At 44.4% G+C, this 144,179-nt stretch overlaps 1 long non-coding RNA gene across 4 annotated transcripts; it reads right to left on the bottom strand.

The window, feature by feature from the left end:
- Positions 1–40,356: 40,356 nt before the first annotated feature.
- On the bottom strand, positions 40,357–118,719 carry LOC141258175 (uncharacterized). 4 transcript variants are annotated; one of them, XR_012318222.1, is made up of 6 exons: positions 118,585–118,719; positions 118,276–118,345; positions 40,985–41,758; positions 40,807–40,876; positions 40,663–40,729; positions 40,357–40,575 (listed from the first exon to the last, which is right to left on the bottom strand). It is a non-coding gene; the product is annotated as an uncharacterized lncRNA (long non-coding RNA). The 4 variants fall into 4 exon arrangements; XR_012318223.1 differs by lacking the exon at positions 118,276–118,345 and adding an exon at positions 107,734–107,845; XR_012318224.1 differs by lacking the exon at positions 118,276–118,345.
- Positions 118,720–144,179: the final 25,460 nt, after the last annotated feature.

The raw sequence follows: 144,179 nt of genomic DNA, 5'->3' as shown, positions 1-144,179 counted from the left end.
CCCAATAACACGGCAGCAAGTGTTGACTGTGCAGGCGGCACTTCCAAGCGCCAACTGGCGGTGTTGGAGCTCAGGGATTACAGTTCAGGTGGTAGAAACATGAACACAACAGGAGACCTGGATACTGTTGCCAACCAATTATTTATTCTGGAAGAGGACTGGCAGATTCATGAGAGATCCAGGCCTTGTTCATTTTGAGAAAAGTAAGCCGGTCAATGTTATCGGAGGATAGTCGCATGCGACGGTCTGTTAGTACACCACCTGCGGCACTAAAGACGCGTTCCGATAATACACTAGCAGCAGGGCAAGCTAGCACCTCCAATGCATACTGACTAAGCTCTGGCCATGTATTCAGCTTACAGACCCAAAACTTGAAGGGAGAAGAGCCGTCTGGGAGTACACTAAGAGGGCAAGACATGTAGTCTGTCACCATCTGACGGAAACGTTGCCTCCTGCTGACTGGAGCCGTCTGTGATGGTGTAGACATTTGTGGCGGCGGGGACACAAAACTTTGCCACATTTCGGCCATACTGGTCTTGCCTTGTGCTGAGGCGCTGCTTCTGCTCCCTCTTTGTGCAGAGCTTCCTCCACTGCCTCGACGCACTGAGCTGCTTTGTAAAGCACTAGCAGCACTGCTCTCGGTTGGAATGGAGAACATGATGGAATGCACCAGTGCGTCTTGGTACTCCCGCATTTTACGCTCCCGGTTCAACGGTGTTATGAGGCTTTGTAAGTTGTCCCGGTAGCGAGGATCTAGGAGGGTGGACACCCAATAATCAGCCGTTTTGAGAATGTGGGCGATGCGGCGGTCGTTTCTCAGGCACTGCAGCATGAAATCAACCATGTGCTGTAGACTGCCAACTGGCCAAGTAACGCTGTCCCCTGCTTGAGGCGTGATCTCTGCCTGCTCTGCATCACCCACACCCTCGCTCTAGATACTGACTACTAAAGCATTGTGTACCTCCCTCCTCTGGACAGATGTCTTCCTCATCCATTGACTCCTCCTCATCCTCCTCACAAAGTGTCCCCTGCCTAGGCCTTTGTGAGGAACCACGTTGCGCAGACTGTAGAGAAGCAGATGGCATTTGTGACTCCTCATCCTCCACCTCTTCCAAAACCTTCTCTCTTAGTGCTTGCAGTGTTTTTTCAAGCAGGCAGATAAGGGGGATAGTCATGCTGACTAGTGCATCATCTGCACTCGCCATCCGCGTGGAATAATCGAAGGCACGCAAAACGTGGCAAATGTCCTTCATAGGGGCCCACTCAGTGGTGGTGAAGTGTGAACGGCGCGCACTGCGACTTGTTTGCGCCTGCTGCAGCTGGTACTCCATTACTGCTGCCTGCTGCTCACACAACCTCTCCAACATATGTAACGTTGAATTCCACCTGGTGGGTAGGTCACATATGATGCGATGTTCCGGAAGACGTAATCGGCGCTGCAGAGCTGCAATGCGTGATCTTGCATTGCTGGAACTCCGCAAGTGAGCGCACTCTATGCGGACCTTGTGAAGCAGTGCAGCAAGATCCGGATAGTCCCTCAAAAAACTCTGCACGACCAAGTTGAGCACATGTGCCAGACATCGGATGTGAGTGAGGTTGCCTAGGCCCAGAGCTGCCACCAGATTTCGGCCATTGTCACACACTACCATGCCTGGCTGGCACAAACCACACGTCGCTCTGCTGCTTGATGGCATTCCAGAGCTCCTGCGCTGTGTGGCTTCGATTCCCCAAAGAAATTAATTTTAATACGGCCTGCTGACGTTTGGCCACGGCTGTGCTCATATTGGTCACCATAACAGGTAACCGTTCACGGGTCGATGTGTAGGTAGACCGTGACGGCTCCTGCAGCGCTGATTCAGAGGAACTGGAGTATGAGGAGGAGTCAATATGTACAGACTGGATTCCTGCAATCCTTGGAGTTGGCAGAACACGTACAGCGCCACTCTCAAGATCTGTACCCGGCTCCACAACATTTACCCAATGGGCAGTGAGGGAAAGGTATCGTCCCTGTCCATGCTTACTGGTCCATGCATCGGTGGTCAGGTGGACCTTGCTACTGACGGCGTTTTGTAGCGCATGTTTAATTTTTCCCTCCACATGATGTTGCAGGGCAGGGACGGCTTGCCTGCTGAAATAAAATCGGCTGGGCACGTTGTATTGTGGGACTGCCAATGCCATAAAGTTATGGAATGTGTCAGTCTCCACCAGCCTGAATGATAGCATTTCAAGGGCCAGTAGTTTAGCAATGCCAGCATTCAGAGCCTGTGCTCGGGGGTGGTTTGCCGAGTATGGGCGCCTTTTCTCCCATGCCTGTGCTAACGATGGCTGTAGACTGGCCTGGGAGTGTGAGGATGACTGGGAAAGTGGTGCTGTGGGTGGAATTACACTGTGTCTCTGTACAACAGTGCCAGAGATTCTTCCATGGCGATCCTGTGAGGAAGCCGAACCAGCTGTCTGTGAGCTGGAGGAAGAGGCTGCAACACGAGCTGAAGAGGTGTTAGATGGCGCAAAATGTTGGCCTAGGTCTTCAGTGTGTTTTTGTAACTCCACCACGTGCTTGGTCCGCACATGTTTCCACATATTTGTGGTATTGAGGTTGCTGACACTTTTCCCTCTTTTCACCTTCGGATTACACAGCTTGCATTTGACAAAGCAAATGTCATCTACAACTGTGTCAAAAAAGGACCAGGCACTGCAAGTCTTGGGAGAGCCCGCTTTGGATTTTGGAAGAGCCATGCTCCTAATGGGTGCCGAAGTGGAGGCTACAGGCAACCAAGTCTGCCCCCTCCCTCTCCCTCCTTTTTGGGCTGTTCTCTTCCTCAGAGCTGCTCCCACCACCTTCCTGTCCCTCACGCCATGATGGGTCAAGGACCTCATCATCTACACCACCCTCTTCAAACAACTGCTTCTCCTGGGTAGTCTCGACAGCACAGTACGCACCAGAAAGTGGCACCTGAGTCTCATCATCAGATGCGTACTGAGGTGTGCTGCTGACCATAGGCACTGGCCCACCCGCCTCTTCAGATTCAGAGAGACAAAACGGTTGCGCATCACTGTATACTACCTCTTCTTCAAATTCTCGAATTCTGCTTGGCTGGCCCCCTCTTTCCAAGCCAAGAGATTCAGAGAACAGAAGTAGAGATGGCTCCTGTCCAGGGCTCTCTGACTGCCTGGGCAATTTGGCAGGTGGTGAAGAGACAGATGGGTGCTCTTCAGTGCTCAGGACCTGAGAGGATCTGGAACTAATTGAAGTTGATGCGTTAGCTGCCATCCATCTGACAACGGCTTCAATATGGTCCTCGCGCAGCAGTGGGGTACGGCTAGCTCCTACAAAGCTGCGCCTAAAGGACTGTTCCCTGGTAAAACTGGGGGATGCTGAGTCACTGGTGCCCGCAGCAGGCACAGAATCCCCACGTCCTCTCCCTGCAGGCACAGAATCCTCACGTCCTCTCCCTGCAGAAACTCCACGCACACGCCCACGACCACATGCCTTACTCCCTGCCTTCTTCATCTTGGTAGACTGATAAAGATAGGCAGAAAAGTACTAAGGGCTTAGTGTGCTTATTCCTGAACAGCTGCTAACAGGTATAAGAAACACTAATTTTATAAAGTGTGGACTAGACTTTAATATGAGCTAATGTGGCCTACACAACTGTAAAGTGGAGTGTTTGGTGAACTTTATTTAGTTTTTTTTTGTCACAAAAAGACACTGGTTGTGCCTAAAGATGTAATAACGATAGTATCACAAACTTTTTGTAGCTATTACAATGTATGAAGGTAACCTACAATGCAATAGATGAGGCTGCAAAAAATAGTCTAATACTAATCTGGCTGGGGCTGCAGGGCCCAATGCTGCAGAAAGGCTCCTCTAACTACTCCTATATAGTGTGTTTGGAACCAATTTAGCTGAATACGGATGGAACCACCACACTAATAGGAGAAATCAGGAAAAATTATGAATTGGCAAAAAAGGACAATGTATGAGGCAGTGACACACACTGAGTGCACTACAACCAGACGTGGTTGAAGCACACACTACAGGGTGAGCTGCACTCACACACCAGACCTTGCAGACAGCGGTGAACAGTACAGATGCAGAGCACTGTGCACTAGCGCTGCAAGACCAAAAAAAATTCTCTATCTACTCCTATATAGTGTGTTTGGAACCAATTTAGCTGAATACGGATGGAACCACCACACTAATAGGAGATATCAGGAAAAATTATGAATTGGCAAAAAAGGACAATGTATGAGGCAGTGACACACACTGAGTGCACTACAACCAGACGTGGTTGAAGCACACACTACAGGGTGAGCTGTACTCACACACCAGACCTTGCAGACAGCGGTGAACAGTACAGATGCAGAGCACTGTGCACTAGCGCTGCAAGACCAAAAAAATTTCTCTATCTACTCCTATATAGTGTGTTTGGAACCAATTTAGCTGAATACGGATGGAACCACCACACTAATAGGAGATATCAGGAAAAATTATGAATTGGCAAAAAAGGACAATGTATGAGGCAGTGACACACACTGAGTGCACTACAACCAGACGTGGTTGAAGCACACACTACAGGGTGAGCTGCACTCACACACACAGACCTTGCAGACAGCGGTGAACAGCACAGGGAACTGTGCACTAGCGCTGCAAGGCACAGCGATTTATAAAGTAGCTTGGGTAAAGCAGAATAGACCAAATAGGTAGCTAAAACTGTCCCTCAGAACAACAGCGTCCTATCCCTAACTGAATTCACAGCAGAGTGAGCTCAAAATGGCGGTGGCGGCTTTTATAGTGCATCATGACATCATTTCAGCAGCCAATCACAGCCATGCCATTAGTTAAGATGCCTACATGCCTAACAGGATGTGCCCATGACGCACCCCCTGGGCCATGTTGTTAGGGATACCCGGAGCCGGATCAGATGGGGGTTGTAGTCTCCGAGTGGCTGTGACCCGGTCCGTGCCCAGGGTGTCAAACTCAGTGTGCGGCAGTCCTTGCGGATGTTCTTAGTGTCGACTACGCCACCCGTTGATTTGCGGTCAAAAGGCCGCCGCTGCAGGATGGTCCGCTGAGGCTGGTGGTGTGTGTGCAGCTGTGGTAGTATAACCCCCAACGGGAGGGGTATAGCCTCAGGGGGTCAGACGTGGAGGATGGTGGTTGTGAAGGTGCAGCAAGGAGACTCAGAGGCATGAAATGCAGTTTCAGGGTTTTTACTCACTGGTGTTGCTCGGGTCACCACCCAAGCCGTGCTGCGTCCACCAGGTGCGGGACTCGGTCAACTCCCGGGCAATTCCTGAGTATGGTCCTGAGCTCCCTTCTTCTCTCTCTCTCTGCCGTTCTCACCAGGGATCCACCTATGTCCGGCTCCCTCGGGTCTCTTGGTGGTTGAACCTTCTCTGGCTTCCCTGACCCTATGCTCGGTGTGCCATTCTGGTGCCATTCTGGTGGATTTGGTGAGGGTCGTGGCAAATCTTGCCCACGACCTCCGGTTCCTGGCTAAGGTTTGCTTTGGCCTCCGCCAGCTTGGGATCCGGTACCCTTTTGCCGACCCTTCACCCTTTTGTCCTTATTCTGGGATCTTGGGGTCCCCTCTCGTCCTGCACCTCTGGGTCCCTCTTCCTTCTCCTCTCCTGGAGTTACTGCTGACTCTCTGACTGACTGACTGACCCTGTCCTAAGATGGTGCCCACCTTATATACTCCCTCTATGTGTGAGTTCAGGTGACCAGCACCCAATGAGCTCCTATCTTTACCCAGACTACTCCCCCTATCTGCCCCTACACTACTGGGATGTTCCACCCCCCTCCCACTCCAGCCAGGGACAGACGCTGTCGTACCTGCACATATACTGGTGGGAGTACCGTAGTTCTGTCCCCCGGAAATGGGATGTATGTAGTGCATGCAGCCTTCTGAGCTCAGTTCCACACTCCATCCTTACCCGGGAGTGGAATACCACACCTCTGGTTTGAGGTGCAATACCCCTGTAGCAGCCGAGTCCTCAGGGTGCTACATTCCCCCCTGGTAAATCACAGCACGTCCTCGGGCTGTAAAAGAATAAAAACATCCAAAAACATACAATTTTTTTTTAAACATCATAAATATATTAAACATTATATATATCATCAGCATAAAACTTTTCATATAAAACTTTTCATAGAAAACATTCTTGTTCCTCCGGCCACGGTGCAACTTGTGACCGGGTAAAGTGCAACAGTCTCTTGTAGAAAAAAAAACACAGTTTCCTATAAAACCGGTAGGGGGCGCTTTAAGAAGCGCAACTATGTACAAAGGGGAATATGGCCGCTCTCAGTCCTCGGCCAGTGGGGAAAAGGAATGGCTGTTCACAGTCCTCAGCCTGTTAAGGGATAGGGACACATGGGTATTCACTTGCTGGTCCCGACGGGAACTACACTTTGGTAGCAACAATTTTTGTACCCACACGGGTAACTATTTACATATTCTATTTACAGTTCATCAGTGGCGGTGTGCTCTTGGCTGAGGGTAATCTTTAGACCCGTCCGGGTCCTCTTGATCCTCCTCACCCCGTAGCTCCTTCTCAGTAAGTCTATGCACGTGCAGGGCATACGGGCCCTTGGCGCACTGATGCCGGGTGAAGGTGACCTCATCACCCAGGTATAGGTCACGACCTCTGTGTCCCTCCGGCAGATGACTTTCAACGTCTCTGCGGGTGACAAAGACGTCGCCGGGGGTCTTGTGGTCCCGGATGAAACCCCACCCGTGCTCCAACTGGAATTTTATTACAGTCCCGCTGGCACGGGGACCATGGGCAGCACGGGGGTTTCTGCGGGCTCGGCTCTTCTGCTCGGCGCTCTTCACTTGGAGCCGCTCCTCGCGGACCCGCCTCTCTCGTCGCTCTCTAGCAAAAACCTCCAATTGTTGCTGGCAGCACTCCGCACGCTGGGCTGCGGCTGCCCGGGTCTCCTCGGTGAACCCGATGAGGTCTTCTCCGGTGGGGTCCCACGCAAACTGCGCTTCCTCCAACGAGAGTGGGGTGATCTTGGCGGGCGCCGGAGCCGGGATCAGGGGCTCATCCAGGGGTCTTTCCTTCCGGAGTCGGGGATGGTAATACTCCGGTGGCCACACAAAGGGCTGCCCATCCGGGCATGTGTGCTGGGCAAATAGGTCTTCACCCAGGTGTGGCGCTGTGGAAGTTGAGGGCGCTGTTGTTGTGGCGGCGCCCGGGTTCACCAGGCCTTGCGACCAGGCCTGGGGCACCCTGAATGTAAAGGGCACCGTGAAGACGGCGGCGCCCGGGGTTACTTGGCCCAGTGACCAGGCCGGTGGCTCAGTGGAGGTAGAGGGCGCTGTTGGCACTGCGGCGCCCGGGGGCACTCGGCCTTGCGACCAGGCCGGTGGCGTCTCCTGCTTGGCCGTGCTCTGGATCGAGGCGCGTGACGTCACAGGGGGCGTGGCCGCGGCTCCGGCCGCTTGAGGCCTAGCTTGGAGCGATGACGCAGCGGCTACGGGAACGGTGAGTGGGGCTTCGGGCTCTGCGACGGGGAGCTGGGGCAGGTTTACGGCTTCTGGGCACGGGATATTGTCGTCCCCATTACCTGCCTTCATCTCTTCGGCTCCCTCCGCGGCGTCGTCTCCGGCCGTCGTCCCTCCTTCGCCGTCCTCAGAGGTGGACTTGCTCCTCGCTGCGGGTGGCATGCTTCGCTGGCAGGCTCCAGCCTGCAGGGCCATCTCTCGGGTCCACTCCGCCAGTGTTTCCTGCTGCACCTGGGCCATCCTTCGTGCGAGGCCCTCCAGCGCGGTCTGTGCACGCTCCCGGTCTCGGGGGAGCTGTGCCAGGATCTCCACCAGGTCTTGTGGGGTGGTTGCTTGCATCAGGCTCCTGACCACAGAGTCGGTGCTGCCTGCCTCTCCCTCCATCTCCGGGTACGGCTCCTCCAGACTCCTCCAAGCTGCTCCCATCTTCTTCCTTTTCTTCTGTATCCGCCCACATTGGGGGTCGTCCTGGGGCAACTTTGTGATTGCCAGTTCCAGGGGCAGTTCCCTCACGCTGATGGACATATCAATCATCACAGTCTCTGCTGGTGGGGGCGGTTTCCACTTTTGGCGCCATTTCCGATCCTGGCCCACGATGGGAGGTGGCCTCTTGCCATCCTCTGGCACGCCCATAATGGTGTCCGCTCTGCCAAGGCGGGAAATCTTCTCAGATGGCGGGAACCGCTTGCCAGTGGCGGGAAACTTTGTGGATGGCGGGAAAAGACTGCAGATGGCGGACAAACGGCGGGAACTGATCCGAGATGGCGTCCGATGGCGGGGACCCTCCGGAACCAGCGGGAGACTTCTTTTTGAGGTAAATGCGAACTTTTCTTCAGGCACGCAGTACCCGGTGGTTGCGGGCACGTCATCCTGCCGACTACGCCAAAGTTGACGCACCCCCTGGGCCATGTTGTTAGGGATGATAAACACTTCGGCCAACATAATACGAATAACGAATATGGAGTGTGGAAGACTCACAGCTCGCACCCCATAATCACATAAAAAATTGCTAACTCACGATCAATATGAGAAACACAAGAGAAAGCTGAGTGTGCAGCATATAGAAAAGAGCTTTATTAGTAGAAGTATAAATATAGATACATCATATTACATCTATAAAAAATAGATACAAATAGGGAGACCATACAAGACCATAAAAATGCAACACGGTTACCCATAGTTAACCATAATGGCAGGACCATGTGAGGAAGGGAAGGGAGGAAGGGAAAGAGCGACCCATGAAAGTGTGTACTAAAACATATCAAATGGCAAAATGGGAGAGGTATATGCACAAGGCACAAGGTATATGACAAGGCAGGAGCAGACCAAGATGGAACCTGCAAACCTTTGCAGGTTCCATCTTGGTCTGCTCCTGCCTTGTCCCCCGGCCCCCCCTTCTCTTCCCTCCCCTTTCTCTGAGCGTCCCTTGGCTACTCTACGGGTGAGTGTATTTGACATTAGGGACTACATCTACTCTGACCCCGCTAGGGGGATTATAAGGGACATGTTTCTATCATTATCCTTAGCATTGGTATCCTTGTGCATATACCTCTCCCATTTTGCCATTTGATATGTTTTAGTACACACTTTCATGGGTCGCTCTTTCCCTTCCTCCCTTCCCTTCCTCACATGGTCCTGCCATTATGGTTAACTATGGGTAACCGTGTTGCATTTTTATGGTCTTGTATGGTCTCCCTATTTGTATCTATTTTTTATAGATGTAATATGATGTATCTATATTTATACTTCTACTAATAAAGCTCTTTTCTATATGCTGCACACTCAGCTTTCTCTTGTGTTTCTCATGTTGTTAGGGATACCCGGAGCCGGATCAGATGGGGGTTGTAGTCTCCGAGTGGCTGTGACCCGGTCCGTGCCCAGGGTGTCAAACTCAGTGTGCGGCAGTCCTTGCGGATGTTCTTAGTGTCGACTACGCCACCCGTTGATTTGCGGTCAAAAGGCCGCCGCTGCAGGATGGTCCGCTGAGGCTGGTGGTGTGTGTGCAGCTGTGGTAGTATAACCCCCAACGGGAGGGGTATAGCCTCAGGGGGTCAGACGTGGAGGATGGTGGTTGTGAAGGTGCAGCAAGGAGACTCAGAGGCATGAAATGCAGTTTCAGGGTTTTTACTCACTGGTGTTGCTCGGGTCACTCTGTACAGCAGTGACCACCCAAGCCGTGCTGCGTCCACCAGGTGCGGGACTCGGTCAACTCCCGGGCAATTCCTGAGTATGGTCCTGAGCTCCCTTCTTCTCTCTCTCTCTGCCGTTCTCACCAGGGATCCACCTATGTCCGGCTCCCTCGGGTCTCTTGGTGGTTGAACCTTCTCTGGCTTCCCTGACCCTATGCTCGGTGTGCCATTCTGGTGGATTTGGTGAGGGTCGTGGCAAATCTTGCCCACGACCTCCGGTTCCTGGCTAAGGTTTGCTTTGGCCTCCGCCAGCTTGGGATCCGGTACCCTTTTGCCGACCCTTCACCCTTTTGTCCTTATTCTGGGATCTTGGGGTCCCCTCTCGTCCTGCGCCTCTGGGTCCCTCTTCCTTCTCCTCTCCTGGAGTTACTGCTGACTCACTGACTGACTGACTGACCCTGTCCTAAGATGGTGCCCACCTTATATACTCCCTCTATGTGTGAGCTCAGGTGACCAGCACCCAATGAGCTCCTATCTTTACCCAGACTACTCCCCCTATCTGCCCCTACACTACTGGGATGTTCCACCCCCTCACACTCCAGCCAGGGACAGACGCTGTCGTACCTGCACATATACTGGTGGGAGTACCGTAGTTCTGTCCCCCGGAAATGGGATGTATTTAGTGCATGCAGCCTTCTGAGCTCAGTTCCACACTCCATCCTTACCCGGGAGTGGAATACCACACCTCTGGTTTGAGGTGCAATACCCCTGTAGCAGCCGAGTCCTCAGGGTGCTACACCCACACTTCTTAGGATCCTCATTGGCTGAATAAAATGAAAATGGCTCATTGCATTATGGGAACTTCCGATTCCGGTATACAATATTGCAAAAGTATCGGAATTAAGTATCGGAATTCCGATACCGCGAATATCGGCCGATACCCGATATTTCAGTATCGGAATGCTCAACACTACTCCTGAGACAACTTTGATTTTTAATTAGGTTTATTTGTTACTTGCTCCTCATTGGTGCTCCTCCAATGTTTTATTATTGTTTGTTTCTGTATCTGTGATTCACATTTTCTACTTAACTTTATCAATAAAATGTTGTAATTTTACCATTAATTGGGACTTTGATTTGAAGTTTTGCCTCTTTGTTTTTTACGTGTATATATTTGCTTCGTTAGTCCTCATTACATCTGTCTACATGTCCTGTATTGGGGTATTATCAATTAGGTATAGGTCTACTTTTTACCCTACCTTCTCCGTGATTGTGTTATTCAAGAAATCTTAGTAGTCAGACAAATTTCTGGTAATAAAAATGTCACATCATTCTTATGGCAGACATATATCTCCTGACATATAGAAGCAGAATTCATTGATATACTGTACTGCACATGTATAAAAACGAGCCCCTAAGCAAGCAGTCTGCCTTTACTAACATTTGTGAAAGAATGAGGCGTTTTAAAGAGCTCAATGGATTCGAAAGTGGTTCTGTAATGGGGTACCACTTTTGCAACTAGACAATATTTTAATTTTTTTCCCTCCTAAATATTCCACAGTCAACCATGAAGTGATATTATTGAAAAGTGGAAGCTTTTCAGTGGGAAACGCACGTCAGGTGTGGTGGGTCCCTGGAGATATTACTAAAGTATTGCATGGCACATTTTTCTTATGCACACAGTTGTCTTATATTTTGTATATTAACTTACCTTATCCTTTGGAGTCTGTGATTTAGCCTTATGTCAGAACTACAGTTTTATAAACTGTGATTATGCTACTGTGCATTTATATTAAGTCTACTAAATGGATTCTATAGACAATTTATGTCAGAACTACTGCTATATAAACTGTGATTATGCTACTGTGCATTTACATTAAGTCAATTATATGGATTCTATAGACAATTATTATATACACTTGTATAAATATGTCTGATTGTTGTACTCCATTCCTCTGTAATTTCACTGCAAGGTTGGGATGTATACACATATCCATGGATTATTAGGGATAGCATGTTATTTAAATATTCAGTACAGATGCATTTATACCTTGTCCAGGTTGTAATGCAGCGACTTGCTGGCATTACGGTAGTGGTCCAGTATGTGTTTTACCTGACCATGTACCTTCCCCCTCAGGTGACTGGTCACATGACTGTGACATAGCACAGGTCCTGCGCGCACAGAATGTCTGTCTGATCACATGACTGTGACATCAGCAAGGTCCTGTCTGTGTGTGTGTGTGTGCACGGGATGGATATATAAACCCTGCTTGATGGGAGACAGGTGTGTTCGGAGAGAGAGGCGTAAGGCCTGTTCCCGTGTGTGTGGGACACCGACCGTGTGAGGCCTAGTGAGGCCGAGTGAAGCCTGGCAACCTGAAAGGTCGAGACTGGATCCTGTGAGTGGATGCTAGTGGCCTTGGAAGGCAGAGGCTTGATGAAGAGTCCTGAAAGGCAAAGCCTGGATCCTGTGTGGATGTCAGTGGCCTTTTGAGGGAACGACGGCTGGAGACCCCTACCTGGGAAGCCGCAAAGCCACAGTGGTGGCAAGCCTAATGGACTGCAGCAGCTAAACCCGGCAAAGGTAATACACTGTGTTATATGGACATTGATATGGACATTGCTATTTTATTACCTTGCTGAAGGCTGTACCTGGAGCAAGTGGGCCTGTGTGCCACTTGGCTCGTGAACATTATATATATGTGTGTGGGCGTGCCACTGAGTTGGACCCGGTCATATGCGGTTTATGATGAGATAATAAACCAATGAATTAAGAAATACCGGAAGGACATTGCTGGTGTGCTTTGATTTACCCGGTGCAGCGACTATCCCCCAGTATGATGACTAGCGCTGCCTTACATATGGTGTAGAATGCGGGCAACTGCAGCCCGGTTGCTAGTGGCAACTGCAGCCCGGTTGCTAGCGGCAACGACAACCCAGTTGCTAGGGGCAACTGCAGTCCTGTTGCTAGGGGCAACTGCAGTCTGGTTGCTTGAGGCAACTGCAGCCCGCTAGGCTGCTAGGGGCAACGGCACAAGATGACGAGTGTGGATTAAAGCATCTGGCTGCAACTCGGTGGGGTTGCGAAGATTGTCGTCGCACTCAAACCTGGTTTGCTGTGACTCGGCGGGGCTCACGAAGTTTAAAGCATTCTGGCTGCAACTCGGCGGGGTTGCGAAGGTTGTCGTCGCACTCAAATCCGGTTTTGCTGCGGCTCGGCGGGGCCACGAAAATTTTCAGGGAGAGCGGTGTAGAGTGTCTAGTGTGTACCGCAATGGCTATGAATGGTGCAGTATCTCCAGACAGAATAGAGAAGGAGTTAGATGACTGTGTGCAATCGCTCTACGGCATAATGGAGTGTCTTGAGGAATTGCAGGAGCTGATGGAGGTGGCTGTGAATGGTGCAGCAAATGAGTCTGAAGCTGTTGAGCATTTGAAATGCCTGATGGAGTCACAGCAGCAGGCATTTGAGAAACAGCAGCAGGTATTTGAGAAACAGCGACAGGACTCACAGCAGGTAATTGAGAAACTTTTACAGGACATGGTGCAGGAATCGTATAGAATGGTGGCAGTGGACCATTCTGTGAACTCTCCATGGGCGCCCTTGTTGTCCCAGAGTGCCCGGGGAGGTGGTAAGAGCTGTTGTGAACTGAGTTCTAAGACTATTGTTGATTTTTCTTGTAAAAATTCCCCTGCCGGTGCGGTTGTTAAAAAGGGGATGGAGTCTAAAAAAAGGGGCGGTTGTTCAAAACAGCGTGGAGGATAGAAAATCAAAAAAAATTACTTGTGGTGGGTTGGTACCTCCTAAAAATGACAATGTGACCGTTGATAACGGGGTAGCTCCAGTAGAAGTGGGAGGTGACCTGTTAGTCCACAACACCATGGGGAGTGACACAGACCCCGTAGCTGACGGTGACACTACGAAAGTAGAAGGAGAGGTCAGTCAGGAGGGGCTAGATGAGGTGAGAAAGTCCCCATCTCGTAAACGGCGCAAGGGCCACAAAAAGGTTGCTCCTGTAGTCTTGGCTGAAAGTGAAAATAAGGAAAATGTAATGCTGTGTGCCTTGGTTTCAAGTGTGGATCCTCCTTCCGAGGCAGAAGTGGAGGTGACGTTGCCAGTAGCAACCTCCGATACAGTACCGAGTCAGAAGGATCGGACAGCCCTGAAAGAGGAGGTGGCCAGTCAAGACCAAGAGCTGGAGCCTGTCAGGCATCAGTATCAGAGTGATGTACAGCAACTAAGAAAAAACATGGAGAACAGGTCCTCAGACCAGCTGGGCCTGGAGTCTGAACGGCAGAAAATAAACCAGGTTGTGAGGAACTTGCAGCGAGAACTGGAGGAAAACAGCAAGGAAGTCAACAATTGGAAGGAAAAGTTCCAGAGAAATAAAGAGGAGGTTTTTCAGTTGGGGCTTGACAAAGCGGAGTTTGAAGATGAGCTGTGCGAGTTGAAAGATAGGTTCTCCCTGGTACACGTAGAGCTGATACAAGTGAAGCAAAAGCTGGATGAGGGACTACACCAGAGGGATAGAGAGCTGTCTGCCTTAAAAGAGGCGCTGCAGGTTGAAGTTTCCGGACGTGACCAAAACCTAAAACGACTGCACGAACAGTTCAACCGGGAGCTATGTGACTCCAAGAAGGAATATGGTGAACTCATGAGGGAACTGCAACAAATCAAGAGAGACTATGAGGATCTCCTCAGGGTTAAAGGAAAACTAGAGGATGATAAGGTGGATGCAGAGCACATGCGCCAAGTGGTTGAGACCACTCTGCAGGACACCCGTAAGGAAAATGGTGATCTCCGCAGAAAGACCTTAGGTCTGGAAGCTCAGGTGAAGGAGCTGCAGACGTTCTGTGATAATCTCCAGAGGGCAGAGACGTGCCTTAAGGAAAGGCTCAGCAAGATGGAGGCTGAGCAGAAACAGATGGAGGAGTCTATCGGAGAAGCCACAGACCAGGGCCAGGAGTTGGTCGCTGGTGATGTGAGGTATGAAGCAGATACCTCCTCGAGTGATGTGAGCTCGGATGATTCGGTGGATGTAGGAGCCGAGATCAAGGAGCTCAAGGAGTCGCTACAAACCCATTGGAAGCAGGAAGAGCTTCGGAGACGGGCCGCTGAGAGGCGAGTGGCGGAGCTAGAGGAAGAAGTTTCCGGGCTCAAAAGTCGCCTGACAAAGTATCACTCAGTGAACGAGGCCTTCTTGGAGAAGGAAAAGGGCGAACACGTTGCACTCACTCCCTTATACCAAGAGAGGGTGGACCTGAGGAGAGCTAAGAGAGTGTTAACCACAGATAAATATGAGATGGAAGTGGTCAAGACGAAAATTCGTGAATTTGTAGCTGTGAGTCAGCTCAGGGGAAGCATACAGGGTGAAGAAGCTGGAGGTCAGTTGTCCCTGAAACCTGAGCTGGTTGATCATCTGGAAACCACTGGTGAGTCCGAAACGTCTCGGTACAAGTGCCTCGTAGATGTACCCGAGGATTTGAGGGAAGAATGCACCAGTGAGTCCGTGCATGAGGAGTTTAAGAAGGCCGTGGGAGCCTGTAAGGTGTACTTGACCTCAGAAGCTAAACAGCTGGTGGTCCTGTCCACGACCGAAGTCACAGTGAAGAGGTTGGCTATCCTAAGTGACATGCACTGGCGATGTATTCGCACGAAGCGGTTTCTCCGGTTGAAGACGGAACAAGCCGTTAGACAACTGGAGTTGATGAGGAAAGCTCACAGTATGCGTGAAGAGGTCATCCGGGTGCCTCAGGTTCTGGTGAGGAAGCTCGTTGGGAGAAATGGTCGAGCCATGCAGATAATGGTCAAGAAGTCTGGTGTGGTGAAAGTAAGCATTCCACGTGATCGTCAGGACTGGATACCAGACGAAGACGGCATGGTATCATTCTCCGCTGTAGGAACAGAGCTGGGGGTTATAGTGATTGTGTATATTATGTATTCAACCCCACAAGTTTGAACAGAGGGGGGGATATGTAATGCAGCGACTTGCTGGCATTACGGTAATGGTCCAGGATGTGTTTTACCTGACCATGTACCTTCCCCCTCAGGTGACTGGTCACATGACTGTGACATAGCACAGGTCCTGCGCGCACAGAATGTCTGTCTGATCACATGACTGTGACATCAGCAAGGTCCTGTCTGTGTGTGTGTGTGTGTGCACGGGATGGATATATAAACCCTGCTTGATGGGAGACAGGTGTGTTCGGAGAGAGAGGCGTAAGGCCTGTTCCTGTGTGTGTGGGACACCGACCGTGTGAGGCCTAGTGAGACCGAGTGAAGCCTGGCAACCTGAAAGGTCGAGACTGGATCCTGTGAGTGGATGCTAGTGGCCTTGGAAGGCAGAGGCTTGATGAAGAGTCCTGAAAGGCAAAGCCTGGATCCTGTGTGGATGTCAGTGGCCTTTGAGGGAACGACGGCTGGAGACCCCTACCTGGGAAGCCGCAAAGCCACAGTGGTGGCAAGCCTAATGGACTGCAGCAGCTAAACCCGGCAAAGGTAATACACTGTGTTATATGGACATTGATATGGACATTGATATTTTATTACCTTGCTGAAGGCTGTACCTGGAGCAAGTGGGCCTGTGTGCCACTTGGCTCGTGAACATTATATATATGTGTGTGGGCGTGCCACTGAGTTGGACCCGGTCATATGCGGTTTATGATGAGATAATAAACCAATGAATTAAGAAATACCGGAAGGACATTGCTGGTGTGCTTTGATTTACCCGGTGCAGCGAGTATCCCCCAGTATGATGACTAGCGCTGCCTTACAAGGTGTACCCACTTTCTGTTTTGTGTTTAGTTTGTCTCACTTTTTTATGTGTGGTTTTTAATTCTTTGTTATCAATATAAATTTACTTTTTAATATGAATTGTGCCCATATGTAAAGCTCTGATTATTGGAGCAGCAAAACTTTTACTAGTCGGACAAATTTCTGGTAATTAAAATGTTACATCATTCTTATGGCAGACATATATCTGCTGACATATAGAAGCAGAATTCATTGATATACTGCACATGTATAAAAACGAGCCCCTAGGTAAGCAGTCTGCCTTTACTAACATTTGTGAAAGAATGTGACATTTTAAAGAGCTCAATGGATTCGTGGATTCGAAAGTGGTACTGTAATGGGGTACCACCATTGCAACTAGACAATTTTTGATTTTTTTTTCCCTCATAAATATTCCACAGTCAACCATGAAGTGATATTATTGAAAAGTGGAAGCTCTGATACGACGTGGCAGACCACAAAGCTCAGATATGAAGTGGTGGACCATAAGGGGCATAGTGCATAAAACTCAACAACTGTATGGAAAAAAAAAGGGGAAAAAGAGTAGCGCTTTTCTGAGCGTAGTAGGTGAGTATAGGTGTGACCATTAAGAGAAAAAGCCTCTCACCTGCTGGGGTTGTGCAGGTAGAGCCCAACTCCATGTACCTTGTGAATAAATACAGATGGGTGCAGCCGACCTGGTTGCTGTGGAATAGTCTTTCAAGGAGAGTTCCAGCAGAGCGTAATCAGGAGGAGAAAATAAAGGTGACCGGTGCTCCCAAAGGCAAAAAAACAATCGTCCACTGAAATTGATAAAATGAAAAGAAAAATGTATTAAAAATCACAATGCGTTTCGGCTGTACCCAACCTTCCCCAGGTGTCTGCCCAAGTCACAGCAACAAATGAGTGCAGTGGTCACCTGGATTTTCTCCTACTGCATCAACACAAATCTGCGAGCTGAGATGGCATGGGTTTCCATGGCCAAGCAGCTTCATTCAAGTTTTACATCAACAAGCACAATACTAAACATCGAATGGAGTGATGCAAAGCATGCTGCCACTGAACTCTGGGGTGGTGGAAACATATTCTTTAGTGTAACAAATTTCTCTGACAGTCCGATGGATGAGTCTTGGTTTGGCGAATGCTAGGGAGAACAATACCTGCCTAACTGCCCTGTGCCAACTGTAAGGTTTGGTGGAGGAGAGGCAATGCTAGGGGGTTGTTTTTCAGGGACTGGCCTAGGCCTCTTAGTTCCAGTGAGGGAATTCTTAATGCTTCAACATATGAAGACATTTTGGACAATTGAATGCTTTAACACCTTTGGGATAATTTAGAATGGAGATTGTGAACCAGGACCTCTTATCCAACATCCAAATGCTCTTCTCAATGAAAGAGCTAAAATTCCCACAAAAAACATTCCTAAATATTGTATAAACCCTTTCCAGAAGAGTAGAAGTTGATAATGTTGCAAAGGGAATGGTGAGTTTTATTTAAAGCTTGACATACCAAAAAGAGTCAAATGCGGCAGCTAAAAAAACACAATGGAAACAACCAAGCAACCTAGTTTAGCTAATCAGGGAAGCAGCATCAGCAAATACTCATAGTGGGAACTTAGCCTTAGGTTTGTAAAGCTGCATGTATTTAGAGCCTGCTGCAAAGTTCTCATTTTAAAGTGATTAAAGCTTTTATTGGTTTCCTTGCACCGAGTTCCTATTGCGCATGCGCCTGCCAATCTTATCAAAGAGAGCACATTGCAGGAGAGAAAAAAAGAACACCAAACAAGCAGATATTTCCAAATGTACCACTTTTTTAAAATTATTCACAATTTTTTGCACTTTGTTTTTTTGAAATTCACATTTACAACAAATTCTTATTAATAAATGTGAACCACAGTTTATATCAGTTTAAAATCCAAAGTGTGCCCTTGTATCTTGCTTTGCTCTTTCTTTACAGCACTGTTGCCCAGCCCATGGCTCAAAAGCCATATATAACTCTCGGGACTAGTGTTGAGCATTCCGATACTGAAATATTGGGTATCGACCGATATTCGCGGTATCGGAGTTCCGATACTGGGTTCAGATAATTTTAGAATATCGGATACCGGAATCGGAAGTTCCCATAATGCCTGCACTCTGCAGTGTCTCTGAAGGATGACAAGCTGGATGGCAACGCTCAGCTGCGATCCAGCCTGTCACCTGTTGTCAGGTTTTGGATGGTTTCTGCTTCAATTGTTTTGCATGAGGACAGAATACCCTCCCAGAGCTGTTGCTTAGATGTGAACTGCCTCCCGCCATCATAGACATTCCTTTTGATGATGCTCCAGAGGTTCTCAATGGGGTTGAGGTCAGGGGAGCATGGGTGCCACACCATAAGCTTGTCCACTTTTATGCCCATAGCAGCCAGAGATGCAGATGTGTTATGTGTAGCATGAGACGGGGCATTATCATGCATGAAAATGATCTTGCTGCGGAATGCACGGTTCTTCTTCTTGAACCATGGAAAGAAGTGCTGTTTGAGAAACTCCACATACATTATGGAGTTCATCTTTACCCCTTCAGGGATCCTAAAAGGGCCGACAATCTCTCTCCCCATGATTCCAGCCCAAAACATTACTCCACCTCCTCCTTGTTAGCGCCGTAGCCGTGTTTGCATGGGGTGTCCATCAACCAGCCATCCTCCACTCCATCCATCTGGACCATCGAGATCATTTCATGCATGATAATGCCCCGTCTCATGCTGCACATAACACATCTGCATCTCTGGCTGCTATGGGCATAAAAGGGGACAAACTTATGGTGTGGCACCCATGCTCCCCTGACCTCAACCCCATTGAGAACCTCTGGAGCATCATCAAAAGGAGTGTCTATGATGGCGGGAGGCAGTTCACATCTAAGCAACAGCTCTGGGAGGGTATTCTGTCCTCATGCAAAACAATTAAAGCAGAAACCATCCAAAACCTGACAAATTCAATGGACGAGAGAGTTCAGAAGCTCCTTTCGAACAAGGGGTCCTATGTGCAAATGTAACATCACCTAGAATAAAGTTTTGAGTTGAAAACTGTTTGATTTCAGTTTGTAATAACCTGCTAATGCTTATAATTTAAAAAATAACCATTTTTTTGTTCTTTATTAAAACAAAAAGGTTGAAAACTCTGCTGTGCATAATAATTTGGAACATGCATTTTGAGTGCAGTTTGAGTTTTTTTTTTTTTTTTTTTAAATATACTGTTATCATAGGCAGTTTGTACAAAAACCTTTCAATTGTACTCTAATAGTTATTTGACTGGAAAATTACAATGACTGCAATTCATATAGGTAATTTGGGAAAATCTGAGAAAATATTATTTGCATAATAATTTGGAACACAGTGTATAGGTAACACTTTTTTTTTATTATTATTTCATGAATTTCATGAAATAATTAAAAAAAAAATATGTGGGGCTTCGCCCTATTTTTATGTCCAGCCAGGTACAGCAGGCAGGAACGGGCTGCCCCCAACTACCAGATGCCTATTTGTACCTGGCCGGACACAACAATATAGGGAAGCCCTTTTTTTTTTAATTATTTCATGAATTTCATGAAATAATTAAAAAAAAAAGTATGTGGGGCTTCGCCCTATTTTTGTGTCCAGCCAGGAACAACTAGGCAGCTGGGGGCTGGAATCCACAGCGCAGGGAGGTCCAAGCTTTCTGGCCCCCCACCCCCCGCTGCAAATAGCAGTCCGCAGCCACCCCAGAAAATGGCGCGTTCATAGAAGCGCCATCTTCTGGTGTTGTACCCAACTCATCCAGGGCTCTGGTGCGGTGGCTCACTGGGTAATAAAGGGGTTAGGGCCAGCTTGGCATTATCAGCTGGCCCTAAGCCCGAAATTCATGGGGTCACGCCAATATTAGACATGACCGCCATGAATTTCTAGTAAAGTATTTAAAAAAAACACAATCTCCCAGAATGAAGTCCTTTAATTGAAATAAACACACAATTTTTTAATGCTCTAAATTAAACCATATTTACCATCACGCCCATTCCAGCTGAAGCCAATGTCTTCTGCAATAAAAGTAAAATAATAAAGCAACCTCATCCTTACCTTTCCATGGTTCCCACGACGGCTCCAGCTCTGCAACATTGACATGACAGGCTGGATCGCAGCCGAAAGCTGTCATCCAGCTTGCCATGCCGCAGACACTGAGAAGCGCAGGCATGCTTGCGCTCTGCAGTGTCTGGCTGTGACGGCATCCAGATGAGCCGAGGTCATGTCCAATGAACTCAGCTCACCTCATGCACGTCACTGACAGCGTGGGAAAATTCTCCTGCGCTCAGCGCTTCAGAAGGAGAATTCTCCCACGCTGGGATGGCATTGAGATGACAGGCTGGATCGCAGCTGAGCGCTGCCATCCAGCATGCCATCCTTCATAGACACTGCAGAGCGCAGGCATACCATGGAAAGGTAAGGATGATGTTGCTTTATTATTTTACTTTTATTGCAGAAGACATTGGCTTCAGATGGAATGGGTGTGATGATAAGTATGGTTTAATTTAGAACAATAAAGAATTGTGTGTTTATTTCAATTAAAGGACTTGGGGTTAGTAATGGGGGTGTCTTATAGATGCCTTTCCATTACTAACCTGGGCTTGATGTCAGCTGGCATTATAAGCTGACATCAACCCCAGCGCTACAGGGCAGTGGGAAGAGCGAGGCTAAGTGCCAGAATTGGCGCATCCTATGGATGTGCCATTTCTGGGGCGGCTGACGGCTGGTGTTTCTAGCCTGGGAGGGGGCCAATATTCATGGCACCCTTCCTGGGCTATTAATATCAGCCCCCAGCTGTCTGCCTGGCCTTTGCTAGCTATTAAAATAGAGGGGACCCGACGTCATTTTTTGGGGGGTCCCCCATTTTAATAGCTAGTAAAGGCTCGGTATTCAGTTTTGGGCTGATATTAGTAGCCTGGGAAGCTCCGTGGTTATTACCCCCTTCCCAGGCTTCAAACATCTGCCCCAGCCGTCTGCTTAACCTCCGCTAGAGACTAAAATTGCGGGGAACCCTACGCCAATTTTTTTTTTAATAAATCCTTTATTTTAACACTGAATGACAAGTACAGTAATCAACACTATCACTGTACTTCTTATATATGTGACTGACATGTTTCTATGTATCTAATCTATGTGTGATGCTCTATTCTTTCTATTCTAAATTGTCGGGTACTGTTGCTGAATTACCGGCCGGCTTTTTTAAAGAGACCGTGCATGAAAACACTATTATTTTTTTTAATAAATCCTTTAACACTAAATGACAAGTACAGTAACCAACACTGTCACTGTACTTCTTATATATGTGACTGACATGTTTCTATGTATCTAATCTATGTGTGATGCTCTATTCTTTCTGTTCTAAATTGTCTGGTACCGGTGTATGCCCCTGCTGAATTGCCGACTTTTCATGTAATACATTCTACATTATTCTTAGTTGTTTTCCTTCATGTAGAATTAACCTACAAGGAAAGAAAGGGTTTATTTTCATTCCGATATTTGTGTCCCATTGACTTGCATTGGTTTCCGGTATCGGAATCGGCGATATCCGATATTTTTTGGGTATCGATCCAATCCAATCCGATCCGATATTTCTCGATATCGGAAGGTATCGCTCAACACTACTCGGGAATATTTTCAGTAAGCCACACTTTTAGCTATTTTCAAACGCTATAAATCTATGGTATATACAGTGCCTTGAAAAGGTATTCATACCCTATGAACTTTTCCACATTTTTTCACGTTATATTCACAAACGTAAATGAATTTTTCTTGGATTTTTTGTGATATACCAACACAAAGTAGCAAGGATTTGTGAAGTGTAAAGGAAATGACACATGGTTTTCTAATTATTTTAAAAATATGAATCTGAAAATTGTTACTATATATGCAGACATTAAAATGTACTGTATATATTAGGATGTTCAGATTTTAGACAAATCTGCCATGCTCTTCTATTCTAAAAAGAAGTAAAAAAACTTATCTTGTTATCATTCTGAAAAAGCTTAGTAGCTTTAAAGACAATTAGCTCTCTTGTGGAATAAAATAGACTATCTCGCAAATTACCACCTAGGAGAGGTGCCTAAATTATCCTATAAGTCAATGTCTGACTCTTTAATGAGCCTTACAACATGAATGCATAGCTAGAAACTCATATAGAGTCTAAGGCTATGTTCATACGTTGCGTATTTGTTGAGTTTTTTTGCTGCGCTTATTTATGTATATTTATGCAAATTAATCCCTTTACAATCCAAGGTGGTTTGCACGTTAATGACCAGGCCAATTTTTACAATTCTGACCACTGTACCTTTATGAGGTAATTACTCTGGAACGCTTCAACGGATCCCCCTGATTCTGATCCCCCTGATTTTCGTGACATATTGTACTTCATGATTGTGGTAAAATTTCTTCGATATCACTTGCGTTTATTTGTGGAAAAAATTTAGCGAAGATTTTGAAAATTTAGCAATTTTCAAAATTTGAATTTTTATGCCCTTAAATCGGAGATATGTCACACAAAAAGTTAATAAATAACATTTCCCACATGTCTACTTTACATCAGCACAATTTTGGAACCAATTTTTTTTTTATTAGGGAGCTATAAGGGTTAAAAGTTGACCAGTGATTTCTCATTTTTCCAAGAAAAAAATGAACATTTAACTTTTTTCACAAAAATGTTACTTTAGACCCAATTTTTTTTATTTTCGCAGAGGTAACATTAAAAAATGGACCCCAAAATTTGTTGTGCAATTTCCCCTGAGCACGCAGATATCCCATATGTGGGGGAAAAAAACTGTTTGGGTGCACGGCAGGGTTCGGAAGGGAAGGAGCGCCATTTGACTTTATGAATGTAAAATTTGCTTGAATAATTAGCGGACGCTCAAGCATGTCAAGCATATCACTCGAGCACACGCGATACTCAGTGCATACCCGAGCACCCGATGCAAACTCAAGTGGCGAGCACTTGCGCTCAACACTACTGTAGTCGCCATATCATCATCTTTTTTTTTTTACTTTTGAAAAAAATCCCAACCCTAACCCTAGCCCAACCCTAACCCTAGCCCAACCCTAGCCTAACCCTAACCCCAACCCTAACCCGAACCCCAACCCTAACCCTAGCCCAACCCTAACCCCAACCCTAACCCTAACCGTAGCCCAACCCTAATTTTAACCCTAGCCCAACCCTAACCCTAGTCCAACCCTAACCCCAACCCTAACCCTAGCACAACCCTAACCCTAACCCGAAAGTTTAGTTTTTACGCCGTTCCTCGTGCGGTATAAGTGATTAGATGACTTTATTCTTCGGTTCGGTGCGATTACTGCAATACCAGAATCATATCGGGTTTTTATGATTGACGGCTGTCACACACTAAAAGACGCACTTTTTTGTAAAATCTAGTTTTTGCATCTCCATATTTTGAGAGCTATAATTTTTCCATATTTTGGCCGACAGAGTCATGTGATGGCTTATTTTTTGCGGGCTGAGTTGACGTTTTTATTGGTGCCATTTTCAGGCATGTGAAATTTTTTGATCGCTTTCTATTCCGATTTTTGGGAGGCAGAATAAACAAAAACCAACAATTCAGGAATTGTTTTTTTTTAAATTTTTTTATGCTGTTCCGCGTGTGGTAAAATTTATAAGGTTCTTTATTCTTTGGGTCAGTACGTTTACAGCGGTACCACATTTATATCGTTTTTCTATGTTTTGACGCTTTTACACAATAAAAGCTATTTTATAGAAAAAAATATTTTTTTTGCATCACTTTATTCTGAGAGCTATAACTTTTTTATTTTTCGGCTGATGGAGCTGTATGATGGCTTGTTTTTTTGCGGGACAAGATGACATTTTCAGCAGTACCATTTTTATTTATATCCGTCTTTTTGCGTGTTATTCCATTTTTTTGTTTGGCGGTATGATGATAAAGCATCGTTTTGTGCTTCGTTTTTTATTTTATTTTTTTACCATGTTCACTAAAGGGGTTAACTAGTGGGACAGTTTTATAGGTCAGGTCGTTCCGGACGCGGAGATACCAAATATGTGTACTTTTATTGTTTTGTTTTGGTTTCTTTCATAATAATATTTATTGATGGATACATTATATTTTTATTTTTGGTGGATTATTTTTTTTATTTTTTTTTTATATTTGTACAATTTTTTCTTGTCACTTTCTGACACTTTTTTTATTTTTATTCTTTGTCCCACTCTGGGACTTTCACTTTTTTTATTCTGGTCGCCTGTATAGCACAGGAATGCAGCACCATCCCTGTTCAATACAGGCTGTCAGTGCTGCAGATGCAGAAGATATTTTGGTCATGCACTGCGCATGACCAAAATATCTTCCTGCTGTCTGGTGACCCGGATGTTGTCATGACGACATTGGGTCATCATGGCAACATCTGGGAAGCCACGGCAGACAGCGCTGGAGGCCGGCAGGAGAGGTGAGTATCCCGATCACCTCCTCTTGCCACCGCAATGCTGCAATCGACTTCGATTGCAGCATTGCGGGGGCTAATGTGCCGGGAGCAGTGCGGGACCGCTCCCTGCAAATATCACCGGGTGTCAGCTGTGACAATCAGCTGACACCCGGCGGCGATCGCGCCCGCACAGCCTGTGTGCGCTTGCGATCGCAAAGACATATTAATACGCGTCAGGCTCTTAAAGCCCAGGGCGCAGACACGTATTAATACGTCTTGGGCTTTAAAGGGGTTAAAAGCTGCGTTTTACAGTACCGCCAAAAGCTATGAGATTTCAGAAATCTCATGCACACATGTTGTTGTTTTTTTCCTAACTGAATTGAAAAACTGCTGCGTTTTTGAAAACTGCAGCATGTCACTTCTTGCAGCGTTTTTGCTGTGTTTTTTTCACCCATAGAAAGCAATGAGTAAGTGCAAAAACGCAGCAAAAAATGCAGGTATCAGGTTTTGCTGCGTTTTTAGTGAAAAAAAGCAGGAACAGCAGTATGTGAAACACATTTATTTTTTGTGATTTTCCAAAGTTTAAACCATAATGTCTTGTTGTTCTCACCTGAGAATGGCAGTTTGGATTAGTACAGTTTAAATAAATTAGTGATGTGTATAAAGTAAACATTAGAACATTAGCTGACCAAGGTGTGAAATTGAACAATACCTGATCAACTCAAGGGCTAACCAAAGTGTGAAAATAAACAGTGTCCTACAAACTAAATGCACTGCCAATGTCTTAGGTAAACTATTCCGGACCAATTCACCTCCCCCTGCTGTTACATTTGAAATTGTGTATTTTGTAATTGTGTGCTTTTTTGTTCAGAGTAGGCACTCTTTTTCAGACATAAAAATCTTTTTCCACTAAATAATTTGATCAAATTGCCCTATTTCCAAAAATGATTTTATGGTTTCACATATGTCTTGCATTGGTGACCTGTGTTCATGCTTCTGTGGTGGAAGCAAAGCTGAACTTTGGGATCCTGAAAAACGCAGCAAAAAAAAATGCAGCAAAACCTGTTTTTTTGTAAGCAGCTTCTTTACTGCCAAGAGAGCAGGTGTCACGGGTGTGTCAGATGTGACAGTCGCCTTGCAATTGGTTGCAGGAAATCTCTTCGTTTGGCATTACAGACACCTTCTTAGATTTGTCTCACTCTAGGACCCAGCGGCTACCTTCCTCTTGCTAATTAACACCCGGGCCTGGGTGTATAAATACCTTCACTTTGCAATTGGGGAGATTATTGAATGGGGAGATTACTGACATGAGAATTCTTTAAACATTTCCCTTGCTACTGTCTCTATGGAAATATTACCTGCTTTTCAGTCTGGTTTTGAGGATGTTTTTTCTGAGAGGGGGTGTCAGGATTTGCCTCCTCATTGTGCATATGACTGTCCTATTAACCTGACCCCCGGAGCTAAACTACCAAAGTCCAGACTGTATAATCTTTCTGGCCATGAGAGACAAGCTATGGAGGATTTCATTGCAGAAAGTCTGGAGAAGGGACATATCAAACCCTCATCTTCGCCCGTGGCGGCACGGTTCTTCTTTGTGAAGAAAAAAAGATCGCGGTCTACGTCCCTGTTTAGATTTCCGGGAATTAAATCAAACTACCATCTGTGATCCATACCCTCTTCCTCTGATTCCTGATTTGTTCAGCCAGGTTGTAGGAGCTAAGGTATTCTCCAAGTTGGATTTAAGGGGAGCCTACAATCTGGTTAGAATCAGAGAAGGGGACAAATGGAAAACAGCATTCAAGGGCATTTCGAGAGTCTGGTTATGCCTTTCGCTTTGACCTATGCACCTGCGGTGTTCCAGCATTTCATAAATTATATTTTCCATCATTTGGTCGGGAGGTTTGCGGTGGTCTATCTGGACAATATTTTGGTTTACTCACCTGATTTTGAGACACATCTAGGGCATGTTAAACAGGTGCTCCAGATATTAAGGGATAACAGACTTTATGACAAACTGAAGAAATGTGTTTTCGCTGTTCAGGAGGTGCAGTTTTTGGAGTACTTGTTGTCATCTTTGGGTTTTCAGATGCATCCGGAGAAGATCCATGCAGTCATTGATTGGGACCGTCCCGAGAACCTGAAGGCTCTACAACGTTTTCTGGGCTTTACTAATTTTTACCAGAATTTCATCCAAAATTACTCAGTAATTGTGAAACCCCTTACTGACATGACTAAGAAGGGGTCTGATTTTTCCAAATGGTCGGATGCCTCCCTCCAGGCTTTTTGTTCCTTAAAGAATCATTTTGCCACTGCACCTATACTCAGTCAACCCGATGTTTCCCAACCCTTTATTGTGGAAGTTGATGCGTCGGATGTGGGGGTTGGGGCTGTGTTGTCTCAGGGTCCGTTCCCTAGTAAATGGCGCCCATGCTACTTCTTTTCTAAAAAATTGTCTTTGGCTGAGAGAAATTATGACAAGGGTAATAGGGAACATTTAGCGATCAAATTGGCATTGGAGGAATGGCGACATGGGTTGGAGGGGGCTGTCCATCCTGTTACTGTTATTACTGACCATAAGAACCTGTCATGTCTCCAGTCAGCTAAACGTCTCAAACCTAGACAAGCCAGATGATCCCTGTTTTTTACTAGGTTCAATTTTGTTGTCACTTTCCGTCCAGGGGTCAAAAATGTCAAGGCTGATGCTTTGTCCCAGAGCTTCCTGTTATGATCTGCAAAAAGTACTAAGGAAAGAAGGGGAAAGCTATCCCTACAATAAGACTAAGCTGAATCCCTACGATGTAGCGGGCTGCCTGTTCCTAGTGAACGGACCCGCCTTAGTCCTAGGCTAGTCTGAACGAAGACCTATAGAATAAAGGGAAGGGATCCCTAAAAGAACTAAGGACTGGAACAAAAATGGGACATCTCTTGAACCGAGAAATTTGTTGCAGAACACAAAAGATAAACTGACAAAAAGGTACTAGAGGTCCCAAAAGGACCAAGCAAACTGACAGAGATAGGCACAGAAGCACCTGGCTAGCATAACAGTCAAACAACACTGAAGTCCAGCACAGCCAAAAAGGCGGAGCTGGAATATAAAGGCAGATGGTCACGTGACCGCAAAACACAAGATGGAAAAAACAAACAGGAGGGTTCTAACACTTCCCTGCTGTAACCATGAGAACCCTGCCTCGATACTACAGAAGGGGGCAGTCATTTCGGCATTATATCCTGAACTGGAGGCTGAGGTGTTGGAGGCTCAGGGGGATGCCCCGCCTCCTGCCCTTAAGGAGGGTTATTTGTACCATCTAATCTGCGCCGCAAAGTAATTAAGGAACATCATAACTCTGTGCTTGCTGGTCATCCAGGTGGTAAGGCAACCGCGGACCTCCTCTCTTGTCGTTTTTGCTGGCCAGAGTTGCATCGGGATTAGTGACGAGCGAGTATGTTCTGTTAACCCTTTCGGCGAGCATGCTCGGGTGCTCGCCGAGTATCTTCAGCGTGCTCGGGTGTTATGTTTGAGTCACTCCGTGTGCATGATTTGCGACTGTTTGACAGCTTTAATACATGTGAGGAATGCCTAAGAAACAAGCATTCCTCACATGTATTAAAGCTGTCAGTGACTCAAACATAACACCCGAGCACGCTGAAGATACTCGGAAAACACCTGGGCATGCTCGTAAATCTCGAGTAACGAGCATGCTCACTCATCACTAATCGGGATGTGATTGAACATGTATCCGCTTGTAGCATTTGCGCGTGTTCTAAGGTTTCGCATACCTGTCCGTCTGGTACTTTTCTTCCGCTACCTATCCTTAGTAGACCATGGACACATTTGTCCATGGATTTTATTACTGACCTTTCTGCAGGCAAAATGGTGGTTTTGGTGGTTGTAGATAGGTTCAGTAAAATGATTCACTTTGTCGCATTACCTGCACTTCCAAATGCCAAGACACTTGCTCAGGTGTTCATAAATGAGATCGTGAAGCTTCACGGGGTTCCCTCCGATGTTGTGTCAGATCGGGGGACCCAGTTAGTTTCCAGGTCCTGGAAAGTATTCTGTTCTCAACTGGGAGTGCAGCTGTCCTTTTCCTCTGCTTTCCACCCTCAGTCTAATTGACAAACCGAGCGTGTCAATCAGAATTTGGAGACCTACCTCAGGTGTTTCGTCTCCGAAAATCAGGAGGATTTGGCATCCTACTTACCGCTGGAAGAATTTGCTTTAATAATCATCATCAAGAATCCACTGGCAGGTCACCGTTCTTTGGTGCATACAGTTACCACCCACAAACTTTTAGTGGGGGAGGAGCTCCGTGAGTTCCTGAGGAGGAATATTTTGCTTCATCGCTCTCCTCAGTGTGGTGGGGGGTCCTGAGTAATTTGCCAGGTCCAGACCTGAATGTTAATGACTTTGTGCCGTTTTCTACCAGGAATAACAAGTTGAAGGTCCCTTCTTGTAAGCTGGAACCTAGGTTTATTGATCCCTATAAAATAACCACCGTCATTAACCCAGTAGCGTTTCGTCTTGAGCTTCCTCAGGCCCTTAAGGTCCAAAATGTTTTCCACAGGTCCTTACTCAAGAAATATGTGGAACATCTTGAGCCCTCACCCCTACCAGTAATGGTTAATGGTAATCTTGAGTTTCAGATTTCGAGGATTATAGATTCTCGTCTCCAACATCGTTCCCTACAATACTTGGTGCATTGGAAGGGTTATGGTCCAGAAGAGAGGATGTGGGTTTCAGCATCAAAGGTGAACGCTCCCAGGTTGGTTCGCTCATTTCACACCTCTTATCCTGAGAAACCTGGTCCTGAGTGTCCAACTCGTAGAGGAGGGGGTACTGTCACCGGTGTGTCAGATGTGACAGACAGTCGCCCTGCAGTTGGTTGCAGGAGATCTCTTCGTTTGGCATTACAGACATCTTCTTAGATCTGTCTCACTCTAGGACCCACCTGTTACCTTTCTCTTGCTAATTAACACCCGGGTCTGGGTGTATAAATACCTTCACTTTGCAATAGGGAGGCGCCAGTGATATTCACCTGACCCCTTGTGAAGGCTTGGAGCAAGTGCAGTTCTTGCTTCCTCTCTGGTTCTAAGAGGATGTGTGTGCAATCTCTCTGAAGTCGACTCAAGCTAAGCTACTTCCCCCATGTCTGTCTCCCCTTGCTGTCTTTAGTGTTAGTGGGGACTGACTAGCGCTCAGAACCCCCCACTTCCCCCGTTCCCTAGCCAGACCCTAGCTCTAGAGAGAGACAGGGTTTTAGGTTCCTGCTCTGCAATTGGGGAGCAACCAATATAGAGACGGTAGGGAAGGACAGGGTGATATCAGGTCAGCCTAGAAGGTCTCCACTCCCTCTGTCCTTAGTGTCTGGGCTCCCTTTCCATCATTCCTTCGTGTTGCACTTTGTCTTTCCTACACTGTGCGTGACCGCAGGTTTTGCCTGCAGAAAAAAATGCAGCAAAAACGCAACATGTGAACATAGCCTAATGAGGGGCAAACACCCCAAAATAAATAGGCTGTCTGCAGTTGAGTGCTAATTTGTTTATTTTTCTCCCGTGGAGTTTTGCTTTTAAAGGGAATCTGTCACCAGGGTTTTGCCATCTAATCTGAGAGCAGCATAATGTAGAGACAGAGACCCTGATTCCAGCAATGTGTCACTTAATGCCCCTTTACACATTAGACTAATGTCAGCTGAACCCACCAATATCGATGGCTTCGGTCGACGGTCTAATGTGTATGGGGGAGCCAATGTCGATGGGTTCGGTCAAGTATAATGTGTATGGGGGTGTCAGCCAACTGGTAGTCTTGAGAGATCTCAATCTCGCATGTATGATTTTGGACTGCTAATCACATTTTTCTTTCTTAGATAAGCCACCAGAAGACGTGTGAGTCAGCGGCTTTCTCATATAGCGAGCACTCTTGGGTATGGAAGTGTTGCAGTGGTGGCTATTGGCCAAGCGATTGGTTGAAGCATCGTTTGAACAACAGCTGTCTAATGTGTATCACCAGCCTTACTGGGCTGCTTGCTGTAGCTTTGATACAATCACTTTTTAAAACAGGAGATTATCATTAGAAGACTAGTAAACCTGCTGCCATGTAGTTCTCCATATTTATGAGCTCTGTATAACAAGGCCCATTCCACTGATTGTGTACACTGTGCATAGGCAGAAAGCTGCCAATCAGCAGTGTGGGTGGGATTATACAAAGCTCAGCATTCAGAGAACTGGTAGATCTACAGCAGATATAACAGTGATTTTATCAAAGCTGCAGTATACTGGCCAGTAAGTGGTACATCACTGGAAACAGGGTCTCTGCCCCTACATCATGCTGCTCTCAGATTTGGTAGCACAAACCTGCTGACAGATTCCCTTTAAAACACTATAATAAACCGGCTTTTTCATCAGCACCAGTACTTCCCCCACATTTCCAATGTTTTCCAAAATAACGCAGTACACAATAATGACCTATGAATATATTACATTGCATATTTGTGCCATGGTGTGAACCTGAAACAATGAAGTGGGGTGACTCATTAAATGAACTGTCTACCTTCAATAAAACAAGGGAAGCATCAGTGCTGGTTGTTGCTGAATTAACATGACGTTTCATCTTATTGTATTTCAGCAAGTGCTAAGACCCAGAAAAATAATCATACATATTTTACTGGTTCTTGCAATTTGGTATCTTGAGTAAATGCGAGTAATCTTATAATGTTATTAGTTTAATGTATTATGTTGAAGCACAGTCATTCGATTTGGTAAGAAAATCAGCTTGCACGGTCAATAATGTTGATATTTTGTCAGTGGAATGTAGTGTACAAGTAATATGAGTAGGAAAAACAGATTCTAAGAACGAGGGCGATGTAAGAAAATGAGTGGTATTGTCTCTTGGGGCAATTCTTAGAAGATTACCACTACGGTCATGAAAACATCACATGACTGCACAGTACATAGCACAGAGCTGCAGTTTTTCACGGAGGAGAACAAGGCAGACTTTGAGATATGTTTTGCTTTTGGTTAAACAAGAATTATTAGCAGAGAGAAGTGAAAAGCTAAATGTAGGTCAGGAGTAATTGAGATTCCTTAATAGAAGAAAATATAGTCAACAATTTTTAAGTTCAGATGTTCTTGACTCCAGAACTGTTTACTTCTGTTAGGCCCTGTTCACATAGCATTTCTGCACAATGTCTGGGGGCTTTGTCTGAATCCCCAATAGTTGGTTTTCGGACAAAACCCCCAATGGAGCTATAGACTAGTATGACGTGAAAGGAGTCCGAGTGAACTGTTTTTTAGGAAAGTGTCTGTCTTTAGATGTGCACAAGAAAATAGCAGATTACAACACATTCCAAGGTTACCCAATGTAATTGATTCCACTTGCAGCTCCCAAGAAGCTTTTTTATCCACTTAGAGTTATTTTTTTGTTTATTTTTTATTGCTTTTATAATGCCAACATATTCAGCAGTGTACAGAGATGGTCCTCGTGCTGAAAAAGTCACCTTTTGTGAACATACTTCTTTGCAGGGTTCAGATTGATTTTGGTTAGAAGGGGAAAGCAGTAGCAGTGAACTAAGGGCATGGTTACACAATGGGTTTTTTTAAGCAGAAGACTATTCAGGAAACTCTCCTTTTCTCTGATGTTTTGTAAACCTGAGGAGTAATAGATGAACAAATTCACAGAGCTACAAGGATACCAAGAAGCAGCCTCCTGAATTACAGACAGAGGGAGGACTACAACAGGGTGCCTCTTGTGGTCACATACAACCCCCACATGAACATCCTAAGCAAAATTGGTGCTGATCTCCAACCCATAATCCAGAGACCACAAACTGAAAGAAATATTCCCAGAACTACCACTTCTCTCCTACAAAGAGCCCCCCAACTTAATGAACTGGATACACCTGTGGGAAAACATTTCTATGGCTGGGGACACTGTATGAAAGATCAAAAAGATTTAATACTAAAAGGTCACTTCAAGGGCAACAGAGAAACAAAAATTTGGGAATTCAAATTGATAAGAATGTTCAATTCACTGACAACAAGACTAAATATAACACCTGGCTTTATGACTCACTACATGGACACAATTCACACCTCCAAATAATTAAACATTACCAAGGCCTCTCATTTTGCAACAAAAAAACTAATTTGCTCTCCCTAACTTAGGAGGCATCACAACTTACACCTCATGAACAAATGTCTTGTTGTAACATCTCTCAAATGTTATTCCTTTTGTCTTATGAATTCATTTGTAATCTTACCTGAAGAAGGAGCCTCTGTGCTCTGAAAGCTTGCATATATATATATTTTTTCTGGTTAGCCAATAAAGGTATCACCCCAAGAAGACTTTTGTAATTTTTGGCATAAAAGTATTTACATCGATTTTTCGGGCTAACACAGTACCACAATATACTGTAACTTTGTATTGTACATCATGACATATATCATAAAAGAGACAAAAAAAAGTACAAAAATCGACACCTTTTCTGTCATGTATTAAAAAGTCCGCTCTATCAAAATCTGGAATTAATACACCTCTGCAGTAATCACAGAAAAAAAAGGGGGAAAAAATTAAAAAGCCAGAATTGCAGTATTTTTTAGTCACCTCACTTCCCTGTAAAATGTAATAAGAAATCAAAGCAGCTAAAAATTAATATCAATAAAAGCAGCAGCTCACCATTCATAAAGCAAGTCCTCACTCGGCTTCAACAACATAAAATGAAAAATAATACGGGTCTCAAAGAATGGAATTTCTTTTACAAAATTCAGAATTTTTTTCATTATTAAATACAAAAAAAAATCAATGCAAGTTTAGTATCGCCGTAATAGTACTGATCTACATAATCAGATTATTTTTACCACACATTGAACTCTACAAAAAATAAAAAACAATGATGGAATTGCATTTTTTTCACCATTATATCCCTCTTGGAATATTTTTCCTGTTTTTCAGTACATTGTATGGCAAAATTAATGGTGTCATTAAAAACTCCAGCTTTTCCTACAGAAAAACAAGTCATCATACGACTATGTCAATGGAAAAATAAAAAAGTTATGCCTATTGTAAGAAGGTGAGGAAAAAACGAAAGCACAAAAACAAAAAATTCCCAATGCCTTAAAAATGTTAAAGCGTTAATCTGTTAAAATGCCCCCACCCAAAAGGTCCTTGTGGAGGGAAAAATGTGTGAAATAAATGAAAAAAAAAAAGCAAGGAAAGAAAACTAAAACAAAATTGACACAACAAGTCCAAATCACCGTTTTTTGCCCCACCCTGCTGAATAATAAACATGTCCAGTATGTTGAAATAATTACTGTGGAAAGTGGAACGCAATTTAAAATGTTTTATCAAAAAACAGACACTTATTTCCTTACACTTTCCTCCGATACAATGAAAAAAATGTAAAAAAAAAAATATGTGTGTGTGTATATATGTATATATATATATATGTATATATACATATATATATATGTATATTTATATATATATATATATATACAGGGTGGTCCAAAAGTAGGTGGACAGAAAATAATAACATTTATTTTGATTTATATATAAAATTATATTTACTAACACAAGCATAACATTGACAATTAAATTTTATTCTGAACAATAATACAAAAGCCCTTAAATATTATCAACGCAGGTGCTCAAACTGTTTTCCATTACAATTTGCACAGCTTTGAAGTCGCCTCTTACTCTTCGGCAAACTTTTTTGCACAAGTCACTTTGGGTTTTAATTTCTTGAAATGCATCTCTTATGTAATTTTTCCAATCACTGACACTTTTTGGTTTTCGACTATAAACTTTGTCCTTGAGTACTCCCCAAAAGAAAAAATCCATTGGGGTCAAGTCTGATGAACGTGCCGGCCAATCAAGTGGGCCTCTTCGGCCAATCCATTCATTAGGAAATGTTTCATCAAGATACTCGCGGACTACTCTTGAATAATGTGGAGGGGCCCCATCTTGTTGGAAATAAAGGTCATTTGAATTAGGCTGTTGTAACTGGGGAACAACTTGATTCATTAGAATTTCGAGATACTTATCTCCTGTGACTGTTCCATCAAAAAATATTGGTCCTAAAACACCAAAACTTGAAATACCAGCCCAAACATTGACACCAGGCTCATTTAGTTGTTGCTCTAATGTTAAATGTATGTTCTCATTATACCAGTAAATACAATTATGTCTGTTAATATGGCCGGAGAATTTGAAAGAAGCTTCATCACTCCACATAATGTCTAAAATTACTGGATTTTGTTTGATAAATCTCCCCCTTCATAACCTTATTACACTTTCTGTCCACCTACTTTTGGACCACCCTGTATATATATGTATATATATATATATATATATATAGAGAGAGAGAGAGAGAGAGAGAGAGAGAGATGGGGTATCTGCGCTGGTCTAGGTGGATGAGGAGATACTAAAGAAGTGGCTGTAGACAAATATAAAATCAAAGCATTTATTCGTAATTACACATCAACTAGAAAGGTGGTTTAAAAAGTGCGGGTATCAGACATATACGGAGTTCAATAAAATGAGTGGAGGTGAATAGCCTCCTAAAAACAGGTTAAAAAGTGACGCTGAGTGCCGTGGTGGTAGGAGGGTGACTTGAAGCTTGCTTCAGGCGGTATAAAAAGGTGATGGTCTGGGGACGATGGAGGAGGCCTAGGGGAGAGGAAAGAAGGGGTAGTTAGATAGGCCTAACACTTGAGGGTTTTAATCTCAGTTTTGATGTGGGAAAGAGGTAATTACCTATTTTTTTAGGGTATTTGCTTCAGGGTGATGGAATGGCTTCAGAAAGTAGGTCTGAAGTCCAGATCTGTGGGGAAAGGGGATATTTAGAGAAATAGGAAGAAAGGCAGCTGCACATAGATGGACCAATGGATGGTGATATACCTGAGTGCTTGGAGGTGCTGGAGGTAGCTAGTAAAGTGCAGGTGCAGTGTGGTCCCGTGACTGCAGGCTGCTGAGTTAAATTGGTAAAATTAGGATAAAGTTAATATAGTTTAGTATCTAGTGTCCTATTTGATAAGGGGATAAGGGTAATAGGTACTAATATTATTATAAATATTACCTTATATTATGGTAGAGATATTGATCCTGTATACCACTGGGTTTTAGTCCTTAGCATGGCATAAAGCACTGAGGCTGGTAAACAGGGAGAGAGGATAATTCCCCTTCAGGTGCTCAGGAATCACTGTCTGTGATGCTGAGTGTGGGTGAGGGGCAGCAGAGCCTTGTTATGTCGGTACAGAGGTCGCGTACCTGATAAGATGGTGGTGGCTGCTATCGTAGCAGGGAGGATGAGCCCCCTTCAGGTGCTTCAGGAGTCACTGTCCGTGATGCTGAGCGTGGATGAGGGGCAGCAGAGCCTTATTAGTCGGTATAGAGGTCGCGTACCTGTAAGGATGGTGGTGGCTGCTGGCGTTGCAGGCACGTAAATATGCTGGAACTGCACTCGGTGGTGGTGCTGGGTGAATCTGCAGGTACTGACCTGATAATGAGAGTCGGATGGGCTGGCTGCGTCACGCCGCACGCGGAGTCCCGGCCGGAGGCTCTGGTGGTAGCGAGCGTTCCTGGTTCCTGTTACCTAATCGCGCAGACAAGCAGGACGTCCGGTCACGTGGTGTGTGCCGTAGGATCCCGCAGAGTCTCGCGATGGAGCAGGTACGGGTAGCACTGAGGACCTTTCCTACGCGTTTCGGATTTGCACAGAATCCTTCGTCAGGGATGGTCCTTCAGTGCTGGATGCTTCCTTATATAGGTAAGTACTCGGTCCTCATGTGCTCCTTGATTGAATCCATTAATGTACAGATAGGGTGAGTAAATTCTTGTGGTTGCTGGAGTCCTAAATGGGAGTTAATAGCAACTTTGTATTGATTAAAAAGTATAGCTTGGATAGATAGATAGATTGAGAACTGCAATTAATAGATAATCCAGTTATGCAGTCTAATTAAAGGCAAACAATTCAATCTCACTGTTAAGACCCTTAGGTCTCAGTGAGTTTAGTTTAAAAATCCAGCTACTTTCGATACGGGACATCTGATTGATGTAATTGCCCTGTCTCCAATGCTTCTGCACAATTTGAATACCCGTAATTTTGATATCCTTGGTTGAACCTCCGTGTTTGTCTGCAAAATGTTTGGAGAGAGGGTGTTTTGCGAATTTGGTCCGTATATTGCGCAAGTGTTCACCCACTCTCCTATTTAGTGGACGTATTGTGCGTCCAACATATAGTTTGTCACAGGGACATTTGAGTCCAGAAATAACTCCCTTAGTGGTACAGGTGATGAAATCCTTGATAGGAAACTCAATATCTCCATGAGAAATTTTATTCTGTTTTTTAGTGTGCAAATTTTTGCACACTATACATTTATTACAAGGGTAGAAACCGACTGGGTTTATGGATAGACTTTTTGGAAGGGTGATGGACAGAGGATTTTTTATAGATGGGGCTATTAGGTTTCCCAGATTTCTGGCTTTCCTAAATATGAATCTAGGTTTTAGGGGGATCTGGTCCCCTATTATCTTATCATCTCTAAGGATGTTCCAATGACGCTGGATGATTTTCCTTATGAGGTGGGTGTTAGAATTATAGGTAGTGATAATTGGAATATCAAAGTTGGCGTCACCTAGGTTCTCATTATTCTCACTAGTGATTTCTTTATTCGCCAGAAGTTTTATTCGAGGGGTTTTGCATGTCTGTTCTCTGGCTTTGGTAAGAAGTGCTGGTTCGTACCCTTTTTCCAGGAATTTAGTCGTTAGAAGATTTGCTTCTTCCTCAAAGCCCTTATGTTTTGAACAGTTCCGATATAATCTTTGGTATTGGCTGTTTGGTATATTTAAGAGCCAACTGGGAAGGTGACAGCTACTTATGTGGATAAAACTGTTAGTATCCGTGGGTTTAAAAAAAGTGCGAGTGCATATTTGGTTATCTTTGATATATATACTTAGATCCAGAAAGTTCACCTGATTAGTACTTGTGGATGAGGTGAATTGAAGAAAAAATCATTATTGTTAAGGTCAGACAGGAATTGTTTTAAAGAGTCCTGGCTACCTGCCCAAATGAACAGGATATCGTCTATGAAACGATGCCAAAATATTAAGTTGGGGTGGAGGTTGCCATTGGTGAAGATATGGTAGTGCTCCCACATGCCTACATACAAATTTGCATAACTGGGCGCAAAGCGTGTGCCCATCGCAGTACCCCATCTCTGCCTATAATGTTTATCTTCATATTTGAAAGAATTGTGGGTTAAAATAAAAAACATGCATTCCTCAATAAAGTTAATTTGTTGTTCTGGCATAGTAGTGTGTAGCTGCAAGAAAAATTTTGCAGCTTGGCAGCCCTTTTGGTGTTGGATAACTGTATAGAGGGATGTGATGTCCAGGGTTCCTAATGTATAATGGTTTTTCCATTTGATTTTATCCAGCAATTGTATAGTATGTTTTGTATCTTTCAGATGTGCTGGCAGTAGGGGGATTAAGTTTTGTAGGTGGTTATCGATATATCGGGATAGATTGGAGGTTAAACTTTGAATGCCAGAAATGATGGGTCTTCCAGGCGGGTTGGTCATAGATTTGTGAATCTTTGGGAGATAATAAAATATTGCAGTTCTTGGGTGCGGTGTGAGTATATACTCATATTCATTTTTACTGAGAAGGTTCTCATTGAGGACTTTGTCCAACAATTTTTTTAATTCCAAGGTGTATGTGGGAGTGGGGTCAGAGGGCATAAGTTCATAAGTCTGTGTGTCCCCTAAGAGTCTGATGCATTCTTTATGGTATTGTGCATAGTCCAGGATTACAATACCGCCTCCTTTGTCTGCTGGTCGTATAACCAGATCCTGGTTTTGTGCTAGTGTGTTAATTGCTTGGCGTTCACCTCTTGTGAGGTTATATTTGAATTTAGAGCATTTTTTATCACTTATCCGGTATATATCGTCGATCACATTTTTTTGGAACGCTTCCATTGCTTCAGAGTACTCATTTAGAGGGTGGAAGTTAGATTTCTTTTTTAATGTGGTATATTGGATGTTCCAATTGGTAATGTGGGGAGAGTTATTGATGTTATTGGTATTTTTTGAAAAATGTTTTTTTATGGAGAGCGGTCTCATGAATTTCTTCACCCCTATGAAGGCTTCGAATTTATCAAATCGGCATGCTGGTGCATATTTAAGACCTTTAATCAATAATTTACATTCGTCTTGTTTCAGAGTATAGTGGCTAAGATTGAAAATGGATGAATAATCCTGATTTATTTCCTGGGGGTGTGACTTTTTCTTTTTGGTGAATTCCCCCCCCCCACCCTACAGCCCCTCTTGCGTTTCTTTGTGGTACCCTGTGAAAAAAATTTGAGTTAGCGTGGCGTTTACGAACTTGTGGGTGTTGGGCTTTGCATTCCCGTGAGGTGGAGGCATGGGGTCTGCTAGTATTGGATTCAAGAATTTGGGGTTCTGGTATTAGTCTTGCTGGAGATCTCCCAGTATTGGGTGAGTTAGGAAGGATACTGAACCTGTTTTGTAGGTCTATAGGTTCATCAGGAGTGGTGGGATTTGGTATAGGGTGCGTCCTAGGGGTAGAGGGTCTTGAATTTATGGGGAGGGTAGGGCTAAGGATGGAGTCTTGGTCTAGGGTTGGATGAACTGAAAATCTCTCTTCTACCTGATCCGGGCTGCCCTCTATTTCATCAATAATTTCATATGCTTCTTGGTGGGGTGTTTGATGAGTTTGGGGGTCTGGTATTGCGTCCCTACTAAACTTCCTACGTTTCTTAAGAAGAATCTCTTTTTCCTTAATGTGGATCCTATTACGGATGTTATTGGATAAGTTGATTATATCAGGGTGATTTTGATGAGGTTTGATCTCCTGGAACAATTTGGATATCACATTTTTGTTCTCCGTAAGGTTGCGCTTTCTTTTCTCAATGATGAATGTCACTGCCTGTTTTGAAAAATCTTTGAACATAGTTTCCCATTCTGTAAGTGTGGTGGGATCTGCTATGTCTCCGGATAGTGGTTTGGTGACACATAGTCCTGTAGGGATGATATTGTATGCCAGGTATCTTTCTAGGGTCGCTACTTCCCATAAATCGCGCAACTCCTTAAGTAGGAGTTGCTCTAGAGTTTTCAGTGATTCCTTGATTTTGTCCAGGTTTTCTGAATTAGGATAGCTTGGTGGATCGTAGTATGTAGTATTGAAAAATTTATGAATATTGTGGATTCTATTGGTTCTGTCTGACCATAAGTCCCCCATGTTAGATGTTGGAATTGGGTAGAACGTGGGAGATTAGTATTCAATTGAGTGAGTTAAAGCTGCCTCCTGATATGGTTCAAGTGAGACTATTGAAGATACTGGTAGGTGGCGCTGGTAAACTCACAACCTGAACCTGCTGCTGATACTAACAGTGAACCAAAAAGGCTGTCAAAGTAAAAAACAGAGATGGGGTATCTGCGCTGGTCTAGGTGGATGAGGAGATACTAAAGAAGTGGCTGTAGACAAATATAAAATCAAAGTATTTATTCGTAATTACACATCAACTAGAAAGGTGGTTTAAAAAGTGCGGGTATCAGACATATACGGAGTTCAATAAAATGAGTGGAGGTGACTAGCCTCCTAAAAACAGGTTAAAAAGTGACGCTGAATGCCGTGGTGGTAGGAGGGTGACTTGAAGCTTGCTTCAGGCGGTATAATAGGTGATGGTCTGGGGACGATGGAGGAGGCCTAGGGGAGAGGAAAGAAGGGGTAGTTAGATAGGCCTAACACTTGAGGGTTTTAATCTCAGTTTTGATGTGGGAAAGAGGTAATTACCTATTTTTTTAGGGTATTTGCTTCAGGGTGATGGAATGGCTTCAGAAAGTAGGTCTGAAGTCCAGATCTGTGGGGAAAGGGGATATTTAGAGAAATAGGAAGAAAGGCAGCTGCACGTAGATGGACCAATGGATGGTGATATACCTGAGTGCTTGGAGGTGCTAGAGGTAGCTAGTAAAGTGCAGGTGCAGTGTGGTCCCGTGACTGCAGGCTGCTGAGTTAAATTGGTAAAATTAGGATAAAGTTAATATAGTTTAGTATCTAGTGTCCTATTTGATAAGGGGATAAGGGTAATAGGTACTAATATTATTATAAATATTACCTTATATTATGGTAGAGATATTGATCCTGTATACCACTGGGTTTTAGTCCTTAGCATGGCATAAAGCACTGAGGCTGGTAAACAGGGAGAGAGGATAATTCCCCTTCAGGTGCTCAGGAATCACTGTCTGTGATGCTGAGTGTGGGTGAGGGGCAGCAGAGCCTTGTTATGTCGGTACAGAGGTCGCGTACCTGGTAAGATGGTGGTGGCTGCTATCGTAGCAGGGAGGATGAGCCCCCTTCAGGTGCTTCAGGAGTCACTGTCCGTGATGCTGAGCGTGGATGAGGGGCAGCAGAGCCTTATTAGTCGGTATAGAGGTCGCGTACCTGTAAGGATGGTGGTGGCTGCTGGCGTTGCAGGCACGTAAATATGCTGGAACTGCACTCGTTGGTGGTGCTGGGTGAATCCGCAGGTACTGACCTGATAATGAGAGTCGGATGGGCTGGCTGCGTCGCGCTGCACGTGGAGTCCCGGCCGGAGGCTCCGGTGGTAGCGAGCGTTCCTGGTTCCTGTTACCTAATCGCGCAGACAAGCAGGACGTCCGGTCACGTGGTGTGTGCCGTAGGATCCCGCAGAGTCTCGCGATGGAGCAGGTACGGGTAGCACTGAGGACCTTTCCTACGCGTTTCGGATTTGCACGGAATCCTTCGTCAGGGATGGTCCTTCAGTGCTGGATGCTTCCTTATATAGGTAAGTACTCGGTCCTCATGTGCTCCTTGATTGAATCCATTAATGTACAGATAGGGTGAGTAAATTCTTGTGGTTGCTGGAGTCCTAAATGGGAGTTAATAGCAACTTTGTATTGATTAAAAAGTATAGCTTGGATAGATAGATTGAGAACTGCAATTAATAGATAATCCTGTTATGCAGTCTAATTAAAGGCAAACAATTCAATCTCACTGTTAAGACCCTTAGGTCTCAGTGAGATTAGTTTAAATAAAGGTCATTTGAATTAGGCTGTTGCTGTAACTGGGGAACAACTTGATTCATTAGAATTTCGAGATACTTATCTCCTGTGACTCTTCCATCAAAAAATATTGGTCCTAAAACACCAAAACTTGAAATACCACCCCAAACATTGACACCAGGCTCATTTAGTTGTTGCTCTAATGTTAAATGCATGTTCTCATTATACCAGTAAATACAATTATGTCTGTTAATATGGCCGGATAATTTGAAAGAAGCTTCATCACGCCACATAATGTTATCTAAAATTACTGGATTTTGTTTGCTAAATCTCCTCCTTCATAACCTTATTACACTTTCTGTCCACCTACTTTTGGACCACCCTGTATATATATATATATATATATATATATATATATATATATATATATATATAGTGAGGGATTTAGATCCCATTTATCACAGAAACCACCTGCTGTGATCTTTGGAGGTAATAGCTCTCTGTTGCCCCTTATCGTCTGGACAATTACATGATTGGCCGACGATTAATCGAGGAGGCCGCAGGTTGTTGTCACTAATTGTTATTGGAAAACTAACAGTGAGCGTATGGCATATACAGTGGGGAAAAAAGTATTTAGTCAGCCACCAATTGTGCAAGTTCTCCCACTTAAAAAGATGAGAGAGGCCTTTAATTGACATCATAGGTAGACCTCAACTATGAGAGACAAAATGAAAAAACAAATCCTGAAAATCACATTGTCTGATTTGGAAAGAATTTTTTTTCAAATTCTGGTGGAAAATAAGTATTTGGTCAATTACAAACAAGCAAGATTTCTGGCTCTCACAGACCTGTAACTTCTTCTTTAAGAGGCTCTGCTGTCCTCCACTCATTACCTGTAGTACTGGCACCTGTTTGGACTTGTTATCAGTATAAAATACACCTGTCCGCAACCTCAAACAGTCACACTCCAAACTCCACTACGGTGAAGACCAAAGAGCTGTCGAAGAACAACAGAAACAAAATTGTAGCCCTGCACCAGGCTGGGAAGACTAAATCTGCAATAGGCAAGCAGCTTGGTGGGAAAAATCAACTGTGGGAGCAATAATTAGAAAATGGAAGACATACAAGACCACTGATAATCTCCCTCGATCTGGGCTCCACACTAGATCTCACCCTGTGGGGTCAAAATGATCTCAAGAACAGTGAGCAAAAATCCTAGAACCACATGGGGGGACCTAGTGAATGACCTGCAGAGAGATGGGACCAACGTTACACAGGCTACCATCAGTAACACACTACGCCGCCAGGGACTCAGATCCTGCAGTGCCAGACGTTTCCCCCTGCTTAAGCCATTATATGTCCGGGCCCGTCTGAAGTTTGCTAGAAAGCATTTGGATGATCCAGAAGAGTATTGGGAGAATGTCATATGGTCAGATGAAACCAAAGTAGAACTGCTTGCTACAAACACAACTTGTCGTGTTTGGAGGAGAAAGAATGCTGAATTGCATCCAAAGAACACCATACCTACAGTGAAGCATGGGGGTGGCAACATCATGCTTTGGGGCTGTTTCTCTGCCAAGGGACCAGGACAACTGATCCGTGTACATGAAAGAATGAATGTATTGTGAGATTATGAGTGCAAACCTCCTTCCATCAGCAAGGGCATTGAAGATGAAACGTGGCTGGGTCTTTCAGCATGACAATGATCCCAAATGTAGCACCCTGAGGATTCGGCTGCTACAGGGGTATTGCACCTCAAGCCAGAGGTGTGATATTCCACTCCTGGGTAAGGATGGAGTGTGGAGCTGAGCTCAGAAGGCTGCATGCACTACACACATCCCATTTCCGGAGGGCAGACCAACGGTACTCCCACTTAGAAATGTGCAGGTACGACCGAGTCTGTCCTTGGCTGGAGTGGGAGGGGGGTGGACCATCCCAGTAGTGTAGGGGCAGATAGGGGGAGCAGTCTGGGTAAAGTTAGGAGCTCATTGGGTGCTGGTCACCTGAGCTCACACATAGAGGGAGTATTTAAGGTGGGCACCATCTAAGATCAGGGTCAGTCTGTGAGAAGTCAGTCAGTAAGTCTTTGCAGAGCAGTGGAGGAAAGCAGAGGAGCAGAGCAGCCCCAAGGCCAAGAGTGAGAGAGGAGTTTGAAAGACCCAGAGGGGGAGAAAGAAGGAACTCTGAGAGCCCAAACTAAAACAAAAGGGTGAAGAGTTGGCAACAGGGTACCGGATCCCAAGCTGGCAGAGGCTACAGCACACCTTAGCCAGGAACCGGAGGTCGTGGGCAGGATCGATCTGCCACGATCACCCACTAAATCCACCCGGAAGGCAGACCACGAATAGGGTCAGGGAACCCAGAGACAAGGGTTTACCACCAAGAGGCCCGAGGGAGCCGGACATAGGTGGATCCCTGGTGGGGAAGGCCAGAGAAGAGGACAGGACAGAAAGGGAGCTCAGGACCACGCTCCAGAATCACCTGGGGGTTGGCCGAGTCCAGGACCTGGTGGACGCAGCACGGCTCGGGTGGTCACTCAAGGCCGGAGTGACCGGTACAAGAACAGCAGTAAGTAAAGAACCCTGAACTGCACAACCCGACTCTGACTCTCATTACCATTTTCCCTGCACTTCCACAACCACCATCCTCTGCACCTGACCCCCTGAGGCTATACCCCTCCCGTTGGGGGTTATACTACCTGGGCTGCACAAACACCATCAGCCTCAGCGGACCCTGCTGCAGCGGCGGCCGAAGTGACCGCAATTCAATGGGTGGCGTAGTCGACATAAAGAACTTTAGTAACATCAGTAAGGACTGCCACACACTGAGCTTGACACCCTGGGCACGGACCGGGTCACAGCCACTCGGAGACTACAACCCCCATCTGATCCGGCTCCGGGTATCCCCAACAACACTGGCCCAGGGGGCGCGTCAACTTTGGCGTAGTCGGCAGGATAACGTGCCCGCAACAACCGGGTACTGCGTGCCTGAAGAAAAGTTCATCGTTACCTTAAAAAGAAGTCTCCTGCCGGTTCCGGAGGGTCCCCGCCATCGGGCCCCATCACAGGTCGTTTCCCGCCGGTTGTCCGCCATTTGCAGCTTTTTCCCGCCATCCATGGAGTTTCCCGCCACTGGGAGACGATTCCCGCCATTTCCAAAGATTTCCCGCCTTGGAAGAGCGGACGCCATTATGGGCGTGCCAGAGAGTGGCAAGAGGCCACCTCCCATCGTGGGCCAGGTCGAAGAATGGCGCCAAAAGCGGAAACCGCCCCCACCAACAGAGACTGTGATGCTGGAAGTGTCCATCAGCGTAAGAGAACTGCCCCTGGAACTGACAATCACAAAGTTGCCCCGGGACCACCCTCAATGTGGGCGGAGACAGAAGAAGAGAACAAAGATGGGTGTCGCTTGGAGCAGTCTGGAGAGAGCGCACCCGGAGACAAGACGTCTGGAAGAGAGTCCAGAGAAAGCCTACCCGGAGATGGAGGGAGAGCCAGGCAGCACCGACCCAGTGGTCAGGAGCCTGATGCGGGCCGCCACTCCAGGCAGCACCGACCCAGTGGTCAGGAGCCTGTTGCAGGTCGCCACTCCAGAAGGCCTGCTGGAGATCCTAACACAGCTCCCCCGAGATCGGGAGTGTGCACAGACCGCGCTGGAGGGCCTCGCACGGAGGATGGCCCGGGTACAGCGAGAGACGTTGGCGGAGTGGAGCCGAGAGATGGCCCAGCAGACCGAGACTCGTCAGCGGAGCACGCCACCCGAGACGAGGAGACAGACCGCCTCTGAGGATGGCGCAGGAGGACTGAAGGCCTGAGACGGTGCCGAGAAGGGAGCCGAACGAATGGAGGCAGGTAAAGGGGACGTCACTACCCCGAGCCGGGAAACCGCGCGCCTGCCCCAGCTCCCCGTCGCAGAGCCCGAAGTACCCCCTGCCGTGCCCGTCGCTGCAACGTCACCGCCGCAGACTAGGCCTCAAACGGAAGCCGCGACCCCTGTGACGTCACACGCCTCGACCCCGAGCGTGGCCAAGCAGGAAGTACCATCGGCCTGGTCGCAAGGCCTAGTACCCCCGGGCGACGCAATACCAACAGCGCCCCCTACCTCCGCGGAGCCCCCGGCCTGGTCGCAGGGCCAAGTAACACAGGGCACCGCCGTTCTTACGGTGCCCTTTTCCTTTAGCGTGCCCCAAGCCTGGTCGCAAGGCCTGGTTAACCTGGGCGCCGCTACCACCACGGCGCCCATAACACCTAAAGTACCGCACCTGGGTGAGGACCTGTTCGCCTAGCATACGTGCCCGGATGGGCAGCCCTTCGTATGGCCCCAGGAATACATCCAGCTGGAGCTGCAAAAAGCAAGGGCCATGTGCGAACCCCTGATCCCGGCTCCAAAGCCCATAAAGAGGATCTCGCCCCCGCTAGAAGAGACCCAGTTTGAGTGGGATCCCACCGGAGAAGACCTCTTGGGGTTCACTCAGGAGACTCGGGCAGCCGCAGCGGAGCGTGCAGAGTGCTGCCGCCAGCAGCTCGAGGTCTTTGAGAGGGAGCGGAGAGAGAGGCGGGTCCGGGAACAACAAGCCCAAATAAGGAGCGCGGAGCAGAAGAGCCGGACCAGGAGAGACCCCCGTGCAGCGCATGGTCCCCGTACCATCGGGACTGTGATAAAGTTCAATCTGCAGCATGGGTGGGGTTTCATCAGGGATCACCGCACCCCAGGCGACGTCTTCGTGACCAGGAGAGACGTTGAGTCCCACCTACCGGAGGGACACAGAGGTCGTGACCTGTATTTAGGGGACGAGGTCACCTTCACCCGGCACAAATGTGCCAAAGGACCCTACGCCCTCCATGTGCATCGCCTGACGGAGGAGGAGCTGCGGTGTGAGGAGGAGCAAGAGGACCCGGACGGGTCTGAACCAGAACCTGGAACCAATCACAAAGAAAGAGCAGGAGGACGCCGTCGTTGAGTACGGTAGTATAGAGACTGTATATAGTTGCCCGTCGGGGCACAGTGAACCGTTGCTGCTAATATAGTCCCCGTTGGGACCAGAGAACTGAACTGTTAACCCGTGTGTCCCTATTCCCACTGACCGAGGACTGAGAACGGTCAATCCTTCCTAATACCTGGCCGAGGACTGAGAGCGGCCATATTCCCTTGTATATAGTTGCGCTTCCTAAAGCGCCCCCCACCGGTTTTATAGGAAACCGTGTTTCTTCAAGAGACTGTCGCACTTTACCCGGTCACAAGTTGCACCGTGACCGGAGGAACCAGAAACAAGAATGTTTATATGAAAAGTTTATTGCTGCTGATGATGTTTTATATGTTTTATATGTTTATGTTTTATAAAAAAAAAAATGTATGTTTGTGGATGTTTATATCTTACAGCCCGAGGACGTGCTGTGATTTACCAGGGGGGAATGTAGCACCCTGAGGATTCGGCTGCTACAGGGGTATTGCACCTCAAGCCAGAGGTGTGATATTCCACTCCCGGGTAAGGATGGAGTGTGGAGCTGAGCTCAGAAGGCTGCATGCACTACACACATCCCATTTCCGGAGGGCAGACCAACGGTACTCCCACTTAGAAATGTGCAGGTACGACCGAGTCTGTCCTTGGCTGGAGTGGGAGGGGGGTGGACCATCCCAGTAGTGTAGGGGCAGATAGGGGGAGCAGTCTGGGTAAAGTTAGGAGCTCATTGGGTGCTGGTCACCTGAGCTCACACATAGAGGGAGTATTTAAGGTGGGCACCATCTAAGATCAGGGTCAGTCTGTGAGAAGTCAGTCAGTAAGTCTTTGCAGAGCAGTGGAGGAAAGCAGAGGAGCAGAGCAGCCCCAAGGCCAAGAGTGAGAGAGGAGTTTGAAAGACCCAGAGGGGGAGAAAGAAGGAACTCTGAGAGCCCAAACTAAAACAAAAGGGTGAAGAGTTGGCAACAGGGTACCGGATCCCAAGCTGGCAGAGGCTACAGCACACCTTAGCCAGGAACCGGAGGTCGTGGGCAGGATCGATCTGCCACGATCACCCACTAAATCCACCCGGAAGGCAGACCACGAATAGGGTCAGGGAACCCAGAGACAAGGGTTTACCACCAAGAGGCCCGAGGGAGCCGGACATAGGTGGATCCCTGGTGGGGAAGGCCAGAGAAGAGGACAGGACAGAAAGGGAGCTCAGGACCACGCTCCAGAATCACCTGGGGGTTGGCCGAGTCCAGGACCTGGTGGACGCAGCACGGCTCGGGTGGTCACTCAAGGCCGGAGTGACCGGTACAAGAACAGCAGTAAGTAAAGAACCCTGAACTGCACAACCCGACTCTGACTCTCATTACCATCTTCCCTGCACTTCCACAACCACCATCCTCTGCACCTGACCCCCTGAGGCTATACCCCTCCCGTTGGGGGTTATACTACCTGGGCTGCACAAACACCATCAGCCTCAGCGGACCCTGCTGCAGCGGCGGCCGAAGTGACCGCAATTCAACGGGTGGCGTAGTCGACATAAAGAACTTTAGTAACATCAGTAAGGACTGCCACACACTGAGCTTGACACCCTGGGCACGGACCGGGTCACAGCCACTCGGAGACTACAACCCCCATCTGATCCGGCTCCGGGTATCCCCAACAACACTGGCCCAGGGGGCGCGTCACAAGCACACCGCCAGAGCAACGAAGGAGTGGCTTTGTAAGAATCATTTCAAGGTCCTGGTGTGGCCTAGCCAGTCTCCAGATCTAAACCCTATAGAAAACCTATAGGAGGGAGTTGAAAGTCCATGTTGCCCAGCGACAGCCCCAAAACATCACTGCTCTAGAGGAGATCTGCATGGCATGCAGGAATGGGCAACAGTGGACAACCAGCAACAGTGTGTGCCAACCTTGTGAAGAGAAAAAAGAGAGGGGTCGCTCACTGGTCTATTCGGGTGCTCTGAAGAAAAAAGTAATCTCAATTGCAAAAAGAACTTTGGCACTCCATACATGAATATATAAGAAATATTGTATCTAGACTAATGTCACTTTGAAAAATGAAGGTTTTCTGCGCATAATTTGGCCAATTTATGTGTGCCCATCAACCAGGACAAGGTCACCTTCGTATGATGGTAAACTACGCTACGCTACCACTGGATATGCCACTCTTGGGCTGTAAGCCTGTATGGACAATATGTAGCGTAGTTTCCCATCATACGAAGGTGACCTTGTCGTGGTTGATGGGCACACATAAATTGGCCAAATTATGCGAAAAAAAACGTCATTTTTCAAAGTGACATTAGTCTAGATACAATATTTCTTATATATTCATGTATGGAGTGCCGAAGTTCTTTTTGCAATTGAGATTACTTTTTTCTTCAGAGCACCCGAATAGACCAGTGAGCGACCCCTCTCTTTTTTCTATTAAGTATTTTTGGGATCCCGCTCCTGGAACATTGCAGCAGGTACATGTTCACACTACTAGAAGTTTGACAGCCTTTTTTCTGACCATGTGTCCCTCCCATTCAGTCGCAGGTTGTTTTAACTAGCTCTACCAGCCCATACATTGTAGGTTAAAAGCCCAAGCAGAGACATATTGTCCATACAGGCTTACAGCCCAAGAGTGGCATATCCAGTGGTAGCGTAGCATAGTTTCCCATCATACGAAGATGACCTTGTCATGGTTGATGGGCACACATAAATTGGCCAAATTATGCGCAAAAAACCTTCATTTTTCAAAGTGACATTAGTCTAGATACAATATTTCTTATATATTCATGTATGGAGTGCCGAAGTTCTTTTTGCAACCTTGTGAAGAATTACAGAAAATGTTTGTCCTCTGTCATTATTTTTTGAAATCCCCAACTTAAGAGATAATTCCTCTCCGGATGGTCTTAGAAGTTGGAGATTGACGCCATATTTTTTATTGGGATTTTATCTTTCCTTAGAGACCAAGCATGGCATAGCTGTTGTCAGTTATTTTTTTCACTGTTGATTTACAGCTCATCGGCAGGTGTCACAGATATGAAAAAATATGCGTATTGTTCCCCAATTAGCCCTGCCGCTAAAATATATGTCTCATCACAATTGGATTTATAGAAATTGCCCTATTTTTGTTTCAGTGCCTCAGCGCCCACCAAATACCTGTAGATGAAAGTAATGTGCACCTGGGAAGGACAATAGCTATGCTAAAGAGTATGAGACATTCCCTTTGATCCTTAACAAGCAGTTTCCTATCTATTCAACCTGTACTCTTTATCTATACGCAATATGTGGCGCCCCTGTGGGTTCAGTCGCCACAGAGGTACTGCATCTCACCCAGAGGTGTGGTATCTCACGTTCAGGTCAGGATGGAGTACTGCCCGGGACCCTAACACCTGCATCCAACACTACACTACTCCAGACCAGCAGGAGGGGCAAGATGACCTGCTCCTCTGCTGAGCCCTGTCCCTGGCTGGAGTGGGGGGAACCAAGTGAGGGAGAACCATGTAGTGGGTGTGGGTGGAGGAAGAAGTTCAGGGGAGCTCAGTAAGAAGTGATATAAAAAGGGATGGAACAATCTACACTGTGTTCCAAATTTGGAACACAGTGTAGAAGGGGTTCAGTTCCAGTCAGTAGTAGAAGTGAGAGAGAGTCAGAGGAAGAGATGGGAGCAGGAGCTCTGAAAGCGCGGGCCTGAGTAAGGAGGCCCAAGAGAAGGAGAGGAGGAAGGAACAGAGCAAAGAGAAGGCTCCAGGAGTGAAGAAAGGATCCCAGGGGTACGGGCAGTGCTGGAGGCCACCCGTAAGCCCGAGTCTACCAGGCGGTGGAGGGATCGGGTCGCAAAGGGGACCGGCCCCTAACTAGTGAGAATTGGAATATTCAAAAAGGTAACCGGAGGGTGCAGCATTTCAGGTGCTGCAGCCCAAAAACCACATCTAACTCACCGAAAAGGTGGCCATAGAGGACCCAGGGGACAGAGAAGTCGCCTGACAAGGTCTGCGGTCACTGGATTGGGACACTGGGTGTGAGGCGCAGGGAGACGGCCAGAAGTAACACACATAAGGGGGTCCCGTTATGTACTCCGGAGGTACCTGAGGGTTGGCTGAGCCCCTGCCCGGTGAGGTTCTCCTCCGCAGCGGCGGCTCCCTTTAGCCGCATACCACAGGTGGGGTCACAAACTCTATACAAGAATTATAAATCCCCTGTAAATAATCCCTTTTATTTACCGCCCTGGGTCACGGACCGGGTCACCGACACTGTGACATTTCCCTAGCATCGACCGGCCCGGCACCGAGTACCCCACGGCCCAGGGGGCGCGTCATCTTTGGCGTCACTAACAGGATATGAACCCACCCGTTATCACCGGGTATTGTGCGCCTAGAGACTGTGTTGTATACTGAATGTGGCGGCCACCCCAGAAGAACGGCACCGAGTACCCCACGGCCCAGGGGGCGCGTCACAATACACATCCTCCTTCAATCCCTGGCCCATATGTTAAACTGTGTCTATGCGTCAACACGTTTCTATGGTTGTCCAACTCTCTGAAGTCTCAATTACCTGTAAAATTGTATAGCTCTTGCATGTTAATTAACCAGGTTCACTATTCAATTTCCTCCCTGTAACAGTCTATTGTACAATCCTGCATCTAAGTGTCAGCTCAGATTGCAAATGACAGAGGGAAGAAGAGGGAGGGGATGAGTGATTTCAGAGATTTGTAATATTTTCTATTATATATATATATATATATATATATATATATATATACAGTATATATATATATATATACATATATATATATATATATATATATACACTGTGTGCCGAATTATTAGGCAAATGAGTATTTTGATCACATGATGCTTTTTATTCATGTTGTCCTACTCCAAGCTGCATAGGCTTGAGAGCCAACTACCAATTAAGTAAATCTGGTGATGTGCATCTCTGTAATGAGGAGGGGTGTTGACTAATGACATCCGCACCCTATATAAGGTGTGCTTAATTATTAGGCAACTTCCTTTCCTTTGGCAAAATGGGTCAGAAGAGAGATTTGACGGGCTCTGAAAAGTCCAAAATTGTGAGATGTCTTGCAGAGGGATGCAGCAGTCTTGAAATTTCCAAACTTTTGAAGCGTGATCACCAAACAATCAAGCATTTCATGGCAAATAGCCAACAGGGTCGCAAGAAGCGTGTTGGCCAAAAAAGGCGCAAAATAACTGCCCATGAATTGAGGAAAATCAAGCGTGAAGCTGCCAAGGTGCCATTTGCCACCAGTTTTGCCATATTTCAGAGCTGCAACGTTACTGGAGTATCAAAAAGCACAAGGTGTGCAATACTCAGGGACATGGCCAAGGTAAGGAAGGCTGAAAAATGACCACCTTTGAACAAGAAACATAAAATAAAACGTCAAGAAAGGGCCAAGAAATATCTTAAGACTGATTTTTCAAAGGTTTTATGGACTGATGAAATGAGAGTGACTCTTGATGGGCCAGATGGATGGGCCAGAGGCTGGATCAGTAAAGGGCAAAGAGCTCCACTCCGACTCCGACTCCAGCAAGGTGGAGGTGGGGTACTGGTATGGGCTGGTATCATCAAAGATGAACTTGTGGGACCTTTTTGGGTTGAGGATGGAGTGAAGCTCAATTCCCAGACCTACTGCCAGTTTCTGGAAGACAACTTCTTCAAGCAGTGGTACAGGAAGAAGTCGGTATCGTTCAAGAAAAACATGATTTTCATGCAGGACAATGCTCCATCACATGCATCCAACTACTCAACAGCGTGGCTGGCCAGTAAAGATCTAAAGGAAGAAAAAATAATGACATGACCCCCTTGTTCACCTGATCTGAACCCCATAGAGAACCTGTGGTCCATCATAAAATGTGAGATCTACAGGGAGGGAAAACAGTACACCTCACACTTCTCGGAACAGTGTCTTGGAGGCTCTGGTGGCTGCTGCACGCAATGTTGATCGAAAACAGATCAATCAACTGAGAGAATCTATGGATATAAGGCTGTTGAGTGCCATCATAAAGAAAAGTGGCTATACTGATCACTAATTTTTTTGTTTTTTGTTTTTGCATGTCAGAAATGTTTATTTCTGAATTTTGTGCACTGATATTGGTTTACCTGGTGAAAATAAACAAGTGAGATGGGATTATATTTGGTTTTTATTAAGTTGCCTAATAATTTAGCAAAGTAATAGTTACCTGCACAAACAGATATCCTCCTAAGATAGTCAAATCTAAAAAAAAACCACTCCAACTTCCAAAAATATTAAGCTTGGATATTTATGAGTCTTTTGGGTTGATTGAGAACATACAGTAGTTGTTGATCAATAATAAAAATAATCCACTAAAATACAACTTGCCTAATAATTCTGCACACAGTGTATATATATATATATATATATATATACATATATATATATATATATGTATAGTACAGACCACAAGTTTGGACACACCTTCTCATTTAAAGATTTTTCTGTATTTTCATGACTTTGAAAATTGTACATTCACACTGAAGGCATCAATACTATGAATTAACACATGTGGAATTATATACTTAACAAAAAAGTGTGAAACAACTGAAAATATGTTTTATATTCTAGGTTCTTCAAAGTAGCCACCTTTTGCTTTGATGACTGCTTTGCACACTCTTGGCATTCTCTTGATGAGCTTCAAGAGGTAGTCACCGGAAATGGTTTTCACTTCACAGGTGTGCCCTGTCAGGTTTAATACATGGGATTTCTTGCCTTATAAATGGGGTTGGGACCATCAGTTGTGTTGTACAGAAGTCAGGTGGCTACACAGCTGATAGTCCTACTGAATAGACTGTTAGAATTTGTATTATGGCATGAAAAAGCAGCTAAGTAAAGAAAAACGAGTGGCCATCATTACTTTAAGAAATGAAGGTCAGTCAGTACGAAAAATTGGGCAAATTTTGAATGTGTCCCCAAGTGCAGTTGCAAAAACCATCAAGCGCTACAAAGAAACTGGCTCACATGAGGACCGCCCCAGGAAAGGAAGACCAAGAGTCACCTCTGCTTCTGAGGATAAGTTTATCCGAGTCACTAGCCTCAGAAATCGCAGGTTAACAGCAGCTCAGATTAGAGACCAGGTCAATGCCACACAGAGTTCTAGCAGCAGATACATCTCTACAACAAATGTTAAGAGGAGACTTTGTGCAGCAGGTCGTCATGGTAAAATAGCTGCTAGGAAACCACTGCTAAGGACAGGCAACAAGCAGAAGAGACTTGTTTGGGCTAAAGAACACAAGGAATGGACATTAGACCAGTGGAAATCTGTGCTTTGGTCTGATGTGTCCAAATTTGAGATCTTTGGTTCCAACCACCGTGTCTTTGTGCGACGCAGAAAAGGTGAACGGATGGACTCTACATGCCTGGTTCCCACCGTGAAGCATGGAGGAGGAGGTGTGATGGTGTGGGGGTGCTTTGCTGGTGACACTGTTGGGGATTTATTCAAAATTGAAGGCATACTGAACCAGCATGGCTACCACAGCATCTTGCAGCGGCATGCTATTCCATCCGGTTTGCATTTAGTTGGACCATCATTTATTTTTCAACAGGACAATGACCCAAAACACACCTCCAGGCTGTGTAAGGGCTATTTGACCAAGTAGGAGAGTGATGGGGTGCTACGCCAGATGACCTGGCCTCCACAGTCACCAGACCTGAACCCAATCGAGATGGTTTGGGGTGAGCTGGACTGCAGAGTGAAGGCAAAAGGGCCAACAAGTGCTAAGCATCTCTGAGAACTCCTTCAAGATTGTTGGAAGATCATTTCCGGTGACTACCTCTTGAAGCTCATCAAGAGAATGCCAAGAGTGTGCAAAGCAGTCATCAAAGCAAAAGGTGGCTACTTTGAAGAACCTAGAATATAAGACATATTTTCAGTTGTTTCACACTTTTTTGTTAAGTTTATAATTCCACGTGTTAATTCATAGTTTTGATGCCTTCAGTGTGAATGTACAATTTTCAAAGTCATGAAAATACGGAATAATCTTTAAATGAGAAGGTGTGTCCAAACTTTTGGTCTGTACTCTCTCTCTATATATACATAACATAAAAATTAAGCCTATAAGTTGCAAAAAGGAAAGCAAAAATTATTTGAATATGCGACTGAGAACATTTTTTAGAGCTGTTAAAAGTGCATGAGAAAAAACGAAAATATGCCTGGTTAGGAAGGGGAGAAATGGCCATGTCATGAACTGGTAAACAAAGACATGGCTGTCCACACATGCTACTTTTTATGTTGGTGTGATGAGTGTATTATATCAATAGAATAGAGTTTAAAGAATGAAGCCTGCACTGATTACGTGGATGATCATAATTATATCGTGTGTGAAATATGTGTGTTACATTTACAGTGACTCCATGCTACATGTCAGGTTGTTCTTCGGTAAGGTACTCCAGAAACCTTTATGTGACGCAGGTTTGTTTACAACCATCCCATTAAAAGCCAGTACGCCAGCAAACCGCCCTGCATGATATGTATGCTGAAGAAAGCGTCTGCCTGGCTAGCTCCGTTGTCTGCTACCTCAGCAATTCCAGAATTTAGCTGGACTGCCCAAACAGGCAGCGACAACAATGGAGGAGTGTTTCTCCATCAGGGGATTATAACAATGCCCATAGTAATCTCTATTTGTGACCCTGTGAACTTCTCCCACTTCCAAGAGGGGGAAACTCTTGCTGTATTAACCATTGTTTCCGTTTCACAGTATGCATAAAAATGTCATGGTGTATCCAGATTCCTTACAGATTTACAGAAAAGGTACAACGTAACAAGCAAGCGTTCAGACAGTGTACGACAAACCCGGAAAAGATAAAGAAGATTAGGAAGTAAACTAAGTTTAAGAGCAAAAAAACGGTCCAGCCAAGAGATTTGGAGTTTACTCCAAGTTTGGAGTAAGATGCAAAGTTTTCTGAGTGTTGGGGGGACTAGCTAGCAGCAAAGAGTGACTCAAGTTTATTAATTAGTGTAATTACCAAATAATCTAGACGGTCTACAGCCCCTTGGAAAGGCAAATTAAATTTAATGAGATTGACTGTAGTTTTTGGGGAAGAAATATTTAACGAGTGGGTTTTCGTTTGGTTTGCCTCTAGACCAAAAACCGAGAAAAACACAGAAAGAGACTTAACAAGATTGGGCAAGGAGGTATGAGGCGTGGTGATAGCCATCTAATTTGTATGGCCAGCCATACACCTACCATGTGCCTAGCCAGAAATGTTACTTCAGCTGGGAGATGGAGTAATTTACGCAGTTTTAGTGGCATAAATTATGAACAATTTGGCGGGCGGGCTTTGCCATGCCCCATCCTACCACAACTTTGCACACTTTGGTGAAACAGGCCTAGACTGGAGTGCAAATGCCAAAAGTTGCAAAATTTTAAACATTTTCCAATATTTCAAGGTGTTTTACCCCAGAATTCTTGCGAAAATATGGATGAATCAGGGCCATAATGTCCTGTTTCATTCAACAAATAAAATAAACAATTTTATTGTAACAAACACTCTCCAAAATGAGAGGTACCCACCCTGGTCCAGGGGTGGGCAATTAATTTTCACCGAGGGTCAAATGAGAGACTGTGTGTAACCGGTGTGTCAGGTTTGACAGACAGGCCGGAGTCCGGCTGTAGATGGTCGCTGCATTTGGCCTTGCAAACATCTTCCTGATCCTTTCATGACCCCTCTCTCTCTAGGACTGAGTGGAGATCCTCACGTTGCTTGGGGTTTATACCTTTAGGACCCAGCGGTGATCCTCACCTTCTGCTGCTAATTACCACACCCTTGCTGTATCCTTAAATACACTCAATTTCTCCAGAGAGTTGCTGGTGATAGAGTGTTCTTATCTATTCAGGCTTGGAATTCTAGTAGTCTGCTACAATTTTCTTGGAGTTCCTTCGTGGGTTGTTGCCTTGTTTTCCCCAGTATCATCTTTAAGCTAAGTGTATTCCCTTGTTTGTTTCCCTTGTGTGTACTTTAGTTTGCAGTGGGGCTTACTAGTGCTCACCCCTCCCACTCCCTTCCTAGGGCCTAGCTTTAGGGTCAGCTAGGGCTAGGTTTTGGTGATAGGTGCAGAACCTATACAGGGTCCATAAGGGAGTCAGGTTTTGTCGTTTGAGCTGTTTAGGGGTCTCCACTCCCCCTTTCCCTACTTGTAGGGCCCCCTTCTCTTTTCCTGTCGTTATACGCTGGGTTCTCCCCATATCCAGCGTGACACTGTGACTGTGGTGGAGGGCCGAACCATTAGGTTGAAATTAATTCTGCTCAATTTAAATATTAACATATTAATTATAATTATTTCATATTAATATTAACTGTATCACTTAATATTAAGCAGAATTAAGTATGCTAGCATCCCCTATATACCGTATGAGCCGGCACACAGTCCCCCTACATTATTATTATTATTTATTTTTAGAGCACTATTGATTCCATAGTGCTGTACGTGAGAAGGGGTTACATGCAAAACACAAATATAAATTACAGTGAAGAAACTAACAATGACAGACTGATGGGGAGGGGCCTGCCCTTGCGGGCTTACAGTCTATAGGACTCTATATGCTATGTGAGCCAACACAAGACCCTACATAAAGTATGAGCCCCCATATAGCCCCTCTATATATAGTATGAGCCCCCACATAGTCCCCTGTATACAGCATGAGCCCCCATATAGACTCCTATATACAGTATGATCCCCCACATAGCCTCAATATACAGTATGAGCCCCACATAACCTCTCTATATATATAATATGAGCTTCCGCATAGCCTCCTATATACTGTATGAGCCTCCACATAGCCTCTTATACAGTATAACCCCCCACATAGCCTCTCTATATACAATACGAGCCCTTACATAGCACCCTAAATACAGTATGAGCCCCCACATAGCCTCCTATATGCAATGTGAGCCCCCAAATAGCCTCCTAAATACAGTATGAGCCTTCACATAGCCTCCTATATACAGTTTGAGCCTCCACATAGCCTCTCTATATACAATGTGAGCCATCACATAGCCCACTAAATATTGTATGAGCCCTCACATAGTCTCCTATATACAGTATTAGCCACCACATAGCCTCTCTATATACAATGTGAGCCCTCACATAGCCCATTAAATATTGTATGAGCCCCAGCATAGCCTCCGGTATACAATGTGAGCCCCCACATACAGTTATATGAAAAAGTTTGGGCACCCCTATTAATCTTAAGCTTAATGTTTTTTAAAAATTGGTGTTTTTGCAACAGCTATTTCAGTTTGATATATGTAATAACTGTTGGACACAGTAATGTTTCTGCCTTGAAATGAGGTTTATTGTACTAACAGAAAATGGGCAATCTGCATTCAAACAAAATTTGACAGGTGCATAAGTATGGGCACCTCACCAGAAAAGTGACATTAATATTTACTAGATCCTCCTTTTGCAAAAATAACAGCCTCTAGTCGCTTCCTGTAGCTTTTAATGATTTCCTGGATCCTGGATGAAGGTATGTTTGACCATTCCTCTTTACAAAACAATTCCAGTTCAGTTAAGTTTGATGGTCGCGGAGCATGGACAGCCCTCTTCAAATGACCCCACAGATGTTCAATGATATTCAGGTCTGGGGACTGGGATGGCCATTCCAGAACATTGTAATTGTTCCTCTGCATGAATACCTGAGTAGATTTGGAGCGGTGTTTAGGATCATTGTCTTGCTGAAAGATCCATCCCCTGCGTAACTTCAACTTTGTCACTGATTCTTGAACATTATTGTCAAAAATCTGCTGATACTGAGTGGAATCCATGCGTCCCTCAACTTTAACAAGATTCCCGGTGCCGGCATTGGCCACACAGCCCCAAAGCATGATGGAACCTCCACCAAATTTTACTGTGGGTAGCAAGTGTTTTTCTTGGAGTGCTGTGTTTTTTTGCCGCCATGCATAACGCCTTTTTGTATGACCAAACAACTCAATCTTGGTTTCATCAGTCCACAGGACCTTCTTCCAAAAAGAAATTGGCTTCTCCAAATGTGCTTTTGCATACCTCAGCCGACTCTGTTTGTGGCGTGCTTGCAGAAACGGCTTCTTTCGCATCACTCTCCCATACAGCTTCTCCTTGTGCAAAGTGCGTTGTATAGTTGACCGATGCACAGTGACACCATCTGCAGCAAGTTGATGCTGCAGCTCTCTGGAGGTGGTCTGAGGATTGTCCTTGACTGATCTCACCATTCTTCTTCTCTGCCATTCTGATGTTTTTCTTGGCCTGCCACTTCTGGTCTTAACAAGAACTGTCCCTGTGTTCATCCATTTCCTTACTATGTTCCTCACAGTGGAAACTGACAAGTTAAATCTCTGAGACAGCTTTTTGTATCCTTCCCCTGAACAACTATGTTGAATAATCTTTGTTTTCAGATCATTTTATAGATGTTTTGAGGAGCCCATGATGCCACTCTTCAGAGGAGATTCAAACAGGAGAACAACTTGCAAGTGGCCACTTTAAGTAGCTTTTCTCATGATTGCATACACCTGGCTATGAAGTTCAAAGCTCAATGAGGTTACAAAACCAAAAAAGTGCTTTAGTAAGTCAGTAAAAAGTAGGTAGGAGTATTTAAAACAAGAAAATGATAAGGGTGCCCATACTTATGCACCTGTCAAATTTTCTTTGAATGCAGATTGCACATTTTCTGTTAGTACAATAAACCTCATTTCAAGGCAGAAACATTACTGTGTCCAACAGTTATTACATATATCAAACTGAAATAGCTGTTGCAAAAACACCAATTTTTATAAAACATTAAGCTTAAGATTAATAGGGGTGCCCAAACTTTTTCATATAACTGTAGCCTCCTGAATACAGTATGAGACCTTATATAGCCCCATATATACATGCAAACATCCCAAACACATACAGTACAGACCAAAAGTTTGGACACACCTTCTCATTTAAAGATTTTTCTGTATTTTCATGACTATGAAAATTATGCATTCACACTGAAGGCATCAAAACTATGAATTAACACATGTGGAATTATATACTTAACAAAAAAGTGTGAAACAACTGAAAATATGTTTTATATTCTAGGTTCTTCAAAGTAGCCACCTTTTGCTTTGATGACTGCTTTGCACACTCTTGGCATTCTCTTGATGAGCTTCAAGAGGTAGTCACCGGAAATGGTTTTCACCTCACAGGTGTGCCCTGTCAGGTTTAATACATGGGATTTCTTGCCTTATAAATGGGGTTGGGACCATCAGTTGTGTTGTGCAGAAGTCAGGTGGATACATAGCTGATAGTCCTATTGAATAGACTGTTAGAATTTGTATTATGGCAAGAAAAAAGCAGCAAAGTAAAGAAAAACGAGTGGCCATTATTACTTTAAGAAATGAAGGTCAGTCAGTACGAAAAATTGGGAAAACTTTGAATGTGTCTCCAAGTGCAGTTGCAAAAACCATCAAGCGCTACAAAGAAACTGGCTCACATGAGGACCGCCCCAGGAAAGGAAGACCAAGAGTCACCTCTGCTTCTGAGGATAAGTTTATCCGAGTCACCAGCCTCAGAAATCGCAGGTTAACAGCAGCTCAGATTAGAGACCAGGTCAATGCCACACAGAGTTCTAGCAGCAGACACATCTCTACAACAACTGTTAAGAGGAGACTTTGTGCAGCAGGCCTTCATGGTAAAATAGCTGCTAGGAAACCACTGCTAAGGACAGGCAACAAGCAGAAGAGACTTGTTTGGGCTAAAGAACACAAGGAATGGACATTAGACCAGTGGAAATCTGTGCTTTGGTCTGATGAGTCCAAATTTGAGATCTTTGGTTCCAACCACCGTGTCTTTGTGTGACGCAGAAAAGGTGAACAGATGGACTCTACATGCCTGGTTCCCACCGTGAAGCATGGAGAAGGAGGTGTGATGGTGTGGGGGTGCTTTGCTGGTGACACTGTTGGGGATTTATTCAAAATTGAAGGCATACTGAACCAGCATGGCTACCACAGCATCTTTCAGCGGCATGCTATTCCATCCGGTTTGCGTTTAGTTGGACCATCATTTATTTTTCAACAGGACAATGACCCCAAACACACCTCCAGGCTGTGTAAGGGCTATTTGACCAAGAAGGAGAGTGATGGGGTGCTACACCAGATGACCTGGCCTCCACAGTCACCAGACCTGAACCCAATCAAGATGGTTTGGGGTGAGCTGGACCGCAGAGTGAAGGCAAAAGGGCCAACAAGTGCTAAGCATCTTTGGGAACTCCTTCAAGATTGTTGGAAGACCATTTCCGTTGACTACCTCTTGAAGCTCATCAAGAGAATGCCAAGAGTGTGCAAAGCAGTCATCAAAGCAAAAGGTGGATACTTTGAAGAACCTAGAATATAAGACATATTTTCAGTTGTTTCACACTTTTTTGTTAAGTATATAATTCCACATGTGTTAATTCATAGTTTTGATGCCTTCAGTGTGAATGTACAATTTTCATAGTCAAGAAAATACAGAAAAATCTGAAAATGAGAAGGTGTGTCCAAACTTTTGGTCTGTACTGTATGAAAAAAACAAAACAACAACACATACTCACCTCGCTCCCGTTCCCCCGGCGCTCTGCTCCGGTCTCCGATGTACTGACTATCCGTACAGCAAACGCGATGAAGTGATGTCATTGCATCTGCTGGCTCAGTCACACAAGCTGATTGGTGGAAGAAGGATCCAGTGGCTCTGTCCTCCACCAATGTATTCACCACTGTCTGCATCCCAAGGATGCGGATAGTGGTGACAGCTGGTGATGGATGGACGGAAGGCGATGTCATGGTGCAGCCCATGGGCCGCTGTCTAACCCTTACGGCTGTCTCAGTCGGCGGGCCGGACTGGAACAGCCAGAGGGGTGGATGTGGCCCACGGGCCACAGTTTGCCCAGCTTTGCTATGCACTGATATTTCCTATTCTTGTAATATGTCATGAATGTGAGATTGGTGGAAGTATGAGTCCCAGTGTCCCTTGTGATCCGATGGCCGTAGCTATCCAGCAAGCTCCACATCCCAATCATCCTTTTCTACGCACAGCACCTTACATAGGTGAATCAGACTGAACTATATCAGGAACAGCCGCTACAAAGTTGTGACTCCGCCATGACCCAACAGTCAGCTTACTAGTGAGGGCAGTGGGAGTCAGAACCCACCATCCTGATCTGATTTTCGTCTCCTATGCTGTAGAAGGTAATATGATTGTACAGTGCTAAATCTTCTGGGCAGCATGATGGCTCAGTTGTTAGTACTGTTGCATGCAGAGCTAGGGTCCTGGGCTCAAGTCCCACCAAGGGCAACATCTTTAAGGAGTTTATATATTCTCCCCATGTTTTAGTGGGTTTCCTCCCACACTACAAAGACATACTGATAGGGAATATAGATATTGAGCCCCAATGACATTGTATGTAAAGCGCTGCAGATTATGATAGCGCTATATAGCCAAAGCATAATAATAGCAAAAATTATAATAATAAAGACAGATACCAAGAAGACAGCACAGACCGTTGTGTTCTGTTCTTTTTCATGAGCACATTCCTGCAGGCTCTTGCCCTTTATTCATTTTTTTTTGTATAACCTGAGGTACAACCATAAATCATGTGCTCTATGTAAATAAATCTGCCCCAGACTAAAGGCTCCCAAACATTAGATGAAAGTCGTCCAAGCCCACCAATTTTGGCAGGATAGCCGTGTATGGGGTTCTCCCGACTGTCCCCCAACAGATGATTGGGCAGTTGGACTTTCATCAGCCTAAACTTTTGTTTTCAGGGGACATAAGCCACTGACAGAAGTGTCTGTCAAACATGAATGCTCAGCCAAGTGCTCCTGTATAGGTGGTGTTCAGGAGACACAACCGACTGCCGAACATTTGACCGACAGATTCCTGATGATTATAACCAGCTTAAAGGGAACCTGTCAGCAGGATTTTGCCAAGTAAACTACAGGTATTGTCATGTTGGAGCTGTTACACTGATTAAAATGATACCTGAGGTGAAAAAAATCTGTCTTATGCTTCTTGTGTAATCAGTGTTTGCAGTTTTCAGTTAATGATATGTCCATGATCCGGGGCACTTTTAGTACTCCAGCAGTATACTGCATATAACAATGAGAAATGTAAAATGAGAAATACTATAGTCATGAGACTGGAGTACTACAAGTACCAGCTCATATGCTGAGTATATGAGCTGGCACTTGTACTCTGGCCTCATGGCCATAGTACTTCTCATTGTACCCCTTTATATTGCAGTATATGAGCCACATAATAATCAGCACCATATACTGTGGCGCTGTACAGTGCACATCACCACAGTATATGATGCTGATAATCATGTGCTCATATACGTGGGACTGTATTTATGAGGTTACATGGGATTGAATATATGAGGGGGTTATCCTTTTTTTTTTTTTAGCTCTTGTGGTGGTAAGAAGCTGATTTAAAACCCCCAAGAGTGAACTCCGTGAGAGTTGTATGTATGGAATAATAAATGATATTAGTACCGTTCTTCAGCAGTCATGTCCTGCTTGAATTGACTCTAGTGGCGTAGCACTTGGCAGCCGGCTCTATTCTACTTATAGAGAAATCTGAGTGCTACGTCACTAGTGTCAATTCAAACAGGAAATGCAGACCGTAGTAATATAAGTTATTATCACACACATACAGCTCTCGCGAAGTTCACTCTTGGGGGGTTTAAATCAGCTTCTTGTCACCACGAGAGCTGCTTTTTAAGCCCTCAGGAATGAAATATGCCTAGCAGAGGTCCTTTAAGTGTGGCAGATAATGTAATACTCTTCTATTTTAGTGTGTGGCTGCGCACACTATCTCAACAGTGATGGAGAAGTATTTGAGAATGGAAAAGGCAAATGCCGAACAGGACCCTGGACACAATTCTAACCCAAATGAAGGCCCTAGTATGAGAGTTTGACAAAAGAAAAAAGACAAGACGGTGAGCTCAAGGCAATACAGTGAAAGCTATCTTTCATTTGGATTTACTTCCACTGGGGATGCGACAGCACCAACACCACTGTGCTTGGTGTGTGGTGAGAAGCTTTCCAATAGCGCTATGGTGCCAAGTAAACTTAAACACCATCTCCAAACGAAACACCCTTCCGTTCAAAATAAACCGATGGAGTATTTTGTACGCTTACGTACAAACAATGAGAAAGGGGCAACTTTTTTGAGAAAAAGCACAAAAGTAAATGAGAGAGCCCTCAAAGCTAGCCAGCTTGTTGCTGAACTCATAGCTAAATCAAAAAAGTCCCACACTGTGGCAGAAACATTAATACTACCAGCTTGTAAAGCTATTGTAAATGAGATGCTTGGCCCTGAAGCAGCTAAAGAGATAGCTAAAGTGCCTCTCTCTGATAACACAATTGCCAGACGGATTGATGACTTGTCTGCGGACATTGAAACAGTTGTTTTGGAAAAGGTGCGCATCAGTAAGAAATTTGCCTTGCAACTTGATGAGTCGACGGATATCAGTGGACATTGTCAGTTGTTGGCCAATGTGCGTTTTGTGGATGGTGAAGCCATTAGAGAAAACTTCCTATTTTGCAAGGCACTGACAGAAAAATCAACAGGAGAGGCAATATTCCAAGTCACATCGGAATATCTTGATAAAAGTGGACTTACATGGGAAAACTGCACAGGTGTCTGCACTGATGGAGCCACAGCCATGGTCGGGCGTATCAAAGGCTTTGTAAGTAGGGTTAAAGAAAGAAACCCAGATGTTCTTGCTACCCACTGTTTCTTGCACCGTGAGGCCCTCGTTGCAAAGACCTTACCAGCAGATCTAGCTCCTGTGTTGGATGATGTTGTGCGCATAGTGAACTTTGTGAAGACGCGACCTTTGAGATGTCGCTTATTTGCGTCTTTGTGTACAGAAATGGGAGCGGAACATAAAATCTTATTGCTCCACACGGAGGTCAGGTGGCTGTCACGCGGCAAAGTGCTGGCCCGTGTGTATGAGTTGCGAGAGGAACTTAAAATATTTCTTACAAACGAGAGGTCCGATTATTCAAAGCTGCTTGCAAGTGATGAGTGGTGTGCAAAGCTGGCATACCTGGCTGATATATTTCAATATCTGAATGAACTAAACACACGGATGCAAGGTCGAAATGAAAACCTGCTTACAAGCACTGATAAAATGAACGGATTCCGTTTAAAGGTGCAACTCTGGCAACAACATGTGCAGGGTGGCAAGCTTCAGATGTTCCCACTCACCAAGAAACTGCATGATGACAATACTGCTGCAATGTGCGAAGCGATTGGCAGACATTTGAAAACTCTTGAGGAGAAGTTATCGTTCTATTTCTCTTCAGCCTTCACAGAATGCCTTGACTGGGTTAGGGACCTATACAGCTCATTATCCGTTGCTGGAAAGGACATGACTTTAAAGGAGCAAGAGGAACTCGTTGAACTGAAGCAAGATCGCGGTTTAAAGCTAAAGTTTGCTGATCTTCCTTTGGACAGTTTTTGGTTATCTGTTGCCAAGGAGTTCCCCATTCTGGCCAACAAAGCTATTTTGACATTGCTCCCATTTTCAACCACATATCTATGTAAGCTGGGCTTCTCAAGCTTGACTGCGATAAAAACTAAAAACAGGGAGAAACTGAGAACTGTTGAGGAAGAGCTTCGTGTGTGTCTTTCCACCATTCCTGCCAGGATATCCCTTTTGTGTTTATCGAAACAGGCCCAGGTTTCACACTGAGTGAGTAAAATAAATTTAGAATCTATATTATTAACTATATGTATAATATGACTGTTTTAGTGTCATTTTGTGCTATTTTGGTTGGTGGTGTGCCCCAGGATTTTCTAAGTATAAAAAGTGTGCCGCGGCTCAAAAAAGGTTGAAAATCACTGGCCTAGAGCACCAGGATAAGACCTGCCTACAGTCCAGCCCCGCAGCATGAGAATCTCATTAACTAAAAACTGCAAACACTGATTACACAAGAACCACAAGACAGATTTCTTCACCTCAGGTATCATTTTAATCAGTTCAACAGCCCCAACGTGACACTGCCTGTAGTTTACTTAGCAAAACCCCAATGACAGATTCCCTTTAATTGGCCAGTTGGTAGCGCACAGTCATGTGCCTAAAGGAGTTGATTTCTTTCAGTTGGGTGGAATCAGAAGGTGAAAACTCACAGGGTATGTGCGCACGATGGGTCCGGGCTTGCGGCCCAGACGCTGCTGAAGAACCGCCTGCGGCTTCTGCTCATTTTATGCAAATCAGTGGCAGACATTTTTTTTTCACATGCGGACTTTTCACATAGAGGTTAGGTTTATGGGGAAAGACGCGCCGCATGTCAGTTTCCGCAGGTGCCCAAATGCGCATAGTGCACATGGAATTTCTACAAATCCCATCCACTATGCTGTAACATCTGGCCGCTGCGGGTTTGACGCTGCATAAGTCCACAGCGTCAAACCCGCAGCGGCTCCGGATCGTCTACACACACCCACAGGATCATTTTACATAGTATGATTAATCATTCTGTGTTCCTAAGTAATCATTCAAGTGTTAGGCTGCATTCACACATTGCGGCCGCAGACTTGGTACAATCACGATGTTTGAAAATTGCGGCAAAGAGTGCGTATTTGCAATGTGTGAACACATCCTTAGGCTATGTTTACACATGTTGGGTTGTTTTTACGTCCCAAATCTGCAGAAAAACTGATCTCTGGCAGGAAATCAGCTGCGTCAAAAACGCAGGTTTTGCTGTGTTTTTTGATGCGGTTTTTGTGCGTTTTTTTCACTGTCTTTCTGTCTCTATTTATGCATGTACATAAAGTTCTGTGAAAAAAAAGAACCCCATTCTATTTTGCTATCAAAAACTCTGAAAAAATGCTGATGCAAATTTTGGTGCATTTTTCATGTGTTTTTTTTCATCACCCATTACTTCCTATGGGTGAAAAAATGCTGAAAGAAGTGAAATGCTCTATTTTCCAAAAACCCAACCAAGGCACAAAATACGCAGCAAAAAAAAAATCATGATGTGTGAACAGAGAATTTTGGTTTCTCATAGACTTTGCTGATACTGCAAAACACAGCTGAAAATTTGCATAAAAATCTGCCGTAAAAAAACACTGAAAAACATAACATGTGTGTGACGCGCCCCTGGAGCCGGATCTGTTGAGGGTTGTAGTCCCGTGGCGGTGATCCGGTCCGTGCCCAGGGAGTCAGACTAAGTGGCGCTGTATCAGCGGTAGATATTGGACGACTACGCCACCCGTTGAGTACAGCTAAGGAGCTGCTGCTGCAGGGCAGACCGCTGAGGCCGGTGGTAGGATTGTGCAGCGTGATAGTATAACCCCCAACGGGAGGGGTATGGCCTCAGGGCAGCCGACGTGGATGATGGGGGTAGTAGGAACCACTCAGAGACGATGCGGTGTAGTTCAGGGTCTTTACTGGTGACAAAGATAGACCCTCCCGGAGTACTGGCTAGCGGTCGGGGCCTGGTCAGTCCTTGAGCAGATGGGATCCCCCTTGGCCAGGTGGAGTTGTAGGCCTCCCCAACTAATTGTACTCTTCTGGCTTCCTTGCTAGAGGCGGGTAAAGGTAGCCCACGTCCCTGAGTGTACCGTGTGGTGCTCACCCGTATGGCCGGTGACTCGGGGCCTTCTAGTAGCTTCCGCTCCACGACGGCGGTGCTGGTCCCATGCGTGTGACCGTGCCTTCGGGTTTCTTGGCCAGAGGACCTGAAATCCCCTGCCTGACGGTTTCTGCTGCTGGGTAGGAGTTAGTCCCCACAGCCTCGGACTCCGGGTCCGGTAAGAAATCTTCTCAGTCAGGGCGAGCTCTGCAGCTGCCAGCCCCTGACTCCTTGTAACACTGCTCCCACAGAGCTCCTGTTGTTTCTTCCCATAGCTGCTTCTCTTCTCTGTCTCTACTTCTGGCATGGCCCAGGAGCTGGGCCCAGCCGGAGCCACAGCTCCCTGTCAGCCCTCCTGGCTGAACTCTCCCTCTGAACTCTCTAACCCTGCCTCAGCCCTAGGTTTATATAGGGGAAGTTCTTCCCCTCCCAGGACTGGGCAGGAGGTGTGGCATGCATAGGATTCCTGACCAAGAGACCTCCCACCTGCTCTCAGACATAACATTGCTGTTACTGTGGAAACCAGACCCCTGGGGTGCCACATGTGAACATAGGCTTGCCACGTGCACACGTTCAGTATTTGATCAGTATTTCACATCAGTATTTGTAAGCCAAAACCAGGAGTGGGTGATAAATGCAGAATTGGTGACTTGTTTCTATTATACTTTTCCTCTGATTGTTCCTCTCCTGGTTTTGGCTTACTGATCAAATACTGAACGTGTCCTAATGGGAAGGGCTGCATATTTTGGATTAACTCACTAATAAAAAGGCAAGCTCACATCAATTTCCAGCAGCATGCAGAAGCCATAATGCTATATAGTATTCAGGTGGAGGGGACTGCTTAGCATGAGGCCTCATTCAGACATCCCTTCCGTATGTGATTTATCCATGTTTTTCAAGAATATAACATGTACCTATTATAGTATGGGGCTTCACATGTCTGTGTTTTTTGTGGACCGTTATGGCACGGAAAAATCTATGAAGACATGTCCATTTTTTATCTAAGCCACGGACCAAAATTGCCCATACAAATGTACTGGTCTGTGAAAATCAAACAGCATACGAACGTCATCAGTGTACAGTCCGTGTGCTGTCCAGGAATAACACTGAAATGTGCAGGAGACGCTTTGTAATTTATTGATTTATTTATCTATGCTACTTAAAAATCACTGATGCAACAATCATGGTAAAAACTGACACACGGACCAAACACTCAGAAAAACATTGACTCTCGTATTGTTTTTTGCGTACATGAAAAATCACTGACGTCTGAATGAGGCATTATACTAGCACATAGAGTGCCACTTATATTATTATTATAATTATTATATGGTTAACTAAAGAGTCTGACACAAACCGCTGACACCCCGTACTGTAAAAGCATCAGATGGCCAAACTGCATCCTATAAATATAATAAAATCAGGAATTTGTTTATATTTTGATTAAGATATGCTAATTTGCAATCCACATCAAGGGTCCATGTTATCTTGTGAGTCCTCACAAAAAAAAAATCACAGAAACCACTGCTCTTGGAATCGCTTGGGACCATGGCGGTCGGACCCCCAGCGATCTTAAAGTTACCCCCCATTCCACGGATAGAGGATACATTTCAAAATTGAGAATAGCCCTTTAAATCTCACTGTATAGTCCTTGTCTTATATTATGAATAGTACAGAGAGATATGTGCAAGACAAGAAATAATCAGCCACATTCACTAATGCTGGATTAGTGGTCTGAAATAGCAGTGTGGCGTGCTCTGTATTGCCCAGCAAAACACACTCTTGTTAGGGAATTTGTGCAATTCAGTAAAAGAAAATGGATCTATAAATATATAGCAATATGTACATGTACAGTGTATGGGGGAAGTGAGCCCGGTACAACAGAGCATAGAATGGTATCATATATAAAGTGGATGCAATGATGGAAGTGACAGATGGCATGTTCCAGATCACGCAGCTGTTAGTCTGGAAGGGATGTGGTTTATGACATGTAATCCGCAGTCATTGAGAAGACGAGTGACGTCAGCTCTTGCATGAGAACACTCTGTCTTCACTGGCTAGTACGGTAACTAAGTCAAGAATAAGTAACAGTTTGCCATTAGCCTATTTTTTTCTTTTATGCAGTACCTTTTGGAGTGGGCCATTACCTTTAATGAATACTTCTGAGGGAAGCTTTCTTTTTTTCTTTGTTAGGCCACGGCCCCGCTATCAGTATTTGGTCAGTATTCGGTCAGTATTTTTTCTCAGGAGTGGGAGCCAAAACCAGGTGAGGAACAATCAGAGAAAAGGTATAACAGAAACAAGTCACCAATTCTGCATTTATCACCCACTCCTGGTGTAGGCTCCCACTTCTGAGAAAAAATACTGACCAAATACTGATAGTGGGGCCGTGGCTTAAATAACAATACTGAACACATTACATCTGCATGATAGGAAGCAATGGTGCCTGACGGACACCATTGGCTTGTAATGGACTATGTTGGGTTCCACAGAGGTGTTCTCAATTTTGTTTAAAGCGCTATATTTTTGTTGGACAAGAGAGAGTCTGCAACAGAGCATCCAAATAGTGCCTGTATTGTAGGTGTGAACATAGTTTTAGTAAGGTCACAGTCAGAGAGCCGTATACATCAGACTGAGATTGGACCGCAATGCACGGTCTGGCTGCGGCTCTCCCAGCCTGAGTGTGACAGCTTCGTATATTTTTAAACAGCTGTCACACTTGTGTTGGGAGAGCCGCAGCCAGTACGAGCACTGAGGTCCGATTTATAGGGCCATCTGACTGAGGCCTAATGCTTTCTTATCTCTATAATTTTTGCACATTGGGCATTGACCCTTCTTCATAAATAGGTATGTAAGATAGTGCTTGTTAATAAAAGCCATTTGTGGTTTACCGCTTATTAAAACATTAAACCTGCCTAAAAATCAATGTACCTGATGAACTAGTGTTTTGCTAGTTTGTCAGGTGTTTCCTGGCCTCTTTAGAATTAACATCTTTATGTGGTTATACGTTGAAACCTATACTATGCAACATATCAGTCCATATTGCTGGTCCTGGGGATCACAACTGAGCACTTGTCCATATACTGTACATAGGGTTCAATGCACACATTCTTTGAATGAGCAATTATATCAAAGTGCATATCGAGCTGTCAATCAAAGTGCCGGGACGTGATTACAGAATAGTGAGTGGTGATTGTAATCACTCCCTGCACAGCCCCTATGACTGAAAGCCAGCTGCTCCTGGGAGGAAATAAGTTCATTTTCTCAAAGTTGCCACACTTTCAGTAAGGGGACCAGGCAGCATTGCAACACTATTTACCTGCAGATTATCCATATAACTGCAGGTAAATAGCGTTTTCCTAGGTGACAGGTTCCCTTTAAGCATAGTTTTTATTATAATGTCCTATTAAGAAATGCAATAAATGACCCATTTAGTTAAGAATTAAATATTTGGGAACTCTTTTGAGCATTGAATGGCACAGTGTAAACGGTAGGACCCCAATTCATTAAGATTGGCATTTTGTACTCCTGTATTAATGATGGACATGCAGGAATAAGATGAGCCTAATTCATTAAGAGGTGCATGCCACTTAATGAATTAGGCATCTAATAATATTGATTTTATTTCTTTAGCGCGAACATATTTCACAGCACTTTACATTTCAGAGGGGACTTGTACAGACAATAAAGACATAGCAGAGTAACACATAATTCAAGAGATACCAAGAGGAGTGCGGGCCCTGTTCTCAAGCTTACAATCCATGAATCAAGTGTGTGCGCCTTGCCAGAAATGTTACTCAAATCAAGGACTTGGAGTAACATTTCTGGGATAAGAAATGCCTCACTTTTTTTAATTCATTTGTCTGGTGGATGCTGTCCCGTCCTTTTTGGCCTCATCTACTCCCCTGCTCTGCCCATTTTTGTGTAGCTGCTTGAAACTGGCGAAGTCAAAAGCCACTAAGTTTTTGCAAAACTTTGTGTTGCTCAAAAATTCAGCGACATTTGAAGGTGTATTATGCCAAAATTTTGGCATAAACACCATAGTGAATCATTCCCAGCGTCTTCAATAAACATACTTTGATCACATTTTCATGAACTTTCACATGTTGCTTGATGAATGGACTACCCATAGCACAGAGTTGCTTACACTGTTTATGAAACTTATGAACAGTGGCGTAACTTGTAGCTCATGGGCCCCAATGCAAAAGCTCCAATGGGGCTCCCAGTTATTGCAAGTCTTTAATAGCATTGGTCTTTTTATATAGGCCAAGTGGACTTTTTGGGCACCCTGGGCTCCAGGGCCCAGGTGCGATTGCAACCCCTGCACTTATTATAGTTACGCACCTGCTTATGAACACAGCATTTTCCATGTCTGATCTTAAAAATTTCCAGGATGCACAACTTATAATTATATATGTTTTTAACCTGTTTTGTCTTCGATAAGGGAGTTTGTAAACTACTTAAACATTTATATGGGGGTTTTAGCCCCCATAAAAATAATAACAGCAATATACATGTTATTGTTTTAGGTGCAGGTAAATCTACTTTTATTTCATATGCAGATGAGGGCCCTTCAGTGCACCCTTGGTGTGGCTAATTTCTCAGTGCTTCATTATGTTCTCCAGTTTCATATCGAGCACTTTTCCTGATCTTGATTGATGTCGCTCGCTTGCCCAGAGTGAGCACTACCTGAACTAAAACTGCATGCAGGGCCAGCTCCAGGTTTTCGTGGGCCCGTGCGAAGGAGTCTCAGTGGGCCCCTTTAACACATACCATGATTCATGATGCACAGATATGGCAGAGAAATATAGGTACAGTACAATGGCAAATATTTTACTTACTTCTTACATAAAATGAGTGATATCTATTGTAAATTCTATAATAGCTCAGAAACTGGTGAATCCTTCACAGCTCACAATGCATGGCCTGGGGAGATTCAAAAGTTTTCATTTTAGACCGGACAGTATATTCCTCCATACAGTATTATGGGCACTACATAGTCCTCCATACAGTACTATGAGCACCACATAGTACTCCATACAGTATAATGGGCACCACATAGTCCTCCATGCAGTATTATGGGCACCACATAGTCCTCCATGCAGTATTATGGGCACCACATAGTCCTCCATACAGTATAATGAGCCCCATATAGTGCTTCATACAGAATAATGAGCCCCATATATTGCTTCATACAGAATAATGAACCCCATATAATGCTCCATACAGAATGGGCCCCATATATTGCTCCATACAGTATGAGACCCATATAATGCTCCATACAGAATAGGCCCCATATAATGCTCCATACAGAATGGGACCCATATAATGCTCCATACAGAAAGGGGCCCATATATTGCTCCATACAGTATGGGACCCATATCATGCTCCATACAGAATAGGCCCCATATAATGCTCCATACAGTATAGGCCCCATAAAATGCCCCATATATAGCTCCATATAGTATGGGCCCCATATATGGCTCCATACAGTATAGGCCCCATATATTGCTCCATATAGTATGGGCCCCATATATTGCTCCATACAGAATAGGCCCCATGTCCCAGACGGCGAGTAGGCCCCCCACTTGCTTAGCCTCGACACTTGCCCGGGTGTGCCGGGTTGTGACGCCAGCCCTGCACGGGCCCCATAGTGCGCTAGTGTCCCCAATAGCGAGTGGGCCCCCCCGCTTGCTCAGGGCCCTGGCACTTGCCTGGGTGTGCCGGGTGGTGACACTGGCCCTAACTGCATGTGTGCTGCTGGACATCTTCAGTGTCAGTTCTCAGATGCAGAAACGCAGATTGAGTTCAGGCAGCACTCATTCTGGGGAAGCGAGCACCATAAATCAAGATCAAGGAAAGAGCTCAATATGCAAACAGGATGTAATGGTGCATTGCGCCCTTAGCCTTGCCAAGGGTACATATTTATTTACACTGACAAGCAAAAGGGTAACAATGTTTTGAACTTTTGACTTTCTGGCTCCATATCTCACCATCCACTACTGCTCCGAAAGTGAGACTACCATGATTTTATAGACAATCGTCTTGGCTATCTCATACATAAATTTGACTTGCCACTATTTAGCATATGATTAATTATGCAGATTTTTGTCTTTATTCTTAATTCTTAATTATTCAAGATTCTTGAAAATCTTTTTCTTCCTGTATATTACAAATTATAACCTGTTCTTACATTCCCTAATAGCTCAGTGTGTTATCAGGTTGATTCCCAGGTGAAAGGTCACTGGTTTGAATCGAGGAGCATCGATGAAGAAGATTTCCCAAGAAAAGAGAAACAGCAACATCCAGCTCAATAGCAGTCTATCAGCCAATAAAATTGCCAAACTGCATCATGTGAGTAATTGACAGATGGAAGAATACGAAATGAAATCCGTCCATCCATTCAAAAGCCAAGAGGTGAACGTCCAGGCAAAATATCGGAGTCAACAAGTCTGCTCATCACAAGGTCTATCAGTTCTGGCGTGACTAACATGGCAATGGAGGTGACTCGTATGCTTCGTAATAGTGAGATCACAGATGTCCATGCAAGCACCATGCGACGTATGTTACACAAGACACAAGTCTGGAATAGTGGCCCGAAAAAAGGTGAAGAAGCCTCAACTTCAATATCATCATAAGAAGCGTCAGCTCGAGTTTGCAAAAAATGATGAAAAGTGGAGAGTAGAAGATTGGAAACTGGTGATTTGGAGCGATTAGACAAAAGTCAATAGATTAGGCTCTGATGGGTGCAAATGGGTCTGGAAGAAACAGGGCAAAAGGGGGCTAACGGATCGAGAAATTGATGGAACTGTCAAGTTCGGTGGAGGAAGCCTAATGATATGGGGTGGTTTTACAGCCAAAGGCATTGGATACTTGACCAGGATCGATGGTGATCTCAATGCTGAGCTATATGTGAGTATCCTACAAGATGAGTTACTTTGTACACTCGAGTACTATGGGTATGAAAAAGACTACATAGTGTTCCAGCAGGATAGTGACCCAAAGCATACATCAAGATTGGCGAAGAAATGGTTCAATGACAAGGAAGTAGAGGAGCTGGATTGGTCCCCACAGTCCCCAGACCTCAACCCAATTGAACACTTGTGGTTAGAGTTGAAGAAAAAGCAGTATACATGTCCAAGTTAGTCGACCAGTATGCACCAACTTTGGGAACATGTAGAAGAGACATGGGATCAGATTTCGGTTGAGACATGCTTGAATCGAGAGAATGGCCAGAAAGATCCAGGCAGTGTTGAAAGCCAAAGATTGATTTACAAAATACTAACAAAATAATAAAAATTTAAATTTAGATTTATAGGAGCAAAACAATAACAATGCAGTGACATGAGAAGAATCTGTATAACTAATCATATGCTAAATAGTTGCAAGTCAAATTTACATATGAGATAGCCAAGATGATTGTCTATAAAATGATGGTAGTCTCACGTTTGAAGTAGTGGATGTGAGACATGGAGCCTGAAAGTCAAAAGTTCAAAATATTGTTACCCTTTTGCTTGTTAGTGTACAAATTAAATAAAAGTCAATATTCAATTTTAAAGTTTAGGGGGTGACTGTTTTACTTCTGATGCACAGGATACTGTGGATAACCAGAGGATTCTCACTACAGTCTGAGGTCAGGTTCTTATACTAGCAGCTAATATAAGGACACATGCACTTGGCTGTATTTTGGAATGTCACATTATTGAGTTATTGTCCTCCAAAAGTGTTCAATTATGGATAAATCATAGCTGTTGTCTGCTGACAGTTTTGGTTCTGGAGAAGCAATGGGAAATACTAAAACATTGGACAGGAAGTCCTGCAGAATGACGAGCACTGCAGACCCACGTCATCAGCACTGCTGATTCTGACTAAATAGACAAGTGACTTCCTAGGATGCAATTTGATTGAATTTATTTGGGCCAGCCTTAAACATGGCTCCACCAATAGATTAGACAGGCATGTTCTGTTATTTTTCAGAATTGATTGGCATGATAAAGCTTGTGATTAATATGAAAATTAGTAATCTTTGAAATTGACTACCAAAGTATTGCCTAATTCATATAGTTAATGTAGACCTATAGAACATTTTAATGAGGAGCCATTGCCACAACGCGACTAGCTCCGCATTGCCCGCAAACACCAACTCTTCCATACACAGATAACCATGACAAAGACCACTGATGGTTGAAATGTTGGACCTTGTATCTGTATTCACTTGTTTAATTTAACAAAGCATCACTTATTGCAGCTTATCTCATTTGGTACAATTTGTGTTCTGAAGTAACTCCTAACTACTCAATGACTCAAGTCATTCTTCGGAAGACAAATCTACCTTTGGCAGTACAGCAAGCTTATCCATTCATCCATAACCTATAGAACATCGCCACCGACTAGCTCTAAGTACAAACATATAGTGATGTTATTGCTGAGATTTATTTCTAAATAAATCATAAAAATGATTTAGGTGGAATTTTCCTTTCATTTATCTGATTAGCTGTAATGCCACAACTATGATATTCTGCTAGCCTATAGCAATAAGATCACATCTTCCTTCGCCCAGCGTTTTAATCATTGTTCCTGGTGTGAAAATAGCACTCCATGATGCAATGGCATGATTTTTATGCTTGCCTATAGCATCTGTTTCCTTTTCACATTTGCTGCTATAAAAAAAGATGTGGAGAATGATAACTTTGATGCTTCAGAGCCCTATTGTTCTTCACAATCACTTGTACTGCCAAATATGATTTAAATAGAGTTGGCTGGCTTCTGTGTCCCAGCAAGACAGGTGTTCGAATGACTTCTGTGGGAAATTACAGGTTTTCTAGCAATAGAATATTTTTTATGTGGTTTGTAACTATGATTGTTAGCTGTACCATATTAGTGACGACTGCAGTACCAGGGATTACCACTGGTAAGGAACAGCCACTGTGCCTGTGTAAACAATATGTTTACGCACACACACGCGAAACACACACACATACACACACAAATCACACACTCCACACATCAAACACAACGCCAAACATGCACACCACACGCCAAACACACACTACCACACACATCAAACATACATACCAAACACACATCAAACACAACACCAAACATGCACACTACACATCAAACACACACCACTACACACATCAAACATACATACCAAACACGCACCAAACACATATCAAACACAACAGCAAACATGCACACTACACATCAAACACACACCACCACACACATCAAACATACATACCAAACACACACACACCAAACACACAGCCAAAACACACAACACACACAAACACTTACTTATACAGGTTCCCATGCATCTTATGACAACTACTAGCTGGAACATCAGTGTTCGTTTCAAAAATCCCTGGGGATCTTCAGATTATTGGAAACAGATATGTATCACTTTGCTTTGGTGGGGAACTTAGACACCTCCATAAAAAAACAAAGTATTATTTGAAAGTTTGTTTTTTTAATATAAGGTGATTTTAAGTCCTTAGATAAACCTGGTGACCAAATCCTATCAGCTGATGTCCACTGTTGGATCCTTTAGGGATTTCCAAAAAAACACAAAGCAAGGTGACCTCTTCATAGTAGAGGAAACATTAGGTGGTAAGTTTAATTTTATAGATCATCAGCGATTATATGAAACAAAATTGGCTCAGAGTATAAATATGTATTTCTAGCTAAATGTAGATCTTTTTCACAATGGCTACATGAAATGTGGTTATTTGATAATGCCTTGCTTTAAGTAAATGTCCTCTTATCCAATGACCCCTCTTCTTGCTCATGTGATTGAAAGGCCCCACCATTAGAGGAAGGTCAGCTGAACCAGCCAATTTTAGCAGGACTGGTGACCCATGTGTTGATACATCTGGTGGTTTATGTGCATAAGTACACAAGAGGTTTCTGACAGCAGATTTGTATACCCCAGGGCACCAGCGCTGCAAGACATCAGTGATAACTACTGAGCCATCGTACTGATAATTGCAGCTTTTCAGATGGAGAAGTTTGCATTGGTTGTGTTGTCGGGTTACACGCCAATATGTTTGGTGTGACATTAATTTCCAGACTAAAAACATTTGGCCTGTCGTTCAACTATTTAACGTCTGTGATTTTGCTGTAAAGAAAAGTCAAATCGTAGAAAGGTTGCATGTGAGTCGCATGTGACCAATCCTGCAGTCTATGGAGGCAATGTCTCATGTGACTTGCGACCTCTGTCCAAAATCCCATCTGCATTGGATTTTTATTGACAGTTGCATCACTTTGTTAACAATCAGCAGGTGATATTGCAATGTGACACCGGCCATCCTCATGTCGCCCAAGCCTTAGGTATTAACCAAAGACATAGCATATCCTTCTCAGACCACTGGAACAATTGCAACATTTTAGAGACAAGGTGAATCAGGAAAGTGGTTAGTCATTTCATGTCAGTGACCTAGCTACATAGAGGTTAGTTGCATCAGAGAATCGCTGTTTTCTCCTGTGTTGAGATGTTTTACCTGATATCGTTATTGTTTGTTCTGCAGTGGTTGTCGATCTGAGATAGATCCATCCAGTAACAAAACATGTATAAAACTAACGTAATGACAAATCATGTGAAGTATTCCAGGAGTCTCAATGCTGTGAAACAGGTTCTGTGTTTTTCTCAGTACTCATGTTTTGCAATTGTTTTCCGGCCTTTTCTGGATCTTTGTATTAGAAACGTTAAATGGAACCTGTCAGCAGTTCTGATAATTATTAGGTATGTCATTTTTTCGATGCAGTCATAAGGGATGTATTTTCTTTCTTTGGATCAATACTTCAGGATAATAAGGTGAGCTTATGCTCTTTTTTTCCACCTATGTAATTAATTTATTACCTTGGTTTCCCGGAATGCTATTAGTTCCCATAGTGGTTACCTTGTGGTATCCCTGGCATCAAGCAAAAAGTCTTGTATCACTCAACAATTTGGAAACCTCAAGACATAGGGCAGGATGGTCTGGCTTGCAGCTATTGGTAGCTGAGCAATGTGTAACACACTTCCTTTTACTTACCCACTGGTTTCTGACTGATCACCCACAAATGGTAAAAATATTTTCCAGAAATAGCAAGAGGAAATAAACATATATTGTAATAAAACCTTAGCAAGTAAAATAAATAAATCTAAAACTTTTTATTCAGTAAACATGTCCCACAGAGTATTCTTTGTAGCTCAAAGTGAATGTCCTTTTCAGTAATATATCGAGCTTCGCAAACAGTCCTATGAATTTAGTGAATACACTTAGCGAGATAAAAGAAAAACAGAAAAAAAAAGCTGTTTACCTGAACTGTATTTAACTGCTGAGTGCTGTGACACTACAGGCTTGTCTGAACAAGCCCCTAGGCCAAGTTTACACATTGAGAAATTGCTCCAGATTTTTGGAACAGGTTCTGTACTGTAAATATGCAGAAATGTATACTACATTTATAATTATATAAATGATATTATAGTTTTTAAAAACCTTATCCTCATGTAGCAGATAAGAATTATTTTTGTAAAATGAGCATGCAGTAGAATTTTTAAGACTTGTGGAAAAGCTGCAGATTTGCATCTGGATTTTCTTCTTGTAATATATAGGCTAAAATCTGGGCAGATATGCAGCTAGATCCACGGCTGAAAAGTCTGTGTGGACCTGCCCTTATTGGTAGTGTAAGGATTTCGCGCTCTCAGGTAGGCACTAGCGTTCACACAGGCACCAGATTGTTGTGTCAAAACAGTGTGAGGTTTATTGAACTCCATAAACTGCACAGCTCTTTAAAGGGAATTTGTCAGCAGGTTTTTGGTACCTCATCTGAGAGCAGCATGATGTAGACAAACAGAAGCTGAATCCAACGATGTATCACTTAGATCACTGGGTGCAGCCGTTCTGATACGATAGTGGAATCATCATTGTCACACTGCTTCCTGGCTGCAGTAAGATCAGTGATTGACATATGTGCTGACAGTGGAAGGGTTTACAGTATGCAGTTGTCTGTAATGTGTACACTTGTGGGCTATATTGATGCAATCCATGCTGTCACATATTACAAACATCCATAACAGTTGGGCATGCGGCAGAGACCCCAACTCCTTAGCACATATCTGTGTGGCCTGCCACTATTGGTGGTATGTCACTGCCCTACAATTTGGAAAAATGACACTTTATTACTGCTCCGCTCAGAAATCAGTGACAGATGATATTTCAATCTGAATAAGCAAGCAACAAAGCAAACTTACAGCCAGGCAGTGAGATAACATAGCTATGGCATTTCCTTAGTACTTCCTATGTCCAAGTGTTTTTACAGTCTCGGAGATATACAGCCTCCAGCTGGATATAAAGGTAACACACCCTGTAATGTCTTTGGAATCACATGTGGGTTCCATATGCAGATAAAGAACAATTATATAAGTTTATTACTGCACTGACTCCACAAGGTACAAAATGATATAATGCCGAACCTTCAGGATGATTGTAGCTGAGCCTAGAATACCTTCAGCCTTTTAGTACCCTTATACTGGAGTTTAAACGGAGGCGTTTTTTTTTTCACTTGATCTTTTTCTTACCCTTTTATGTAACAATTGCTAATGTTAGATAATAGAAATGGTGAACATGGTGAAAAGAGTAGACATATCTTCAAAATCATACCTGGTGGACAGCTTAAAGGGGTTGTCCACTACTAGGACAAACCGTTCTCAATTTGAATGTTGCCCTCCGTGAAAAAAAACCACTTATACTCACCTCCCGTGAAGGCGTCGTTCCAGCGGTGTCGGCACTCGCATTCCCTGGTGCGGTTATGACAGGGAGCCCTGTGCCCAATCAGCGCTGACGTCACTGTCCCCTCCTTCGGACATATTAGTAATTAAGAGTAAGTGAGTGGCCAGCTGCAGCTCTGGGAGGTGGAGACTGTGACGTCAGCGCTGATTGGGCACAGAGCTCACGTGTCATAACCGCACCGGGGAACGCGAGTGCTGACATCGCTGGAACGGCGCCTGCACAGGAGGTGAGTAAAAATGTTATTTTTTCATGGGGGCAAACATTCATATCGAGAAGGGGTTTTCCCTAGTAGTGGACTACCCCTTTAATGGGAATAAGTTATTTGAAAATGACTTACATTTATCATAAAAACATGATTTAAATATTTTTTACAATTTTAGATTTATTTTTCATATTAATATCTACAAAAAAATCTATAAAAAAAATCCTTACACTGACCATTAAGCTTAGAATTAGGCTCATACTACTTGTTCTGGGAAGATCACTTTTCAATAGTGATCTCATTTTAATTGCAGGTAGGATAACATATCAGATAACACCTCTATATTCAGTAGAAACACAAGATCCATCATACACAAGTGATGGTCACAGCTCACCCCTTCCACTTGTAGCATAATGTCCTGCAGAGAACACTCTTCTATGGAAGTAAACAGATCGGATCCTCTCTAATGGCAGGTATGCGCTTTGTGGCTGCTGTAAAGCATATCTTTAAATGCTGTTAACTAAGGCTTATTCAAAATGGCTGCCCGAAAAACATAAACAAAAACCAGTTCTTTATAATGTATTATTGTATCTCTATCTGATGTTAATTATTAAAAATAATAATTAGAATGATTGGGGTCCCATTACAGTTTGGAATACAGAAATTCTCTCAATACAATCCCTTATTGAATTCATATAACCTACCTCATTGACTATTATATACTATTGCTATGTTATTTTGAGAAAATGCAGCTTTCATTCCAGTATGTACAGTGGCTTGCAAAGTATTCACCCCCATGGCATTTTTCATGTTTTGTTACCTCACAACCTGGAATTTCCCTGTTTTTTTTTTGAGGGTTTGCATCAGTTCAGGTAAAGAACATGCCTACAACTGTGAACATTTGGTTTCTTTTTATTGTGACACAAACAACAAATAGGACAAAATAACTGAAAACTTCACAGTGCATACCTATTCACCCCCCTAAAGTCAGTACTTTGTAGAGCCTCCTTTTGCGGCAATTATAGCTGCAAGTCGCTTTGATAAGTCTCTCCAAGCTTTCCACATCTTGCCACTGGGATTTTTGCCCATTCCTCAAGGCAAAACTGCTCCAGCTCCTTCAAGTTAGATGGCTTACTCTAGTAAACAGAACAGCAATATTTAAGTCTGACTACAGATTCCCAATTGGATTAAGGTATTGGCTTTGACTAGGCCACTCCAAAAGATTTACATGTTTCCCCTTATACCACTTGAGTGGAGCTTTAGCAGTATGCTTTGGGTCATTGTCTTGTTGGAAGGTGAACTTCCACCCTAGTCTCAAATCACTGACAGACTGAAACAGGTTTTACTGTAGAATATCCCTGTATTTCGCACCATCCATCTTCCCTTTGACTCGGACCATTTTCTCCAGTTCCTGCTGCCAAAACACATCCCCATAGCATGATGCTGCCACCACCATGTTTCACTGTGGGGATGGTGTTCTTGGGGTCATGAGCTGTGTTGGTTTGACGCCAGACATAGCATTTACCTTTGTGGCCAAAAAGTTAAATTTTGGTCTCATCTGACCACAACACTTTCCTCCATACATTTGGGGACTCTCCTACATATCTTTTGGCAAACTCAAAATGAGCCTTACAATTTTTGTGTCAATTGCCAATTTTTATTTATTTGATCTCATAAATTTAATTTATGCCTATATTTTGTCTCACTTCACCAACTTAGACTATTTAGTGCTGATGCATCACACACAAATCGGATTACAAAAATATTTAAACACAGGTTGTAATGTAACAAAATAGGTAAAAAGCCAAAAATACAAAACGGTAAAAAGCCAAAAATACAAAATAGGTAAAAAGGGGTGAATACACTTGCAAGCCACTGTAGTTTGCAATACAGAGTATTACTCTGCTGACTATTGAAGTTCTGTAATTATATCAACCTTTTTTTGTGATAGTGAACGTTGAAGTCTACAGAAACATGTAGCAGACCTCCAGTATGCATACAGTCCTGCTCATCCTTTTTGGCACCCATGAAGTTTAACTACATAATGTGGAATATCTCCTGAAAAAAATGAATCAAGTGAAACAGTTTTTTTGTATAGAGCTTTGTTAAATACAAATGAGCAAATATTAAACAATAATTTAAAACAAAAAAATGGGAGGGAAAAATAGAAAAACCTAAAGCTGGATGTGTCACTGGTATTGGCACCATTTACATTAATTTAGTATGGAAAAACATTTTGACTCGCCTGTGGTAAATCACAAAATAGATTCACCTGTGATTCATTGTCGGTGCCCATGTGACATGAATTAGCCAATGAATGATGACTTCAGTGTTTTAAAAAGCCACATGGTAGGCCCTGTTTCTTTTCACAATGTGAAGACAAAGGAGCTGTCTGAGGACATCAGATCTGCTATTATTAGCAAACATAAGGGTATAAGGCCATCTCCAAAGACCTTGGTATCCCAGTTTCAACAGTGCGCAATGTTATTAAGAAGTTTGCCAAGCATAGAACCGTCAAGAACCTCCCTGGATGTGGCAGAAAGAGGAAAACTGACAAGAGATGTCTTCGAAGGTTGGTGCAAATGGTGGAAAAAACACCACGTCAAACATCCAAAGACCTGAAGGCCAACCTGGAACAGTCTGGGGTCATGGTTTCAACAAATACCATACGCCGCACACTAAACCAAGCAGAGCTTTATGGGCGAAGGCCAAGGAAGAAACCATTGCTGAAGAAAAGACATAAAAAAGAACGACTGATCTTTGCCAAAGAGTACCTTGACAAACCACAATCCTTCTGGGAAAATGTTCTGTGGACAGATGAAACAAAAATAGAGCATTTTGGCAATGCAAGCAACAGTTAGTTTACAGATGGCGCAATGAAGCTTATAAGGAAAAGAACACCTTACCAACAGTTAAGCATTGTGGATCCATAATGCTGTGGGGTTACTTTGCTGCGTCTGGTACTGGAGGCTTTGACCGTATCACAGGAATCATGAAATCAGAGAACTATCCAACTATTTTAGAGAAAAATGTCCCCTACCCAGTGTAAGAAAACTTGGTTTGAGTCGAAGATCATGGGTCCACCAGCAAGACAATGACCCAAAGCACACATCCAAAAGTACACAGCAATGGTAGAAAAAAAAAGGCTGTTTTAAAATGGCCAGCAAAGAGTCCTGACTAGTGTTGAGCCACCCCCGTAGTGTTCGAGTTCGGTTCGGTTCGTCGAACACCCGTGTGTTCGCCGAACTGTTCGTCAAACTGTTCGTCGAACACCTTCGAACACCGTTAAAACCAATGGCAGGCAAACAAAAACACATAGAAACACATAGAAAACACCTTCAAAGGTGTCCAAAAGCTGACAAACTGCTCAGAAGACACAACTAACACATGGAAAAGTGACAAGTACATATAGTCATGCGAAAAGAAAAGAGGTGGAGGAGTAAAAGGAGGGGGAGACACAGATATAGGCATGTCATGCCCTTCTAAAATCCAAAAAGTGAGAAGCCGACACGTTCAGTCCGCTCCTGCCCGTGCCACCTCCGCGTCGCCGGGTTTGTGCCAGAGCCGCGGTGAACCCTGACGGCCAGCCCCCCTCTCCCAATACTGGTGCCTGTCCGCTGGTGGGTCGAGCGAGCCCCCCTGTGGTGGAGGCAGCTCTAAGCTTTTTAATTTAAATTGTCTCTCTAATTTGAATGAATACACTTTAAATCCATTTACAAGGATCTATTGGAGGGCAAGTCTCATGCCAGCAGCCGCGTAATTCCAGCTCCAGTAGCGCCAACTAAAGCTGCTGCAGTTAAAAAGCTTTTATAAGGATCGAGCTCGGCTGTCCACCGCAAGGCATCCTACTGCCAGTCCCAGCCCCTATGCCTTGGGGTGCCTCCTGATGCTCTTCACTGAGTATCCCGTGGTCCCGAAGCATTTCCTTTGAAAAAATTAAGTGTCCAAACTACAGGTGGTGTAGCTTGCTTAACAGCCGGGATAATCCGCTGACTAGCAGACACTGCTACTAGGCACAAAGTATTTCCTGGGCTAGATGCAGTTAAAAATTTGTAATTAGATACTCTCGTTGGATGCTGAGAAAGCATTCCATAGAGTCTCCTGGCACGCCATATATGATTCTCTTAAAAAGCTTGGGTTGGGGTCTAGGGGACCCTTTTATAGCCAAAATCACGGCCCTGTATCGCAATACGTCACCTAGGCTGAAGATAAATGGAACTGTAGCACCCTGAGGGCTCGGTTGCTACAGAGGTATTGCACCTCACCCAGAGGTGTGATATCTCACTCTCAGGTAAGGATGTAGTGTGGATCAGGACCCGACACCTGCATGCATTACACCACATTGCCGTGGGGCAGGGCGACCAATATGCCCCTGAGATGGGCACGACAGTCCCTGTCCCTGGCTGGAGTGGGGGGAGGGAACATTGAGGAAGGGGAACCCGTAGTGCAGGAGCAGGGAGGAAGCAGTTCCTGGGTGCATTGAGAGGGGAGTATAAAAGGTGGGCACCATCTTAGTTCAGTGCAGAGAAGTCTGAGCAGAAGTGGCAGGGAGCAGGGGCTCTGCATGAGCTCTGCTCCGGAGGCGGGCCTAGTAACAGAGGCCCAGGCCTGGAAGAGGGAGAAGGAAGGAAGAGGAGCGGAGAAGGCTCCAGGAACGAGGAACGAAGGGATCCCAGGGGTGCGGATGGGCGAGTCGCCACCGCACGCCCGAATCCACCTGCGTGGAGGGGTCAGGCCAAAGGGGGAGACCGGTCCCCGAAACTAGTGGAGGCAGGAAACGACCCTCAGCTAGAAACAGGAGGCTGTGACATTTTATGTGGCGCAGCCCCTCGCTACACCCGCTAGAAAGGCACCACATAGGGTCAGGGAAACTGGCGCCAAGTTTACCAAGAAGAGGCCCGAGGCAGCCGGACAGAAGGGTTGGTAAGAAAGGCCAGACAAAGGACACACAAAGGGGGTCCTGTGAAGCGCTCCAAAGTTATCTGGGAGTTGTCTGAGCCCCTCACCTGGTGAGCACAGTACGACGTGGGCAGCCGTTACCTGCAGACGTGGTCTGGATAATAAGAACTGTGAGTAAAGGCCCTGGACTGCATCACTGACTCCGTGTCGTTACTGCTGCTGCCCTGCACCATCACCCCCATCCTCCGCATACACTGCCCTGAGGCTATACTCCTCCCGTGGGGAGTTATGCTACGCTCTGCTGCACCCACAACACCAGCCTCAGCGGTCTGCCCTGGAGCGGCGGTTCACTCTGACCGCAATCCACGGGTGGCGTAGTCGGACATTTAAACATCAAAACCACATAAATAGTTCCGCCACTGGTTTGACCGCCCTGAGCCACGGAACCGGGTTGCCGCCACGGAGACTACAACCACCAGCATCCACCAAAAAGGGTCCGGGTGTCCCAAGGCCCAGGGGGCGCGTCAGAACATTTTCATCACCTTTCACAATCACCAATGGGACAAGGCAGGGATGTTCTCTGTCCCCTCTCTTATACATCCTAGTGACGGAGCACCTGCTCTCATCAATTCGCCATAACCCCAATATTAGGTGGATTGAGGTGGGAGGCACCGAGTACAAGTGCTCTCTATTTGCTGATGATGTCCTAGTATATATCACTCAATCACATATATCCATCCATGCTGTTATGGCTGAAATAGATCACTTTGTTACATGGTCAAATTTTAAAATCAATGCAGCGAAGTCTGAGGCCCTCGATGTCTCCCTCCCCAAATCCATATAGGATTCCATCCAGTCCAACTTTCCCTTTGCCTGGCCCTCACAGGGTATCAAATACTTAGGAATTCCTATTCATAGAGACCTCTCCCATCTATGTTATCTTAATTTTGGGCCCTTTATTGAACAACTCCATACAGACCACGGTTGGCAAGTTAGAACTGTAAGATTCACTACGTGAACCACTGGTGTTTTGTGGAAAAGCACATGTACACTGTGTTCCAAATTATTATGCAAAAAGTGTTTAGGAGTGATAAGGGAAGAATTTGTTTGTTTGTCAGTTAAACTCATTGATGGTGATGTGTGTCAGGGCTCTTTATATCACTGTAAGCAATTGCAGACACCTGTGCTTATTAGTTTGGCAGGTGGGTCCAATGACAGGCAAGACTACTTAAGAAGGCTGTCTCACATTATTAAGCAGCCTACATTTTCTGCCAAAATGGGAAAGAAAAAGGATGTGTCGGCTGCTGAGAAGTAACAAATTGTGGAGTGTTTAGGTCAAGGCATGACTACAATCAACATTGTGCGATGATCAGGATGAAGTGTCTTGGCAATCAAGAAGTATGTAGCTGATTCACAGTACACACGTGTGCGTGCTGATAAGGGCAAATTGAGGACTCTTTCCTACAGGCAATTACGTCAGGTTGAAAGAGCAGCGGCAAAAAAGCCTTGTCATAGCAGCAGACAAGTTTTTGAAGCTGCTGGTGCCTCCAACGTCCCCCGAACAACAAGATGCAGGGTCCTTCAGAGGTTTGCAGCTGTGCATACGCCATCCTGTCGACCTCCTCTATCCACTTCACACAAGCAGAAACGGCTCCAGTGGGCCAAACATTACATGAAGACTGATTTCAAAACTGTTTTGTTCACGGATGAGTGCCGTGCAGCGCTCGATGGTCCAGATGGATGGAGTGGAGGATGGCTGGTTGATGGACACCCCACGTAAACACGGCTACAGCGCCAACAAGGAGGAGGTGGAGTAATGTTTTGGGCTGGAATCATGGGGAGAGAGATTGTCGGCCCCTTTAGGATCCCTGAAGGCGCTAAAGATGAACTCCATAATGTATGTGGATTTTCTCAAACAGCACTTCCTGCCATGGTTCAAGAAGAAGAACCGTGTATTTCACAGCAAGATCATTTTTTTGCATGATAATGCACCATCTCATGCTGCACATAAAACATCTGCATCTCTGGCTGATATGGGCATAAAAGGGGACAAACTTATGGTGTGACCCCCATGCTCCCCTGACCTCTACCCCATTCAGAACCTTTGGAGCATCATTAAAAGGAGTGTCTATGATGGCGGGAGGCAGTTCACATCTAAGCAACAGCTCTGGGAGGGTATTCTGTCCTCATGCAAAACAATTGAAGCAGAAACCATCCAAAACCTGACAAATTCAATGGACGAGAGAGTTCAGAAGCTCCTTTCGAACAAGGGGTCCTATGTGAAAATGTAACATCACCTAGAATAAAGTTTTGAGTTGAAAACTGTTTGATTTCAGTTTCTAACAACCTGCTAATGCTTATAATTTCAAAAATGACCATTTTTTTGGTCTTTATTAAAATGAAAAGATTGATCGAAAAGTTTGGGGGATCTAAGAGTGTGGCAACCCAGTAGTCATGATTACTTCGAATTCTGACAATATGAGGGTCATGCTGCAGGTAGTGCAGCAAGAAGGCACTTATGTGTCTTGCGCATCTCGGAGCCCCAAAATTATTTTCCGGGCTAGATGCAGCTAAAAATTATTATTAATTTTAAATCTGGTGAAGCTTTAGTATAGATGGCCTAATAGGATCAGTGCTGCACACTGCTACAAAGCCCAAATTATTTTCCAGTCAAGATACAGATAAACATGATTAGTAATTTTAAATCTGGTGGAGCTTATTATAGATGGCCTAATAGAATCAGTGCTGCACACTGCTACAAAGCCCAAATTATTTTCCAGCCAAGATACAGATAAACATGATTAGTAATTTGAAAGCTTAAAACGGTTGGTAGGGTGATTTTAACCAATCATCAAGCTTTTACTCTCCCCAGGATGACACAGGGGTAGAAAAGTCGTTTCGGATCCATGATTTGTTCATCTTTATGAACGTGAGTCTGTCTACATTATCAGTGGAGAGCCGCGTGCGCTTATCTGTCAGCACACCACCAGCAGCGCTTAACACACGTTCAGACAGAACGCTGGCTGCGGGGCATGACAAGATCTCCAAGGCGTAAGTGGCTAGCTCCGGCCATTTATCCAGATTGGAAGCCCAAAAAGAGCAAGGGTCCAGTGACACAGTCATGGCTTCAATGTTTACTTGGAGATACTCCTGTGCCATCGTCTCTAGGCGTTGACTATGTGTCAGACTTCTTGTCTCCTGTGGCCTTGCAAAGGATGGGCTAAAAAAGTGGTGAAATGATTCCGCAAAATTGATGTTACCAGCAGATACTGTGGTTCTGTTACGGTTTGAGTGCTGAACACTTGACGGTCCCACGGTTGGCAAGTTGGAACTGTGAGATTCACTACGTGCACCACTGGTATTTTGTGGAAAAGCACATGTAAGATTCTGCAACAGTCTCTGCTGATACTCCTGCATGCGTGCATCCCTTTCTATGGCAGGAATAATTTCTGCAAATTTACTTTTGTACCGGGGATCTAACAGTGTGGCAACCCAATAGTCAGGATTATTTCTAATTCTCACAATTCGAGGGTCATGTTGCAGGTAGTGCAGCAAGAAGGCACTCATGTGTGTTGCGCATCCAGGAGCACCAAGTCCCTGTTGTGTTGGTGGCGAGGTAACAATCATGTTTCCTTCCTCTGTCCTCTCCCCCCAACCTCGCACAACAGAAATGTGATCAAGGTCTCCCTCATCTGATGAGTCTTCCATCAGTTCGTCCTCCACTTCTTCCTGGGCTCCTGCACCTTCCTCACTAGTTTGGCTGCTACCATGCGCCCTGGTAAAACCATCTCCCCCATCCTCACATGCCTGCCGCCTTGGTGCTGCCGACCGTCTGGACCTTGCAGATGTTAGCCCTTCCGCATACAACTCCTCCTCCTCTACTTCCTCCACCTCCTCTTGTGCCACCACCTGACTCCGAATTCTGTTTAACATGTGCTCCAGCATGTAAATCACCGGAATAGTCATGCTGATAATGGCATCGTCAGCACTAAACATCTTCGTCGCCATTTCAAAACTGTGCAGAAGGGTGCATAGGTCCCTGATCTGAGACCACTCCTCCAGCGTGATTTGCCCCACCTCTGGATCTCGTTGGCCCAGGCTATACGTCAGAACGTATTGCACCAGGGCTTGTCGGTGCTGCCACAGTCGCTGCAACATGTGCAGAGTTGAATTCCACCGGGTAGGCACATCGCATTTTAGCCGGTGAAGTGGCAGGCCCAACGACTTCTGTAGAGATGTAAGTCGCTGAGCTGCGGGATGCGAATGGCGAAAGTGAGCACACAGCGACCGTGCCCTCTGCAGAAGGCCATCTAGTCTGGGATAGTGGGCTAAAAATTGCTGGACAACCAGGTTCAACACGTGAGCCATACAAGGCACGTGTGTGACATTGCCCCGGCGAAGGGCCGCACCCAGGTTTGCAGCATTGTCGCACACGGCCTTCCCTGGTTTCAGGTCCAGTGGAGACAACCATTCATGAAATTGGTTCTCCAGAGCTGACCACAACTCAGCTGTGTGACTCACATTTCCCAGACATTTCAATGTAAAAACCGCCTGATGACGTTGAGCCTACTGCCAGCATAGTAAGGAGGTGTGCAGGATCCCTTCTGCGCAGTTAGAAAGCTTGTGGCATGACCAGACAGGCTTTGGGTGCAGGTGGAAGACCGAGAGGAGGTTGAGGAGGCAGAAGCAGTGGAGGAACTTTGACATAAAGAGGATTGACGCACAACTCGTGGGGACGGCAAGACTTGGACAGCAGCCCCTTGTCCTGCTGTCACCATAGTTACCCAGTGCCCAGTCAGCGACATGTAACGCCCCTGTCCATGCCTACTCGTCCAAGTGTCTGTGGTGAAATGCACCCTGTCACACACAGAGTTTCTCAAAGAAGCGGTGATGTTGTGTGTGACATGCTGGTGGAGCGCAGGCACACCTTTCTTTGAGAAGTAGTGCCGACTGGGCATCTGGTACTGGGGCACTGCGACGGACATAAGGTCTCGAAAATCCTCTGTGTCCACCAGGCGGAAAGGCAGCATTTCTGTAGCCAAGAGCTTGCAGATGGTGAAATTCAACCTCTTAGCTTTCTCATGGCTAGGAGGAAATGGTCTTTTACTTGTCCACATCTGAGGGACCGAGGGCTGGCTATTGTGCTTAGACGGGGTTGATAAGGGTGTCCCCGGCAAACTGCCGGTCTGTGAGGAAGATGCAGGCGGACATGTTAGGTTGCCTTGATCCAAAGGTGGTGCTATCGATGTCGGACAGCGCTCAACACCAGCTGGTGTTACCACCTCCAAAGAAAATGATGACCTGCCAATCACGCTGGCTGTTGCGGGTAAAGAGGTGGCAGGTCTGCGCCCCAAAACAGGTGTGACTGCTGTCCCCCCAGTCACAGAGGATGAAGAGGCCGCGGATGCACAAGATATGGCAGACGGTGGTTGGCCCGGCCGGCTAGGCCGCATTGTAGCACACTGAGCTTCCCACTGCAACTTATGCTTCATGTCCATGTGCCGGTTCATGCATGAAGTACTCAAACTATGTATTTTTTGGCCTCTACTTAGCTTTTGCTGACAAATGTTACAGATAACACGAGTTGGGTCATCTTTATCGATCTGAAAAAATGCCCAGGCTATGCAAGGCTTAGCACCCATGCGACCTGAAGAGCCACCACGACTTGTGGTGAGAGGCAGAGTTGTGTTTGAGGATGCAGTTGTTGACGTGCTTCCAGTACTACGTCTCTGTCCAGGAAGGTGCAACCTGACCTCGTCGTCACTAGCATCTTCCTCCACCTCCTCTGCTGACCTCATCTCTTGGCTGACTGTGGGTTGACAGTAAGTGGGATCTCCAACCTCATCATCATCACCCTGTGCGTTATCACACCCGTCGTCCTCAGAGCCAACCTGTTCCTGCCCTGACAAAAAACTAAAGTTGTCGCTCCAATCAGGTATTTGAGTCTTATCATCGTCTTCCTCATTGTCTCCACCAACAGGAGTTACAGTTTGGGAATGAGGGTCTACATTATGGTCAGAACCTTCTGCGTCTGGTCCTGGATCCGACTCATAAAGATTCTGGGCATCAGTGCAGATCATTTCCTCGTCTGGATTCACAGAAGCGCTGGAGTCAACCTCTGATTCCCAGGCTATAGTATGAGTAAACAGCTCTGCAGACTCAACCATCTGTTCTACCTCATACTCAGACGGGCAGCTGGAGATTTGGGAGCTGTGAGGAAGCAAGTGCGATTGGGGTGACACCTTTGAGGACTGGAGTATTTGTGATGTTGAAGTTGATGTGGAGGAGAGCCCACTTAAAGGAGCACTTGATATCCGTTGAAGCACCTGCTGTTTTTGTGCCTCATCTGGAATTTGTAGCGATTGGCGTGGCCGTAAGAAAGGGATCTTATCACATTGTCCGCTAAAAGAAGTAGACATTTTAGTTTGGCTGGAAGATGGTCTTTCTTCTGCAGATGTTACTGTTGCTTTAACACCTACCCCACGGACACAACCTTTTTTCCCCTTCCCAACACGCCTATTCCCCTTTCCACCAGCAGCAGGCCTTTTTCCACTCATTTTGGTGGTTAACTAATTCACAACTCTGGAGTTGTTTGCACAAAAAAACAATGGATGGGAACCGAGCAGAGCTGAGTGGCCAAACTGTGGTATTAGGCCAAAACTATTGGCTGGGTTAGATGCAGAAAAAAATTATATTCAATTTGCAACCTGATGGAGGTCAGTATAGATGGACTAATAGAACAAGTCCCACACACAGCTAGAAGCCCAAATATTTTTTCAGAGGTAGATGCAGAAATTTTTTTTATTCAGTTTGCAACCTGATGGAGGTCTGTATAGATGGATTAATAGAACAAGTCCCACACACAGCTACAAGCCCAATATTTTTTCAGAGGTAGATGCAGAAAAAAAATATATTCAGTTTGCAACCTGATGGAGGTCAGTATAGATGGACTAATAGAGAAAGTCCCACACACTGCTAGAAGGCCAAATATTTTTTCAGAGCTAGATGCAGACAAAAAATTATTTTGAATTTGCAACCTGATGGAGGTCAGTATAGGTGGACTAATAGAACAAGTCCCACACACTGCTAGAAGGCCAAATATTTTTTCAGAGCTAGATGCAGAAAAAAATTATATTCAGTTTGCAACCTGATGGAGGTCTGTATAGATGGATTAATAGAACAAGTCCCACACACAGCTAGAAGCCCAAATATTTTTTCAGAGGTAGATGCAGATAAAAATTATTTTTAATTTGCAAACTGATGGAGGTCAGTATAGATGGATTAATAGAACAAGTCCCACACACAGCTAGAAGCCCAATATTTTTTCAGAGGTAGATGCAGAAAAAAATATATTCAGTTTGCAACCTGATGGAGGTCAGTATAGATGGACTAATAGAACAAGTCCCACACACAGCTAGAAGCCCAAATATTTTTTCAGAGCTAGATGCAGAAAAAAATTATATTCAATTTGCAACCTGATGGAGGTCAGTATAGATGGACTAATAGAATGATGCTATGCCCAAAAGATTTTACTTCACTAGGTGCAGTAAAAAAATTGGTATTCTATACACAGGTGGTATATCTTGCAACACAGATAGGCTACTCCACTGACTAACACACTCTGCAATAGGCCAAAAAGGATTAGCTTTGCTAGATCCAGCCAAATGCTGTGAAAAAAACTTGCACAGCACTGGCACAGACCTGCCTGGCAAAAACTGATAGGAACTGATGTAACCTAGTCCTGAAGGACTCCAATTACAATTAGTCTTTACTCCCACAATCTATCTATTTAAGAGCACAGACCTGCCTGATAAAAGTCGTAGGAAATGCTGTAACCTAGTCCTTAAAAGGACTGCAATCACAACTATTCCCTACTCCCAAGCTATCTGTAGATTTGTGTGAAAATTGGCTTGAAATTAACAAGGTATAGCGCACACAGCAACAGCGGTGCCGTCTAACACGCAGCTGCAGCAGTGAGAAAATGGTGGCGACGGGGAAAATGGCTGGGTCTTATAGGGCAAGGACATGTGACATACACTGCCAATGACACATGCCCTTGCTTGTGTGAAGAAAAGCACTTCGCTCCGTGTGTGCGCTGCTGATAGGCTGACAGATTGCACCTCCCCACTGTAAATGCGGGAAAGAGAAAAAAAAAATGGAGATCTTCATTGTTCCTGCAGAGATCCATCCCCTGCCCCTCCCCCCACCCCGCTGTACACTCAAACTGCGTATTAACATTAATTTTCATCATTACTGAGAAAAAATCCAGTTATGATTTTGGTGCACGAACAGTTATCGAACATAACCTCGAACAGCCGAATTTTTCTCAAATCGTTCGTGTTTGCCGAACGGCTCGAACACCGCCCAAAACAGCTCGAATTTGAGATTGGCGAACAGTTCGAGTAGAACAACGCTCATCTCTAGTCCTGACCTCAATCCCATTGAAAATCTTTGGGGTGAGCTGAAATCTGCCATTGGGAAAAAGAACCCTGCAAACATTCAAGAGCTTGAACAAACTGCAAAGGAAGAGTGTGAGAAAATTCCATCTGAGAAGTGCAAAATGCTTATAGATGGCTACAAGAAACGTTTGGAGACTGTCATCAATGCCAAGGGGTGTGCAACCAAGTATTAATCAGGGGTGCCTTTATTGCTGCACATGCTGTTTATTCTGTTTCTTCTTTTATATTGCAACATGGAAGTTGAAAAACAATGTTTTATTGTTGTATTACTTTGGACCACTAATTAAAAAATCCTGAGGATATAACTTTGGTACATTTCCACTTATTTCTGAAAATATTGTACAGACTATAAAAAAATTAAGTGGCAATAATGGTGAGCAGCACTGTGTGTAGAGAGTAGATGGTCCTCCAATGTTAGGCTGTGTTAACTTAAAGGGGTTGTCCCATTATGATAAACATTATATTATTTGGTTCATGGTGGTGCTTAATAAACAACCAAAAAATTATACATGGTCCTCCACTGCTCCTCCACAGTGCTGCTGCCACCCTCTGCAGTTCTCCAAGCTTGCTTTTCTGGACATGGGTGTCTAGTGACTGCTGCAGTCAATCAATGGCTGCTGATTAGCTGCAGCAGTTACCCAATACCCTATGAGAGGGAGTCAGAAAAGTGACAGGTAAAAGGGGGTGTAAAGTGACACTGCAGCTGATCTCACACCTGAGTCTGGAGGAGAAATCTAGAAGAGCTGATGGGGACAATGGCAGCAGTATGGAGGAGCAGCGTTGGTCAGGTAGATGAGTATGCTTTAAATTTTAGCATTTCTATAGGCCCATGAATACAATGTTTATTAATATCGCACAACCCCTTAAATGTACTTCTATCCTATTGCGCCAGTCCTTGGTGTCACCTTGTAACTCAAAACAAAACATTTATTCAGTTCCTTTATCTACCATTAAAGGAGTACTCTAGTAATTGTATTTTCTGAAGTTTCACAACTTGTCAAGTTCTAGCACCTGAATAATCATCAGTGATGTAACCTTCTGACGTGTCCATATGTCAGGGCAGCAACTTTCTTTAGTGGAATCTTTTTTCACAAATGTGTTCAGAAATTCTGTTTTATTCTTTTCCATTTTAGGAACAGACAAAATTTATGTCCAAAATGTCTCAGTTGTATAACTGATGCAAATGAAGCACAAGGACCCCATTGATTATTATGAGGTCCATGTGATTTCCTTTGTGTCAGTATTTAGAACGGAAATAAAACACATTATGCATAACTTTCATTATAAAAACAGACAGATAACGGAACCAGACAAGTTCTATAATCATAATCAAAAAAATATATTTGTCCTACAAACCCCAATAGAGCTGCTGACAGAACATAACCATAGATATCATGTAATTTGGTCTATATCCGATAAAAATACAACCAAAGACCAAACTAATTCAGCAAACACAAAATTTATTAATGTTTAAATATACAGTGCCTACAAGTAGTATTCAACCCCCTGCAGATTTAGCTGGTTGACACATGCGGAATTAACTTGACATTGTGACATTTGTACTGTAGATCAGCCTGGAAGTGGGAAATGCACTGCAGCAAATTTTTTTTTTTTTTTTTTTTTAAACGTTAAAAGTTAATTCAGAGTGTCATTTATTATTCAACCCCTCAAACCCCAAGAATTCTGTTTGGTCCCACAAAAGTATTAAGAAGTAGTTCAGGCACCAAGAATAATGAACTTCACATGTGTGGATTAAAGATCTCTTTTGCCAGCCTTTTCTGACTATTTAAGACCCTCCCCAAACTTGTGAACAGCACTCAGACATGGTCAACATGGGAAAGACAAAGGAGAATTCCAAGGCCATCAGAGACAAGACCGTGGAGGGTCACAAGGCTGGCAAGGGGTACAAAACCCTTTCCAAGGAGTTGGGCCTACCTGTCTCCACTCTTGGGAGCATCATCCGTAAGTGGAAGGCTTATGGAACTACTGTTAGCCTTCCACGGCCAGGACAGCCTTTGAAAGTGTCCTCCCGTGCCGAGGCCAGGCTTGTCCGAAGAGTCAAGGCTAACCCAAGGACAACAAGGAAGGAGCTCCGGGAAGATCTCATGGCAGTGGGGACATTGGTTTCAGTCAATACCATAAGTAACGTACTCCACCGCAATGGTCTCCGTTCCAGACGAGCCCGTAAGGTACCTTTACTTTCAAAGCGTCATGTCAAGGCTCGTCTACAGTTTGCTCATGATCACTTGGAGGACTCTGAGACAGACTGGTTCAAGGTTCTATGGTCTGATGAGACCAAGATCAAGATCTTTGGTGCCAACCACACACGTGACGTTTGGAGACTGGATGGCACTGCATACGACCCCAAGAATACCATCCCTACAGTCAAGCATGGTGGTGGCAGCATCATGCTGTGGGGCTGTTTCTCTGCCAAGGGGCCTGGCCATCTGGTCCGCATCCATGGGAAGATGGATAGCACGGCCTACCTGGAGATTTTGGCCAAGAACCTCCGCTCCTCCATCAAGGATCTTAAGATGGGTCGTAATTTCATCTTCCAACAAGACAACGACCCAAAGCACACAGCCAAGAAAACCAAGGCCTGGTTCAATAGGGAAAAAGTCAAGGTTTTGGAGTGGCCTAGTCAGTCTCCTGACCTTAACCCAATTGAAAACTTGTGGAAGGAGCTCAAGAATAAAGTCCACATGAGACACCCAAAGAACCTAGATAACTTGGAGAAGATCTGCATGGAGGAGTGGGCCAAGATAACTCCACAGACCTGTGCCGGCCTGATCAGGTCTTATAAAAGACGATTATTAGCTGTAATTGCAAACAAGGGTTATTCCACAAAATATTAAACATAGGGGTTGTATAATAATTGACCCACACTTTTATGTTTAAAATTTAATAAAATTCAACTGAGCAACATAACTTTTTGGTTTGTAAGATTTATGCTTCTGTTCATAAAACCTACTCTCGTTTGCAGTTTGAAGGCTCTAACTTATTTGCATCTTATCAAACCAGCTAAATCTGCAGGGGGTTGAATACTACTTGTAGGCACTGTACATAGAGAAATACAAATAAATAATAAAAAGCACCTCCAAGCTGTGAGGGACTATATGTTGCATAAGATCCAAAGTGTGTACTTGCATGGGATATACTACTATTTGTAGAGTATGCTGAAATACAGCTATTAACCTGACCTGTATATTAAACCATAATCATGTGCAAATACCAGTAATCAATTAATATACCCCGAGGGGACGAGAGACTTTGCATCACGCTGGAGCCTGCATTGGATCCTTTTCTGCGGTATGTTACCATGGTATATTAATTGATTACTGGTATTTGCACATGGTTATGGTTTAATATACAGGTTAATAGCTGTATTTCAGCATACTCTACAAATAGTAGTATATCCCATGCAAGTACACACTTTGGATCTTATGCAACATATAGTCCCTCACAGCTTGGAGGTGCTTTTTATTATTTATTTGTATGTCTCTATGTATATTTAAACATTAATAAATTTTGTGTTTGCTGAATTAGTTGGGTCTTCGGTTGTATTTTTATCGGATATAGACTAAATTACATGATATCTAAAGTTCTATAATCAGTGGGGCCCATCTCCATCTCTTTGCATTAGTTATGAAAAGGAAAAGACAAACAGAATGAACCCAGCCTGACATCTAAATGACTTCTGCCCACATGGATTTTTGTTTTCCACAGTGATTATATATGCTGCTTGCAGCAAACGCAATTGCAGAGCCCAATGTTTCTCCATGCACATCTCTCATTTCTCTAAAACTGTTTTCATATGCCCATATTGTGCTGCTGACAGAGAAGTAACTGGGTAATAACATTTAGATGTTTTTCAAGACTTGCCATAAAGGATCCCTGCTCTTAGCATCTATCCTACAGAAGGGGGTGCCATTTCAGAGGTGTCTGCACTGGATCTCTCAGGGCTGCGACTGCTTTCTTACTTCCTCTGAATGTCTGATTTGTCCGAAGGCAGGGAGAGTGAAGTGGGTGCTGATTAGCTGCAGGGCTCATGTGACATAACTATGTCACGCGAGCCCCGAGAGAGCCAGTGCCAACACTGCTGGAACGGCACCTGCACCAGAGGTGAGTATAGCTGTCTCTTTTATCTATATGGGGGATACAAAGTGATGGAGAAGGGGTTCTCCTAATAGTGGACAACCCCTTTAAGTTGGGTGTAACAGGTAGTCCGTTGAGACTAGACATTTACACCTGCATCTACCCCATCTTACAGTTTCTCTCTCTGCTCCCAATTCTTGACTTATTCCCAGCCCTTTCATCAGTGTTTTGGATCAGATTTTCATCAGCGTTTGGTCACTTTGTCAGATTTTACCATCAGTGTTTCATTAGTGATTTTTTTATGTGCAACAAAAAAATTGCAAAGCTTCTCCTACCAATTGTAAAGTTAAAAACGGGCAACACTTGAATGGCACTTATATGTCATCTGTGTGCTTACCATGATTTTTACGGACCCATAGACTTGCATGAATGATTTTGATAAATGACTTTGTTCAAAGACGAACATGTCTCCATGATATGTTTTGCAGACACATGATCTGCAGAAAAACAAACATAACATGTGAACAGCCCCATAGGTTCCCTAACTCCAAAATTCAAGAGCCACCAAGAGATCATGTTTTCAGGATTTCCTTAATATTGCCCAATAATTCCATCATCTGTACAATACTAGGGAAAGACTGAAAACTTGATCTGTTGGTGACTCTTGAGGACTGGCGTTAGGGAACAGTGGAATATAGATGACATCCAGGTGCCATCCAAGTGTTGCCCATGTTAAACTTTCGCTGTGCCCTAGAATCAAAAATCTACTCTGACTTTGTCACAACATGCATTGTGTTCATAAAGATGTCCCCTACACCCCCTGAAAATTTGGGGTGCCTATGAATTTTAGGGCTGGAGCAGTGACTCCCCAAAGTGACCCAACATTAACCACCATTGATTTATGTTGAATTCAATGGCGGTTGGGGGGTCAGTCATTTTGAACCCCCGATATTTTGACAAATTCTCAATGAATTTTACGATGTCTATTAAAAGTACACATCTGGGGCTACAAGTCTGAAGGTTTTGCTTGTTGATTGAATGCATAGTCGCACAGATATCGGGGTTCAAAGTGAGCCAACATTAACCGTCATTTACTTATGTTTGGTCACTTTGGGGAGTAACTGCTCCGGCAGGAAAACTCACAGGCACCCCAAATTTTTAGGGGGTTCTTCATGAACGCAAAGCATGTTGTGACAAATTTCTAGAACACATTGTTTGGGCATGGCAAGAAGGCAAACTTTAAATTTATCCCGACCTATGGGTCCTAAAAATTTGGCACTTAAGTAGATTTCTGCTTTACTTTACACCAGAACAATTTATGTCCCATAACTTACCCTCTTACATGTACCTGCATGCTGTACCTTTTTTTTATGTTAGTAAAAACTTTAAGGTCTTATTAACCAAATTTATAGCTACAGACATTTTTTAAAGGTATCCTAGTTAATTAACCAAAATAATAATTTATTTTAATTATGACAAGTTGATCAAACACTGTTATATTCTATAATTCCCTTTGACAAGGATAGTTCTCACTGCTTTTTTGAACTACATGAGATATTTTTAATAATAATTTCTCTGTCACAAAGACTGTGATAATTGACTATAATTTGCATGGTTGCTCACTTTAAAAGTTTTCTCATCATTGTAGTAGTTGTAGTCTAGTTGATGACTGTACTTAACCTGTCAGTACAGAGCTGTGGATTTGTCCATATTCCCAAGCTTTAAGGGCTGATGAAAATGTAATTTCGAAATTTGTGAATCTACTATGTCACGAAATACTTGTATATAAATGGATGTTTACATTTCAAAGAAAACTTGAAATCTCTACAAAGTGATCTGCATTCATTACGATTATTACACACAAAATAATTTTAGTAATTTTAGAAGCTTTAATTTTAGATGCAAATTACAGTTAAAGGCACCAATACACATTACATGAAAGATGGTCAACCATCTGATTTTGGGGCAGCCTCCCCAATCTCCCCGGCAGATATTGTCATGGGAAAGAAGGGTTGAGCACTTGAAATTTCAATACCCTATCCTTTTGTTTTTCAGAGTAGATAAGCCGCTGCCAGAGGTAAATGAACTTGGCCACTTCAGATCATTAACATTGTTTTAAAGGGTATCTGTCAGTAAGATCAACCTTCCCAAGCTGAATAAAATAATACCTTGATATCTACAATCAGATGTCTTATTCCAGAGTAATCCATATTTTTCTTAATATGTAAATGAGCTGTTAAGATCTTTGGTTCAGACACTGATCTACCTGAGATTGTTTTAGATAAAAGGGGAAGTTACCTGTGTGAGACATGTAATGACTAGCAGTCTGCTCTCCTGATCTACATGTGTCACACTGGTAACACCCCCTTTCATTTAAAATAAGTTAAATAAGCTCTTAAAGGGGTTTTCCCACGAACATAGTTCATTTTAATCAATAGATCTGGGGATAATAATAAGTTCCACAATTGGATGTGTTTAAATAAAATGTTCCTGTGCTGAGATAATCTTATAAATGTGTCGCTGCTGTGTACTGTGTAATGGCTGGGTCTGACCATACAGGAACATGATCTGTTCATACCACATCTCCTGGGCAGAGGAGGAAGCAAAAGAGTATACAGACAGGACAGCATGGGATCACAAATGATTCTTTGAAGTAAAACATTGTTTCTAAACAGGCAGTGAAATGTTTTACCTCACAGAAAGATTCAGCTGTGATCCCCTGCTGTAATATCAGACCATGTTCCTGCATGGTTAGACACAGCCATTACACTGCAATTTATCTAAACAAATCCAATTGTGGAAGTTATTATTATTTCAAAATCTATTGATATATTGATCTATATCTATCTATTAAAATGAACTATGTTCGTGGGAAAACCCCTTTAAGGCAGATTCTTAGGGAGATCTGTGTCCATCCCATAGATCTTAACAGTTCATTTACATAAGGAAAAAATGTGGATTTCCTGACTACAAGAAATCGGATTGCAGATATCAATGTATCATTTTATTCAGCTTTCTATGATTTACACACCGATATAGACGGCTTTGGAGGGTTTATCCAACTGACAGATTCACTTTAAAGGAAACCTGTCACCATGAAAATGCAGTATAAGGTGCAGGCATCATTTTATAAAGCAGGGGGAGCTCAGCAGATTCATGTTTAGTGTTGTGAGAAAAGACTAGGTATAACCTGTATTTTCATCATTTAATCCTCTTTCTGGGATGTTTGGTCCAGTGGGCGGTCCTATCATTGACTGACAGTTACCTTTATGCAAGTGTACATACAGTGACACTTGTCAGTCACTGATAGCCCCGCCCACTGGACCGGAAATCCCAGAAAGAGCAGAGATGTAAATGAATAAATGACAGGTTATACTGCATCTTTTCTCGAAAAATCACATATCATTCTGCTCACCTCCTTCTCTATAACATGGTGCCTGAAGATCACATTGCATTTTCTTGGTGACAGGTTCCCTTTGAGGCATTTTTGTGCAGCTTTGGTTTACCGTGTAATTAGGCTCCATATAGCAATTCTCCTGCAAATTACAGCAGGCTTTCATAAAGAAGCTCCTTGTAATGTACATCATTAATTTTACCCTCTACTTTCACACGGTTTCCATAACTACTGTAAAGAAACATCCCAACAGCATGAAACTGCCACCTGCTGTACTTTGCATGTTGTGTTTGCGATGGAGTGCAGTGTTTAGGTTATAACAAACAGGTTTTAGGTTTTTTTTTGTAGCTTTAAAGCTAAATTTAATCTCCTTAGGCCATAAAACTAACACTGAATTAATCCTAAATGTCTATCTATTTAATGTAATAATCTAATTGCTTTTCTAATATACTTTAATTAAAAATACCCTATCATTCCCTCTCTACTCTCTCTGCTTTATTTTTATTTTTTTACCAATTTCCTGTTTGATGATATTTCATGTTTGAAAATTCCCAGTCCCTGCTCTACTGTGCATGAGTCGTTTGTTAATTCCAAAGTATGCTGAGTAGGATCTTGTCACTGTGCAATATTCTTTTAAATGCACAGGGAATTTGCCAGCTCTGATGAGAAGTGACGAGTCGACAAGAGAGTGCATTATCAGTTCGCATTGTAAGGACTAGGAGATAACCCGGTGAGCAAAGACCAGTCAAGCCCTCAAAAGTCACATTGGTTTTGGGTGTGGGGATGGTCTCTGTTCACCAGATTATCTACTTTCAATGCACACTGACAATGCACTCTCTTGCCAACTCGTCACTTCTGATCAGAGCTGGCGTAGGAGCGTGTGGCGCCCCTGAGGGTTCAGTCGCCACAGAGGTACTGCACCTCACCTGAGGTGTGGCATCTCCTTCTCTCAGGTAAGGAAGGAGTACTGCCCGGGACCCCAACACCCGCTTTCAACACTACACTACTCCAGGCCGGCTGGAAGGGCAAGATGCACTGTGTTACTGCTGAGCCCTGTCCCTGGCTGGAGTGGGGGGAACCAAAGAGAGGGGGAACCAGTAGTGGGTGTGGGTAGAGGACGCAGAACAGGGGAGCACTTGAATAGTAGGTACAGTGCCTACAAGTAGTATTCAACCCCCTGCAGATTTAGCTGGTTTGATAAGATGCAAATAAGTTAGAGCCTTCAAACTGCAAACGAGAGTAGGTTTTATGAACAGAAGCATAAATCTTACAAACCAAAAAGTTATGTTGCTCAGTTGAATTTTATTAAATTTTAAACATAAAAGTGTGGGTCAATTATTATTCAACCCCTATGTTTAATATTTTGTGGAATAACCCTTGTTTGCAATTACAGCTAATAATCGTCTTTTATAAGACCTGATCAGGCCGACACAGGTCTGTGGAGTTATCTTGGCCCACTCCTCCATGCAGATCTTCTCCAAGTTATCTAGGTTCTTTGGGTGTCTCATGTGGACTTTATTCTTGAGCTCCTTCCACAAGTTTTCAATTGGGTTAAGGTCAGGAGACTGACTAGGCCACTCCAACACATTGACTTTTTCCCTATTGAACCAGGCCTTGGTTTTCTTGGCTGTGTGCTTTGGGTCGTTGTCTTGTTGGAAGATGAAATTACGACCCATCTTAAGATCCTTGATGGAGGAGCGGAGGTTCTTGGCCAAAATCTCCAGGTAGGCCGTGCTATCCATCTTCCCATGGATGCGGACCAGATGGCCAGGCCCCTTGGCAGAGAAACAGCCCCACAGCATGATGCTGCCATCACCATGCTTGACTGTAGGGATGGTATTCTTGGGGTCGTATGCAGTGCCATCCAGTCTCCAAACGTCACGTGTGTGGTTGGCACCAAAAATCTCGATCTTGGTCTCATCAGACCATAGAACCTTGAACCAGTCTGTCTCAGAGTCCTCCAAGTGATCATGAGCAAACTGTAGACGAGCCTTGACATGACGCTTTGAAAGTAAAGGTACCTTACGGGCTCGTCTGGAACGGAGACCATTGCGGTGGAGTACGTTACTTATGGTATTGACTGAAACCAATGTCCCCACTGCCATGAGATCTTCCCAGAGCTCCTTCCTTGTTGTCCTTGGGTTAGCCTTGACTCTTCGGACAAGCCTGGCCTCGGCACGGGAGGACACTTTCAAAGGCTGTCCAGGCCGTGGAAGGCTAACAGTAGTTCCATAAGCCTTCCACTTACGGATGATGCTCCCAACAGTGGAGACAGGTAGGCCCAACTCCTTGGAAAGGGTTTTGTACCCCTTGCCAGCCTTGTGACCCTCCACAATCTTGTCTCTGATGGCCTTGGAATGCTCCTTTGTCTTTCCCATGTTGACCATGTCTGAGTGCTGTTCACAAGTTTGGGGAGGGTCTTAAATAGTCAGAAAAGGCTGGCAAAAGAGATCTTTAATCCACACATGTGAAGCTCATTATTCTTGGTGCCTGAACTACTTCTTAATACTTTAGGGGGACCAAACAGGATTCTTGTGGTTTGAGGGGTTGAATAATAAATGACACTCTGAATTAAGTTTTTACATTTAAAAAAAAAATAAAAAATTTGCTGCAGTGCATTTCCCACTTCCAGGCTGATCTACAGTACAAATGTCACAATGCCAAGTTAATTCCGCATGTGTCAACCAGCTAAATCTGCAGGGGGTTGAATACTACTTGTAGGCACTGTATATATAAAGGGAGGCCATCTTAGGGTGGCAGTGCAGGGCTGTGCAGTCAGTGAGTAGTAAGGAGAGGAGTGGAGGGGAGCAGAGTCTCTTCAGGAGCTCTGCTCCATAAATGGGGCCTAGTAAGAGAGGCCCAGGAGGGGAGTAGAGGAGAAAGGCTCTGGTAACAGAAGGGATCCCAGGGGGTAAGGTGAGTGCAGGACGGCACCCGTACGCCCGAATCTGCCAGGCGTCAGAGGGATCAGGCCGCAGGAAGGGAACCGGTCCCTGGACCAGCCGTGTTACTCCAGGTCTCGGCTGGAAAACCGGAGGCTTCTGCACTTCCATGGTGCAGTTGCCACAGCCTCACCCTAGTCGCCGTGAAGGGCATCAAGTAGGTCCAGGAACTCCAGGTTGCCCAGAGGGACTTCAGAGCACCCGATTGGGACTGTGTGTGGGGAGCACAGGGCAGGAGGGAAAAGACCCAGCGCGGGAAGTCGGCCAAGGAAGGAACATAAAGAAAGGGGGTCCTGTTAAGTGCTTCTAATATATCTGAAGGAGTGCTGAACCCCCTGCCTGGCAAACGCAGTGCGACATGGGAGTCGACACCTGGACAGTGTACCCGAGGAACCTGAAAAGAACTGTGAGTAAACTCGGATGACTGCACTCCACTGTCTCTGTCTGTTATTTCCATCACCCTACCGTGCCTGCACTACAATGCCCAGCATCACCATCTGCACCTACACTGCCCCGGGGGCCCGCTCCGCCTGTGGGGAGCAGAAACATCCCAGCTGCCATTCCATCACCCCCGGAGGTCTGCAGCAGCGCCGGTAACTATTACCGGAAACCACAGGTGGCGTCACGAGACAAACTAAAAACACTAAAACCCCTTTTAAAGAGTGACCCCAGAGGACGGGCCCGGGAGCCGACTGCCGTGACATCCTACAAAGAAGGTAAAGGCCCGGGTACCGAGTTTCCCACATATCCCCTCTGGGCAAGTCAAGCGCACTGTCACTGCAATAAAAAGAATATTGAACAGTGAAAAGATCCCACTAACAATACGTCAGAATTGACAACTGAAGTATGCTCAGTAAAGCCGGAATTAGCCCAGCCCCTGAAACGGTCGTCACTGATGAAGTTTTGTTTCAGGGTTGAGACAAGGTAATGGCAATGACCGCAGCCCTTGCCCGCTTATGACATTTTGTTTGAGTATCCCAGAATGCCCTGGAGATTCTCATACGAAATGTCATCAAACAGGACGTTGATACAAAAATAAATCAGTTAGAGTAAAGAAGTAATAGTAGGGGAATTTTAATTAACCCCTTTCCAACCCTTGCCGTATTAGTACGCACATTTGCGTACCCCCGGTTCAGTGAGGGCTCCGGCGCTGAGCCCGCACTGAACCGAGCACATGTCAGCTGATTCTTACAGCTGACATGTGCCCGCAACAGCCGCGGGTGGAATCGCGATCCACCCGCGGCTGTTAACATGTTAAATGCCGCTGTCAATCTCCGACAGCGACATTTAACGCGCGCTTCCGGGTTGCGCGTCATAAGCCCCGCCCACCGGCGACCCCGTCACGTGATCGCGGGTCACCGATGGGCGTGCATGACAACCCAGGGTCTGCAGCAGACGCCTGTGGTTGTCATGATCTCGTCGCTATGAGCGCCAGCTAGTGGTCGGCGCTCATAGCACAGGACCATTTCTGCTATATGCAGGGGATCTGCTGGTCCCCTGTATGTAGCAGAGACGATCAGACAACTGCTGCTTCTAGTCTCCTATGGAGACTATTGAAGCATGCAGTAAGTGAAAAAAAAATGTTTTTAAAAATATTAAAAAAATAAAAAAAATATAAAAGTTTAAATCACCCCCCTTTCACCCCATTCAAAATAAAATATATAAAAAAAAAAAAACACATACACATATTTGGTATCGCCGCGTTCAGAATCGCCCCATCTATCAATATAAAAAAAGAATTAATCCGATCGGTAAACGGTGTAACGAGAAAAAAATTCTAAACGCCAGAATTACGTTTTTTGGTCGCCACAAAATTGCAATAAAATGCAATAACGGGCGATCAAAACATTGGATCTACCCCAAAATGTTATCAATAAAAACATCAGCCCGGCGCGCAAAAAATAAGCCCTCACCCAGCCCCAGATCCCGAAAAATGGAGACGCTACTGGTCTCAGAAAATGGCGCTATTTTTTTTTAAATTTTTTTTACCAAATTTTGGAATTTTTTTTCACCACTTAAATATAAAATAACCTATACATGTTTGGTGTCTATGAACTCGTAATGACCTGGAGAATAAGAATGGCAGGTCAGTTTTAGCATTCAGAGAACGTGGTAAAAAAAAAAAATAAAAAACAACTGTGGTATTGCACTTTTTTTGCAATTTTACCTCACTTGGAATTTTTTTACCGTTTTCCCGTACACGATATGGAAAAACTAGTAATGGCGTTGAAAAGTACAACTTGTCCCGCAAAAAATAAGCCCTCACACAGCCATATTGTCCAAAAAATAAAGACGCTATGGCTCTGGGAACAAGGGGAGCAAAAAACGAAAAAGCAAAAACGACAAAACCCAAGGTTGCGAAGGGGTTAAGGTATATTAGAAAAGCAATTAGATTATTACATAAATAGGCATTTAGAATTAAATCAGTGTTAGTTTCTGACAACCCCTTTAAATCCATAAGACCTAAACAGTCATGAAATCTCGTGCACTTTCTCATTTTAGTTGGTCAAGCACTTAGACAATAGTTGTTGTAGACATACTTTCTCCCTCACACAGTCAGAGTTGTGATTCGATATATACACACACACACAGGGGCAGACATTGACTGCTTGGGGCCACTGTGCAAGAAATGTGTCTGGGCCCCCCACCTTTTATGGTGACAAAGCTACAGATGTATATATAGCCACACACACATATATATCTCTTACATAGCCTCCTTTATTATGTATATTGCTGCCCCTTATTACACAGTGCCCTCTCTTGTTTTGTACAGCACCATCCCTTCCATATTGGATTATTTATAGCCCCCTGTCTATATTACATACCGTCCTCTCTTGTTAGATATATAATGCAATGACGGCTGGTGGAGCATGGGAAAGCTTCTTTTCTGTTCGAGGAGGCTGATGGATGGGTCTTCTGGTCACCGGCTGCTCCATCAGCAGTTATTTTATATCTAACAAGAGACGACTATGCAATAAAAGAGGGCGCTGTGACTGACAAAAATAACAAGAATACGCTATGTAAGGGACTTCACTGTATATAACAGCAGAGGAAGCTATATAATAAGAGACGGCACCATATATAACTAGAGAAGATGGTAGGTAATAACGGAGGGTGTTATACATAATAAAAGAGGAAACTATATAACTAAAGATGGCGCTATACATAATAAGTGAGTACACTATATACTAAGGGACTGTGCTATACATAATAAGGCTACATTCCTGTATCCGTGTGCAGTGTCGGTGTGCTGCCCGTTTTTACAGACGCATTGAACATGTCCTATTCTAATCCTCAAAATCGGATCAGAACAGGACAGTCTCTGACCCTCTCGGATCTCATTCTCAGATCCATGATTTTCATGGATGTGTGAATGGATCTATAAAACTCTACGAGTCCGTGGACCATCCGATAAAAAAATCTGGCAGCACACGGACATTTCAATCAAATGTGAGAATGTGGCCTAAGGGATTTTATAGAAAACATTATCACTCCAAGTCACACAGTGCAGATACAGAATAATATTTACATCCAGGCACTTACCGCTGACGTCTCATCTGATCAGAGTCGGTTTCTGCTGCTTCTTCTCCATCTGGTCAGACCTTCATGTCGACATCTCCCAGCCACGACTCGTCTTGTCACGATGATCTCCAGCCTAGAAAAAAACAAGGTCACATATATTGTATGCATACATGTGTCTCCCCCGCTCTGCCCCCCTGACTACAGATATGCACCCCTCCTTCATTAATATACTATTAGCCACTTAGGAATCAAAATATAAAGTGATAAGCAGCACTGTGCCCCTCATTAACAATAATCTCCACCAGCCAATAATATAAATTATTCAGTCTCTGTGACTCTCCCCAATTAACTGTAAGGCTATGTGCACACGGAAAATATACAAGGCTTTATAGTACAAGCAAAGTGAAACTCCCATCAATGCTCTCTTCCAGCACCCCCGTCATTGCTCTTTCCCAGCCCCCCCGTCATTGCTCTCTCCCAGCACCCTCGTCATTGCTCTCTCCCAGCACCCCCATCATTGCTCTCCCCCAGCACCCGTGTCATTGCTCTCCCCATCCCCACCATTCTCATCATTGCACTCCCCATCCCCATCATTTCTCTCCCTAGCCCCGTCATTGCTCACCCTAGCCCCGTCATTGCTCACACCAGCCCCATCATTTCTCTCCCCATCCCCGTCATTTCTCTCCCCATCCCCATCCTTGCTCACCTCAGCCCCATCATTGCTCACCCCAGCCCCATCATTGCTCACCCCAGCCCCATCATTGTTCATTCCAGCCCCATCATTGCTCACCTCAGCGACATCATTGCTCTCCCCAGCCTCATCATTGCTCTCCCCAGCCCCGTCATTGCTCACTCCAGCCCCGTCATTGCTCACCCCAACCTCGTCATTGCTTTCCCCAGCCCCGTCATTGCTCACCCCAGCCCCGTCATTGCTCACTCCAACCCCATCATTTCTCTCCTCATCCCCGTCATTGCTCACCCCAGCCCCGTCATTGCTCAGCCCAGCCCCGTCATTTCTCTCCCCATCGCCATCATTGTTCACCCCAACCTTGTCATTGCTCATCCCAGCCCCATCATTGCTCACACCAGCCCCATCATTGCTCACCCCAGCCCCATCATTGCTCTCCCCCACCACCCCTCATTCTCTTGTTCCTCTCCCAGCGTTGCTGTATAAAAAAATACACAACTTACCTCTCAGCCTGCTCCCTTGCAGCATCCTCCTCATCGTAACTTTCTCCTTGACACAGGCCCGCACTGCATGATGACGTCATCAAGCAGCGTGGGCCTGTGTCAGGGAGGAAGCGCCAGGCAGGAAGCAGAGGATGGATCCCTGCAGCTCCGCTGCCATTTTCCTCCTGATGGCAACGGAGCTGGAGGGATTGCTCCCTGTCCGCTGCATATGATGAGGGCAATCTGGCCCTTGGCCCCCCGGAGCCTCAAGCTCCGAGAAGCAGGCCAGATTGCCCTCATCATTAGCCGCCCGGCAAACGTCCCCCTGCACCGCCGGGCCCCGATGCAGTTGCACTGGCGGTAGGTCCGCCCCTGCACACACACACACAAGATAAGCCCATTTCACTAAGTACTGAATCTAGTCAATAAACATTGTTAGCAATACACAGTTAATATTTTAAAAGTGTTTTTCAGGACTTTGATATTGATGTCATACCCTTTGGTGGCAGCTGTGACTGGTACTGCAGCTCAGTCCATTTCATTTCAGGAGTCAAGCCTGCAGGGATAGTGTATTGAGGTTCTGTCTTAAAGATAGGCTTTCAATGGCAAGGTCATAGAAAACCCATTTAAATGTCAATTTTGTTATTCAAGTTCTGCATAAAAATATTGTTTTTTTTCTTGTATGCTTGTTTTTTTTGTTGTTCAATTTAAATTAATTTTATCAGGGAAACTCCCTGATTGCATTGTCAAAGAGCAAGAATATAAGTTTGCCTTCTCTTCCTACAGTTTGTGGCTAAACTGCAGGAAACTGATGCAGAGAAAGAGAAGTACAATATACAGCTACCTAGCGCTGAGCCGATATTAACCCTTAGCTGCTGTATTCTGTACACTTGTTACATCCCAAAAGTTGTTTTTTTTATGACACTGTTGATCCTTGGGCCAGTAATGACTATCATCTATGTATTAAAATATAGGGGGCAGTGTGGGGGATATTAAAGAGAGGAGCAAAGTGGGGGATATTTTGTGCAGGAAGTACTGTGAGGGGCAATTATTTATTCAGTGGCTTTGCATGGAAGATATTTTCATTTATGTAGCAGCATAATGATACTTTTATTTTTAAGTGCACCGTGTCAGGAAGTGCTGAAGAAGACAAAGAAAAGGGCAGTCTGAAAAGATGAGCTCTGGGCATGAAATCTTATCAGGGTATCTGTACTGCGTGGAGACAAAAGGGATGGGATCAACTCCAGTCAGGAAAGAAGTCCCCAATAAAGTACGATGGCTGGTAACAACAACTTCCAGAATCTCCATACCATTGTTAAGGATAGGTTCATGTGATACAAGTGTATATGGCGCTTACCTGACAATGCAATTGATCGCTGTACTAGGCTTGGTGCTGTATACATGTACTGACGGTGGTTCTGGCGCCGCATTCATGTACTGACGGTAAATCTGGCTCCGCATTCATCTATTGATGGTGGTTTTGATCTTGTATGCATGTAACAACATGCTTCATGGCTATATTGAAACTGAAAAATCCTCAAAACTTAGAGTTTGGAGATTATGAGGAGAATTTGTCGGGCGTCTGCTCAATTTCTGACCCAAAAATTCAGTGTAAGTTAGTGTGTGTTTACACTGAGTTTTTGGAGCACCAAGAGAATGCCAAGAGGGTGCAAAGCAGCCATCAAAGCAAAAGGCTACTTTGAAGAACCTAGAATATAAGACATATTTTCAGTTGTTTCACACTTTTTTGTTAACTATATAATTCCACATGTGTTAATTCATAGTTTTGATGCCTTCAGTGTGAATGTACAATTTTCATAGTCATGAAAATACAGAAAAATCTTTAAATGAGAAGGTGTGTCCAAACTTTTGGTCTGTACTGTATATTCTTAGGCTGGGTTCACGCGTTTCAGATTCATTGCAGCTAAAACGGCTTTATTGTGCAGAGTGGTGTGGTTTTAAAATTAATAAAAGCTAATATTTTGATCTCTAATTGCCATGTGGTTTGCAGCTGTTTACCACTGGGGCCATTAACAATTAAATTGCTTTTAGCTGCAAACCATTCCTGTTGCTGCATAGGCCATTCTTCATGTCAAAGCAATTGCAGTGCCAGTGTGTGAACCCAGCCATATGCAGAAATCGGTGGAGTGGTGCTTTAAGGCCATGGCCCCACTATCGGTGTTTGGTCAGTATTTTTTCTCAGGACTAGGTGAGGAACCAGGTGAGGAACAATCAGAAAAAAGGTATAATAGAAACAAGTCACCAATTCTGCATTTATCACCCACTCCTGGTTTTGGCTCCCACTCCTGAGAAAAAATACTGACCAAATACTGATAGTGGTGCTGTGGCCTAAATGTAATTCCCCTGTCCTGTCTCATACTCACCTGCTGCCGCCTTCATCGTTTTACAGCATCGCTCCCATCGGTCTCCAGCGAAAAGTGACCAGCTGGCAAATTCAGTGTTTCATGGAGCTGCGTGGAGGTCACTTTTCAATACAAGTCTATGTTCTAGTCTCGTTCTGGCTCTCATAGACTTGCATTGAAAGCTTGTGACGTAGCTTCTGACTTCCGGGCAGTCAGAAGCTGAGCTCACAAGATGGTGCCATGGGAACCGGAGAGGTGCCGAAAAATGGTGAAGACTCCGAAGAGTGAGCATATGACCAGGGGCAGAGGACTTACATTTAGGCCTCGCTCATATGAGCGTATAACATGGCCAAGTGCTATCCGATGTTTTATCGGAGAGCACTAAACCCAATATTTTGCTATGAGTGCAGTCTGATGTTTCACACGCACCCATAGATTTGTGTGGGTGCATGTGAGCCGGGTCTTGCTATCAATTGCAGATCAGTGATTATTTTCTCATCCCGATTTGTCATGAGTGAACAATGGCAGCATGCTGCGATTTGCAGCGAGACTCGGCTCACAATCACCCACACAAGTCTATGGGTGCGTGTGAAACATCAGACTGCACTCGGATGTAATCCCAATATAAGCCGAGTCAGGCCATGGAGGAGATGGAGAAATTACTTTCTCCGTCTCCTCCGCACATGTGCTGCGATTCTCTCATGCGAGATGATCGGACCACAGTAGCATGACACTCAGCTCACGGTCGAGCAGAGCAAGAGCCAAGTGTCATTAGCATATCGCATCGGATGCCATACGCTAGTGTGATTCTGGCCTTAAAGCACTACTCCAGCAATGAAAAGAAACAAAATGCTGGAGTGGTGCTTTAATCAGTAGGAGATTATTATTAGAGGACTACTTGGCCTGCTGCCAGGAAGTCAAGCATATTGTGACATGCAGAAGTAGTGCTGTTGCTTTAAAAGCATTCCGCAACTATTAGAAGCAACACAAGCACATGAGACAGGAAGTGTTGTGCTCCAGAAGCATCCAGCAACTAGAGGGGTTAACACAGTCACAGGAGAAGGGGAGTGTTTTAGCAGGGGAAGAGAAAGGTGGTGTGTGTGTTCTGCATCTGACAGAAGCGCCCCTGCAAGTGAAAAAGATACAAGTCAGGAGTGAACAACAAGTGAATCTAAGCACAGGTCAGGTAGAGTTACTGAACTAACATTACAGAGTATTATCAAGCAGAAAGATAAGGACTGTAAGAAATGGTGTCACAGGGATTATCTCCCTAAGCAAACCCCCCTTCCTCCATCTCACTGTGCTGTAAAGAATGCTGTGTTCATTAATGTGCCTTTGCATTAGAACTGTGCTCTCCTGTACTACAGGGAAGACTGGGAACTGCTGTGCTGCTAAGGAAACTGTACTGTTTGTCACTGGAGCCTGTTGCTCATAAGACTTAACTTGCACTGGCTGTGCGGCTTCTTATTAAATGCTACTGTTCTACCGTTTATGAGGACTCTTGTCAAGTGTGACTGGTCTGCAAGTGAAACAACCTACGTGTCTGTGCCTGAGGGTCAATACCCCTGTGTGCCCGAGAGAAGCTGCAGCACATGGTCTATGGTCGCCTTGAGTAACGGTTCCCCCAGGATTCCAAAGAATTCATGTAACCTGTCTCACCCTTATCTGAACCCAGCGGCATGCGTGTAACAATATTCATGAGCTCTGTATAACCCTGCCCCCACCAATGATTGGCAGCTTTCTGCCCATGTACAGTGTACACAGAAAGCTGTCAATCAGTGGTGTGGGTGGGGTTATAGAGCTCTATATTCAGAGAACTGCTAAATCTGCAGCAGAGAAAACAGTGAGTTTATCAAAATAACAGCAAGCAGACCTGCAAGTGACACATCGCTGGAATCAGGGTCTCGATCTCTACATCATGCTGCTCCCAGATGGGGTAGCAAAAACCTGGTGACAGATTGCCTTTAAGCCTGTTAGCTGATGTCAGCTTTGCAGATTGATATACGGCATCATAGAGGCAAGGAACACAACTTTCCATATGTCTTGAGTTTAGTAGGGTTCATAAATGTTTTAATTATAACCTATTGTATTTAAATTGTCACCATGTGCTATACAGTGTCAGAGACATAAAACCATCTGTACATCAGATTGTCAGTCCAAATCAGTGATTTTTTGTGTTGCAAAGCTTTATGACTGAAAACGAGTTCAGACAGTGTTACCCATAGCAAACTGCCTTGTAAGGCTGAGTTCACACGATGCGTATTTCATGCGTTTCCGCGGCGTTTTTGCAGTTGCGTAAACGCCGCGGAAACGCATGAAAAACGCATGGTAGAAGGGAAGCAATGTTCCCCAATGGAAATCCGCATGTGCTGTGCCCATGATGCGGATTTTTACGCAGCGTTAACGCTGCGGTCAAAAATCCGCAGCATGTCAATTAATTTTGCGGAAACGCGGCGATTTCGCCGCCATTGACTTGCATTAGAACGCGCCAATTCCGCAAGACAGCATTTGTACTTGCGTTATTGGCGCGTTCTAATATGCGGATGGTACCCGGGTGTGGAGGAGAGGAGAGTCTCATCCACACCCAGGTACCATTAAAAAAGCTGTAAAACAAGAATAAAATAAAAAATAAATGTATTCTTACCTTCTGTGAGTTGTAGGACCTGCGGTGACGTCAGAGTCATGTGACGGGTCACGTGACGCTGACGTCGGCAGGTCTTTCAATTCAAAGTTGCCGGCAGCCGGGAACTTTGTAAAGCAGGACAGCGCGGGCCATCAGAGGTAAGTATATACACTCTCTCGGGTCACACTATATAAATCCATGCTGTTTGCATGGATTTATATAGTGTGACAAGTTGTCAAGCACTTTCCAGGTGATGCTAAAATCGCCTGGAAAGCGCTTGTCAATCTGCATTCGGAAACGCATGTCAATCTGCATGTGGATCCACATGTATTCTGCAGGAAAAACGCATGCACAATCTGCATGCGTTTTTTCTGCCAGGGAGATGCAGAAATGATGCAGAAATTTTCTGCTTCATTTCTGCATCGTGTGCACATACCCTAAAGATAAAAGCTGAATCTTGGTTGTTGTGGGCAGCTCTGATTAGTTTTATATGAACAAGTTATTATACATGAGACATCTTGAATTAAAGGGGCTTTCCAAGATTGTTATGAATCACAGAAGACCCTTTTACTGTTCCAAATATGTTTGTTATTTTGTCTGTTTATAGTGCACATAGTGTCCATCATATGTTGTGACCACACCAATGGGCAGCGAGGTGGCTCAGCGGATAGCATTGTGGCTCAGTGGTTAGCACTGCAGCCTTGCAGTGCTGGGGTCCTGGGTTCAAATTCCCCCAAGGACAACATCTGCAAGGAGTTTGTATGTTCTCCCTGTGTTTGCGTGGGTTTCCTCCAGGTTCTCTGATTTCCTGCCACATTCCAAAGACATACTGATAGGGAATGTAGATTGTGAACCCCAATGGGGACAGTGATGATAATGTCTGTAAAGTGCTGTGGAATATGATGGCACTGTATAGCCAAAGCATAATAAATAATCACAGCACAGCATAGTGTTCCACAGCAGTCATGTGACTGTATGGTTCTAATCTAAGAGCTTTACAAGTGTCATTAATTATGTCTCTCAGCTTCTTATCCTAAGTCATGTGGCTATGCTCAATAAAGCGTTGATATCCTACTTAGGACACATCAAAGAGAAGGACATCATGGCCGATGGCTTGATACTATCAAGATAATGACAGAGAAGACCCTGGTGGAACTATCTAGGCTTGCACAAGATTGATCTTCCCCTAAATGTGTCCATCCATCAAATCTCCATGGCTCGCGACCAACCCCAAAGGCCAATAAATAATAAGTTGTCTTTTAGTATTGCTACTTCCAGTAGGTGGCACTAGAGTTCTTGTCCTCTTCCTTTCTGAAGAAAATATTGGCATATTTAAATACCCAGAGGAGTATTACATGGCCTATAAGTCTACTTAAACCGACTTCTCACTCTCCACAAGGAGAAACTTTACCCCTTATACACCCTGTCAGATGCCTCTCACCCAGCCAAATCAGTTCCCTGGCCTTGCATTGATTAGATGACAAACACCAGAAAAATGTGTCTTCAAATGGAGTATCTAGTTTGGTTTCTTATCCTAAGTCAAGTGGCTAGGACATTAAAGGGTTGATATTGGTTTTCAGAATTGCTACATCTAATAGATGGCATTAGAGTTCCTGTCTTCTTCCATAAAGACTAATTGATAAAGGTTATGAAAGCACAAATCAGTTCCCGATAATGTTTCAGAATATAGCAAATGCTGTGTTTTAAAGGGGATGTCTGGGATTTAAAAAATATGTAATACTCACCTTTAAAGGGAATCTGTCAGCAAGTTTTTGCTATGTAATTAAGATCAGCATGGTGTAGGGGCTGAGACCCTAACTTCAGTAATGTGTCTCTTTCTCGTCTGCATGCTATTATTTTGATACAATCACTGTTTCTTCTGATGCAGATCTAGCAGTTCTCTAAATGCTGAGCCCTGTATAACCCCGCCCACACCACTGATTGGCAGCTTTCTGTGTATACTGTACCTTAACAGAAAGCTGCTAATCAGTGATGGGGGCCTGGTTTCACAGAGCAGTTGACTATGAGGCACTAAACATCTGATCCTCTAGTGATAATCTCCTGCTTATAAAATGCTGATTTTGTTGAAACAGCAACACATAGCCCACTAAGTGACACATCACTAGAATCAAGTTCTACATTCTGCTGACACATTCCTTTTACATTAGCTGACATGCAATGACCTCCACTGGTTTACTTATGCTTCAGAAACAGTGTCTTGTACATGTGACTCTAGCAGTCAGTCACTAGCCTCATTAGTCTCATGCAGTACATGCACCCATCGCCGTTGTGTACTGGCAGGAACCACTAGAATGGCACAGGGAATTTAACAGATGATTAATAGGCATTTTTTTAATTTTATTACATTGCTTGATGTTAGGATAGTTTTTAAAAACCTAGAGAATCTCTTTAATACTTAAAAGCTAATATATGTAAAGTATAAGAAGGGGTGTAGAGTGTTAATAGAGCAAAATTAAAATTTGTTTTACAAGTACATCGATGACAGTGCTCAGAAGTCTTCATACACTCCATCTGCATCACTTGTATTCTGCTGACTCAGCCATTTTCTTTGTATGAGCTTTTTGTTAAAGAACTTCCCCTGGGACGCAAAGAACAGGATGGGATGGAACTGTAGTTGGCATAGGCAGGAAGTTCAAAGGAATGTCACCATATTATCGCAGTCATCCTCTACGTCTTGGCTAGTCATTAAAACTCTGTAAGGAAAAATGGGGTGGGGAGATGTCCGATTTGGGTGGGATTTTCATCCTGCTTTAACCACATCTCAAGATAAAAAGATTAAAGGACTAATATTTTTTGCTTAGTAACAGAAGCATAATTCATAGCTCCATTTAACCATGCAACTTGTCTGAGAACTATTTGGCCTTGCAGTTAAGACACAAGAAGGATTGAAGAGTCAGAACTCGATGTGCTAATTGGAGAGTATAATTATTGTGCTTGCTCCAGAATACATTTATATTAAAAAGAAGCAGCGTAAGCCGAGTCATTGAGACTTATATTAGCAAACATTAAAGGGGTTATCCAGGGCTCTTAGTTTTTAGGCCCATAGTAAAAAAAACAAACAGGCAGGTAGTTGGAAACAGAGGTAATCACCTGCCCGTTCTACCTGGCGCCGACTCAGAGTAGCCACCAACCACTCCTTTCAGCAATTCAGCTGCTCCAAGTCAACAGAGCAGCTCTTCCTCTTCTGGGCTGCTCAGTCGATGGGCATGACTGCTGATGTCATGCTGATTGACAGCTGGCTCCGCGCAGTTAGTCAGAGGGGAGCTGGCTGTCAATCAGCATGACATCGGCAGTCACGCCCCATCAACAGAGCAGAGCGGAAAATAATCACCGGCAGGAGTGGTCTGTGACTGCTCTGTGCTGTGAGACATCGGCGCAAGGCACAACATGCGTGCCAATAGAAACTACCTGCCTGTTAGTTCTTAGATCCGTAGTAAAAAAAATGATATATTCCTTGATAACCCAGTTAACTAAGGCTATGTTCACACATTGCATTTTTGCTGTGTTTTTTTTTTTTTTTGTTCTGCAAGCAAAACTTGCTCTTTGACATTAAAAAAGCAGGTTTTGATGAGTTTTTGCTTTGTTTTTTACTGCGTTTTTGCCAGGGTACATTTGTCTCTTGTGCAAGCTGATAAAAAATAACCTGATTCAAATTCCTCAGGTTTTGGCAGTGTTTTTCACCCATAGAAAGCAATGGGTAGTGCAAAACGCTCCAAAAATGCAGTTATCCCGTTTTGCTATGTTTTTGAAGCGTTTTTGCACTACCCATTGCTTTGAAAAAACGCTGAAAGAAGTGGCATGCAGCATTTTGCAAAAACCCAGCTATTTGACAAAATAGTCAGGAAAAAAAAAACATGATGTGTGCATGAGATTTCTGAAATCTCATAGACTTTCCTGGTACTGTAAAACACAGCTGAAAATTTGCATAAAAAAACTCAGCAAAACAACGCTGCAAAAACGCATCATGTGAACATAGCCTAACTACTGGCTTTTGGTTATTGGCTATGACTTGGGCACTCTGAAATACTGTAGTGGTGCAGGTCAAAATTAAAATTACTATAATATCTATATGGTATAATCAACTTAGTTCTGAGCATACACATGGCATTATGCCAGAATAATTGTACGTGATTGGTCAGTTTGAGCTTTCAGATTGTAGGACGTCAGGGGCAGACACACCATCATTGCAACTTGTGCAGTTACACAAGGGCCCAAAAAGTAAAGGGGCCACTGTCACAGACACATGAAGGGCATCACTGCCTTGTAAAGGTCCCGTATACTGTTCTTAGACAAGGGTCCTCTTCTGTCTGTGTCCGCCCCCGTTGGATGTAATTTTCACTTATGCTTTGACAGTCATGAAATATCATGAAGAAGGTCGTAATGTACCTGTAAGGAAAGCGTGCTGTTCTTTAGCCTGATCTGTTTATAAGTGTTTTCTTCCAGAAGTATTATGGCCCTATAAAGTAAAAGGAACAGATCGCTAAACTCTCTATTCTCTACTGCTTTATGAACACGTCCGGCACGTCATCCACAATGAACACTTGAAGCCAGTAACACCGTCAGCAGAATTCACCACTACATACTTTCCCTGTAATCAATCATGGCAAGTTCATACAGAGGAATTGTTTTTGTCAAAACAAAAAAAAAGAGTGAAAAAGTGAAGCACGGAGAGCAGTGCAAACAGGTTACACTTACTTTTCTAACTTTGCCTTAGGAACAAAGGAATCAGCCTAGAAACAGAAGGAGCCAATAGAAGGTCGGACAGACAGGTGTGCGCCACCAGGAAGGAGGAGCACTAAAAGTATAACTCTGACAACCTTAGTAACAAGAGCTATTAATAAACTGAAGAAAACTTCCTTAATATTTGAGTTAGCTGAACTGTGAACATTCTGCCGCGTGGATAAGAATCTCAAACAGTCCATATCTTTCTTATGTATTTGCTATGAGCTTCATTGAGATATTAACCCCTGCAGGCTGCTGAGATCCCTTCAGTAAGGTCTTTAGTTATAAATCAATAAGTTAATGAATAACTAAATGACGTTTGTAAAACTAAATAGCATTCAAAGGATAAATGATCAATATATTCCCACACAACCCCTTTAAACAACAGGTAATTTTCTGAAGAAACACAGAATTTTTTTTATTCGTGCCTGCCCTTGTTATTGATGAAAAAGGTGAATAACAATGGAAAAAATAATGCCGCTATGTCTCCAACAAGTTTCAGCCTGTTTGCTATATGTTGACTGTGTACGTACATTGGAATACAATGCTCACATTATACATCTGTGCAAATATTTGCATGAATTTAATGAACGCCAATGTATCATGTTTGTCACATTTACAGGTGAAAAACTATCAGCAAGACTTAGAGGATAATTGCATAAATCTGCAATTTAAAGGGAATCTGTCTGCAGGTTCTTGCTATGTAATCTGAGGACAGCGTGAGGTAAGGGTTAAAATACAGAATTCAGGGATGTATCACATCAGATTGTGTGCTGTTGTTTACTTACACTGAAGGTTTTACCACTAGGACATTATCATTGCTGTGACCAGCCGCCATGTGCCAAGGCGTCTGACCACTCACCCTCCTGTGATAAGCAGCTCACTATTAATAGACAATGTACATAGAGAGCCTAGTGTGGGTGGGGTTAGCTTAATCAGCTCTGCTTCATGATACATCTAAAAACTCTGATTGTGTTAGAACCGCTGCACCCAGTAATCTAAACATCATTGGATTCAGGGTGTCTTTCTCTACATCATAATACTCTCAGATGAGGTAGCAAAACCCTGCTGGCAGATTCCCTTTAATGTCTCATAGGTTTGGGTTCACTCACCATGATCTCCACCTATTGGGAGACAAGGGGCCCGTTGTCACCTGTTGTAGAATCACTGAGGATCCAAGAAGGCCGAGAAAGCCTTATGTATCACACGTTGTTGCCATTTACTATATATTATCCTTGGAAAACCTTTTAATAGTCTCATACTACTTCTATCTCCGCCATTCACAACTAAACCTAATTAATACAAGGGCACAAACTGTTTATTCCTCTCTACAATATTATAGTACTGAATTTTAACATAGCTTTTGTATTTATGTATTTATTTTCTTTATTTATTAACTTATTGATTTATAACTAAAGACCTTGCACGTGCTTCTCACTAAATTAGAATATCATCAAAAAGTTAATTTATTTCAGTTCTTCAATACAAAAAGTGAAACTCATGTATTATATAGAGTCATTACAAACAGAGTGATCTATTTCAAGTGTTTATTTCTGTTAATGTTGATGATTATGTCTTACAGCCAATGAAAACACAAAAGTCATTATCTCAGTAAATTAGAATATTTTATAACAAAGGCTTGAAAAATGTTTGTAAAATTTGAAATGTTGGCCCACTGAAATGTATGTTCAGTAAATGCACTCAATACTTGGTCGGGGCTCCTTTTGCATCAATTACTGCATCAATGCAGTGTGACATGGAGGCGATCAGCCTGTGGCACTGCTGAGGTGTTATGGAAGCCAAGGTTGCTTTGATAGCAGCCTTCAGCTCGTCTGCATTGTTGGGTCTGGTGTCTCTCATCTTCCTCTTGACAATACCCCATAGATCCTCTATGGGGTTAAGGTCAGGCGAGTTTGCTGGCCAATCAAGCACAGTGATACTGTTGTTTGTAAACCAGGTATTGGTACTTTTGGCAGTGTGGACAGGTGCCAAGTCCTGCTGGAGAATGAAATTTCCATCTCCAAAAAGCTTGTCGGCACAGGGAAGCATGAAGTGCTCTAAAATTTCCTGCTAGACGGCTGCGCTGACTTTGGTCTTGATAAAACACAGTGGACCTACACCAGCAGATGACATGGCTCATCAAACCATCACTGATTGTGGAAACTTCACACTAGTCCTCAAGCAGCTTGGATTGTGTGCCTCTCCACTCTTCCTCCAGACTCTGGGACCTTGATTTTCAAATGAAAATTGGAACTCTGGGACCTTGTGGAGTGTGTCAATGACTGCCTTCTGGACATCTGTGAAGACAGCAGTCTTCCCCATGATTGTGGAGCCTACTGAAACAGACTAAGGGACTTTTTTAAAAGCTTCGGAAGCCTTTGCAGGTGATTTTTGTTAATTATTCTAATTTACTGAAATAAAGACTTTTGTGTTTTCATTGGCTGTGACGCGCCCCCTGGGCCGCGTGGGGAACCCGGAACCGGGCCCTTTTTGTGGACGCTGGGGGTTGTAGTCACCGTGGCGGCGACTCGATCCCGTGGCTCAGGGTGGTCAAACCGGTGGCAGTCTATTTATGGGGTTTTTATGGTTTAATGTCCGACTACGCCACCCGTGGATTGTGGTCAGTGCGAACCGCCGCTGCAAGGCAGACCGCTGGGGCTGATGGTGTATGCAGCTGAGGTCGTGTAACTCCCCACGGGAGGAGTGCAGCCCCAGGGCAGTGTAGTAGATGGTGGGGGTGATAGTGCGGGCGTCCCAGCACTAGTAGTGCTGTATGCGGTGAGAAAGCACAGAGACAAGGTATTGCAGTTCAAGTTCTTTACTCACAGTTCTCATCCAAGTCACTTATGCGCAGGTAGGACCGCCCGAGCCGTGCTGTGTCCACCAGGCAGGGGGCTCGATCAACCCCCAGGCAATTCCGGAGTGTGGCACAGGACTCCCTTCTATCCTTTCGTCAGCCATGCCCCACCAGTGACACTACTTCTGTCCAGCTGCCTCGGGTCTTCTCTTGGGAGGCTGGATGTCCACTTCCCTGACCCTACGTGGTGTGCGTTTCTAGTAGGTGTAGTGAGGGGTCGCACCAGTAAATGGTCATGACCGCCGGTCCTTGGCTGAGGATTAGTCGCCTCCACCAACTTGGGATCTGGTACCCTGTTCTGCAAACCCATCACCCGCAATCTCCTGGGTCCTTAGGGTTCCTTCTGTTTCCGTGTCTCTGGGCCTCTCTTGGTGTTCTGTTCCTTCTTACTTTCCTTTCTGTTCCTTTCTGTTTCCATTCCTCTCCTCTGGCTCTGGCCTCCACTCCAGGCCTGCCTCGTGGAGCTGGGCCCAGACTGAGCCACAGCTCCCTGTCAGCCCTCTCTGGCTGAACTCCTTCTCTTCTCCAACTCTCTGCACTCTCTCCCCTGAACTAAGATGGTGCTCACCTTTTATACCTCCCTCTCTATGTATGAGCCCGGGTGACTTGCAACCAATGGGCTCCTACTTATGCTCAGAAACCGTCCCCTCCTGTTCCTACATCACTGGGTTTTCCTCCCCCCTCCCCACTCCAGCCAGGGACAGATTCTGTCGTGCCTGCATTACTGTACTAATGGGTGCACCGTTGAGCTGTCCCCCGAAAATGGGGTGTGTGTGATGCATGCAGCTAACTGAGTCCCGGTCCACACACCATCCTTACCCGGGAGTGGGATATCACACCTCTGGTTGAGGTGCAATACCTCTGTAGCGACCGAACCCTCGGGGCGCTACAGCTGTAAGCCATAATCATCAACATTAACAGAAATTAACACTTGAAATAGATCACTCTGTTTGTAATGACTCTATATAATATATGAGTTTCACTTTTTGTTTTGAAGAACTGAAATAAATTAACTTTTTGATGATATTCTAATTTAGTGAGAAGCATTTGTATTTAGAATATGCCATAAATGCCTGGTAGACATTGGTCTAAGCCATTGACACTCTGATCACTGATTTCCTTGCTGCTGCAGTCATTGGAAAGGTGAGTTCATTAGAAAGGTGGCCATACTTTTTCCGTGCTATAGATCCTTTATTCATTTCTCTATTAAATAAACTTGAGGTCTCTCATGCATATTAATGTAGGCTGGGTAACTTGGAGTGTCCTCCTTCTAGGGCATATGTGTCAAACTCTGGCCCATGGGCCAAATCAGGCCCTCAGAGTGATTATATTTGGCCTGCGACTCCAGAACCACCACCCCTATGTGGGACCATTTTTCTGCCTCGAGGACTTTGTGGGGCCCATGATATTGTATGGAGGACTATGTGGGGCCCATTATACTGTATGGAGGACTATGTGGGGCCATTATACTGTATGGAGGACTATGTGTGGCCATTATACTGTATGGAGGACTATGTGGGGCCATTATACTGTATGGAGGACTATGTGCAGCCATTATACTGTATGGAGGTCTATGTGGGGCCCATTATTCTGTATGGAGGACTATGTGGGGCCCATTATACTGTATGGAGCACTATGTGGGGCCCATTATACTGTATGGAAGACTACGTGGGGCACATTATCCTGTATACTGGTTGACCCGTGACTTTGTCCAAGTTTTCATTTTGGCACTGTGTTTCTTTGAGTTTGACATCCCTCTTCTAGGGTGTACTAATAGGCTGTAAGCCAAACACTGTGCATCACACGTGTGACTGGCACCCTATGAAAGCCTTTTCTGTGTGGATTTATAATACTAGGCAACTGCCCCCTCCATGGATGGTAGGTTTGTGAGTGGCTGTTTTATTAGTATTTTGAACCTGTGCTGCCTCAGCCTTTATCGTGGGGGTTGTGTGCATCTTGTAGTGCATTAGTATTGTGATCTGCTGTTGGTAAGTAAGACTATCTAAAAGAAGTAACATGCCCACCCATCCAGCTGCTTGACACTGTAGTTTAAAATAAAGAGAAAAGGTGAAAAAAAAAAACAATGGCAAAGACACTTTTTCCTAAAGACCACCAGTGTTTTCCTAAAATTGCTTTGCCTAGAAAAACTCTGGGACTGCTTCCTGAAAAGAAAGCGTTGTGTGCATGTACCCCTAGCCCTCAGGCTATGTGCCCACGATGCAGAAATGAAGCAGAAAATTTCTGCAGCATTTCTGCATCTCCCTGGCAGAAAAAACACATGCAGATTGTGCATGCGTTTTTCCTGCAGAATACATGCGGATCCACATGCGGGTTCACATGCGTTTCCGCATGCAGATTGACAAGCACTTTCCAGGCGATAGCATCACTTGGAAAGTGCTTGACAACTAGGTCACACTGTATAAATCCATACAAACAGCATGGATTTATACAGTGTGACCGTAAAAATTAAAACAAATAAAGCTATACTCACCCCCTAGGCCCCGGCGTGGCTGCAGCGCTCCTTCCTGTCTGGTTCCTGGATGCCGGCATATCGCGAGACACAGCGGTGAAGGGCCTGCGGTCACATGACTGTGACGTCACCGCAGGTCCTCAAGCGATGACGGCATTCAGAGAGAAGCCGCCGGACAGGTTAATATAACTTTATTTGTTATTTTATTCTTTTTTTACAGGTAGAATGGTACCCAGGTCTGGATGAGAGTCTTCTCTCCTCCAGAAATGGGTACCATCCGCACATAGAGACGCATAGAAGCCGCTTGTAGAAATGTACAGTCGCGGTTTCTATGCGTTTCAATGCAAGTCAATGGCGGGAGTTCCGCTGCGCTACCGCAAAATTAAATGACATGCTGCGGATTTTTGTACGCAGCATAAACGCTGCGGAAAAATCCGCAGCATGTGCATAGAACATGCGGAATCCCCTTGGGGACCATGGGGTGCGGATTACCTAGCGTTTCACAAGCGTCTATGCTGCGGAAATTCCAACAGCATAAACGCTTGAAAAACGCTACGTGGGCACCCAGCCTCATTCAGACATCAGTTTTTCTAGTATGAGAAGTCTATGGGTCCATGAAAAAATTGGACAGCCATCTGTTTGATATGAGAAGGTTGAGAAACCTCCATCAGTTATTTGGTTTCTTTTTATCCGAGAAAATGAAGATGAAGCTCTGTCCAAACTCCAGTGATAAAAACTGACACTAACCAAACTCATATAAAACCATGATAAAAAAAAAACCCACTGATGAAACGCAGACTGTTTTTTGGGTATGAGAAAAATCAGTGATATCTGAATGAAACCTTACTGTGTAAATGTACAGATCGTAAACTCGTTGCTGGAGTGAACATAAAACATAACCTTTTTTTTGCACTTTACTTAAAATGTAGTAAGAGAATTATGTTAAGTCTTGAAATGGGTTAGACAGAAGCGTTCTTTCTGACATTTTCCTTGAACATACTGTAGATGGGTCTCCTGGGACTTTATTGTGGCTTGACCTGATCTGAGTACACCTTGCTGACTTGACATGTGCATACAGTGTACAGTACACGCTCTCCTACAGCTTCCTGTGTGTCTGTCTACAACACCCACTCCTTAGCTGATATTTCAGTGCCATATCGCTACTTCCCTTTCAGATCATACTTTTTTTTTTTTTTGCAGGTGGAAAAAGCAGTTGCCAGCAGACTCACCTACTCTTTCCATCCTCTTCAATACAGTTCTTTTATTGTCTCTGCACACTTTACATCTATGCAGCTGATTATTAAAAGACAAAAGTTAAAAGGAACCTTGAACCATGAAAATACAGTCTAATCTACAAGCAGTATGTTATAGAGCAGGGGGAGCTGAGCAGATTGATATATAGATTTATGAGTAAAGTCTCAGTATAACCTGTGTTTACATCATTTATACTCTGTTCTTTCTGGGTTTTCAGTCCAGTGGGCGGTCCTATTAGTGACTGACAGCTTTCCTTGTATAAGAGTGCATACAGAAGTAGCTGTCAGTCACTGATAGGACCGCCCACTGGACCGAAAAGCCCAGAAAGAGCAGAGGTATAAATGATTACTGCACAGATTATACTGAATCTTTTCTCACAAAACTATAGATGAATCTGCTCAGCTCCCCCTGCTCTATAACATGGTGCCTACAGATTGAAGAGCATTTTCATGGTGACAAGTTTTCTTTAAGGATAGTTGAAAACATATTGTAAGTAACACATTCAAACTGTCCTTACTCATTAGATTCAAGTCTGATGGGATTTGCTGATAATCTAATGTGTATGGGGAAATTTAATCAGCCCTGTTAAGAAAAAAAATATTCAGTAGAGATAGATACCTGCAAACTGCACTGCTGCTATCTCATGTGTCTGGCCTGTTTTACTTCTGCGCAAGGCTCTACTCACAGAGGATGTGTTAAGGGATCTATTCTACCTTTGGCTTTTAAACAGGAATTAAATCACAGAAATTGAGCGAAGAAACAGATACCCAATTATTTAATTTGTAGGAACGTTTTTCTTCAAAAGTCTCTTTGGTTAGGCCATGTTAACGGTAATCAAAATATATCCCACATATACGGTATAATTTCTTTGGTTCTTTGGTACTATATTATATATAGTACTTTCAGGAATGTAGTGTATATAATTTATTTAAAGAAACATGTCCTTCAGTACCAGCTTCTCATATCCACAATTTTATTTGGACTATAAGATGCACCAGACCATAAGACGCACCCCAATTTTGGGGGTGGAAAATAGGAAAAAAATATTTTTTATAAGATGGGGGTCCATCTTATAGATTGAATAGGTATGGTATCTTACCTGGGGGGCGGCGGAGCGGTGGTCACAGAAGTCAGGGTACTTCAGAAAGCTGGCAGAAATATGTTGTGGACCCTGGGTGTGAGAAGGCGGTGCTCCAGCAGTGGGGAGTTGCAGTGCTGGTGGAGCAGGATCGCAGGGTCCTCTGTTCCCGCTCTCCCTCTGGAACCTGGCAGCAGAAGAGGTGAGATGCTGCTGTCTGTCTGGCTGTAAGGCTGTCTGTCTGTGAGGCCGTCTGGCTGGCTGTGAGGCTGTCAATGAGGCTGAGCAGAGTGCACTGCTTTCCGGTGGCTGCGGCCATCTTCCTGAAGCCGTGATCTACAGGAGAATGGCCCCCGAGATCCCAGTCTGTGCATGCGCTGACTCGAGTGGCCATTTTCCTGTAGATCACGCTTCAGGAAGATGACCGCAGCCACTGGAAAGCAGCGCATGCCGCTCTGCCTCACCGCTGACAGCCAGACACCGGCGCCAAAACATCTCACCTGTTCTGCTGCTTCCGCCGCCGCCGGATTCCTGAGGCAGGGAACGGAGGGCCCTGCGATCCTGCTCCACCACCACCGCTACTATCCGGTAAGCTTACGTTCAGACCATAAGATGCACCCCAATTTTCCTCCCAAATTTGGGGTGAAAAAAGTGTGTCTTATGGTCTGAAAACTACGGTAGTTGTTTGATGCAGAAAAAGTCAAAACAAACCTGATTAAGATATTGTGGACAGTTTTGCCTCATGAGAGGAAAAAATCCTTACCGATGCCACAAAAGATCAAAAAATAAACCATTTGATAAGTCACCTTAAGGAAAAACTCTTATATTGAACATGCAATACTATCTTCTGGTAACAAGGTATAAGGCAGGAGGAGCTGAACAGATTGATATATAATTTATTAGAAAAAAATTCTGTGTAAACTGTAATTTATTGATCAAAGGGTCTGGTCATTCTTGGCTTAGGAGTCCAGTGGGTGGTCTCACTGAATGGTTAACAAGCTTATATCTGGGTGTAAAATCACTGCATAGGACCACCCACTGGACTGCTAAACCCAGAATGAATTTTAGATTAATAAATTACAAGGCATATTGAACTTTTTCCTACAAATTATATATCAATCTAATCAATTCCTTCTCATATACAACATGCGGTCTGCAGATTAGGCTCCATTTTCAACATGACAGGCTTCCTTTAAATTGATTCCACCCTTTCAGCTTTCTTTACTAAATCATGTTAAAAATTATACCTTCTCCAGGTCCTGCCCTGCATATCCACCATTGTTCCTGTAATTGTTTACAGGCTACAGCAATCTGGCCATATCGGCAGCACTACAGCCAATCACTGGACTCAGCGGCTCCGCCAATGTAGGCCCAGTGTTTGGCTATAGTGCTGATGAAATGACTTTGCCTGATCACACAGGTCCTGGCTGACATACGCAGAAAACAGCAATTCCTGCCCTAAAATAATACATGTACGTAATTAGTATGCGAGCTTGCTGAAAGCCATAAAAAATGAACAACAATGCCAGAATTGCTGAGTTTTGTTTATCCTGCCTAAAAGAATGAAATATAAGGTGATAAAGTTGTTGTGGAAAAAAAACAAATTACTAGTTTGACATCGCCATAATCATTCTGACCTGGAGAATTAGGTTGTATAGTTAGGCTATGTGCCCACGATGCAGAAATGCTCCGGATTTTTTCCTGAGCGTTTCTGCATCCCCCTGGCAGAAAAAACACATGCGGATTGTACATGCGGATTGTACATGCAGATTGTACATGCGGATTGTACATGCGGATTGTACATGCGTTTTTCCTGCCAGGGACATGCGGATGTGAACCGTTCTTCACATGCATTTCCGCATGCCTTTTGACAAGCGCTTTCCAAGCGATTTTAGCATCACTTGGAAAGTGCTTGTCAACTTGGTCACACTATATAAATCCATGCAAACGGCATGGATTTATATAGTGTGACCCCAAAGAATGTAAAAAAATAAATCTATACTTACCTTCCGATGGCCCCGCAGTCTTGCTGCGCTCCGTCCTGGCTTGCCGGCAGCTCGCGGCGGTACACTGAAGGACCTGCCGTCATATGACTAAATGACGTCAGCGTAGGTACATAAGTCCACCGTGATCTGACGGCATGCGGAGACAAGCGCACCGCGGGCCATCAGAAGGTAAGTATCATATTTATTTTTTATTTTATTCTTTTTTTCACAGGTTCTATGGTACCCGGGTCCGTAGGAGAGTCTCTTGTCCTCCAGACTCGGGTACCATCTGCACATTGAAACGCTTGGATTCCGCATGTACATATACAGTGATGCGTAATCCATGCGTTTCAATGCAAGTCAATGGCGGCGAAAACGCAGCGCTTCCGCAAAATAATTGGTAGTGCTGCGTTTATTTCCGCAATGATAATCCCCAGCGGAAATTTCCGCAGCATTTGCATAGCACATGCGGATTATCATTGGGGAACATGACAGACTTTCTACCAAGCGTTTTTTAAGCGTTTCTGCAGTGTTTTTGCCGTTGCGAAAACGCATTGTGGGCACACAGCCTTAAATGAATAGTGTAATTTAAAACTACAACTCATCTAGCAAAAAAAACCAAACCTTCATATACTGTAGCTATATCGAGAGAAGAATAAAAAACAAAATTGCAAAAATGAAAAATTGCCGGGGAGTGAAGGGGTTAAATAACTGTCAATCTTATATATTCCTAAAAGAAGAACTACCTTTATATTCTATAGCCTTTTCTATAGGATTACTAGTTAGTCAGCACATGGACTCACAAAATCATGTTGTTGTCCCTTTTACTCTAGATAACAGAATGCTCTTCTCTATTTTGTGTTTTTCTTTTTTTTTCTCACTGTGTAAGTGCCCACACCCAAATAAGAATACATATGTTATTTTATAACCCATGTATCATGTAGTCACATATAAACACTGAGTGTATCATATTTTCTAAAAGACATGTTAAATTACACATGGAAATTACAGAAAAAAATGTTTTATAGCCACTTGTATACTTGTATGGCTAATCCTGATCATACGATGCAGGCTATCTTCTATTAAACAACAGATACATTGTAAGTAGATGTTGGCCTTCTTTCAAGATGTATTATATAAAATATATTTTCAAAGTTTTTATAACATTTTACATAATGCCTCCAAGGATAAATGAAATACAAGCTGGAAGTAATAAAAAAGCTATTTACAGAGAACTGCTTATATCATTTTACAGAATATTCAGTTTTATGACATTTCTAAAATATTTGAAACTTCCTAAATCGTATAGAAACACAAACCTTTGAGACAATGATAATAATAATAAAAAAATTATCTATTGGGGTTGCGGCTGTTTTAAAGGAGTTGTCCAGGTTTGGGATGAAAATCTGTTGACACTCTGTGTCACAGAAGACTTCAGAATCCTCTTAGTGTGTGCATTGCACATTGTGAGGATTCTCTGGTGTCTGCGGCAAAAGTGGGCAGTCACGTGACCTCAAGTATGCAATTTGCATACTTCCTGCCACATTCCAACTAGACAAGCTCGAACTCGCTTGTACAAGTGACTTGTATGAGGCTGAGAAAGTCTAGTCGGCATGTGATTGCATGTATGCAAATTGCTGCTGGTACTAAAGAATCCTCACAGTCTGCGGTGTGCACGCTGTAGGGATTCAAAATTTTGCAGTCACATAGAGTGATTGCAGACTTTCATCCCAAACCTGGTCAACCCCGTTAAGTTGTAGTGTGCGTACTTCCATTGCATATGACTATGCCTACAGGAAGTCTCTACCAATTTAGCCAATAGGCACTTCTGAACACAATTACTTCAGATAGCAAATAGTAGGTTTTATATTCTCATTTATATTGAGAACTCAGGATTTCGACTGATGTAAATTCACTCATATGAATATACTGAAACCTATACTGGTTGTCTCAAATTGCTTTGAAAAGTAGTCTTTTTATGGGTTTTTCTTCCCTAAGGTGGCCAGTTTGTATAATTTATTGCGAAGCTGAAAATTTGTAGCAGGAAGTCTCTTTATAATAGGGTGATCTGCCCAAAGCGGCGAGCTTTTGGAAAAGTTTCATTATATATTTAAAGTGGTTTATGAGTGCTCTATAGCTGAAGCTCAACTATTGTATAATGAAAATCTGTTGGATGTAGAGAGGCTGAAAACTTGTCCTGATAACTCCACTAACACAGTTCAGACAGTTACCAAGCTGTGCCGATGTGTTGGACATACAGTGGTTTGTGAAAGCATTCACCCCCCCTAGGCATTTTACCTATTTTGTTACATTACAACCTGTGTTTAAATATTTTTGTAATCCAATTTGTGTGTGATGAATAAGCACTAAATAGTCTAAGTTGGTGAAATGAAGTGAGAAAAATCTAGGCATAAATTAAATTTATGGGATCAAATAACTAAAAATTGGCATGTGCATATGTATTCACCCCTTTTGTGATGAAGCCGCTAAAAATCTCTGGTGCAAGCAATTACCTTCAAAAGTCACATGCTTAGTGAAAGGAAGTCCACCTGTGTGCAATCCAGGTGTCACATTGTCTGTCAGTATATACACACCCTTTCTGATAGGCCACAGAGGCTGCAACACCATTAAGCAAGAGGCACCACTAACCAAACAACACCATGAAGACCAAGGAGATCTCCAAACAAGTCAGGGACAAAGCTGTTAAGAAGTACAAGTCAGGGTGGGTTATAAAAAAAATATCCCAATCTCTGATGATCCCCCAGAGCACCATCAAATGCATTATCATAAAAAGGAAAAAACGTGGTACCACAACAAACCTGCCAAGAGAGGGCTGCCCACCAAAACTCTCAGCCCAGGCAAAGAGGGCATTAATCAGAGAGGCAGCACAGAGACCAAAGGTTACCCTGAAGGAGCTGCAGAGTTCCCAAGCAGAGACTGGAGTATCTGTTCATACAACCACAATAAGCTGTAAATCCCATAGAGGTAGCCTTTATGGAAGAGTGAGCAGAAAAAAGCCTTTACTTACACACAAAAATTGTAAGGCTCGTTTTGAGTTTGCAAAAGGCATGTGGGAGACTCCCCAAATGTATGGAGGAAGGTGCTGTGGTCAAATGAGACCAAAATGTAACTTTTTGGCCACCAAGGTAAACGCTATGTCTGGTGTCAAACCAACACAGCTCATAAACTTAAGCACACCATCCCCACAGTGAAACATGTTGGTGTCAGAATTATGCTGTGGGGATGTTTTTCAGCAGCAGGGACAGGTGTTGGAGGCCGCAGGCAGGCAGGAGACCTGGAAGCAGTTAGCAGAGGTAGTGAAGGCTGCAGATAGCAGAAGTGCTGGAGGCTGCAGGCAGACAGGAGACTGGGAAGCAGGTACCAGAGGTACTGGAGGCCGCAGGCAGACAAATGACCAGGAAGCAGGTAGCAGAGGTACTGGAGGCTGCAGATAGCAGAGGTGTTGGAGGCCGCAGACAGGCAAGAGACCTGGAAGCAGTTAGCAGAGGTACTGAAGGCTGCAGGTAGCAGAGGTACTGGAGGCCGCAGGCAGGCAGGGCTAGGGAACACTAAAAGTCTGAATACCAAGACACGGGTGTGAGTCTTTGTAGGCCTTATATAAGCCCAGGCAGACAATCATATGTGAGCACGCCAGGCTACCTGCAAAGCCTGACATGGAGCAAAACAGCAGACTGAGGTGAGGGGGAGCAAAGCCTGGATCCAGGACAAGGGTGTAACTTGTACATTTATTGTTTTTTTCCCACTATTTCAATTAATAAAATGTTTACAAGTTTGGTATCATTGTAATTACACTGTCCTGGAGAATTATGTTTCCAGGTCATTTTTACCAAGCAAAGAACACCGCAAAAAGAAAATCAAAAACTACTGCAGAAGGTTTTTTTTCACCATTTCACAGCACTTAGTCCCCCCCGTTTTTCAGTATATTATATTGTAAAATGAATGGCGTTATTCAAAACTATAACTTGTCCCGCAAAAAAACAAGCCCTCCTACGGCTATGTCAACAGAAAAATAAATAATCTATGGCTCAGGAAGAATAGGAGGAAACGATAAAGGTATGAAAATGAAAATTGGCCATGGCAGAAAGAGGTTAAAAGGATAATCCTAGAATAATTGATAGTTGATTGTTCAACATGATTGGCCAGTTTGCGTGCCTGTAATATGGACTAAAATGTGTACAGCTGCATCTATGTAATGATTGTTCAACAGAAAAATGGTTGTTCAACCCTCAACCTACTTCATTCCATTGTGTGTCTACATTAAGGTTTTATCAGCATGTATGAGGTTTCCGCACTTGACATGACCTTATGTAATCTTATTTATTTACTTTACACAACGAATCAATAGATATAAGGATTATAGCCTAACATGTTTTTCTCCTATATTTCTCATTGACTTGGCTGCATTGTGTACAAGTAAATTCTCTTTGCTTGACGGCCACACCTTGGTGTTTTCTACTTGGACTTTGGGTTCACCTACATGGCAGTGTCATGGCATAATTAAAGCAAGGAACAAATAAACTATGGTTACCAGCTGCAAGACTAGGACACATTGTCCCCATCATAGCGTGAAAACTAACATGTTTTGTAGCTTAATTTAAGCATTACATGACCTCACAAAAAAACTCTATTGATTTTAGGGGTAATTATACTTCAGATGCAATATTTGTGTAGTCTGACAAACCCAACATTGAAAAAAGTCCGATAAAAGACTGTAAACTGGCTGCCTCAAGACGTAAACAAAATGCAGAAAAAATATAAATCGTACATAAGAAATAAAAAATCGAATATCTGACTTTAATGTACTGGTGTAACAGTTGTGCCTTCTTATTCTGCTACTTGTTGTATATGACATTTATAGAACAAAACAGATGGCAGATAGAAAACCAGCAAAAAATAATGAGTTTTCCAGATGAAGCCAGCACCAGGGACTAAGGGAAGGAACATTGGCTAATCAAACCAAACTCCATTTCTGGCATGGGTGCTGATCACTGGGTGTGTTGTTGATTGTGGACTTTGGTGGACACTGAGGTCCCGATTCATCATAGCTTTTACTACAGAAAACTTGGCGTAAATTGCTTTGAAAAGTTGCAAAATATTTTGCGCGACTCAGAGCTGCACAAAAATGTTGCGACTTTTGGAGTTTTCATGCCAGTTTCGCTCTGCTTCTCCAAAATGAGCAGAGCTGGGGCAAGATGGGGAAGGGATGCCACCGCTCGTCCAATTTATAAGAAGCTGTGGCGTTTCTTATGCCAGAAACCTTACTCCAGACTTGAATGAGATTTTACCAAAGCACATGCAAGGCCTGTTAATGAATCTCATTCCAGCATGCACCCTCATCAAGACTAGCGTTAAAACCGCTGGTCTAAATGTATCGTGGCCTCAATTTTTCTTGCTCACATGGGTTCACGGTGGCTGCACTGCAGCACTATCAAAAATACACATATTGTTTTCTATTCCGAAAGATTATACTGTAGATAGAAGCTATATGTCACCCACCTGTCCTGAGTATCCTGGGTTCTGCTCCCTTCTCCTCGGTCCACTGCTCTCTGTTGTGCTCCACGTCAAGTTTTGCAGGTTGCCCTGCATGGATCTATAACATCATGTCCCTAGACCTATTTTAGGCCCATTGACACATACACATGTGTCTTGGGATTAAGACTCCTAGTCTTATGTTAGGTATGCTCCATCATCTGTGCTGTTTGTGTTTGCATTCATCCCTGCTGGGTTCCACTTCATCCATCCTGCTAATTCTAAAATACAGTCCTCACTGCCCACATGCCTACCTGCTTGCTTTATAATGCTTGGGCTCTGTGTGCCCATCTTAGAGGTTCCACCTCACCTGGCGAGCCTTAACACTATATGTGCAATAATGCTGAGTGATGTTTTACAAAGATAGTTGACATTAAAATGTATTTCTTCCTCAGTAGAACATCTAGATAAAAAATTCATGGACATAAGCAAAGATAGAGCACAACCAGTCGGAAAACCTGTTAGTTGTTATAAGGGTATGTGCACACGGTTGGTATTGGCAGCGCTTTGACCACAGTATACTTTATTCTGCGCTCAAAGCGCTGCACGCAGGTGAATCTGCATGCGTTCATTGTGTTGTGGATTCACCACATCCTATACATTGCACTGATGTAATTTCTCTTGCGGAGACTAGCGACTCCGCAAGAGAAATGACATGCTGCAGTCTGTAAAGATGCGCTGCATGTCCGTGTCCGTGGGTGAGCCGCAGATGCACGGAGACGCATAGTGGGTGTGGGATTTGTATAAATCCCATCCACATTGCTGTAACATCTGGCCGCTGCGGATTGCACACAGCACAAGTGTGCTGCGTCCAATCCGCAGCGATTACTGATTGTGTGCGCGTACCCTAAGAAAGAAGTATTAAAACCACCCAGTCATAAATGAGTTAATAATATAGGCATACTGGGTAAGAGAATTAAGGAATGTTTTCATCATTGAATGCGAACACATGCCTGGAGGTCAGTCTTAGGAACCGATACATCATTTGCCTTTTTTTAAGTAACTTTCCTTTTTTTGTAGTAGTAGTTGTATTCGTTGCTTATTTTTGCACCACGTTTTTAAAAATAGTGCATGCAGGTTGATAAATGTTATGCAAAATCAAAGAAGCTCTTTTTTTGTGCTTTTTTAGAGTGAAAGGGAATCTGACAGAAGGTTTTTGCTATGTTACGGAGGACAGAATGAGGTGGCAGTTAAAACACAGAATTCAACGATGTGTCACTTATCAAGCTGCGTGCAGTTGTTTACTTACAGTGAAGGTTTTATCACTAGGACATTATCACTGCCAGGTCTGATGTGCACTCGACTGCTAGTCCGACTCTGTCTTCCTTCTCTGATAAGCAGATCACTGTGTATAGCCATTGTATATACAGAGCCTGGTGTGGAAGGGATTAGCTTTGTCAGTTCTGCTGCATTGATAAATCTATAAACTCTGATTCGCTGTTCAACAAGGTTTTTGTTTCCTGCATGAAATTTTGTGAATCTAATCGGAAATGTCATGCTGAGTTCAGAAATAACTTCAGAATTGCTCTATCACGTAAGATTTTTGAGAAAAATGCAATTATATGTATGCATTGAATACTGTCAAATTCGTAGTGGCATGTGATATTCCGAATGCAAAAGTCAGCAACAGCGATCATGTTTAGAAATGTTTTGCCATTGATTTTCGTTTATAATCACGGTCTGATGATTCACGGACAAGATTTCAACAATAGTCACCCAGCATCGAGGAACTCCACCCCCCCTGGTACCGTTTCTCCATCTGGGAAATGTCTTGATGAAACCTTTCACCATGTTCATCACTTACAGCACCAAGGTTTGGTGGGAAAAAGTCAATGTGTGCATGAAGGAAATGTATTTTAAGTGACATGTTGTACTTCATTGACTTGTAGCCTGAAGAAGACTTTCAACCTGTTCTTCGATAGGTATCGAAGGGTAGACATTGCCATTGTGTAGCAAGACAGCCTTCAAACTTAAGACCGATGAATCAATGAACAGTCGCCATTCCCTTGGGTCATGGTCAACTCTAAGGACATAAAACAATCCAGTAATATCACTGCAAAAAGTGAGACTGTCAGCTTGACTGAAATATTTGGTCAAATCTTCAACAGATTCCACCCTTGCAACCTTGATCCAAGAAGCTCTGCCTGACTCTTTGATAAACCCAAATCTCTGACCAAATCTCTGACCAGATCGTTGAGTCCAGCTTTAGATATTAAACGTGGAGCAGTTGATATTGATGGGTTGACATCTGAATCAGCAGCAGCTTCCATCTCTAATGAATCAACCATCATTTCATCGTCATCTTCTATTCTCCACACCGGCGGGGGTTTTGGAACTGGCAGACTTTCATCGTGCGCCACTGGTCTAATTGCAGAAGCAAGGTTGGGATATTCAATAGACCTCCTGTTCTTAGAATTAAAAACAGATACATTTGTCATGCAGAAGTAACAGTCGGTTATATGGTCCTTCTGCTCCCTCCAGATCATTGGAATGGCAAACGGCAACAATGGTCGCACACCCTTCAGTCAAGACCTCAAACTCGTAGCGCAAGATGAGGAGCATATATGAGGAGCCCATGCTCTGTCTTGGTCACCAATTTTGCATCCAAAATATAACTCATACGCCTTCCTAACAACTGCAGTTATACTCCTTTTCTGGGCTTTAAGGGTATCATCTCCACATATATAACAAAAGAGGTCACTGCTATTGCAACATTGACGCGACTCGTTACTTATTAGCCAGTTTTGCTCCTTATGAAATTTTCTGCAAAATAGAAGAAACACATGAAGACTACAGTGTCGTTACTGCTGTTATTATATAATGCTACTTGGAAATAGACCAAAGTCTGACAGTTGTGTCTGGGCATGCCTGAGAGTGCACAACTAATGCAATACATGATTAGAGAGGGCTTAAGTGCCGTATATTATAATAAAGAGAGTCCATATTATGAATTTCATTGGTTATTTCTACCAAAAAATATACTTCTGAAATAAAAAGTTTAATATAAGTGCCAGTTTATTATGCACTATGTACAGTCCTTATCATTATAATCGTAAAATGAAAATATCTTGGAAATGGTATGTGCTACAGAAATTCTGATTACATTTCTGAAATCAGCGCCTCAAAATACATAAGGATGACATATTTTAAAACAGGAAACAGAAAAAAAGTTAAAATTTGTTGACCGTGACCGTGACCGTGACCCAGGGCGGTCAGTGCAAATGGGGTTATTTTTAGAAAGTTCGTGACACCACCTGTGGTGTCTGGTGAGGATCACCAGCGCTGCAACAGTCCTCTGAGGCAGATGTTAGGGCAGCTTGTGATGGGACGGCTCCCCACAGGTGGAGCAGGCCTCAGGGCAGTGAAGTGAGAGAGCGTGGGTTGCGCTGGGCGTTGTAGTGCAGGGGGGACAGTGGCGCCGATGAAAGAATGGACGGAGGCAGTACAGTGCAGTCATCCAAGATTTTACTCACAGTTCTCAAGACAGTCCACAGGTGCACTGTACAGGTGAAGGCCTCCCGCTTCGCGCTGCGTTCACCGAGCAGGGGTTCAATCCTTCCTCAGGCAGCTTGGGAATACCTGGCAGAACCCCACTTTCTCGTGTTCCTATTTTGACCATCTTCACACTGGTCTTTCTCCCTCCTGCTCTGCGCTGCCCACTCTCAATCCTGTTCGGGTACTCTGAAGTCCCTTCTGTCCGTCGGAGTTACACAGACTTGCTTGACCCTCAAGGGACTAGAATGCGGCTACGATCCCTCTGTCTTCTGACAGATGTGGGGCGTACGGGTGCCGTCCTGCACACGCCCTACCCCCTGGGATCCTTTCTTAGAACGGAGCCTACTCCCTGCTCCCCTCCTGGGCCTCCTGACTTGGCCCTACTTGTGGAGCAGAGCTCCTAATGAGATTCTGCTCCCAGACTGTTCTTCTGAACTGTCCCGAGTTGTTCTTCTGAACTGCGCTCTAGAACTATCTCACCACTCTCTGCCACCCTAAGATGGCTTCCCTATTTTATACTCCTACCAAAGTTCTCCCCTTAACTACTTCCTCCACCCACACCCACTACTGGTTCCCCCTACCTTTGGGTTCCCCCCACTCCAGCCAGGGTCAGGGCTCAGCAGCTGCGCTCTGCATGTTGCCCCTCCAGCCGGCCTGGAGTAGTGTAGTGTTGGATACAGGTGTTTGGGGTTCCGGGCAGCACTCCCACCTTACCTGAGAGAAGGAGACACCACACCTCTGAGTGAGGTGCAGTACCTCTGTGGCGACTGAACCCTCAGGGACGCCACACTCCCCCCTGGTAAAACACAGCACGTCCACGGACTGGAACAGAGTAAAACAGGGTATATTTGACATGCAAATTTTTTTTAGAATGCATTACATAGAAGATCATAAACACAACATTTCTTCCATTTATGGGAGGCTCTTCACTTTAAGAAAACACTATTTTAAACTTTCAACTAATGTACCCTTACGGGTGACTATGTACAGTTCTTAGTCCCACCTTCTGGACTAGTAGTGGGGTCCCCGCCTGGGGTAGGCCTGGTTCTTGCCGACTGACCCGGCCAGGTCATCAGCCTCAGGCTGCAGGGGCATGTCCTCTTCCTCCTCGACTCTGCGGCTCAGCTCCTGCACCTCTGCTTGGAGGAATTCGGCATCCTCCGGAGACAGCTTGCTTGTCGCTCCCTCCAGGGTGAGGGGGGGGCACTTACTGCTCCAGGCCAGAGGCGGAGGCTTGATCCTGGCTTCCGTCCATGCTGGCTGCCGGGTGCGGTCTGTCTAGACTGGTTAAGACCACACCCCGTCTCCATTCCTTTTCTCCTCCTCCTCTCTTCTTTCGGGGGCGGTCCCATGGCAATCTGCTGTCGGTCACTCCCTGTGACGGCCTCCCTGCCTTGACGGACACATCTATGCGGACAGTCACTGTTGCAAGGGGCAGGGTATGCTTTTGGCGCCATTCTGGGACCCGGCCCACGATGGGAGGTACCATATTGTTGTCTTTGATCACGCACATAATGGCGCCCGTTCTTCTGGGGCGGGCGCTACATTCAGTAACATAACACAGTTCTTTAGGCACACTTCACCCGCCGGTACGGGCTGGTCACGCATCCTGTTCGTGACGCCAGATCTGACGCGCCCCCAGGGCCGTGGGATACTCGGCAGCCGGGCCTCTGAATGCCGGTTGGCGGGGAATATCACGTGTGGCTGGCCCGGTCCATGACCAGGGCGGTCAGTGCAAAAGGGGTTATTTTTAGAAAGTTCGTGACGCCACCTGTGGTGTCTGGTGAGGATCACCAGCGCTGCAACAGTCCTCTGAGGCTGATGTTAGGGCAGCTTGTGATGGGACGGCTCCCCACAGGTGGAGCAGGCCTCAGGGCAGTGAAGTGAGAGAGCATGGGTTGCGCTGGGCGTTGTAGTGCAGGGGGGACAGTGGCGCCGATGAAAGAATGGACGGAGGCAGTACAGTGCAGTCATCCAAGATTTTACTCACAGTTCTCAAGACAGTCCACAGGTGCACTGTACAGGTGGAGGCCTCCCGCGTCGCGCTGCGTTCACCGGGCAGGGGTTCAATCCTTCCTCAGGCAGCTTGGGAATACCTGGCAGAACCCCACTTTCTCGTGTTCCTATTTTGACCGTCTTCACATTGGTCTTTCTCCCTCCTGCTCTGCGCTGCCCACTCTCAATCCTGTTTAGGTGCTCTGAAGTCCCTCCTGTACGTCGGAGTTACACAGACTTGCTTGACCCTCAAGGGACTAGAATGCGGCTATGATCCCTCTGTCTTCTGACAGATGCGGGGCGTACGGGTACCCCCTGGGATCCTTTCTTAGAACGGAGCCTACTCCCTGCTCCCCTCCTGGGCCTCCTGACTTGGCCCTACTTGTGGAGCAGAGCTCCTAATGAGACTCTGCCCCCGGACTGTTCTTCTGAACTGCTCTCTAGAACTATCTCACCACTCTCTGCCACCCTAAGATGGCTTCCCTATTTTATACTCCTACCAAAGTGCTCCCCTTAACTACTTCCTCCACCCACACCCACTACTGGTTCCCCCTACCTTTGGGCTCCCCCCATTCCAGCCAGGGTCAGGGCTCAGCAGCTGCGCTCTGCATGTTACCCCTCCAGCCGGCCTGGAGTAGTGTAGTGTTGGATCCAGGTGTTTGGGGTTCCAGGCAGCACTCCCACCTTACCTGAGAGAATGAGACACCACACCTCTGAGTGAGGTGCAGTACCTCTGTGGCAACTGAACCCTCAGGGGCGCCACACTAACATATGGGTAACAAAAACCATGCTCGCAGTGGCGAAGAAGTAGAAAAAAACTCAAAATAGGCACAGTTTAAGAAATAATATGCTGCAAAGCAAAAAAACGGCTAAAAAAAGTTAAAGTAGACAAAAAAAGTTGCAAATGCAATAATGAATTGGGTTCCAAAACTTTTGATATGTATGAGGGACACAGATGGCAAAGCTGATGACATTGTTTTAGCAAGAATCAGTAGTGCTATTTTTCATCCACACTGAATCTATCTTCAATGCTTTTATTCTTGCCTGAGAAAACGTTGCGTGCTACATTCCTTCTGGTGGTACATAATGCTATTGTCATGCTGGATGAAATGCACATTGTTGTTATAACATGTCAGCAAGTAAAAATCCCTTTCATCACTGTCAATAACATCTCTAAATACATGTAGCATAGGTTAAGGAACTTCTTTTATAGCACCATTCTAATACACATTGATAAGATGATATACTGTATAATAGGTGTGATGGAAACCTACAGCTGACCTTTCTATCCTGACTTAAAGGCAAGGGCTGCACCAGACCTCGAATGCGTCGCCACCTTCAGGCTGCTGTAAAACTACCAGTGCCCTCGTTGGGCGTGATGACAGCAGAGTTGCAGTTGTCAGTTATTGCATGTTTATATCCTCTATTTCTTAAATAGGGTATATCTGCTTATGCATATCTGAATGTTAGAAATTTGCTATAGAATCAATATTTTCTTATGTATAATAAAAAGAAATTCACTTTAAAAGATCCGACTTTGCCTTTTTTTGTGCTTTAAAAGCATTTATAAACAGCCATGATTATGAAATATAGTGATATGTCCCAGAAAGTGACTTCTCTTGTCTGGGTCACAGTTATTAAGTAACAGTGACTTTGCAAATACTTACAAGATGAAGCCATGTGTGCTTGCTGATACAGCATGGGCTACAGTACAGAGCAGCTTCATCAGTTTTATCCCACATCACGTAATGGAGATGCTACAGAACTACAGCACAACGGCTTGAGGTCAGTGGTAATAGCAGAATTAAAGGGAACCTGACAGTTTTCCAATATGCTAATTAATTTCAGACTAGTCCAGAGGGCATTGGTTTCCCCAGACTAGTCGTCCCAGTAATCATGTTACCGAGCCCCTCTGGGTATGATAACCTGATTTCCAACAGTCGGCATCACCGTCGGCTCTCTACAAGTCTCGCTCATGCGCGACTTTCATCATTTTATGTCAGAGCGCAGTGAAGCCAGGGAGCGTACACCTGGGTTCATTGCATTCTGACATGAAATTATGAAAGTTGCACGCATGCGTGAGACTTGCAAATCATGCACAGGGGCACGGTAACATGATTACTGGGGCGATTAAATTGGGGAAACCAATGTCCACTTGACTAGCCTGAAATTAATTAGCATATCATAAACTGCTCTTTAATATTCTTTTTTACCATACACTGCAATCACTTATACTCTACAACAGGGATCTCAAACTCAGCTGGGCATATGGGCCGCACACGGAAAAACATTTAATTTGGGGGGCCCCATTATTTGCATGAAAAAGTGACATTTTTAATGATACCATTTTATTTTCTATACACCTTTTTAACTGGTCCTCATCTTGCAGACATGGTCTCCCCTCCAGGTCCCCCATATTGCAGACATGGTCTCCTCTCCAGGTCCCCCATATTGCAGACATGGTCCCCCATCCAGGTCCCCCATATTGCAGACATGGTCCCCCATCCAGTTCCCCCATATTGCAGACATGGTCTCCCATCCAGGTCCCCCATATTGCAGACATGGTCCCCCATATTGCAGACATGGTCCCCCATCCTGGTCCTTATCTTGCAGACAGGTCCCCCCCAATACTGCGCACAGGGTCCCCGTCCCCCCCAATACTGCACACAGGGTCCCCGTCCCCCCCAATACTGCACACAGGGTACCCGTCCCCCCCAATACTGTGCACAGAGTCCCCATCCCCCCCATACTGCGCTCAGGGTCCCCGTCCCCCTATATAGCGCTCAGGGTCCCCGTCCCCCATACTGTGCACAGTGCCCCCCCCCATACTGAGCACAGGTCCCCTGTGGAGTATTTCACATGACAGAGAAAAAAAAAAGATTCTCACCTGTCCTCCGTTCCCTCGGCGTCCTTTCTGCACCTGTGGCCCGCAGGCACAGACCCCGTAACGATCGCGGCTCTCTCCAACAGCTGCCGACCTCAGCGCTGTAATGCAGTGTATTGCCACGTAGAGACCGGCTCTCTGCACAGCAATACCAGTGTCAGCCGCCGGCTTATCAGAGGCCAGCCGCTGACATCTGCGCGTGTCAGTGACGTCATACGCCGCTGCGCTGGGACGCAGAGGTCAGCTGCTGGCCTCTGATAGGCCGGCGGCTGACACTGGTATTGCTGTGCAGAGAGCCAGTCTCTGCACGGCAATACACTGCATTACAGCGCTGATGTCGGCGGCTGCTGGAGAGAGCCATGATCGTTACGGGGTCTGTGCCTGCGGGCCGCAAGAAGCAGCCGGAGGGGCCGCATGCGGCCCGCGGGCCGCGTGTTTGAGACCCCTGCTCTACAAAGAGCTTGTCAGGCAGAGTGTTAACATAAGAATAAACACATGGTGGGGGTTTGGTGGACATGGGGGACCTGTCAGGTTCACTTTAAGGTCTGGTTACAGTAATAATTAGCATTTTAATTTACATATTTCTGACTTGCAGTGATTTTTATATCATTCAGTATATAAAAATATCTGCATTGGTTCTAACAATAGACCAACATAAACTTATGTGTCATTAGAGCTTTATAAGAAAGCAGGTTACTATCTAGGCACTTTATGTGCTTTGGCTGACCATTTTTAGCCACTTCCCAGAACAGTTTGTTCCCCAAGGGCTGGACAGCGATACAATATTGAGTGTCTGGAGGCAACAATGAAGCATGGTGGAAATTCCTTACAGGTTTGGGGCTGCATTTCAGCGAATGGAGTTGGGGGTTTGACAAGCTTAATGGTGTCTGAGAAATTTAATTATCCATCATGTTATACCAGTTTTTTTCTGCAGCAGGACAACAACTCCAAACATACAGCCAATGTCATGAAGATCTATCTTCAACCTAAAAAAGAACAAGAAGTTCTGGAAGTGAATATATGGCCACTCCTCCAGAGTCCTGATCTTAACATCCTTGAGTCTGTCTGGGATTACATGAAGAGACAGAAGGATTTGCACAAGCCTACATTCACAGAAGCAGTGGCGTACCACCAATGGTGGCAGGCCACACGACTACTATGGGGCCTGTGAGCCTGGTGGACCCAGTGTCTGGGCCCAAACCGGGCCCGCCCTTCCAGCCAGCCAGCTGTGGAGCACCATTGGGAGTGCATTATACTCTCTGGAGGACGATGAGGAGTGCATTATACTGTATGGAAGATGATGGGGAGTGCATTATATTGTATGAAGGACCATATGGAGTGCATTATACTGTATGGAGGACCATGGGGATACATTATAATCTGTGGAGGACCATAGGAAGTGCATTATACTCTGTGGAGGACCATAGGGAGTGCATCATACTCTGTGGAGGACCATGGGGAGTGCATTAAACTGTGGAGGATCATGGCATTATACTCTGTGTAGCACCATGGGGAGTGCATTATACTCTGTGAAGCACCATGGGGAGTGCATTATACTCTGTGGAGGAACATGATGAGTGCATTATACTCTGTGGAGGACAATGGGGAGTGCATTATACTATGTGGAGGACCATGGGGAGTGCATTTTACTATATGGAAGGCTATGTGGGGCCATTATACTGTTAGGAGGGCTAGTGTGGGCCATTATTCAGGGTGGGGCCATTATATTGTATGTAGGCCCATTATACTGCATGGAGAGCTGTTTTGGAGTCACAGTTGGGGGATCATACTGTGTTGGGGTCACCAACCTTGGGAGTTGAGGTGGGGTACAGTAGGGTCATTATATTGTGCATGTGGAGGCAACGAAAGAGGAATCTAAGACTTCAGCAGGAGGAAAATTACTATGTAAAGGCTGGAAAGTTGTGAGATATGCTCTCCTGTGACTCCGCCAAATATTTTTTGTATTTTTTTATTTTATTTTTTTGGGGGGTGGGGGAGCA

Source organism: Phyllobates terribilis, unplaced genomic scaffold (assembly GCF_046119375.1).
Source record: "Phyllobates terribilis strain yellow unplaced genomic scaffold, ASM4611937v1 Scaffold_3__8_contigs__length_932513732, whole genome shotgun sequence".
NCBI classification, from domain to species: Eukaryota; Metazoa; Chordata; class Amphibia; order Anura; family Dendrobatidae; genus Phyllobates; species Phyllobates terribilis.
This window is presented reverse-complemented; position numbering and strand designations above follow the sequence as displayed.